At 35.5% G+C, this 121896-nt stretch overlaps 3 protein-coding genes across 10 annotated transcripts; 2 read left to right on the forward strand and 1 right to left on the reverse strand.

Moving 5' to 3' along the window:
- Positions 1–57413: 57413 nt before the first annotated feature.
- Positions 57414–62874, forward strand: LOC128026974 (solute carrier family 25 member 48). Of its 3 annotated transcripts, XM_052614284.1 has the most exons (7): positions 57551–57710; positions 58245–58288; positions 58545–58616; positions 59719–59971; positions 60121–60396; positions 61977–62110; positions 62392–62874. In XM_052614284.1, exons 1-7 carry the CDS (start codon positions 57665–57667, stop codon positions 62494–62496), a joined length of 930 nt encoding a protein of 309 aa, XP_052470244.1. In that variant the 5' UTR covers positions 57551–57664; the 3' UTR covers positions 62497–62874. The 3 variants fall into 3 exon arrangements, with proteins under 3 accessions (XP_052470245.1, XP_052470244.1, XP_052470246.1); XM_052614285.1 differs by lacking the exon at positions 58245–58288 and having other exon boundaries at positions 57414–57710; XM_052614286.1 differs by lacking the exon at positions 58245–58288 and having other exon boundaries at positions 57554–57710; positions 59799–59971.
- A 7098-nt stretch (positions 62875–69972) lies between these two features.
- LOC128027487 (complexin-2) lies at positions 69973–93297 on the forward strand. 6 transcript variants are annotated; one of them, XM_052615160.1, is made up of 4 exons: positions 69973–70067; positions 81808–81963; positions 87442–87617; positions 89586–93297. In XM_052615160.1, exons 2-4 carry the CDS (start codon positions 81933–81935, stop codon positions 89781–89783), a joined length of 405 nt encoding a protein of 134 aa, XP_052471120.1. In that variant the 5' UTR covers positions 69973–70067; positions 81808–81932; the 3' UTR covers positions 89784–93297. The 6 variants fall into 6 exon arrangements, with proteins under 6 accessions (XP_052471120.1, XP_052471121.1, XP_052471122.1 ...); XM_052615161.1 differs by having other exon boundaries at positions 69978–70067; positions 81805–81963; XM_052615162.1 differs by lacking the exon at positions 69973–70067 and adding an exon at positions 70071–70214.
- A 7597-nt stretch (positions 93298–100894) lies between these two features.
- On the reverse strand, positions 100895–118820 carry LOC128027035 (shootin-1-like). Its single transcript, XM_052614355.1, has 18 exons — positions 118686–118820; positions 118492–118550; positions 117010–117070; positions 112223–112317; positions 111558–111720; positions 111326–111423; positions 111114–111195; positions 109897–109991; positions 109514–109660; positions 107344–107497; positions 107081–107240; positions 106929–106999; positions 106747–106850; positions 106099–106113; positions 104759–104845; positions 104464–104584; positions 103714–103990; positions 100895–103101 (listed from the first exon to the last, which is right to left on the reverse strand). Exons 1-18 carry the CDS (start codon positions 118714–118716, stop codon positions 102960–102962), a joined length of 1962 nt encoding a protein of 653 aa, XP_052470315.1. The 5' UTR covers positions 118717–118820; the 3' UTR covers positions 100895–102959.
- Positions 118821–121896: the final 3076 nt, after the last annotated feature.

A 121896-nucleotide genomic window follows, 5' to 3' on the forward strand; every position in this document is an offset into this window, starting at 1 on the left:
GATGAATGCAGCACGGGCATTAAACATATTGGCTAAAAATGGTTGCATTTTCAGAGATGCATATTGATTTGTTTATGCTCCTCGTTAAGACAGCATGTAACGCTAACACACCAATAACTATATAAATAAAAAAGCACTATTAGTATATTATGAGTAAAAATGTTCCATAAAGGTTTCCTTTTATGAAGATTTTTTTTTTTTTTTTGGTACTTTAATTTAAGTAGGCCTATATAATTTGTACAAATCCCTGTTATCATGTTTTTGTAGGCCACTCGATACCAATGTTAGAGCACCAGTGTTTACAGACTACTGTGAAATTAGCCTATAAATTGTGTGCATATAGTTTTCTCTGCTCATTTACTTGGGATAGAAGGTGCTTTAATACTGGAAAATGACACACTTAAAAGCTTAAAAGAATAAAAATGCAATCAGGTAGAATAAAAATACAGTGTAATGCACCTGGAATGAGGTAAAGACAGAAACCTGCAAACAATTTAGATTGCAAAGTGGGTTTTACTGTCACATAAATTAACTATAATGGAAAGTTAATGAGATGCACAAGCAGAATGCATTAATAAAATCAATCTCTTTGCAATTTAACAGAGGTCCCAGTCCCAGGTAAGGTGAACACATAAAACTGTTGCATCATCCACACATGGGTTCATGCAGCAGTGTGCTGAAATTGATGTTCTTAGCCACTGATTTAGTTTAGTTTAGTTTGGCCCTAAGACCAATAATTAACCACAACAGAGCATTTGGGCTGATCTTGAGTCAGTAGGATGCACAGTGTTTGCAATATTAATTGGAGGCCTGTATAACAGCCCCTTGTTGGCATTATTTTAACTTATTCTTCAGTAAGTTATAAATATTATTCAAAATTGATTCTTGTTTTGATGCCTGCAATGAGTGGACTTTAACTGATTGGATTGTAAAATATTTTTCTCTCTTTGGATTAAAATAAACTAATGACTTGTTCATAATAAGACCCTTGACATGCTGTAAGAAACTTTAAAGAAAAATGTCATGTTCACTTTAAGGTTATGAGTATGTAAAAAAACTAAAATTCAATTTTATTAATAGTTTTAAGGATGACTGTACCGTTATACGACAGTATCCCAGCAGTATGGAAAAATGACACTTTCTTAAAATCTAATTTGCTCACAGTCACAGAACGTACAATGTAATTTTATTGATAAGTGAGGATGGGGCAGGAGACACTTCTTTATCTGTATTGTGTACTGGGGAATGTTCTTATCTGCTCTGGGCTCTACACAGATGGCTATAAGGTGACTGGCATGAATACTAATAACTTACCACCCTTCATAATGTATAATGAGTAATCTTGAGTGAAGTGAAAGCTGACAAGAATCCAGTTGTTTTGTTCTCAAAGAAGTGCACTTTGTGTGGCTTGTATGTTCCATTAGCAAAATGTCAGCTGATCTTCTAATACTCTTTACTTCTCTCACTGCATCATCACAGTCTTGACATTTCTCAGGATCCATAAGTGCCACACAGAGTAGATCATCATATTAGATGAAGAGCCACTACTCAACATGGAGCTATATGGCATATAGAGAATATAGAGTCTGACTGAGTCTTTTTTGTCTTGTTTTCCAGAAAAATACATAGTAACATACATAGTAAAATGTGTTTAATTGATAAGCAAAATGTCACAATATATTAAATTGTTTTTTTTTTTTATTAACTTTATTTTTTTTTCTGAATAGGAAGTGTAAACACCACAAAATTGTAAAAATCGAGTTTTATTTGATTTATGTCTTGCACAAGAAAAACAAATGTTTTGTTACAGGTTTTAGAATAATTCATAATAAATAAAAATAGATATATTCCAAGACATTTATTCTCTGAAAACATAGTATTTGTTGAGGATTATGTTTATCATTATAACTGATTATCTTTAATACAAATTAAATTATTTTGTCATTTGCTTAATTTATTTTTTACCTTTAATTTATTCATTTTTCTTAACTGTTCATTAATTTTAAGACTCAAGCCAGAAACTGCACCCTTTGACTAAGCAGTAATTATGACGGGGACTAATTTACAGAATTTAACTTGAGGCTAATCTAATGGATGATTCAGTCCATCCGATGTTTTGCAGTTGACTCTGGAACTAACTCCTCATTAGATCAGGAGAGGGAGGCAGTGGCTTATTAAAAAAGCCTCGACATTCAATAGACAAATGACACAGAGAAATCAAATTAGATTCACTTAAAGCTGGGACCTGTCCCCCCCCCAAAAAAACTTTCTTTGAACATAATGAAAAGAAGTAGTAACATTTAGACGAATTTCAAACTAAAACATTTTAGAAAAACCTTCCATGAACTATGTATATATAATGATTTTGTGCTAATGTTTTGAGAAATATTATTAAAGACTCAATAACTTTGAATGAATATTCTATTATTGGATGAAGCGGATGAACGTTTAATGTCTAACTTTGCTGACAGAACATTAAAGGGATAGTTCATCCCAAAATTAAAATTTTGTCAATAATTACTGACCCTCATGTCGCTTCATTCATCTGCAGAACACAAATCAAGATATTTTTGATGAAATCTGAGAGCTTTCTGATCCAGCATAGAGAGCGAAAGAACCACCATGGTCAAGGCCCAGAAACGTAGTAAAGGCATTGTTAAAGTTGTCCATGTGACATCAATGTTTCAACCTTAATTTTATGAGGCTACGAGAATACTTTTTTGTGCACAAAGAAATAAAAAATAACAACTTTGTTCAGCAATTTCTTCTCTTCCATGTCAGTCTCCGCCACCATTCATGACAGGACCACAATGTATTCCTTGCAAACCTGAAACTTGCTCATGAAACTCTCCTGAATGCATCATTTGTAACATTTATTAATATAAATACTAAGTAATAGGAAATAACATAATAAATAATAATCTTCACATTTGAATACTTTTCAGTTGGGGAGCATATAAATGCATTTCTTTTTTATGATGTTTGATATTTTCACAGCAATAAATAATAATGTATTATTTAACTCATTTTTAGTCATCCTGAAGCACCCAGGTTGAGAACTGTAAAATAATTCAGCTCAAAATCTCCAATTTGTTCCATTTAAAAACATTTCGGTCCAGAAGAAATACATCAGAGAATCTCATTAGTGGGTTTTCTTTCCTGTAGGATCCAGTTTGTGATTCAATCCACAGTTCCACTCTGATTGGAAGCAATATTTCCTCCTTTTTTTGGCATATGAGAATGCTGACTTTGATTGTATTGTGCAGTATTCTGCATGACAGGTGACACCAAGAAAGGCTTTGCTGTTCACTGATGCTTGAGCGTTGAAAACATTTACTTGAGTAAGGACTATGACCATGATCTTAAGTTTTACCCAACAGTATTGTGTCTGAAAAGCAGCTCTGTCAGGCTGACAAACAGAATAAAAGAGTCAGAGATTCATTTGGTATGCTGTAAAGCACAGATCCTTTTGACTCTTTTAACACTGTGGGAGCAGTGGTCACTTGTTCTCAGTACCTGGGCCAAAACAGATGTACAGTAATTGGGCAGGAATGGTTGAAATGTCCAGTAATTAAATGTGAAGTGTGTAACCAGCTGGGACGTTTGCTGACCTCTGTCTCCTAGACTCCGGCTTGTGTTCACCGTCCTGAATGTGCTTTGAATTTAGGATTTGCACCTGCTCAAGTAAGTAATGGTATTTTATGCAGATAGAAATCCCTTTGTTTAACCCTTGGTCAAGTTATACTGAAAAAAAAAAAAAAACATTATGTAAATGTATGGCCTTGTGAGCGCAGAACATGTAATGCATCTCAAATGCAAAGCAGTTTTGCTGTATTCACGACATGTCACCTTTGTGCAGAGGAAACTCATATAAAGTTAGGTGGAAAAACACTCAGCAGTGAGCAGTGGAGCTTTGACACAACCTATCAGCTTTTCCCATGGCTGTCTCATCTTTCACGATGAAGTGCATATCCTGGAAGGCAAGGAACCAGCATTTTCCCCCTGGGTTGCTGCCGTAATCTTTCACTATCCACTGGTCCATGCTTATACAAGCACAAAATTACATCTGCAAGGCTGGCCAGTTGCTAGAGTCCCTTATTTGATGGCATTCCTGTAGGGTAAAACTGAAAGGGAGGAACTCGATTACAAGAAGTCTTTGCTGTGAATCTCACCAGTGCAGTCAGCACTCTTTCTGATGTGATTATTGTGATCATCTTGATGGGAAGTCTTCAGTCGGCCTGGAAACTTGGTCACTTTGCAGAAGAGACACACTCTATCGGCCCAAAAGAAGCCAGAAACAACTTGAGTGAGAATCCAGATATGGAGCATGAAGTCAGTGGGGTGAAACATATGCTCAACTACCGAGCAGTGTGGGATGTTTCTTATATGACCCGAAGACAGAAAGCTCAGGGATTTCTCCCGAATCAGATCTTGAGGAATGGCAGGTCCCACCAGACTGAGATGCTGTGTACCTTTTGTCCTTGATGTACATCAGCTGTAGACATCTCTCTGCAGTTACTCACATGACTGCACTCAGCAGCGAGGCACATGAGAATTCAACATTAGTGTCACATCTTGTCTACGAAGATGCTTTCATCTGTTTGTTGAAAAAAAATAAAGAAAGAAAGAAACATTGAATAGAACTGCTGGATAAAATTTATTAGATTAGTTTTTTTTTTTTTTTTCAAATAAGCATTGTGATCATTAATTGTCAGTAATGCTTTAGTATTGTTTATTAAATATACTATTATTATGTATTATCATAGAATTTATATAAATATATAGAGATACCTTTAATGAGCTTTTATTTGTAGAATTTATTAGTTTTATTTTAAGTTTTATTTTTAGAAATTTGTATGTGTTTTTGTCATTTTTTTACTTGATTTGATGTTTTATTTCATTTCTTTTTATAGATTTTTATATTTCTGTAGAGATTTTTGTAATTTTAGTACTTCATCTTAAGCCAATTAATAAAAAAAATCAAAAATTGATATTGTTAATCAATATAAGATTCAGATTTTATTAAATGAACTAATTTTAGCTTAAATTTTAGTAATATTTTATATGAACTTTTGTAATTCTTGTTTGATTTCATTTTAATTTAATTTAGTTTTGGAGGTTTTATATTCCCATCCTTTATTTTTATTGTAGTAATTTTAGTACCTCATCTTAAGCTTATTAATTTAACTGAGATGAAAATGTTACAAATTTAATCTAATATATATTATATATATATATATATATATATATATATAGTTGTAATTTTATATTTGGTACTTTAAGGTTATTCATTAAACGAGTAAAAACCTTCTGATTCTTGTACATTTTTCATCTAATACTGATACTGTTTATTGTCCAAATGATTTTGGATAGTTTTGGTTTCACTTGACTCTAACAGCTCTGTTATGTCTTTCACTTACTTGAATTTGTTGACATGATGTTTTGATGCTCTGAAAGCCTGTCTGAATCTTCTCTCAGAGGAATCTTCATACACGAACCCTGTCTAAGTCACTGAATAAGTGGACAGAGAGGCAGATGTCTTCGGTGTCGGACACACAGCCGCTGACAGGTGCTCCGCTCACAGTCAGTTTGACTTTATATTTCATGTGATGCAGAGCACAGAGACCTGTTATACAGTCAATACACAGACACCCATTGACCATTGCTTTCCACACACACAGAATCCAAGAACAGCACTATAGAGTTCATGAATCGCTTATGAAACGTTTTAAAAAGCCACTTACACCATTGGCGTATGCAACTGTGTGTAAGAGTTAATGCATGGCGTTGGCAGTGTTTTGTGTCAGGATCTTGGCAAGGGAGGAACTCAGGTGCAGACAGGGATTCTCAAACAAAGGGTTTATTACAAAAAGGGGAAAACAAAACCCACGAGGGGGAAAACACGGAGCAAGGTAAAGACTAAATAACTAAAACGGGACTGGACTGACAAGATAAACAAGGACTCTAAATACTAACTATAAACACTCACGGTAATACAAGGACTTCAGCGGGTACAGCACAATCTCACACACAATCACGATGTAGGACACAGTTGAGGTACAATCACAATGACAATGAACCGACGCAAGACAGAGCACACTAGGAGATCTAAATAGGGGTACTAATCAAGACGCGACAGGTGTTACAGATAGGACAATCAAGACACGACTAGGTTAACAAGGGGGGCGGGGCAAGGGAACGAGACAACACAAGCACATGGCCCAAAGACAAGGCCATGCGCTTGTACACAAAACATGGGTCTGTCATGATCCTGCCTCAAGACTAGGAAAAATCAAGGACACGAGGGCAGAATCATGACAGAACCCCTCCCTTAAGGAGCGGCTTCCAGACGCTCCTCAAGGGAACATCAAACACGGGACACGACTGACATGACAGACTGGGACACAGACACAAACCAACAGGACATGACAAATAATAACAATGGCAAACATGAATACACAACAGCAGGGTTGGGGTGACAAATCAAAAAAAACAAACAGGGAAGGGGAGGGGGCGGGACCACAAAGTTCATGGGGGACAGACCAGGGTGGGTGGGAGGGGTAGGGATCTTAGAAGGACAGGACGAAGGCTGACGACGGGGGGTACGGGCAGGTCTGGGTGGTGAGGGGCGGGGAGGGTTCTCGGGATAACTGACAGGAGCAGACACAGGACGCGGGGCAACACTTACGGGACGCGGGGCAACATCAACAGGACGAGGGGCGACTACATCTACAGGACGAGGGGCGACTACATCTACAGGGCACGGGGAGACAACATCTACTGGGCACGGGGAGACGACAGGGCACGGGGAGACGACAGGGCACGGGGATACAACATCTACTGGACACGGGGGCACATCAACGGGACACGGGGCCACATCAACGGGACACGGGGCCACATCAACGGGACACGGGGCCACATCAACGGGACACGGGGCCACATCAACGGGACACGGGGCCACATCAACAGGACACGGGGAGACAACGGCTGGACACTTAGGACTTCTGGGGACAGGGTCAGGGGACAAAACAGGACTGACGGGGACTTCTAAAATTTGGACAAGACGGGACAAATAATCAGAAAAAGCCTTAGCAGCTAGGATAATAGGCAGCTCCTTATGGGATGAGACCGACTGTACAAGAGTCTTTGCTGCAGAGTCGGCCGCGGCTCTCTCCTCCGCTCTCACGACTGCAGCTCTCTTCTTTGCCGGCTCGGGCACGCTCACTGTTGCTGGCTCGGGCACGCTCACCGCTGCTGGCTCGGGCACGCCCACCGCTGCTGGCTCGGGCACGCCCACCGCTGCTGGCTCGGGCACGCCAGCTCTCTCCGCTGCTGGCACGGGCACGCCAGCGCTCACCGCTGCTGGCACGGGCACGCCAGCTCTCTCCGCTGCTGGCACGGGCACGCCAGCGCTCACCGCTGCTGGCTCAGGCACGCTCACCGCTGCTGACTCGGGAGGAGACAGGGTCACAGGACCGGCAGGCCCCTTCTTCTTCCTCTTCCTCCTCGGGCGCGGTGCAGAGGCTACAGCTGGGTCAGAGGCGGGTTGGGGGAGTTTGGTCTCGGACAGGGCAGACTCGGACGCCGAAGACTCTGAAGCCGACTCCCATGAAAACCGTCTCCCTCGTTTCATGGGGAGACTGCTGGCTGAGGAGGGCACCTCAGGACTCTGGGAGGGGCTTGCCTGACCCCCCAGGGTTGCCACGGCCAGGACACGACCCTCCGGGATCGCCGGCAGCTGGGGACCTCTGGGGCTCCTCCTCTCGCCCGCTCACTCCGGAACGACCTCCCCTGGTCCCCCGGAACACCACAAGGCGAGAGCCCTCAAAACAATCTCGCTGGCTGGCTGATGCCATCCAGCATTGCCTCCTGTCTGCTGAGTTCCTTGGTGGTCGGTTCATTCTGTCAGGATCTTGGCAAGGGAGGAACTCAGGTGCAGACAGGGATTCTCAAACAAAGGGTTTATTACAAAAAGGGGAAAACAAAACCCACGAGGGGGAAAACACGGAGCAAGGTAAAGACTAAATAACTAAAACGGGACTGGACTGACAAGATAAACAAGGACTCTAAATACTAACTATAAACACTCACGGTAATACAAGGACTTCAGCGGGTACAGCACAATCTCACACACAATCACGATGTAGGACACAGTTGAGGTACAATCACAATGAACCGACGCAAGACAGAGCACACTAGGAGATCTAAATAGGGGTACTAATCAAGACGCGACAGGTGTTACAGATAGGACAATCAAGACACGACTAGGTTAACAAGGGGGGCGGGGCAAGGGAACGAGACAACACAAGCACATGGCCCAAAGACAAGGCCATGCGCTTGTACACAAAACATGGGTCTGTCATGATCCTGCCTCAAGACTAGGAAAAATCAAGGACACGAGGGCAGAATCATGACAGTTTTGGCATTGACTCAGTAGGCAGCCCACCCTAAAGCCCATCTCTTTGCCATCAGCCAGTTTAGTTGCCACCATCAGGAGGGCAGAACAATGCCTTATTATTTTTAGTCACATCTAATCCACACTCCCTGCCACAGTACATTTTGCCTGATTTGGCCCATGGGTGGTGGTTTTTGCTAAAATCTTTTGATTGAATCAGTTTTGACACTATATTTTGAATTCCTTTAAGCAGGCTTAATTTTTATCTATAATGGATGTGTGCATGCATGCATAATGTATGCCTGTTGAAAGGACAGCGTATGTCCCCTGCTCATTTCAATAAATCTCACAGTTTGCTCTACATTATTTGTGCAGTGACTGATGCTAGCTGTAATGTCATGAATTTTACATTAGCGCCAGGTATATGTGAGTTCCCCACTACGGTAGATCAAACAACCTGCTTGTTTGTCTTTTACTCTGATTTGTCAGTAAATTTGCACTGAAGTCTGTGAACATTTCTGCAGACAGTTCAGTTCATCAGATTCTAGCACAAGTGTGGTTCAAACATCAGGTAGTTGCTTCCAAATTTCCAAATGTCTCTCAATTCTGACTTTATTTCTCACAATTCTGACAGTATAACTTGCAGTTCTGAATTGCAAGATGTAAACTCTGAATTGCAAGAACAAAGTCAGAACTCTGTCTTGCAATTTTGACTTTCTAACTCGCACTTGCAAGTATGTATCATGCAGTTCTGAGAAAAAAAGTCAGAATTATGAAATAAAAAAACAATATTCAGTGTTGGTAACATTCTTTTATAGGTAATAAAGCTAAGCAGTCAGTTTACAGAAATAATCTACTTTATGCTGGATGAAGTGCATCTGTAAAAGCAAGAAATAATAATAATAATTCAGTGTTAACCCAAGCTGCAGAACAAGCTAATGAGTTAATCAATGAAAACAATTTCACACAGCCAGATTACTACAGATATTCCTGTAGCTGAGTTTGTGCCTCTCTAACATGAAAACATGGCTCATTTTGCAAGATGGGACAGACTAATCATGCTAGAGTCCTGTTTAAGTAAAGCCAGTGAAAAAAACAAACAAACACCTGATTGGTGACCATCTATGATTGGACAGAAATTTAAAGTCATGCACATGAGACAAAAAACAAAACAAAAACATAGTGTTGCATTTCAATGATTTTCTGTGAGTTGCTCAAAGTCTGTTTGTTCCAAATCCAGCTCCATTCCAAGGTCTTCATAATACACTTATGCCAAGAGTCAGTCACACAGCTCACTTGTGATGCTTTGGGGTAAAAATGGAACTGTGGCTGATATTTCTGTGATAAGCTAATAGACAGAAGAAAGTCATAAAATAATAAGAATTTTCCCAATGCGTCCTGAATTAAATTTTAATGATCTTCCATGACATAATTACATCTGACTGCCTGAAACCTAATGAAAAACTGTTTTATTAACAAGACTTCACTTTTCAAATGATATTTACTTGTCTTGTGTATTAAATGAAGAAACACTGCAGCAATGCAAGCCTAATGTCAACTATGTTGTGCTGTGCTTAGAATACTTTACTTCATTTTGTTACCAGTCAAAAATCAGGTGTCTTTTAAAAATGGTGTGCAGGTATGGTATATTAGCATCACATCTTGGATTCAGTCTTGTTTTCTTTCAGTTAGCACAGGTTTTGTATTTAGTTGTGGAACTGATTGTTCGTGTGCCTCATTGGTCTGAGCTTATGCTTATCAGTTTTTGAGTGAAAAAGCATTCGTTTTTGTGGCAGTATTCACTCAAACACTAATGCACATAAGCTCAGATAAATTAGGCCTACCATCACTTCCAAAAATAAGTAAAAAAAAACTGCGCAAATTAAAAGAAGTGAAGCAGATAAAAAGATTGAACCAAATTTTTGTGGGAATAGAACATAATGAGAACTTTTTGTTATACCCTGTGTAAGCATATTTCTTTCTATTGTAATGTTGTAAGAAACTAATAGTGGCATCTTGTATTGTGAACCGTTTTTACTATAAATATATGTGAAAATAGCATCTATTGCTTTAAAAAAAATCTAAAATGCATGCTTATTGAAATTTTCTGTGCACATTTTTCCTATTTTTCAGGCTGGATCTTAGTGCAAAGTTTATTTTTATTTTATGTTTTGCACTGAATTACTGTGTGCAAAAGTGCTGATTAATGAATGATTTCTACAGAATTACACATGGTCATAAAAAGGCACAAAGTGATGTATGCAGCACATTTTGCCCCAAACAGAAGTTCCACAATCCTGCCCTCTATTTATTAGCACAGAGAGAGGTGGACCGATCTAGCACCCATAATGACCCCAGGCCTCATAAAGCACAGACAGAGGTCTGGAGGCTCCACCGAAACCTGCTCATGATGTCCAGTTAATACTCATTAATTTATGAAGTGTCTCATTGGTCGCAGACACACCATATATCCCCTCACAAACCCATCTACAGCCTGACCAGCTGTCTGAACCGGCCAACTCATGTCACTCACTATTACTCTTAATGGCTACTTTATGTCAGGATTTTAAGCTCTGTTGTCTGCAGTTTTACTGAGATAGTCTGTATGAGAGAAGTATGAAGTACAAAATTATAAAATAATAATTCTGTCATCATTTACTTACTCTCATGTCTTTCTGAAGTTTGTCTTTTTGTCTTTTCATCTAAAATAATAATTTTGAACGATGTACTATTGCTCTTTTCCATGCAATGTCTATGCATTTAAGGGGATTGGAAGCTTTAAAATTGAACACAAACGCATCATATTACATTATTCACTGTATTACAAGTCTTCTGAAGTTATGTAAGAATGAAAACAATGTCAGTATTCACTGGCCATTTAAGTGACCAGATAAATGAACTCAAACACTGGATCAGTCTAATTCATTAACAAATCATATGAACTCAAATTATAAGTAACACTTTATTTTAGGGAGTACATGTTCACTGTTAATTAAGAGTTAATAAACAACAATAAACATCCTAATCCACTTACTGATAGCAAGTAAAGAATGGATTTAAAATATGGTCATGCAGAACAAGGCATTAATATCTGTTTATGAGTAATGATAAACAACCAATATGCTAGTAATAAGCATGATAATAAGCAATGAATAATGTTCTCTAATCTAAAGGGTTACCAAACTATTATGTTTTTGTTAATTTAACTCAAGTGAAAAATATTAGGAGAAAAACTGAATGAAATGTTAAACCGTAATGAAAAAAATAAAATAAAAATAAATGTTGTCATAAAAAGTAACTGAAATAAGTTTAAGTGCTAAAATTCCTAAAACTAAAACTGATAAAAATCATAACAATTAAATAACAAAATTACTAAATTTTAAATTGTGAATACACACACACACACATACACACACACATGTGCATGACTAGATGTTTAGCAAATAATGACTTTTTTGTGTATATATGCAAATAATGTATTTTTTTTATTTTATTTTTTTTATTTTTTGTCATTTTGATGGGGACAGACCTAATTCATTTTTTTACATTGAATAAATTCTTTACAAATTTCACCTCTGGAACAACATAAGGGAGAACTATCCATATAAAAACTGAACAAACATGGCCGGTGTTTGTATTACCATGTCATGTATTGTACTGGGAGGAGAACCAAGATCTGATAAAGTATTAGCCTAATTTCCCTGCACTGCCTGTCTCTTTGCTCTTCTGTTAAGCTGTCACCTAAGAGCCTCTGTGCACGACACACTACAATCTCTTCCACCTGCTTCTTCTACCAACTGACAGACATCCAAAAAGAACAGAACCTTAGCAAAACATGCTGCATCTTATTAGCTCAGTGCTTTGTTTGTTTGCATAACTAAGCACAGTTAGCACACACTGATGTTGTGAAACACCTCAGTCCAGCCTTGAGACCTGAGTACATAAAGCTGAGCTCACGGGCCTACAGGGTTTCTGGGTGAAGCAATTAATAGGATAACATTACTGAATAGCATAAGGCTAAATGAGCCTAGAGGTGATTTGTTGAATGTTCACCTCCAAAGGTCTATGACAATATAGATCTCAGTTTTATATTAAGGGGCTTGATTTGCATTTTAATGGTCTGTGTCAGGACTGCGGCTGGCCTCCGGCTATTCTGTTATGGCCTTAGAATCTAATGAAATATGCAAAATGGTACACATCATAAAACACAACGCACATCAGAACCGGACTGAACACCATTTGCCCGTACATCATTATTTGCATTGAACATTTACAATAGCAGAGAAAGAGTATTCATTTTATTCACAGCTTTAAACTGAACGAAGGAAAGAGTTCTATGGAAGCCTGTTTCTGCAACTTAATGAAAATAAAAAAGTTAATTGCGACTTTTTATTTTTGTTTTGTTTTGTTTTGTTTGCAATCCTGACCTAATTCAGAATTGCAAATTTATATAATTTAATTCTGAGACAAGAAGTCAAAACTGCAAGAAAAAATAGTCAGAATCAACATATCAACTCACAATTGCGAGAAAATTCAGATTTGCGAATTTATATCTGAATTGTTCATTTATATCATGGAATTCTGAGAGAAAAAAAAGTCAGAATTACGAGATTTAAACTTGCGAGAAAAAGTCAGAATTGTGAGATAAAAGTTAATTACCTTTTCTTATTTTTTAATTCAGTGGCAGAAATGGGCTTCCATAGATTTCTATGTATTTTGTAAGCTCTTCAGTTATTCATCGGTACAGTGTCTCAGTTCCATTGTTAAGATAATTATTCAGTCATTGCTGATCTGGGAAAAGCATGTGAGATTTGACTGAAGCTATAATCTGACACCTGAGGCTTGGGGAAAATCGAATCTTTCTCTCTATATTAGATAACACTTCTCCCTGTGAGCTACATCTCTGAATCCTGAACTAATATCCAAACGTAAGCGCCATACAATATAATACATGCGTTATATACACCGTATTTATGAGGCTGTGCACAGGCACACAGGACACCCCCACCACCAATAAACAAGGGCCCCTAACAGCAATATGAGCCAATTATGTTGTGGTTAAATTAGACTATCTAGTATGACTTCACTCTGCATAGAAGCCGCATTAAAGTGAAAAATAATGTTGCCATGCTTTAATGCTACACAGAGGTGCAGTATCACAGTGCTACCTAATTGAAAAAAGAAATTCTAGAAAGATGAGGAAATTTCAGTATAATTGGCAAAATACAGATACATATATTTGAAAGAGTGCAAAATAAACAAACATGACATCATCATTTGAGGAAGAGCCCTGTTGTTGTTGTTGTTTTTGTTTTGTTTGAATCAGTGACAATTAAAGAAAAGTATAGAAATGTAGTTTAAAACGCATGCGAGTTTTAATTTCAAAAGCAAAATGATATATATATATATATATATATATATATATTAGTCATATACCATAGTCATACTGATCCTACTCTAATTTATCATGAATGTAAAAAAAATGACTTTTGGTAATTTATAACAATTCATTTATTATTACGGTTCATAAACATCTCTTTATATGACTCTTATTAGACTGAGCCCACATTCAGAGAGAAGGATGGGATTTATGAAAAAGTCATATTGTTTACAAATCATTTTTCTTAGGCACTGAGGGTAAAGACAGCAATTAAAGTGGAGAAGCACTGAAGTACTGTACTCGTGGCTGTGGATCCACCAGCATCTTCCACCAAGTTTTTAAGGGCTGCCGTTATTTCTCCATGGCGGAGGCCATTGCGTTGTCCCCAGCTTGGAGGTTGATTTTTATTATGTTGGCGGGGTGGAGCGGCAGTGCGGCACAGAGGTGTTCAGCATTCAGCTCAGAGTTTCAGCCCACAGAGGCTTCTGGAGAAATGTGAACGCCACTGTCACACTTGGCTGCGGTCCCGATATTCCTTTCTCTCTCTCCCTCTATCTCGCCATCTCTGGGCAGAATACAGATATCTTCCGTTTTTGTTCATGCGCTGTGTACTCAATAACGTAATATGACTAGATAGTATGTGTAGGGAATCGTCTAATATTCTCGTCTGTGTTTTTTCTTCTTGATGAATAGTCAAACATCGGTTGACCCTTCACTAGGAGTTTGATTGACAGGCAATCTGACCCATCATAACACAGAATCTGCAATTTTGTCTGACGAACAATACAGACAGGGGAGTAGATTAACGTTGGTGGAGTTGAACTTGAAAAACGGTGTACAGTTCAAACAAGATGTCTTCTGATTTTCATTCATGTTTATTTTGTGCTATAAAGAAGATGAGATGATCGGTTTTCTTTGCGAAGGGTCGATTTTGTTATTCTAGACCAGAATGCAGGTATTTACAAGTGGCCATTACACAGGTTAAAGAGATAATTCACCCCAAAATGAAAATTCTGTCATTTACTCACCTTCAGCTGCTGAACAAAAAAAAGAAGATATTTTGAAGAATGTTAGTAACCAAAAGTCAGTATATATTGACTTCCATAGTATTTTTCCCCCATACTATTAAAGTTAATGGCTACCTTTAACACATTGGTTACTGACATTCTTCAAAATATCTTATTTTGGCTCAACAGAAGAAAAAACTCATATGGGTTTGGAACAACTTGAGTGTGTAAATGATGCAAAATTTTTGGGTGAACTTTTTTTTTTTTTTAAGCTTATATTTCACTGTCAGAATGAGGAGGAAACTCAAGAGCTCCAGTGAAAGCGCAGAACATACTTGCTTCTCTCGAGTTTTTGATGGATTGCAACTCTTTGTGTTGGGAAATTACATTGTTTTGGTGAAAATATGCCGCTTTCGAGAAGAGAGCCTAAAATAGAACCCAAAAGTGGGATGAAAAGATTCTTAATGACATGATATCATTTGGGGATGTTTTAAGAAACAAGTGTTGAATAAATGATTTATCCCTGTCTGCACTGATCTTAATCATCAGGCTAGAGATCACCAGTCTTATTCTGTTAAAGCTAACTCATGTTTCACTAAACAACGCCGGAAATCAGTAGGTTACAATATCTCACTCCTCAGACATTATACGATCTGACAAATGCTGATTGAACGTTCAGTTGGCAAAAACCTCACCTACTGAGGTAATACAATGATCTGAGAAAAGAAGATGCATCAAATGTGTCTGTCGCTGCATCGTGAGTTCACCTTTAAAGGTGCACTTTTTATTTGTACTGTTTTACACCTTGAGAAATAAGTAGTACTTTTGATACATTTTTAAAGTCATGTATACTCCAGTCATATCAGTAACCTATCAAAAGTTATTGTATTTTATATGAAGCATGTCACCTCAACTGAATACTTCTAATTTTAGGTAATAAAGTTATATTTGAAAAATATTTTTGGTTCATTGAATACATTAATTATGAAAATGAAAAAAAAAAAAAGTAATAAAAGCAATGCCACAATTTGTATTAGTTTAAATTTAACTTTTATAATTTACAGTGAAAAACTGAATTGGAATTCCTATAGACTATAAAGTATACAAATAACATTAAAATAACACGGGTCTGATCTAATCACATCATCAATATTTCATTATGTTAGTGGCATTGATCAATTATTTTGGAGAACTGTGTTGGCCTTAAATGGACTGTTTGCTGCTTTTCATGTCACAGTTGTGAAGTAAAATGTCAAATTAGTGCATGATTTGTTTGTGTCATTTCAATATTTCATATTAGTGTCATAGCAGATGCTGCTGTAGCAGTCAGCAAGTGTAATACGCTAAGTGTTCAGCCACGCAGAAGTGCTGAATGATTGTTCATTCATTCATGATGAAGGGAGGATGTCCTCTAGTGTGTGAGATGGAATTCCCCATCCTGACCTTCAGTGCCCTTGTAGATCAGTCGTCTCTATGGCACAGCCACCCGGGGTTTCATCTCAACAGCAGACCTGCAGTTTTCTGAAGGGCTCCACATGGCAGTGTTAAATCCATGAATCCTGACCTGCCTCTGCCCGTTCAGAGAGAGCGATGCGATACAGGTGCATCTGCAGTCTGTATCAGTGCTTTAGCTCCTGCGTAGAGAGCAGATTGCAGTGTCTTTGACACGACAGTGCTGCCGCAGGCGGCACATGGCTGAAAAACAGCCCTGAACCAGCCACCGGAACATAAGCTATGTGCTGTGTTAAATCTGTGTATGCCTGTAATGTTTTGACATTGTGATCACCAGTGATTTGAGTCGTGCAGCTTGATGTACAGCGTGTTGAACACACTGAATCATATAGCTGTGAAAGAGGGCATCAGAGCCATTCAAGCATATAGACCGAGAAATTGTTTTTGTCAAAACAATCTATTTCAGTGCTTTTTTTCTGCATGGTCTCACTGTATATACATATAAACTATGCAGTTGTGATGAGGTTCGCCATAAGTAGCAGAGTCTGTTAGACTTTTGAATATTTTCAAAGAAGTCTCTTATAGGCTCAGAATGGCAAGAATACAGTAATACAATTACATTTTAATTTATTTTAAAGTGTGATTTATTTCTGTGATGCAAAGGTGAATTTTCAGCATCATTACTCTAGTTTTCAGTGTTACATTATCCTTCAGAAATCATTTTAATATGATTTACCATCCTGATCTCACAGCAATTCGTACATTTTTCACAAGGTGGCTTCTTCGTACAAATTCGTATGACCACACTCGTACAAATTCATACGATTGTAGCTAAATCGTATGTATTTTACGAGTTGCACAATTCGTATGAATTTGTACGAATGACCTACACCTAACCCCGCCCCTAAACCTAATCGTCACTGGGGTTAAGACAAATCGTATAAAATCGTACGAGTGAGGTCGTACAAATTTGTACGAATAAGCCACGAATTGGCCGTGAGATAGCGTTGGATTTACTGCTCAAGAAACATTTCTTATTATCAGTGTTGAAAAGATTTTAATATTTTTTTGGAAACCATTATACATTTAGTTTTTTAGAAAATTCAAAAGAACAGTGTTTATTTGAAATAGAAACATTTTGTTACTTTATAAATATCTTTACTGTAATTTTACTGTAAAATCAATTTAATGTCTCCTTGGTATATAAAAGTGACAATTTCTTATCTTGGCAATGTATTATAGAGGTACAAAGATTTTTAGTGTTATAAGAGGTTGGTAACATTAAATCAGTATAATAATAATAATAATAATAATAATAATAATAATAATAATAATAATAAAGAAATGTTTTTTCCGGAAATTTCACAGTGTTTTTATTGTTAACTTAAACTAAAGCTGTCCAATTACTGTATATAAATAGCTCACATATTCAGCCCAAAAATGAAATTGTAATTGAAAATGAAAATATTAAATACGATAAAGATAAAAACTAGTGAACTTTTCAATACTGTAATAACTCTATGATTTAAAGAGCTCACATACAGTAAAGTGTCTGGCTGTCCGAGAGACTAATGAGAGCCAGCTCCGTCACTGATAACACTTCCCTCAGTGTAAATCTCTCTCACTGTTTCACGCTGAATGCACAGGCACACTGCCTTTGGTATGTGTCCAAGAGGCAGCAAATTGGAAATTAAAAAATAAACAGGTAAATGGCAATTATAGAAGCCTAGAACTTAAAGGCATTATGAAAGAGGGTCATAATATTTCCTATAAGAGTGAACTTAGACACGGTGTCCTTCATCATTTGAGATATCGTCTTGTACAGTGTGCAGTCAAATATCACATAATAATCATTATAGTATTTTATTTTAATACACACCGCTTTTAGACATAATCACTCTGTCCCAAAAGCTAGTGTACTTCTTACTAACTGTAGGTAAGAAAGTTAGTTGCTTACATATCGCTTGAACTGCATTTGACCAAAAAATAATTAAATAAAAATAAAGCATCTTTATTGCTAGGTCAAACTCAAATGTAGCCTGAAGAAGCAAATATCATAATGCACTGCAACAAGCTCTATTCAAGATAGTGGACACAGCTGTAATGAGACACATTGCATGTTCAATTAGATGTTGATTCTTTAACTTACCTTTTGTGCTTTAATAGTAAAATATAGTTAGAAGTTATCTTGTCATATTTCAGTTCAATATTTCCTATAATTGACTATTGCTCATGGATAAAACAAGATTACTGGTAAGCTGAAAATAAACAAAAATCACATAGTAGCAGGCACAGGGATGAATGAATATCGAATATCATGCTAAATAAACAAAAAAATTATTAACATGTAAAGCCTGACATTTGAAATAACACTGCATCCAGTGGGAACATAATTACTGATTAAAATGACTTATACTGTCTTTTTACGCATTGCGCAGCGTAAACATAAAACCATGTCTGCATTTGTGATCTGAGAAGCTACACTGCTCAAAACTTGCGTTTGAATTGTCAGATGCAAATTCCTTAATATATGAAAACGTACTAACAGGCTGTGTGTTAGAATTGCCAGAATGTCCTTGCAAAGTTGTTATTGCCCCACTTTATAGAAACAGACACCAGCATTGTAGGCTACTCTTCCAGGAAACAGTCCTTGTCCTCTGTAAAATGCGCTGCACACATATGTATATTTGGGTTGAAATTATACAGTAAATACAATTTAACCACTGATTTCTAGTTGTGTCCTCTTTTGGAAGGCCAAACAAAGTAGTTTCACTTTCACACCAAAACACACAAAGTCTCCACAACATGGCGGCAGCAGCAACAATACTACAGCGAGAATCAAAGTCACGCCTTCTTTCTTTGCGTGAACATTTGTGTGGTCTTTTTTTTGTGTGGAACATTTGTGTAGACATGTGGGGCATGTTAGAATGAGCCATTTTAGGAGGGCGCAACTTTACAGATCTTCTTTGTGCACAAAGAGCTTGTAACACTCCAAAGAGAAAGGAAAAATGTAAATTTCATTAAATGACCCCTTTAAGAGCATAAACTATCAATCAGACGACAAGGGATGCAGTACACTGTCTACAGTTTTTTTCAGTAATGTTTTGATTGTCTATTGATTACTCAAGGTACACAGATTTTTTTAGAGTCTGAGGATGAGAACAACTCAGAGTACACCATCCAGCTTTTTATCTAGCAAAATGTTGTGAATGCAGTGGCACTAAAACTCTTCTGCTGGATCAGGTGGTCGATCATGTGACCCCATGACTTCTCATTTGCATAAAGTTCTCTTCTACTCTAACAAATGCTGCTGCTGATTTTGCAAGAAAACGCTAAATGTCATTGAAAATTAATGACTTCTGGTCACGTTGTTGTTGTGAACACCCAGCTGCTAGTACAAGCAGCAGGCAGCGAGGTTTTGGTATGGAGCCAAAATGGGTATCTTCTATCAGTTCAAGCATCCACAAGATAAACAACACAATACAACCATTTATAAATGTAGTCATTTACAGGTGGAAAATATGCAATAAGATGCTGTCTGATAAGACATATATGCCGATGTAGTACTCCCTTCTTCATTTTTCTTGTCTGAAGCTCCACAAGGTGAAATTATTTATATCTGTTTTGTTTTTCTCCCACCATCTCACTCCCACATAACGTATATGCTTTCATAGTGGGAGCTGTTTGAAAAGGATGAGTCGAGGTCCCGGTACAACTCCATCCATTCTTTAAAGCAGAGCATTTTTCATTCATGTGACAGGCAAACTCACAGCTCTGTCTCTCTGCCTCCCCTGCTGTTTGCCCTGGTGAACTCTCATCACATCAATGATCACCACTCCACACATCACATCTTCTCATGACGCTGTCAGTCTGACCAGTTCGTTCTATCCCAAAACGACTGAAGTTTGACTGCAGCTTCTTTTGAATTATGGATGTAGAGTAACACTGGAAAATGTTGAAAAGACTCAAATTTGTGAAAGGCTAAATTGAACCTGTTACAGTTTATATGCACATGGAGGAAGCACTTACAGTATGATTTTAGCAACTAATTCGTAAGATCTGCTTTAATAGAGATTTGGGGAAAAAAAAAACATTAAAACTAAAGCATTCATCTTCATCACCTCCAACCATGTTTTATTTTATTTATGTATTTTTATGTATCAGAAAAAAAGCTTTGCGTTCATGTAACTGTTCTCAGTGGCACTTACTCAGCTGGTGCATGACGCATGGTTCAAAATATATTTCCAAATATTTTTTGTTCATGCAGCTACACGAACATGAACAAATCAGGCTTCAGTATTCAGAGTAAACAGGAGTTTACCCATAGCGTTCAACGTAACGGGAGAGATCATTTGAAAAGGAACATACTTTCAATGCACACATGCATTGAATGGCCATTGAATATTTCTGTTTGCTTACATGAGTCCATATGTACATGTGACTTAAGTTTTATGATTAAGACACTGGAAACAAATAAGGATGTTCCAGTTTATCCAAATAGACTGTCTCTTCTTCCACACATTCCCAATTATTGAATACCATCCACCAGTCTACACACACACACACACACACACACACGCACAGACAGAAACATGTGCAGGCTCCGAACACAATTTCTTTGATGGCATTCAGTGAACGTCCTCTAGGGACACTTTCCTCCATTGGCCATACCTAAATTAAAATCTAGTCCTTCCATCCCCATACATCAGATAGCTGCCCATTCTCATTCATTTCAAGAGCAACTGATAAGTCAAGGGCAAACATGTTCATGCAGAGGGAGAATTAATTTAAAAGTGAGTTGACTGTAGTTACAGCTCAGTGAATTTAATGAGTGTTTATACCATCTAATGGAACTCAGAGTGTGAATTGAATACTGAGCATTTCAGTAAATAAACAAAAAAAAAACATCTACATCTCACCATGGACAATAAGACTTTGAGTTCAGCTCAGGAACTGAATGCTGCATAGCTTCATATTCTCTCTATATTGGATTTCTGTGTGTCTTATCTATAATCGGCTTCATTTCTATTATCATTAATATACCATTAGCTTATATTAGGCAAATGCATTATCTGTGGGGTACAGTTAAATGAACTATGAGTTTTACCTCCAGGACTAACTCGTTTAGACTGAAAATGCTTCAATAACCCTTTATTTGCCTTATCATTTTAACCTTTTTATACCCAAAATTGAAGATTACTCTGAAGAAGCTTTTTAATTTCACACTCTGCTTCTAATCTGAGCTAGACATGTTTCTTAAATATTACCAAGTGTTTGAGACTATTTGTCTGAACACCAATAACACTCTATTAGTGATACACAATACGAGAGGAGCACAGACTGCATTAAAACCAGCTGTCTGTAGCATTGGGCTGACTTCTCTTTCATCTTGAGGTCAGATTTTGTGACATATAAGGAGTTATTTTTATGCACTGTAATGCATCCTTCTCTCTCTCCCACTCAATATCTTCCTGGCTCTATAATTTACACAGTAATATCAGTGTGCAGTCATTAATCATAATTGTAAGTCCTCCCACACATAAAGAGATGAATGTCGTTACACAGAATACTAATAAATTTTAATGTCTTAAATAGGCCTGAAATGGAACCAGAATCTTTTCAAACGGCAATAAAAGTATGTTGGTTATTTTATGTGATGGATAGTCAAAAACATTTTGGGGGGCAAATTGACTATATATTTTTACAAAAAAGTGGGATGTCCGTAAGATTTTTTATGAAAGAAATTATTAGTTTTATTCAGCTAGGATCAAAAATAACAGAAAAAAATAATGCTGTCCTTTTCTAATTTCCATTCATCAAAGAATCCTAAAAAAAAGTATCAGTTTCAACAAAAATATGAAGCAGCATAACCGTTTTCAACATTGATAATAATAAGACCTGTGACAGCAAATCAGCATATTAGAATGATTTCTTAAGGATCATGTGCCAGTAAATACTGGGGTAATTATGCTAAAAATTCAGCTTTGCAATCAAATAATAAATTAAATGTTTAAATATATATGTATAAAAAAATACAATTTTTAAATTGTAATACTTTTCACAATATTACTGTATTTTTTTAATCAAATAAATGCAACCTTGGTAAAATAATTTATTTGATCACCTACAAGAAAAATAATAAACTCAATTACCCTGTCACATCTTAGTGTTCGCTGTTGCATGTCTAAGCCTCATTTGTCATGTTTCCAGATGATTTGCTATGCTGCTTGTATGCCATTCAGTTTTTTTTTTTTTTTTTTTTTTTATCCAGTTCACTTTAAAATATTGTGGGAAATATTCCACATAATTAAATTGGCCACTAGAAAACATTGCCTAGTAAGTCACAGGTAACTCTTATGATATTCTCATTGAGCTTGAGTGTAAACACTGTTCAGTAACATTCATTGGCTTCCTTCCTTGCCTTACAGTGACCTACAAAGACATCAGATGATGTTAGGCTCTGCTTGAATAATTTTCCTCCCATACTGAGGCTGGAGAGAGCTAAACCTCACAGATTAATGCATCGCACCCAAATGCAATGATAGAGTTTTGACACGTACAGTACACGAATGGACTTGAAATCTCTTATTTCTTGCTAGTGGTGACAGCATATGGATTGCACAAAAGCTGGCTCCTCATGGGTAAAATCTCATTCGGTCTTTCATTAACACCATCTTAAGGATATCTCATTGGTTATTTGGGGGTTGAGAGCAGGCTTGTTGATATTTGAATAATCTAAAGTGAAGCAGAGTTCATTCACATGGGATATCGGCCATGATCAGGACATTAGTGAGCTGTAAGTTAGGATCCCCAGTGCTTGGAATCATCAATCACGAGACCGTGAAGTGGTGACAGTGATATATGCTTCTATTATTCTGTTCCTGTTTCTTGGCCTTTAAGTCAGTAAAGTTGGGCTTAGCTCACAACTCACAACTAGGAGTTTCCTGTTAACAAATCTACAGCTGTAGCGTGTTATCTATGCTTGATTTCTGCCACAGATTAAAGCAGTCTAGACACTTGAAAACAATTTGTTTGCCAACAACTTACACTTTAATGCTGTTTAAAGTAGTTCAAAATCACATTCTTGTTGAGTCACTTCCGTAAGCCAACAGATTTATTTTCAGAGCTGTCTGGGATTAACTTAAAAATAAATTGCATGTACGAATAAAAAAATGCATGAAGAATATCCTTGAATTAATAAAAAATGGCTCACTGTGATTATCAGTAATTGTATGATGGTGCATCCACACCAATAGGTGTCAGTATAGTCCAATAGAACTATAATGTAAATCTACAATTTCTCTATATGCATTTTTTTTTTTTTCGATTTCTCTATGCAGATTTCACATGGTTGTCAAATTTGTTAGACAATAAAAATGAAAATGTCCCTGTGTTGACCATTATAAAACTAAAGTTGTAGTTTTTTTTTCTCTCTGAATGATGGAATTTTCTGTACACATGGGTAAGGTAGTTTTTCCAACATGAATTCCACATAAAAATAAGTTAAGTTAATAAATTATGTGAACAGATGGCATATATCAACCTCTGAGTTCTCATCCGGTTTGTCTTTAAAGCTTTACAAGTTATTGTTAAAAAATCAGTTTCTCTATGAAAATGAATAGAGTTTTTACATCTGGGACCTGACTGTTGCACTCCATGGCAGATGACATCAATGTTCAGGACTTGTTTGAACACAGTCATTATTTTTGCAGATCGTTTTGATGCTACTAGTGGCAGATAAATGACACCTCAGCTTTAATCAGGTCATATGCATGCAAGCATACAGCAGCATCATTAAATCATTGTTCTTAAGCTCCCTGCGTCTCTTTCTGGTGGGATGAAGGTATGATCCAGAACCTCAGCAGCGGGGGAAGTGAGAGCTGCCATGAATCTCAGCACTGACAGGATGTAAAGTGATGTCTTTGTGAATGCGAGGCCAAGACTTCCCTGAAAGTGAGGCAAATCAAATCTAGGAAATAGCTTCCAGGAGCTGTTTAAAGGTGACAGTGGTGGCACTTTCTTCTCACCCCCAGAACCCCAGCACTGCTTTCTACTTCTTCTTCTTCTTTTATTTCCCCTGCTGGTGCTTTAGGACTCACACAATGATTAATTTCATTTCTCAAAAGCACAATCTTCCAACGTCTAGTAGAAGAAAGTTCTTCTGCTTATGTCAGTAAGTTCTGGAATCCAGCTGGTCCAAACACTTTCACCTGACTTGATGTGACACATGCTATTTAGATTATCATGGAAATTGGCTATGCAAATTTATGCGCTCAGACACGTTCTTAATATTCAGCAGCGTTGTTGTGACATCTAAAGGTGAGCGATTAGTGACAAGACTGCTTATTCGTCATTATGTATTATTGTGGTAGGGCCATCAGCCATCTTTATATAATGTTACCTTGAGGGAGAAATATCATGTAGCAGACCAAATAAAAAGCAATGACCTTCTTAAGTCATTACTGTAGTTCTCGCATAAAGCTTTAATCAAAGGACATGACAAATTAAAGTCGCTTTTTTCCCATTAACGTCTCCTATGCTCAGTGAAATAACTCGTTTTATATATCATTTATCTTTGGAATCATTGCAAAAGTTTTTTATTTGTATTTTTTATTATTATTCTATCATTTATGATTTATCTTTTACACTCAATCAGATAAGTAGATTAATAAGGTAATAAAACATTCTTTTAAAAAAATCATATAATTCAACTCGAATACTACACCTCCATTCTGCTAATGCACAGTATACCCTTATGCAAATAAAATATATTTCCTTGTATATTAATGATCAGTGTATTAAATTATTCAGTGGATATTAAAAACATACTCAATGTATTACTAGCATATTGCATGTTGAATAATACATAAACAATTGCTGATTTCCAGATATTGAAAAATGTGACAATATATTTACTTGTATCTCTTAATGTATATAGTTTTATAATCAATAATGCAATGCATTATATTTAGATAGACATGATAAATATGGAACTGTTTATTTAAATAAATATGTACTATATATATATATATATCATATTTATATGTGAACCCAGTATGTACACAGTACAGTATGTACACAATTATATGGAGCCAAAAGAGTCTCAATAAAGATAAATGCACACACTACATTCACACATGCACACATAGGATTCCTACATGCACACACATAATTCATAAATACACACACAGGATACACAAATGTGCACAAAATTTATAAATGCACACACAACATTTAAAAAGCACAGAAGATTCACAAATGCATACAAAATTCAGAAATGCACACAAAATTCAGAAATACACACACAATTCAGAAATGCAAACAACATTTACAAATGCACAGAACAAGATTCAGAAATGTATTTCTGATGCACACACACATATATCTTGATTTACAAACTGCTTGCAGTCTGTGAACTTCACTGCATTTGTGTGTGAATTTTGAGACTCCTCTGACTTGGCTCTACACACAAATGCCTTTTTTTAAAACAGGTAATGATCTGCAACCAATCAGATGTATCCCTTCTTTTAGCCAATCACAAGAACGCACTCCACGTGGTTGTTTACTTATAAGCCAATCACATGAACGCGTTCACACAGCGCAATATGCCTGTGGTGCAACATATTATAGCCTACTTATTTATGAAATTGTATGGAAATACAGATGTTTAGATTACAATTCAGGTTTATTTTTTATTATTTTTTTACAAAATATACATTTAAAAATGTCTCAATACATATAGCCCAGACTGTGACTGCAGAAAAAAAGTTAACCATGGATACATAAATTTGCAATAGGCAATTATTTCATTTTATTGAAATATTTTAATGAAAGTAAAACAAAATTTTTTACACCTTTTTGAATATTTTAAATATATCTAAATATTCTTTTGGATGCAATATAGAATAATAATAATAATAATAATTCTTTACATTTATATAGCGCTTTTCTAGACACTCAAAGCGCTTACATAGTCAAGGGGTATCTCCTCATCCACCACCAGTGTGCAGCATCCACCTGGATGATGCGACGGCAGCCATAGTGCGCCAGAACGCCCACCACACACCAGCTTACTGGTAGAGAGGAGACAGAGTGATGAAGTCAATCAGCGGATAAAAGTCACTTTAATTATAATATTCGGTCCCTACATGAAGAGAGAGTCAGTGGTCCGCTGAGAGAGGAAAGTGACTCTCCAGCTGCGCAAATTGAGTCGCCGGCTGCGTGAGGAAAGGGAATCGTTCGCTCAACTTCGCTGGGTGAGGAAAGTGAATCGTTCGCTGAGGAAAGTGAGTCGCTCGCTGCGTGACTCGTGAGGATAGTGAGTCGTTCGCTGCATGACTCGTTAGGAAAGTGAGTCGTTCGCTGCGAGAGGAAAGTGACTCTCCGGCTGCGGAAAGTGAGTCTCCTGCTGCGCAGAGTGGGTGTCCGGCTGCGCAAAGTGAGTCGCCGGCTGCGTGAGGTAAGTGAGTCGTTCGCTAAGGAAAGCGAGTCGTTCGCTAAGGAAAGCGAGTCGTTCGCTGCGTGAGGAAAGTGAATTGTTCGCTGAGGAATATGAGTCGTTCGCTGATTGAGGAAAGTGAGTTGTTCCCTGAGGAAAGTGAGTCGTTTGCTGATTGGCTTATAAGTGAACAATCCCCCACGTGGGGATCACATTCTTGTGATTGGCTCAAACAAGGGAGATATCTGATTGGTTGCAGATCATTCCCTGTTTAAAAAAGGCATTTGTGTGTCGAGCCAAGTCAGAGGAGTCTCAAAATTCACACATAAATGCAGTGAAGTTCACAGACCCAAGCAGTTTGTAAATCAAGATATATGTGTGTGTGCATCAGAAATACATTTCTGAATCTTGTCCTGTGCATTTGTGAATCTTGAGTACATTTGTAAATGTTGTTTGCATTTCTGAATTGTGTGTGCATTTCTGAATGTTGTGTGCATTTCTGAATTTTGTAAGCATTTGTGAATCTTCATTGCTTTTTAAATTCTGTGTGTGCATTTGTGAATTTTGTGCGCATTTGTGTATCCTGTGTGTGTATTTATGAATTATGTGTGTGCATGTATGAATCCTATGTGTGCATATGTGAATGTAGTGTGTGCATTTATCTTTATTGATACTCTTTTGGCTCCATACAATTATGAGAACAAAAAATTTATGTTTTTCCACCCATATTGCCATGACTTTAACAAGACATCCATGTTTTCAGTACTTTTTTAAACTTTTTTCTTATATACCATCACACATATTTTCACGTTCATAATGCGTAACTATGAAAACAATAAAGTGAATTAAGTGTTAAGCCTTTTAATTTGTTTATAATATGTGTTCAGTTTTATGTAAACCTTTATAATGTGTTAACAAATGCAAAAGAAAATAGTTTTTATTTCAGTACAGCTTTTACATGTAAAAAAATAAAGTAGTGCAGTTTTATTTGTATTTTTTTATATGTATCAAATCAGTAATAATATACATGTTCCATGCATATATTACAGCATACTAATATACTATAATATATAATATACTAAATATATTATCTGAGGTGATTTTCAAAGGTAAAGCTTTTGTATGTTAAGGTAATTTGTCATTCACCTTATGTTTCTGAGTGAGATGCAATAAAACCCACTGAGAAGGCGAAGCTACATAATAAGACCTTAGATAGTAATAAAAGCTAATATTGATCCGAGCTGCATCCTTCATAAAGACAGATCTAAAAACCTTTACAAGACACGAAAGACATGTGACCTTCAAATGACTGAAAATGCTATCCTTGTTTTGTTGACATAACTTGTAAACAAATTGCAGCAATACACTCCAATAAACGCTCATGTTTTTGGAATTCTAAAGATAATGGCACGACGCTTCAAGAACCAAATCTTTTTCCTTAATCCTCAGTTATGAAAATGTTACAGCAAGTGTTTGGAAATAATGAAAAAGCATAGTCGAGCTTCCCCGATTCAATTGACAGTCAGCGCTAACAGGTTCACTCTCACAGTTGTGCTGTTTGAAATCTGAGGAGTCGCACAACTGCCTAATCATCTCCTCCCAAACTGTGGCCTTGCCTGATGGGTTTGCAGCTAGCTGCGAGACTCATTACAGCCTGTTCTTATCACAAGTACAGCACTTTACATTTGATTGAGCTCTACATGAAAATGCATAATGTCCATCTGTCTAACGCACTGGATTCTTTTCTATTTGAGGCCATTTACAGGTCCTGCGATTTGAAGATGAGTGTTATGACTTGGTGTAATATGACAAAGTTGCCACATCAGCGTTTTTTAAACCATGGAGGGGGAAATCTGCCCCCATGCCTGCCTTAGTGAGGTTTGTTTAAAGGGGAAAATGTGTGTATGGAGACATAGGCTTTGCTCACAAGTAATTGCGTCCCTTTCTGCGGGCATCCTCCACTAGCTACCTTAATATCTTTTCTTTCCCCAGATGGTGCTCAGGGCAAGAGAGCAGATTACAGTTTCGGGAGAGGATTTTTGTAGGGGAGCACAGATACACTATTAAATAGGCCATGCTCTCAAATCAAGCCTTTTAGACTGTGGCCGGTTTTATTATATTAGATGAGCTTAATCAAAGCCGATCATTAAACAGTGTGGAAAACAACTCCTTCCCCTGACCAGTCCTGCATCCGTGACTAACATCATTTTTCCTCGGTTGCAATAATAATAAACAAGAACACTATCAAAGCTATGTAATTTCAGGCTGAATGGTACAATCATAGATTAGATTAGTGCTTAATTCAAGCTGCGATCTCCACCATGTTTGCTAATATTGCTGCAGTTTTAGTGTGAGATTTTCTAAGTTAATTGCCATATACACTTGCTTAGAAGTTTTATAAAAAGAAAAATGGGAAAAGTGAAACAAGGTTTCTGCACTCATAATATGCAGCTCTGATGTATTAAATACTATAGAGAAAAAATGCTTTGTTTTATTTAGTTCAAAAAGATAGTACTCTCAAAACTGCAACTTGAGAGATTTCTGTCTCCCAGCTGAAAGTCCATTTTAGCAAAACTTTCTTGTTTCAAAAAGTTCCTAAAGAGATTAAAGGGGGGGTGAAATGCTTGTTTTCACTCAATATCCTGTTAATCTTGAGTACCTATAGAGTAGTACTGCATCCTTCATAACTCCAAAAAGTCTTTAGTTTTATTATATTCATAAGAGAAAGATAGTCTGTACCGATTTTTCCCGGAAAAACACGACCGGCTGGAGGCGTGACGTGTGGGCGGAGCTAAAGAATCACGAGCGCGAGTAGGATTTTGTGTTGAGCGCGTCTGGAAGCTGTGACACAGATCCAGAGGCTGAAATTTAACAAGAGCAGCATCAGCAAAGGCTTCTCTATGTGGTATGTACTGAAACTGTATATATTTGCTTAGCGGTTTTGGAAAATGACTAAGTTCCACTTTGTCGTCTTTTTTTTTTTTTTTTTTTTAAGCTGTACATGTGGAAAGTGCAGTTTGATAACAACATCCCATGTTGTTTACTTGATGTGCTTACGCGCTGATAGCTAAGATAACAACACAGAGATATTTGAAGCAGTTTTACTCACCGCCTGCGGTTCCAACACACGATCGTGACCCTTTTTCGTTGGGATTGCATCATCCTTAAGAAATAAACGATGTGCAAATCCTGCATCAAACTGGGCCTTGTTTGTAAAACAAGCATCTTCGAAATGCAGGGAACAAACACAAACACTTGCACAACTCCGTTGATGCTCTGTAAAAAATAAACCCCATCCACTGGTCCATTAATGCTGTTTCTCTTTTGGTAATCTGTGCAGGGTTGTCTTGCCCTGGCAACCAAAAACAAACTCCTTTTGTGACATTTCGCGACGCTCTCGCTCTGATCAGTGAAGTCTGTTGTGCTCTCAGTGCTCTGCTATACGGGAGCGCACGCTCTTCCGGGAGAAGTGCCTCAGGACCCATATAAGGAAATTCCGCTCCATCTAACGTCACACAGAGCCATACTCGAAAAAAACTTTCCGAAACTTGTGACAAACCGGAAGGAGTATTTTTGGAACAGAAATACTCCTTCAAACATACAACTTAATTTTTGAAACTTTGTCCATGTTTAGCATGGGAATCCAACTCTTTAACAGTGTAAAAAACTCAGTATGCATGAAATAGCATTTCACCCCCCCTTTAAGTAATCCAAATTGAAACAAGTGGTTTAAAGGTGCAGTAAGTTATTTCTGGTGATATTTGGAATGAACAAAACAAACGTGCCCCTACCCAAAAGGATCACACCCCTATTTTGTTAGCCCCGCCCTCATATTCACAAACATGCTATGCAACACCGCCCCCATCATGAGTGGACACACCCCTTAATTGTGATTGACTACAAGTGTGTTTTGGTGCTCAGTCCGATCCACTTTCAACAGAAATCACTTAGTGCATCTTTAATCTTCTGAAGACTTTAATTTAGGCTTTTAGATGACACTTTACAACAAGGTCACATCAGTTTGCATTAATTAATGCATTATCTAACATTAACCTACAATGAGCAATACTTTTGTTGCAGTATTTATTAACTGTTAACATTAATAAAAGTACTGTTTGTTGTCAATTTTAGCTCGAGTCCATTAAATAAGATAACAGAAACAGAGCTTATTTTATTAGTGTATCAGTAAATCATTAAATTAACGTTAACTAAGATTAATAAATGCTTTGGTAATACTTTAGTTAAGGGACTAAGTCTCACTAATATCTAGTAGCTTATTAGCATGCACATTACTAGCATATTCACTGTTTTTTAGTATTTAGAAAGCATATATTAAATTACTACCTTACTATCTATTGATAAACAAACAAGCAAATTAGGAGTTTATCGAGGCAAAAGTCATAGTTAATAGTTAAAAGTGAGAACTGAACCTTAAAATAGTGTGACCGTACTTTTCACTGTTAGTTCATGTTAAGTAATGAAGTTAACAAATGGAACCTTATTGGAAAGTATAACCAACTTACTATTCACATATAAACATTGTTTAACGCACATACATAGAGCACATCAAATATGGTTAACGGAAGCTGAAATGTGTTTGATATGTGTGCAAAATGCATTGAGAATTAACACTTAAATTATAATTGTTATTGCTCTGCATAATAATATATTTTCTATGCTTGTTTTAGAATGTGTTATTTTCACGAAACCCTGTGATATTTGTCTTGTACATTTATTGAATTATTCAATTTCAATTTAATTGTTATCTTAGTTAAAAGAGATGTTTATCTGTTTATGTTTTTCTAATGATCATGGCATCACTAATTTATCAAATCATGATCATGGAGAAGGCCGGGCATCTATCCAGATGCGCAGTGTTACACTTTTGGCTTTTCAAAGAGCTGATTAAGGAGTCTGTGTTGCTGTGCTGGAACCAGCCTGCAGCATGGTGAATTGTATTCAGAACATTTTTGGGAATGTTTGCACCATTAACTACTTTGCTGAATTCTTCTAGTGCTAAAACAACACATTCTGTGAAAATAAATGATGCTTTCAGCGGGCAGGATTCACTCTTGGTTGTTTACCCCCACAGACAATAAAACTACCCCATTACCCTTTGCATATTTTCCATCAGAATTGGCCTGTAAATTTAAATGTTGCTGATAAATAAATTAATCCAAGTTGTGGTGCTCAAGAAAGGAATCAGTCAAAAACATTATATAATTCAGATTTTACTATTGCATGAGTCATTGAACAGAAAACAATTATTTATAAGTCAAACTTCCTCTAACTACTTTTTAAACACTAAAATCTCTACAAGTAGATTATTAAAAGAATAGTTCACCCATAAATGAAAATTCAAGACTCCAGTCGATTACATAACATCTTGTGAAAAGCTGTGTGTTTGTACAAATCCATCCAGGACAATTGAAATTTAAACCAATGTTTAATGGCCAAAATATGAATCCCATAATCCATAATAACACTTTCTCCTGTGGAAAAAGTCCATCCCCTGTTATTCTCTCGCAACAAACCACCAATATATTTGTTTAGTTTTGGACCGTTTTTATTTGTAAACTGTGCTTAATCTGTGCATATTTCTCTCCTGATTCAGGCACAATATTATATATAGAGGTTAAAAATGATGTGTTTTTATTGCAAACACACAAAATTTCACATAAAAACACATTAACTGACGAGTGACAACTGGAGTGGTGTGGATTATTGTGATGTATTTATCAGCTGTTTGGACTTTCATTCTGACGGCACCCATTCACTGCAGAGCATCCATTGGTGAGCAAGTAATGCAATGCTAAATTTCTCCAAATAAGTTTTAATGAAGAAATAAATTCATCTTCATTTTGGATGGCCTGAGGATGAGTACATTTTCAGCAAATTTTCAATTTAGGGTGAACTATTCCTTTAATATTGCATTTGAGTCTGCGCAGTTATATATACGTACATAAACATATAGGAATCTATAGTCTTTATTGACTGTCAGTAAATCAAACAGTCTAATTTGAGACATGACTGGCACACTAGAGATGAAATCAGTAAAGTCATAAAGTATCCTTGCACTCAATTCTTTGTGAGAACCTTCTCAGTGACCTCTGAGCATGAACCTATCAAAGTGTGGTAATGAACAGCTCTGCCTTCACTGAGGAAACAGTGGAGCCAATACGACCGTGGATATTTAACTGTTCGAGTGATCATCTTAAACTGACATTTGGGATTATTGTCCTTGTCATTTAGCATCCCTCTAGAATTTCCTTTAATCCTTTTAATGTCATTGTGTATCTCTGTAAGAGTCTGGCACACAGTGCTCTGAGCGTCATCCAGATGGGGCGGGTGATCTTGTCGTCTACGGCTCTTCACCAATTGGGTGATTCATTCCCTGTACAGTCAGATGTCCTCCAGACTCGCACACTGATGAATGAGTATTTGGTCACAGCAAGGGCATCCTGTATTATTTTTAAATTCTGTGCTTGTAATATTATAGAGAATTGCATGTTCCTATAATATACAGTTAGTGCATCAGTACATATAACAAGCTTGATGCATTGTGGCGATGGAGTTAAAGATGTTGCTTGTTTTATTTCTCATCTCATATGATTATAGGCCGACTGTTTGTTGGACTGATGCTGATTTATGTGGGTGGTGTAATTTATCTGTGATGGGGCTCCCAGGACTGAGTCTGCAGTTTATGCTATAATATGCCTCCTTAGGGCTTCATCTACGGACATAAAGGAGGAATATGCTTAACGATGGTCCACTGGGAACTTTTATATGGAGAAACTATTTTGATTATTTTGCAGCATAATGAAATTTTGTATGTAATATGATTTAATTGCGATTTAAAGGCTTCTTTTTCCTTTGGCAAAAAGACAACAATGCTGGTTGTGAAGAGGCCAGTTAGAAAGTAGTTTAGATAGATTAAAAAAGTTAAAACTTCTGCAACCCATTTTACTCTGTAATATACTATGTTAAAGGAAAAGTTCACCCAAAAGTACAAAAAAATAAATAAAAAAATATCACCCTCATGCCATCTAAGATATAGATGAGTTTGCTTCTTCATCAGATTTGGAGAAATATAGCAAATATAGAGAAATTATAGCATATAGCAACTCGTTCTGATGGCACCCATTCACTGCTGATGATCCATTGGTGAGCAAGTTATGTAATGCTTAATTTCTCCAAATATGAAGAAAACCTCAGTTATTATTACTTTTGGATAAACTATTCCCTTTAAAGAGTATATTCAATTAACAATGCTGAAAAATTTACAATATAATGAAACGTAGTTACAAAGTAAATGGGGTCAATTTTGACTTCAAGCTATTTGAACTGAAGTTAATAATGGTTGTAGCAGCTTGTTGTTGTTGTTGCTGTCAGTCGGTTAAAACGGAAAAGAGAAGATGAACTACAAGGAGTGCACGTGTAAAAGTCTACTTGACATTATCATCTCTTGTAATAGCATCCTATCTTCAGCTATTAAATCTCATGTCAGATTGTTCCTGTGTTTGCTTTGAGTCTTGTTTAGGCTACCGCAATTACTTTGTGTATTTTGGTAGTGTAACTGCATTTTGCCTTCAGGAGCAGTCAACCAAGTGAGCTCTATCAAAATGACAACATGACTTTTCTTCTTCTAAGTTTTTTTTTTATTATTATTCACCCATATAGCTAATTACTAGCTTATGCTTCTAGGTAAGTTGCTACAATTGCAGATACCAACTGCTGACTTTTCTCATTTAAAGAGTTAGCTGTTCGCATGCTTTGTAGTTAGAACTATATATTCAAATATTAAGTAGTGTGATACAATAACAACAAAACAAAATCTAACAATCTGTTAGATTTATTTAGGTTAATAGCATATGCAATATATATATGTTGGGATTGACATCTACGAGGAGCGATGCTTCTTTCCTTTCTTTTTTATTATTATTAGAGGAGTTGCATCTTCCTGCAGCACTCTTAAATCAAGCCCTGTCTGAAACCATGCACTATAGCAAACCGTGCCAAATTAAGTTTTCTTATTTACCAAATTAAAAAAGAAATGCAATGCCTGCACACTACTCTGTTTGAGTAATACAATGAGAGACATGATTTTGGATATTAGTTTGTAAAAACTGACAAAGCATTGAATATCAATTGAAATGTATTTATGCTTATTAATCACATTTACCTGACATTTTCTACACAGACACAGTACACAGAAATGTATCTGCAAAATATCTGACTGTTGTGCAAGTCAAATAAGCAAAACGATTGTATACCTAACACTGATCTACTGTATAGAATGTTATAAGACTGTGTTGTTGTTCTCTTCAGGAAACACCAAGACAATCATCTCTCTGCATGAAGGAATCATCCCTTGCTGGTGTGAGAAATGATGGGATGAATATTGCAGCACCACTCACTTCATGAATTCATAGTACAGCACATATGAGATTAATATCTTAATTGGATTCATTCTTCATTCTAATAATGGCGAGTTGTTTACTGTTTTGCCTTGTGTTTATTCCTTTGTAACATTTTTAGAGAATATTTAGAGAAACCCTGCTTACTTTCAGTAAATACCAGCCACCTCCTCATGCATTTGGGGAATATGCATGAGCAGCTGGAAATTTTAACTTAAGATCATATGCATAATTGACACAAATGTTTCACCTTACCTATTGGTTAATTACCCTTGACTGTTGGCTGCAGTGTAATTAAGAGTGTCTTGTTTTCAGAATCTTAATGTGGAATATCACTGTGTAGAACATTTGACTTTCAAAGGGAGGGCAAGTTCTTCCCTGCAACACCTGGTGCAAATAAGGCTCCTGATCTTCACTCCCCAAATATTTATATATCATTTTGGGGTTAAAGTTCTGGGGAATTTGCTTGAGATGGCTACGTGTACATACTACATGCAAAAGAATGAAGAATCATGCATTTGGGTTTTTACTTACAGTTATTGAGATACCAAACTTTTGACATCCCCATGTGACAACGAGCCCTAGCCTTCCTTACAAGCATTTTAAGAGCATTGGGATGCTGAGATCATCAGCAATTAAAAATGCTTGCATTTCAAAGCAGTTTAACCTCATATTACTTTTTTCCCCTTTTTTCAAGAATTCAATCAAAGACGGAGTGAAGACGACAACACAGGTCTGATAATCTAATGCGAGATGTCATGGACACAAATGGATAATCTCCTCTGATGTGTTTTCAGGATATGATATGAGTTACACTGCACAGAGAATATAAATTCAGACAAACCTCAGCTGATACCAGAATATCAGATATTTCTTTCACACTGTTTCGCCATGTAGTGCTTCATTAATAAAGATTAAAATGACTTATCTTCTAATGAACTCTCAACACAGTGAGTTATGGATATTTCTTATGGTTTTGTGAATGTGAGCTAAGTGGTTGAGCATATTTTTTGGTTGTCTGGCTAATTGTTCAGTGATTCTTTCTGCAGGTTACATCGTTACACCAGTAGGTGGTGAAAAGCGACAGTCTATATGAGTCATTTGAATCATTCACTCAAACACATTCATTCAGGAATAAAACATACAAGTGAGTCATTGAATCTTTCACTCAACCGATTCTTTCGAAAGTGATCCTTCATTCAGGAATAAAAGAAGTGACGGTCTTTATGAGTGAATCACTGAATCTTTCCCTCAACTGAATCAATTAAAAGTGCTATGTATTACTTTAAAGCACAGCTGTGGCTCTGTTTAGCATATTTTGTTGATAGCAAAACAAAAAGCAGATTAGCAATTGGCAATATTGTATTACCTTGCAATTGTGCCGTTGGTATAACTAAAAGCTTAAACATGTTTGGCTAAACCCAAGCCTTCGATGAGTACCTCACCACCATTTTCTCACAGTTTATGCTCTTGGCGGATGGAGTGGGCTCAAAATGTTGGTCTGAGACTTATAAGAAGTCGTTCGAAGGTACTGCCCTCTCCAGATTTCAACAGAGAAGTAGCTCTCATCTGAGCTTCCCAAAAGACGCCTTAACTCGTGTAATGCCTCCCTTATGGAGCGAGCTTCAGCGTGGGCAATAACAGATAAACTGCTGATTTTTCTGGAGTTACCCCCGCCGCTGTAAACAGAAGGAGAGGCAACTGTTTTCTAAAGAGACAGGAAGAAACAAGCACTGCTCTTAACATGGCGTGCTGTGCTCTACAGACAGAGCTGTCGAAACTGAGCCCAGCGCATGATTAATAGCACAGGAATGACTCACTCGATGGAACTGCTGGATTCATACATTTCCCAAAAACTGGAATGAAACCAGATGCCAAACTTTATGGTGTTTTCTCAAACTACTATCAAAAGTTAATTTTGTGTCAAGAGAAAAATGGAACCAACAGTGCAATTTCTTGACTAAACTTAAACCTGTAGTTTTGTCATCAAATCTGCCATCATTGTAAAAGTTACCTATTATCAATCTGTATAAAATCTCTTTATGTGAAATACATGTAAACTATTGAAATCACACGAACACCCATGAAAAATCGAAAAGGAATGATTTACCCAAAACTAAAATTTGCCTAAAATGTACTCATCCTCAGATGTAGATTAGTTTGTTTCTTCATCAAAACATATTTGGAAAAATGTAACATTCCATTGCTTGATTACCATTACCATTATCCTCTGCAGTGAATGGGTGCCGTCAGAATGAGAGTCCGAATGGCATTAACTTGATCTAAAAATGATTTTACATTGTGTTCCAAAATACACTTTTAACTAGTGGTGCACAGTGTACTCAAAACAGTGTACTTGAGAGAAAAAAAAATAAAAAAAAAATAAGGCAATTGTAAAATGCTAAAGCAAAATTAACTTCAAAACTGCAGTGGATTAAAATGTTGCATTTTGTAGGTTGCATTTAACCTTATTTGAAACTGAACACAAAAACATAAATACTACACTCTGAAAATTGGTCCTAAGAGATCCAGCATCAGACTATAATGAAGAACTTGAAAACACAGATTACAGGCTGTCATTAGAGTTCATCATTATTCACAGTATAAACAGACAACCACCAGGTCATTGAGCACAATTAAAGCTGTTTTACAATCACCTTCAACGACATTCTGTCAACCTGCCCTGGAATAAACATTCATCATTTAAATATCATTTATCTCTTAGAGTCATGTGTGTTTCTGTCAAAAGAACCATAAGAAGGTGTTTTTATTTTATTTGAGGTAAGATAAAAAATAGTGTGGTGTCATAAGAATTTATATCACGGATGATGGTTAAAATATATATTATTACCAGTTTAACTTTTTTTACATGCATTTATTTTAAGCTACATAAAAAAATAAAATAAATAAAATAAAAAAAATAGCTCATATATCTGGTATAGAAACAATACCATTGCCATTTATTGAGTTAATGTTATTAAAAGCTGATAATGTTAAAGCTGCAGTAGGTAACTTTTGTAAAAATATATTTTTTACATATTTATTAAACCTGTCATTATGTCCTGACAGTAGAATATGAGACAGATAATCTGTGAAAAAATCAAGCTCCTCTGGCTCCTCCCAGTGGTCCTATTGCCATTTGCAGAAAGTCATCCGCTCCCGGTAAGAAACAACCAATCAGAGCTGCGGTCCGTAACTTTGTTTGTGTTCAAAATGTAGAAAAATGTATATAATAAGCGAGTACACCATGAATCCATTTTCCAAACCGTGTTTTTAGCTTGTCCTGAATCACTAGGGTGCACCTATAATAAGTGTTTATATTCGGACTATTTTAGATTGCTTCGGGGGTACCGCGGCGGAGTAACCCAGTACCTTTGTGATTCTTCATAGACATAAACAAAGAGAAGTAGTTCCGGCTACAATGTTCTTCCGGCAAGACGCAAGCAGTTCTGTTTATTAACCGCTAGAGAGTCAAAAGTTCCCTACCGCAGCTTTAACTGATTATATGAAACCAAAAAAAAAAGCATGTAGAATCAGGAACACATTATGACTGATTAATCAAACATGTCCTGTTTCTTCAGTCATCAATACATTTTATGGTTGTCAGATCAAACTCAAACAGGAAACTCCATCGTTAAAGGGTATTTAATGAAACATTGTTTCAAATACTGACAGCACGTTCATTTTAATATTTTAAGAGCAACCAAGCATCAAGTAACAGAAACATGCAGATTGTCCCCTGGCATGCCTCCCTGCTTTAGCTCAAAAGTCTGATTTGCATGCTGCCTTGAGTGGTCTTTGCATCGTATCACTGTTGTCTCAATAGCTACAAATCAATCTGTGTTCAGTCAGCCTCTGCAATGCAGGCACAAAGCTTGCACTACAAAAGCACTTCCTTGTAGTCTGATGCAAGAGCAGGTCCTCACCAACTGGTGAAGCATAATCTATTATAATAACCATATATATATATTTATATAACCACTCGTTACAACCAAGGTATGCAACAATCCTATCTGAGTATTGTTGCTGACCAAGTCCATCCCTTTAAGGCTACAGTGTACCCATCTTTTGATGGCTACTTCCAGCAGGATAACACACCATCTCACACAGCTCAAATCATCTCAGACTGGTTTCTTGAACATGACAATGACTCTTTACTCAAATGGCCTCCTCAGTCGCCAGATCTCAATCCAATAGAGCAGCTTTGGGATGTGGAGGAACGGGAGATTTGTTTATATATATATATATATATATATATATATATATATATATATATATATATATATATATAGATATTTATATATATACTTTTACAAATACTCAGAAATGTAGCCTACTTTATGTGATTTACTTTTGTGCATGTGTCACTTCTAATTAGTATCAAACTCCTTTTTTTCAGCTTTGTAGCAATCATAAGCTTGTACACCGTGTCTCTTGCTAATCGCCATATGACTGCATCTTTAGTGTTGGCAATAAATCCTTTTATTTGGTATTTTTTAACACTCTGGATTGCTCTGACGTTTGCAGCAATTTTAGCTCACTGTGTTCTCTCATAAACACAAACTAAAGAGTGACAGTGCATATGTAACCCTGGACCACAAAACCAGACTTAAGTGTCATTTTTATCATCTGAAAGCTGTATAAACAAGCTTTCCATTGATATATGGTTTATTTGGATCAGATGATACTTGGCCGAGATACGACGGCCGAGATTTGAAAATCTGGAATCTAAGGGTGCAAAAAAATCTAAATACTGAGAAAATCCTCTTGGAAGCAATGCATAATCAAAAATTAAGTTTTGTTTTATTTATGGTAGAGAATTAACTAAATATCTTCATACAACATGATCTTTAATATGATTATTGGCATAAAAGAAAAATCAATCTTTTTTTTTTTTTTTTGATTTTGTTTTGACCACCTTTTTAAATAAAAATTCGACCTGGGCTCTGAATCACAGCTTAATAAATGTTGGCTACACTTGGATCAGCACCATAAGGACAGTTAATAAGATACAGATGGCATGCTTGCCTATAATCACCCACCAAACATCATTCTTACCTTCAGGAAAATAAGATTTAATAGAGACAGAGGAGGTTAAAAGTTCATTCAGAAAATCCTGATAGCTCTCGAAGGATCTTGTTTCTCTAGGGCAATGATTATGATCTGTGAGGTTTTAATGCATCCAAACTTTGATTCCCAGTGTGGACTAAAGCAGGTCTGCGCTTCAATAAATGTTCATGTGAAATTTTTACCATTTATGTTGCCAAACACAACAAACTTGACCAAAATAAAGCCTCTTGTGTTAAATCAACTTTTTCTAAATGACAAGTTATTATAGAATATATCATATCCAATGTCACAACAAAACTCAGCTCACCGATTTTTCTGTTTTTATTGAGAACAGTTAAGTTTTTCTGAAGAACATGAGACGGAAAAAATCATTTATAGTTTTACAAGGATAATTATTGCATCAAACAGTATTTCTTGTGTGTTCCCTTTCAATTGGACGATTATATTTCTTATAAATGCTTCATTAAATCAAACATTTTATTGTTTGCAATAAAGATCAAAGGAAAAATGCTTTATTGCTTCTCACAGAAGTTCATCCTAATTATGCAGATAAAATGAAAAGTGCTAGCAATTACATCAGTTTTGCTCATTTAAAGAGCATTTTTGAGTGAAGATCTAATGAAAGAACCCCTAGATCCTCCTGAAATCTTGGTGTTTTAAAGCATCTCAAATGCATTTGAAGTAGCAGTGTTTTGTGTAGGTCAAGTCTCTCTCTCTCTGTGTGTGTGTGCGTGTGTGTTCTGGTTAATAAGAATCTAAATAGAGCGAAGCTCTAGTATCCTACTCACTCTTTAGTAATCAATATAAGTCCTTTCTAATGCACAGCCTTGCGATTTATAGCAGATGCTGACTGAATGTTGATCGGTCCGACTGAATACTGCCCTTGGAGAAAAGCTTAGTCCAGCATTTCATGCCAAGGGGTAGTAAAATATATTTTTCTCATTAGCTATGCCATATAGCATCAAAGTTACGGACCCATTGATTCAGATGACCCTTTTCCATCCAACATTTTATCTTTACGACTCAGAGTGAGATTTGATGGCAAAGAGGAAATATTTTTTCGCCCATTGAACAGCAATATAACAGTCATTTTATGAAACTGATACATTTTCCAATTCGAAAAGAAGTACATTTTGAATACATTTTAAACATTCTATCAGAGAAATAATGCATTAAAGTGTTAATAAATGGAAAAGTGCATCTCAAGTTAAATTAATCGTGTTGGAATCTAATTGTGTCTTCAGGAAGGTAAAAGGGTTGATGGCTACGGGATGAAGAATCATTTTGTACTCATAGTTGAAACTCTAAGATGCGTCTTAGAAAGACAAATAGTGATATTAAGTACTGCCATTTCTAGAAATGTCCACTTTGTAACTTATTGATTTGATAAACAAAATCATTGTGAGATTTCTCCCTACTGACAAAAATAAAAAGCTAAAATTATTACAATAGATGAGACTTTTCTTTTTAATTCAATTTAATTTAATTAACTTGACTTTTTGCTTTCTAAGAAGCCCATTGAAAACACAAAGCACACTGCACTGTTACTGAAAATCAAGATTAATCTGAACTTTCGTGGCATGCTTGAAAATATATAATCATCAGCTTCTGATCACATCGCACCAGGCAATGCGAAGGAGAAAATATAAATGATTCAGATAACAGCCCAAATCATAAAGTATTGTTTTGCTGCTACATAAGCCTAGATCTGTCAGTAAGGATCAAGACAAGAAACCCTCCAGCTGAGAAGAAACAGCTTGAAAAAATAGCATCAATATGTTTTGGGAAAGTGCCTTAAGTATTACCTCAAGTGAAGACAGAAAACAACAGCATCTTCAATTATTGTTGTATTTTATATTTTGTTTTGTTTTCTCCCTGAGATCACCATTTTATTTTTTAATGCATAAAAAACTTCTACTAAATTATTTATTTATTTTAGAAAAAAGCCACTTTGCATGTAAAATGAGCAACATCAAACAGAACACAGTGTCACTGACTTATGGGTTTGTTCTCTTGTCAATTATAGTGAATATCTTCCTGAAGTCTGCATAACATTGTGACAGGATGATCATTAAATAATCTGTGTAAAAGGTGGTAAAAAACAAACATTTTCAAATGCTGGGATCTTTGGAGGAGCATTAGGTGTTAAACAGCCCATTTAACCTTTCATTATCTTGTGTTACAATTTTTTTTCTTTTCATGATCATATTGTTGGTTCTTCTGGTTTTTCAGAATAAAGGTACAGATTCAGCGGACTGAGTTTTGTGAATGTGGATGTCGTGTGTTAATGCATTCATCTGTTTCACGTCACAAAAAAATAAGTTTAAGGCCGTTTCGGAACGGACAGGAAAGTTACAGAACATTTTCATAATGGATCAAGTAATCTTATCAAGTTCAAGGAGAATAGAAGCTCCATTAAATTAATATGAGGTGAAATAAAAGTCCCAAATGATGCATAAAATGAAATGCTTTAAGAACTTTTTTTTTTTTATCCTCTGTATAGTCAGTGCGAGTGATAAATAATTTTCTTTAAAGCTTCTTCTGAAACACGTCTGTGCTCCCCAGCATGTGATGTAAGTACACTAGTGAGATTACTGCTGTGTGAAGGTGAGATACACCTCAGCCTCTTTCCAGTGCTATGCACTAAACTTGTATGTACAGTAAATATTGTAATCTTGGCACCTATCTCTATATTTTCACCTCCATGTGTCACAAAAAAACTGGACATTTACGCACTGAAGTGTCAGGTTAAAGCAAAGTGATTTCAGAGTTAGAGCTTGTGACGTGAAAACAAACTCTCTGTATTCTCTGAAAGTTTTAATGGCTATCATTCTGTCAGTATGCGGTTGACGGCAGAGACGGCGACTGGTTATCTGCTTCAGAAACAAGGGAGAAAAATTAGATGCTGATGTTTGGTTCAGTTTGTCTTGTTCCGGTTCTTCTCTGTCTTTCTTTCCTCCATTTCTCCAGCTCCGTTCCCCCCATTTCATGCCACTTTTGGCAGCTCCGGCGAACAATCCACTAGTACTGTAATGAAGCTGCTCTCTCCTTTTCCAACCCTATTCTGTCACACCCCAGCTCGGTGAAATATGCATCAAACCCCAATATAAAGTGAGTGTGCAGCCAGCATGGCCATGCTATTGGCAGAACTATAATGGAGACAGAGATTTATGACAGAGACCAGTTGTGTTTGAGGAACTGTACCTGATATAATACCTATTTTTTGCTCAAGCGAAGACAGAGAAGTTCTGAAGGTGAAGGGTGTAATGGCATTGACCTGTTAAGATGAGACTCTTTCACTACATCATAGGGAATCATAACGTTATAGTCATTTTTGAGGAGAACAAATGTGCTCTTGCACCAACTGTAGTCAAGGAAGTCATATTTCTTTCAATTGTCTTAGATTAGCATTGACAGTAGTAGCAGTCCACTGCTGGTTTATTCAACTTTCCTGAGGGACGCAACCTTCATGCTTCTTTACACACAACTGAGAGGGTCCCATTGCTAGACCCTCAATAAATAGTCATGTATTTCTATAGGGTCGCTGAGATTTTGCCAAGTAAGACATATTCCCGGATCAACATCTTTTGATGATCCTAGATCAACACTAATGTCCCAAAATAGAGGCATAACCCAATCCCTACCCCTAAACCTAACCCTACCCATAATGTATTCCTAAAATCAGAGACATATGATAGCTGATTTAAAAGACTGTAAAAGCACCTAACCCTGATTTTAAGACTAAAACAGATATTTCCCGAAAAGTTATAACTCTGTTCTAATTGGTTGATTAGAATGTTGTTCCAGGATCTACAAGGATGTTGATACATGAACGTGTTGTACTGGGTGAAATCACGTTCACCATTTCTATAAACCTTTAACAGCAGCAATCGACCCCTGGGGGCCGTAAAGGTAATAGCAGCCCCCTAAGGTATTATGGGGTCAGCAAAAAAAGAAAGCAAAAGAAAACTAATTTTACAAAATGAATTGTTAGGCCGGGGTAGTGAGTGCACTGAATCCTAACCACTAGACCATGAGGGAATTAAGGGGGCTATATCTGAATTTCGGGTCTACAGTTATTCATATCTGATAACATTATTATAACATTACACTAATGTCTTCTAGCATTATTTTTTTAAATAGTATATTAGTGTTAGATTATTGTATTATTATCATTATCATACTATTATTGCAACATACTTTCATCCTTAAAGATAAGATTTAAAGGTGAAAATGTCTCCCCCAAATATAAAAAAAGTCTAATTTCAATAAAGATATTCACATATGTTTTACATTTTCAAGCCATTTGATTTAGCATGGCATATTAAAGTCTATTAGAAAATAATTCATTTCTCGAGTAGTTGGCTTAAAACCCACAAAAAGGCTCTTTTCAGACAGCTTAATCTCTTGATCCACAGTCACACTCTCTTTTTGTATTTAGGACGTACAGGGAAGGCAGGTGGTGTGTACAGATTTGCTCAGTGAAAGCCGTTTATGTTGCAGGCAGACATCCACACGTTTTATTGGGAACAGATGGCAAATACATGATAAGAGCATCTTGGGTGCTGTCTTTATGGAATTTGTTGCTTGTTGTTTGCGATGCAGTGCAAGGCCGCTTCAGAGGAAAGTGAAACACTTCTGTAATCAGATCTCTAAAAGCCATATGTCAGTCCCTTTATTGTTTCATTTATCAAACGTTTGAACTTGTATAACAAAGGATATAATACAGTTCCTGAAAAAGTAACTTTGATACTTCTGGCAGATGATTTTTTTGGCAAAGATTTATCTTGAAAGAGGTATCTACAGTATATGTTTAGTTTCTTACTTTTAGACAAGGGTCTTTCTTTAGATGGTATTTCATTTTAGCATGACTTTTATTGGCTTTTTGTCTGTAATAAAAGTCGAAATGTGTTATAAGCAGTGTTCCTCAGGAATTAAAATTTATATGAAAACAATCTAGAGTTCTTTGTACATTGTTTGTTCATTGTACACACAAAATGCTATATAAAGAACCCTTTTAAAACATTTGCATTCACTCGCAAAAGAAATGCTTTCCCCCATAAAACTTTGTATTCTTTGGCAAAAGTATTGTGTTCCCCTGAGACATTTTGCATCTGCTTTTAAAATATTTGCATTCTCTCACAAAAGAAATGCAATCCTGCAATGAAGTTAGCATTCTCGCACAAAACTATTTTATTCCACTGAGGAACTTTGCATTCTCTCGTAAAATAAATATGTTTCCACAAGGAACTTTACATTCTCTTGCAAAAGAAATTCATTCCTGCAAGAAACTTTGCATTCTGTCACAAAACTATTGCATTCCCCTGAGAAACTCTGCATTCTCTCGCATTTTGCATTGCTACAAATTTTGTGTTCGCTTTCCAAATACTTCCATTCCCTTTCAAATGCCTTGCATTCCCCAGAAAAACTTTCTGTTCACTTTCAAATAATTTGCATTCTCTTGCCAAAGTCTTGCACTCCCCCGAGAATCTTTACACAGCACTCAAATATAATATTTCATCCCACCTCATAATTTTTTCCATCACATACCTTACTCTACACACATAACTCTAAAAAAGTTATTGTTAAAACCTTTCTTAGAAAACTCAGATGTGACATTTTCAGAGTCAAACAAACATAAATCACATCAAACTAACAATGATTTCAGGGGAAATCTGGAAATGGGACACAAAAGAGGCAAGACTTTTTCCTACATTAAGACTGACTAACTTAATTAAACCATGGCCATAAAACAATCCCAAGGTACTGCAGACCCTAAATGACTCCAATACGCCATAATCAGGATGTGCCGCAGCCCACTGCAGGCAAAAAAAAAAGATCTTAATGTAGGAGTTTGTGCTATTTAGAGAGAAAGCCATGGTTGAAGACCCCGTCAACCACTGAGGCCAATAGGGGAGATTGCAGGAACTGTGGCCAGAAGCCAATATGAGCATTCAGTCCTACTTAAGGCAATGACAGTACATAATAAAGCCTCAAGGCCAGAGAGCAGAGTAAGAGATGGAACAACAAGCCCTTTCATGGTTGATTTAGCAAACAATAGCCTTGGCACAGGATGAGGAACTCTAAAAGGATGAACTGATGAACAATCTTTTGTTGTCCTTTGTTTCCTCACTTAATCTCAGATTATCCAAATGTGTATCATGGAAATCCAACCAAACTGTGAAAGAGCCTACAAAGAACAAAATTGATCACAATTCATTCTTCACAAAGCACAGAGCTCCCCTGAGAAGTCCAACTGCCTCAGAATGAAAAAGTCCTGCACAGCGTAATACAACTTTCCCTTCAAACTATATAGAGTTTCCACTAACTGGAATGAAGGTTGTGATGCATGATGCTTCCAGCATCCCCATGAGAGTGTGTCATGTTCCAAACTGGTGCACATGCAATCCTTTCCACAAGAGGAGACGCACACGTGACATTGCACCACAGAAATCGACAATTCCGACAAATACGCTGTATGGCTTGCTATGTCCAGATGGAGAAAATTGCAATTTCCTATACAATACATCTGCCATTGAAGTCTAGCTAACACTAATTACTCCTGTTTTTCAAGTGGTAGTTTATTTATTTTTTATTTTTTTTACTTATATATATCTACTTATAATGTTATTGAATTTTATGTACCAAATGTTTTGGGTATCATTTCTGAAAATTATTATTTTACATTACATTATACCTGAAGATCAAAATATCAAGAAAACTTTAATTTCTAATGATATTTTACTCAAAATTATATTTTCAAAGCTGTTAAATTTAGAGATGGACTGAGATTTTTTTTTTTTTTTAACTGATTCAGATTATTTGCATGTTTATATGTCCGATAACCGATATGCAGAACCGATATTATTATTGTTTTACTTCTGTTTTAGACACAACAGTATTCAACTGAGCAAGAATTTTTTGTTATAAAACTGTCAATAGTGTAATTTCACTCCCTCTTTAAAAAACATCATTTCTACATCAGTAAATAGAGGTGTCTGAAAAAAAGAAAAAAAAAGAAAGTAAAAAAAAAAGCACTTTATCATTAAAGCACCAACAAGATGGCACCATATATTGGTGAATCTGATATTACAAAACTGATAAAATAAGAAAATACCAGTAAAAAAATATAGGTAAAAATTGGTCTATCTTTAGTTCATTCACAATACAGCACATTATTAGGTAACAATTTATTTTAAGATGTCCATGTTACACGTTACATGTATTTACTATTATAATAACAATTAATTAATGCCGTTATGCCGTTTTTGCAGTATAAATAGTATGATTATTGTGTTCACACTGAACATTCCGAAAAGAAAAAGTGCACTTCAGATAACCAGAATGTGTGCAAAGGAATCTGGGTGTTTTGAGGATGTGAAAGATACACTTCATCCATCCTTCAAAAATGCCGAATGCAGGATGCAAAATGAAGGCTGCCTTCCAAGAATCCTTCAAGTTGAGACAACCTTTGACAGCACACGATAACGCGGCAGACTGCAATGCTTGATGACAAAATAACATCATAAAGGTCATTTAAAACACTGTGTACTCGTACTATCCCCTATGTACTCTACCATCTAGCGTATGTACAGTATATGCATAGTACATGTGCATAGTACAAAGTACACAGTGTAAAGCATAATTTGGGACACAGCTCAAGCCTCTATGATGGTATTATTATTATGGTACCTAGATATCGAACACTCACGTTTCTCATTTAATGTCCCACAGGTGATTTTACAGCAAATAATTTTGTAGATTATGTTGCTGCATCAGTGTGTGGCAACATAGACAAAAATCAAAAAAGTAAAAGGCGATATGTATCAAAAAAGTAAATTAGTCAATATTAGCTAGAAGTGATCTATTAAAAACATATTACTTTTACAATTAACATGCTGGCCTGAAGATCAAGATTATGCTTTTGCTCTTTTTATTTTGTGATATTGCTTTTTATAGAATATGTGTCAGCATAACAAGCAAGTCAATAGTATTTTATTGTTTGTTTGTTTTTTCTTCTGAAATTAATACTAGTTCTCTATACAATACTATGAGTTCAACTGGAGTCTGTTTTTCTCTTTTTAATCTTTGCCGCAAGTGTGGGTTATTAGATGAGATCGGGGACTGCGACTCCCTGTAGACGTATTAAGATGATTGAAAAGCTTGACAGCTTCCAGCTGAACATGACCAATGGCAGCTAGGGTCTTGATTGAGCAGAGATCCAGAGATGACTAAGCTGCTGCTGGAGGACTATACATGTACATCCAGCTCTGCCACGCTGGACCTATTTCGCCTTAGATTTGGGCACATAACACCTATATAAATAATGTGCACTATATCCACTTATCTGTAACCGTTTGTTGCTCTCCTACCTCAGTCTTCTCAGATCCGTCCTGACCGGTGAGGATTTCACTTTTTATACAGAGGTCGTACACATGGAGAGACAGCCAGTACAACAAGAGCCCTTAAGGAGCATCTTTTTGGTTTATTTCTTTACAGGTTGTGGAGGGAAGAGGCAGGACTAAAGGCATGTCTCCAGACTACGCTGTCAACACTTGGTGTCAGGAATCTTTGCGTGCAGAAGGTGATGAGACAGGAAGAGCAAGATGGCTCTATTCACAACACTCCCATCTACAGGTCTCGAAAATTAGGGTTTTCCCTGAACAAGATTTTTCTAGTCAACTAATAGTCATTAATTTAAGATATTAATCGACTAATGTCACGCATATATTAATTTATATACTTAAACATATATATGAAGGCAATATTCTATTCATATCCTTACACTGCGCTCAAGCACACACATAAAGCTCGCTGCAAAGCACTGACAAAAATAATGACCATGAATGTGTCAGAAAAAAACAGCAAGGAGATATTGTATTTATTTATTAATTTATCTAGTGTTTTCTGAGTCAGTGTCAGCTGCAAATACAAGTTAACAATGCTAACTCGCCATCGTCGCAGTACACTGTTGTGCCTTCGGATTACATAAACAAAGAGTATTTGATTTCAATTTGAATTGGTTCATTTAAAAGTGGACATTTCAGGCTTTCTATTGATCAATTTTTACGTACATTACATTGATTTTCAGTTCATTTTTGTAATAGTTCACAGAGACCGAGGCGGCAGACAACACAGCCTGTTTGTTTTCTTTATTTTACAAAAGCACAACATTTTCTTGACATTGTGAGTGTACACAAAGTAGACCCTTTACAGTTTCTATTGATGTATTAGTCTTACCTGTTTGAGTAAAAATAACAGCGTATTTTCAGCAGAGCACCTGGTGTTTTCAGCTGACTAAAAATGATTTGGTAGACACATGGCCTTAGAGGGGCAACCCTACTCTAAATATTTGCAAAAACCTTTACTTGCTTGTTAGTAAAGGCAGAGTTCAGTTCTTCATTGAGTGATTGTAGATCTTGCAGAAGTCTTTGTAAATCTGTGGCCAGGACAGTCAGCGATGCATGGCCGTACCACACCACTCTCAGCCAGTTCCTTTAGGACTGTCACTCCACATTAAGTCACTTCTCCTTTAATCTACTGCTGTAGGGTAAAACACAGTCATGCTTTTACATAAGATATGTGTTCTTAAAGAACTTTGACCTCTTCATCCACCCTTGTGTGATTCACACAGTCTGCTCATGTGACTCAAGGACAACACTAACCTTCCCCTTCAAGGACTGTCCTTCCACACTCTCTGAATTTACCAGAGCGCTCAGTCTTGTTTTGTTTTGGCACGCAATCGTGTTGCTCCAAGAGTTGGGCTCTTGGTTTATGAATTATACATTGGTTTAATCTTTGTATTTGCTGCTACTACTGTCCCAGCATGTCAACAGTAGACACCTGCACATTTTTGTGTATTCTGTTCTACATTTTCCTTTGCTGTGAGACTCATCGAATACAAACAAGCTTTCAACTCCCTAGCCAATACAGTGGTCATTTATTTGTGTAATTAGACTGGATTCCTGAATTGCAAATCGTGTTAGAGAATAAGGGTAAATATTTTTAAGCCATAATGCTGATTACACAGCATTATGCACAGTCGTTATCCTTGTAATCCCACTGTTTCTTTCAAAAGTTAAACTGAAAGATTGTTTACCAAGATTCGACTGTCAGTATACGGCTTCAATTTTGAGTTTATTAATCTGCACTGAATAATTAAATTTTTTAATAAAATGAACTTTTTATAGTTGTGTGAATATCTAATCAGTTAGAAAATCCCATTTACATACACTTCTGTTCAAAATTGGGGGTCATTAAAAAAAAAAGCTTTATTTATTGGTAAGGATGCATTTAATTGATAAAGTGACAGTAAAGGATTTTTCACTGCTACAAAGGATTTATGTTTTAAATAAATGGTGCTCTTATAAACTTTCTCTTCATCAAAGAATTATAATTGCATGGAAACATAATTACATATATTTTGGTGCTTTTAAATTGTTTTAAGCAGTGTTGTTCAGGTACAGAATAATCCGTTTTAGTGGCAATAATAAAACTCTAAATATATTTAAAACGTTTCAATTGTTAGGCATGCATATATCTATAATATATTAAAAGAGTGAATGGTGGGAAAATTATATAATTATTAAGGAGCCAATGAGTATTCAGTTCCATACGCATGCACTTAAAAGCAGAAGAGAGCTGTGCTGGAAAGATTTATAGGAAATTTCACCTCTCCACTTTTAACTGAACTGGAGGGATCGGACCGGAGCCTTGTGCTTCGTGATTAGAATCTATAGTAAGAGAGAAAAGGTCAGCGGTAATTAGTGTACAAAACCATGGGGATACCACAAATTTCCTTAGGTTGACAAAATAATAGATTATACTGTTCTGCCCCCTTGTGTTCACTAAAATGGAAACATGCTTGAATTATTAGGAAAAAAAGGCCCTTTTTTCTTCAGTGCAGACCCAGCACAGTACAAAGTGTTTATCGTACAAAAGTAGTACAAGCACAAAAAATTTAAAATTAAATATACTCATTTGGCCATGAACAGTGTAGACTTAACAATACGGAGTTTGATTGAACACACAAACCTTTGCAACAGAATATATGGGAAATAGTTTTGTCCTATACAATGTGTTATCTTAACTAAACAATTACATGTTTAGTTGTATTTTATTACATGGTTATGTATGTATGGTTGTATGTTTTTTACCAGTATGTGTACTCCCTGGGAAGTATTGCACATGCACTTTTCACTTGAAATCTGTGATGTTCTGTATTTAATGTTTGTGAGATTGTTGTCCAAATTACGAAATCTTGTGATCAGAATATGTACTTGCAGCATGATTTTAGCTGTGCTGTGTTTTAGTTAGATATCACATGGATATCATAGCAAAAAAACTTCAGTTCAGCTACACAAGTGATTGATTTACAGCTTTGAAAAATGTAACTACAAAAAAAAAAAAAAAATATATATATATATATATATATGAATATCACCAATCCTTTTATAAGCCATTTTCATTAAAATAAAATACTTGGAATTAAATAATTGTATAGAAGTATTTTTATTTATACACGTATTTATAAGGTGAAAAACCTCTAACCCTTTCAGTGTTTATTACTGAATGAACACACACCTACACACCTCTGAACTCCATCAAACTCAGTGATCATTTCATAATAAGCTGTAGGTATGATCAGTGCTTTAAGTGGCCCAAAAGAGGTGCCGGTACTCTATTATAGCAAAAAAAATAAAATAAAAAAAAAAATAAAAATAAAAATATATATATATTTCTGCGTTTTTTTTTTTTTTTTTTTTTTTTTTCTTGATGACTCCCCTCATCCTCTGAGGTAACAACAGCGATATTGAAGGGGTTTTATATACAGAAGTCAACAGGCGGCCTTAATAATAAATCCTTTTATTAGTTTGTGGATTTGCTTGAGCTAGAAAGAACTACTGAACATAAATAAAATGTGCAAAAGAATTTTGAAAAAATACCCTTAGAAAGAGCTACTGCATTACTGCATTCAAACTTCCAATCTGACTCAAATGATTCGCGAACCAGCTCCGAACTCCCAAACAGATTCAAATGATTCGTGATCACCAAACTGACTCAAATGATTCGCGAACCCGCTTTGAACTCCCGAACTGACTCAAATGATTCGTGATCATCAAACTGACTCAAATGATTCGCGAACCCGCTACGAACTCTCGAATTGATTCAAATGATCCGCGAAGCCGCTCCGAACTCCCGAACTGATTTAAATGATTTGCGATCCCCAAACTGACTCAAATGATTCGCGAACCCGCTACGAACTCCCGAACTGATTCAAATGATTCGTGATCACCAAACAGGCTCAAATGATTCGCGAACCCGCTTTGAACTCCCGAACTGATTAAAAATGATTCGCGAACCCGATCCGAACTCCCGAACTGACTCAAAAGATTCGCGAACCCGCTACGAACTCTCGAATTGATTCAAATGATTTGCGATCCCCAAATTGACTCAAATGATTTGCGATGCCGCTCCAAACTCCCAAACTGACTCAAATGATTCGCGATCCCGCTCCGAACTCTCGAATTGATTCAAATGATCCGCGAAGCCGCTCCGAACTCCCGAACTGATTCAAATGATTTGCGATCCCCAAACTAACTCAAAGGATTCGCGATCCCGCTCTGAACTCCCAAACTGGTTCAAATGATTCATACTCCATACTCCGAACTAGGAAGAATTAGGAAGCGTGCATTGTGAAGGGCGCTCTGAAAAGCGGCAGCGCAGGCAAAGGATTAAAACCTCAAATAAAACAGATGTCAAAATGAACGTAAAGGTATGCTAAAAGCACGTTCTGGGCGCAGGGAGAGGTGGTGGTACGCTCAAGAGCTATATTTGGAAGTGGCGGTACTGAGTATTGGTGCGTACCGGCCCACTTAAAGCACGATTTATTTCATTACACTGAATGTTTAAATCAAGACACCAAAACAAGAATCATACAGTAGGTTATGAGTAATAATGTTCAATGAACATGAATGTGCTAGTGCAATGTTTTACTGAGATCTCATCTTGTAAATGTGTTTGGATCTACTCATATGGTGTAAATAATCAGGTGTTGACAGTGATAGAAACCTTATTTAAGGAACTGTTGGTCTGACTGACTCTGTGTGAGTTGCATCCACAGTCAATAATTTTGCTTTGGTGTTTTGAGATGAAGATTTCTGTAGCATTGTAATCATCCCCTGACAGTGACAGATCAGATATCATATCAGCACTGATATTTGCTGCTTTCAGTGAAAATCATATTTATTTTATCCTAAACCGGTTACATTTAGATATAAAAAGAAATTACTCTCTGACAAGAAATCATTTTAGTATAACGTGTGTAATGTGTTTCTGTTTAGTGTCTTTTGCACTTCTATTCACGCACTATATGGCCTGTTAGGTTGGTCACCATTTAAAATCAGTGATGTGTCCAGTTAAAGGTCATAGTCATGGAGAAACTTCCCTCACTCATCAAGAACCAGTGGGAATTCACAAGCTGAACACACCCCGAATATGCAAGGTTTTGCAATGACATAAAGGGATTTATATTACTCAACTTATTTCATTTTATTTGCACTCTGCGAATTGAATATTTACACAACTGCAGGGGTCAAAGGAGCTATTTAACTGTTCTATGTAGAACTGAAGGGGAATTCTTATTCTCATTCCTATTTTATATTTATCTGTAATTACTATTTACATTTTTTACTTGTTTGTTTTATTAGTACTAGAGGTAAGAATAATGTAACATTATATTTATTCTATTTAAATAAATCCTTTTATTTGGAGTTCAGTTTTCCATTCTGGATAGGTTTTGTACTAACAAAAACAAAGTTTACTGACATCTGGTGGCACTGTGATCTCTGTCAACACAGACCTCAAATCAAGTTCAAAACATGTTTAGTCAGGTCACTGACCCAAATGAACTCTAATATGTGTATTTGTGATAGAACAGAATGGACAGCACCAGTAAAAATAAATAAATAAAATAAAATATAATGTTCTTTCTCTAATTCTGGCATAAATGATATCAGTGGGTCAAGACGGTCCACATGAGTTGGTCATGAAGTCTTCGCCTTTCATCTGCTCTGAAACCAGAGACCTTGACCTTAACGACTTGTAATTCTAGCAGACCTAAAAAAACCTGACTAACAGGAATGCTCTGCCTTCTGAAAGGAATTATAACCAGAAGTATCATGCACATTTTTTCTTTCATCATGTTTTTCACTATATTGTTTAGCGAAATAATGGTTGCCCTCATTCTATTTTATAAAAAAAAAAATGTTTTACCAGAACTCAAAGGAAATGCATGTGCTAGGCTATTTTTATTTGTTTGTTCTTCATCTCTCTCTTATAAGAGAAAGCTTAAGAGAACCCATCTGAACGCTGCCGTCTCTCTGGCTCTTCCAGGCATGCATTACTCATTCTGTATCAGTAACAAAGACTTAGTTTTGTCCAGGCAATGTTGGCTTTTAATTTATTCTGCTTACGTTTGACAGAATTTGCAGCCAAGCCTCTTTCTAAGACCCAAAAATATGCTCATTTGTAGTCAAGTCTACAGCAGATGCACAGGAGCTCTCTTGTAGCGCATGAAAATACGTACATGTACATTGGAGCTGCCAGGTCTGTTATTTGCACAGACAGCTGGAGCGTTGTGTACCTCGCATGCTATCCGCTATACGGTGATAAGACGGCTGTGTCTGATGGTTAAATATTGATCAGTTATCACAACAGTAGTTGTGCTTATGAGACACTAATAAGAGACCTACGTTTCCATTGTTAAAATCCTTAAAAAAAAAACTTTTATTCAGCAAACTTACATTTTAAATTGCTCAGGACATGGATTGCTGCAATAAGTAGATTGCCTCATGGCCTCACCCATCTCAGGTCAGAGGATGAAGGATAAATGGCCAATAGAGTATGACTTTATTGCTAAGAGTGAGTTAATGATAAGTCAAAATGGGCCAAATAGTCAAACAAAACATTAAACCAGATTTTCTGCCATTTTGACTGCACCATTAGTGTGCAACACGGATGAGGCAAAAAAAATCTTATTTGCATATTGCAGTTAAGTTGGTTGAGCATTGTGCAAGTAATTATTATTCTACCCAAAGACGAAGGCAAACTCTTTATAATGTTAGGTTCTGACATTTGTGATTTTGCATATTTAAATTGAAAAAGTAACATGCCATTGTTACCTAAATCTTTATTTTTATTATTATAATTATTATTGTTTGCAAGGTTCCTGTGATCTGTGTATCTTGCAGTTAAGTTAATTGAGTCATGCAGAAGTAATTATTTTACACCCAAAAGCTCAGGCACCCTCTTGATTTTGTTTGTTGTGTAGTGTATTATAGGGTAAGATTTGAACAATTGTCAATTGTCATATTAACGTTGTAAAAAGTGGTAACCTGCCAATGTTACCTTAAAGCTCTCTCTCTCTCTCTCTCTCTCTCTCTCGCTCTCTCTCTCTCTCTCTCTCTTTACATGTGTTTGCTCTTAACTGATTTTCTCTTTAAATCCCACAGTACTTGTTTATCCTACAGTTCTCTGCATGTTCAAAATGTCCTTTTTTTCTTGGTTATGTATGAACATTAAGGAAACATTCAATTTTACCATTTTACAAACATTACGTGAATGCTAAATGTTTAAATGTTCTCTGAATGTTCTGAAACAAGTAGTAACATTTCACAACATTAGACGAATGTCTGACTTAGACGTTTCAGAAAATAATGTTGATCCTATCACTCCTGTCTCCTTTAGAAATCAGTTTGTTGATTGTTTTTAAAGCACATAATGTACACATTGTGTATACTCTAGGTATGTATAGGTTGATTAAGCGGTGTATTATGAATATTATTTATAGGTTAATTCAGTAGTATAAAATTATATTTGTTACTTGAATAAAACAAGTTTATTTCGATGTTTTTAGATGATTTTTTTTAAGTGTAAAAAGAGTTTGCAGGACAGTAGGCCCATATGTCATTGGGTTCAATTGCTGCCTGAGTCTCATAAAATCTGGCAACATGTTTTTGAGGGTGTGTGTAGTATCAGTAGTAAATTTCACAATGATGGAAACATGTTTCCAATTTGATTGTTTCAGGTTAGTCAATACCATTTGAATGTGCAGATTAATATATTATCTAAATAATATCAGTCTGCAGTAATCACAATCACAATAATTTCTGTCATTTTTATTGACTACTTAATTCCATGACCTTATAGGGTTAGTAATTAATATTCGTCCATCTTCTACTCACCCTTGAAGCATCATAGGTGTATGTGACTTTTCTCTTTCAGAATAATCCAATCGAAGTTATATAAAAAAAAATGTCCTTGCTCTTCCAAGCCTTTCAATGGTGTAAGCGGGTGTTTGTTGTCAACAGTTCAGAAGACGTGAAGTAAAGTGCGCGCATCTGTAATAAAACGTCCCTCACATAGCTCCGGGGAGTGAACAAAGGCACCCTGTAGTGAATCCATGCCTTTTTGTAAGATAAATATCCAGATTTCAAATGTAATAAACACTTACAGGGGGCCTTTATTCACCCCCCAGAGCAGACATTTTATTACAGATGCACACACTATATTTCACGTCTTCTGAACTGTTGACAGCAAACACCCGCTACCCATTGAAAGGCTTGGATATATATAACTATAATATATATTGGATTATTCTGAAAGAAGAAACTCACATACACCTAGGATGCTTCGAGAGTGAGTAGAACATGGACGAAGTTTCATTCTCGGGTGAACTAACCCTTTAAGAGTTTCATTCAAAATCTGAAATGAAATTGAAAGTGAGTGGAAAACGATTATTGAACTCACTGCAAGTTGTACATTTGAAACCATTTTGATTTAAGGCAGTTTTTAGGAGTGGGGTTATTTATTCATGTATTTGTCAGTGTGGCAGTCCTGATAACTCTTATGCTTATAGTTATGTCCATATATAAAACGTTTGCAAAACATCAGTTACCAGCTAGTAGGCTAGCTTTCCACTGAAGCATATTAACACAGCGTTTGTTTACATCCCAGCCTACACGTTTCATAGCATATGGATAATGGACAGTCAACATCATCATTTAGCAATAATCTAAACATTATTTACGAGAGAATCTTTGTCGTTTGTGAATAAAACATTGATAGCCTATATGGTTCAATCCGATATGAGTCATGGACACATTCCAGGCATTCCTCAACATAAAGAGAAACCCAGCAGCCACGTTAAGAGTCACGTGATCAAGAATCCTACACTTTGCCCGTTACATTACACACCAGTGAGAAATATGGACGCAGCATATCCTTTTAATCAGCTAATTATGTTTGTTGGTGGACAAATCTGTTTTCGTGTATCTGCAACGCCCCCATATACTCCCCCTTCAGCGATTTAAATATGAGGCTGAAGTCACCACTTCTGCTTTTATTGATCTGACGAACTGTTAAATGAAGCTGACGGATGTTTAGCGTCAACTCTCAAACCGCATCAATGACCAAATCTCCGGCGTAAATTCACCCTGATGCACAATGACAGTCTTTCATTTGGATGATTTCTTGGCAGGATGGATTGGAGGTGAGTTTTATTTGTTTTGCATGTCCTGTAAAAAGTTTCATAAGTGTTCAACAACTCACCAAAATGTGCATTTTCGCAGAGCAATATTGCGTTATATTTGGTTTATCTTGTTTCTCGAACTAGTTATCGTCGCGTCTAAACCCCAGTTTGGTTAGTTTCAGTGAATACTTCTTTAAACTATTTATGCTGCTATGTAATATACATCTGTGTCTATTTTTAACTAATTTTGTGTCACGTGTTCGTCAAAACCATGTCTGTAAAACGTTACAATTCTGAGAACTGGTTTCTTCGGCCATAAACTTGGTTTGGTGGAAACCTTGTGTAGCTACTCCATTGAAAGGAAACATTTATTTTGTAAAGCCCTAATGTGCATGTGCACCCACCATGAAATGTTCATAACAATGTAACTTATTCATAAAATGGACACTCTGTTTTGCAAGAAGAGCCTCCTAACCCTGCAGAATATGCAGAATATATCACTATTGCCTTTGTTGCAACATATTTATTTAACTTATACAACTGTTTTTGTTACAGGAGCGTCCAGTGTGATTGTAGGACATCCGCTTGACACAGTCAAGGTTTCCAGACAAATCCTTGTTTTGTGATTCATTTTGTACAAATCTTATATTATGTATTTATTATATATTAAAACATTATACAATTATGTAGTTCATATTATATCCTTATCTACATTCTAAAGGTAGTCAGTATTAGTTTCTAAGTTACTTATTTTTTTCCTAACGGTATGAAATGTATTGATTAGGAAGAATGAGGTGTCAGTCCAGGCTATGATACAAAAAAAATAATAAAAAAATCCTTTGCACTCTTTTACAGACTCGTTTACAAGCTGGCAAAGGATACAGGAACACTCTCCACTGTATCATATCAATCTACAAAAAGGAAAATGTAAGTTTCATAATTGAGTTAAAAAATTATTGGCAAATATTTTTCACATTTATTGTATCATAACTTCTCCGAAAGTCCACGGAGCCTTTTATTTGTTGAGCCGTTCTTGTTGTGCTGTACATTTAGAGATCTCCATTTATTTTCAGGTACTTCAACTTTATGAAATGCATATGACAACTTATTTACACAATGAAAACATGGCTATTAGGATGAGGATGGATCCAGCTAGACGAATATAAAAATCTAAACTTTGCTTATATGAGGATTATTCATTTTGATTAGTCTTTTGAGTTTTTTCATCGTTTGAAATTTTGTTATTATCATATACATTTCTGCCAAAGATGATGTCACTTCCTGGAGGTTGATGTCATTAAGGACCTGTCTTTTGAAAAAGAATATTCCACAATACACCAAAAGGATAGAAAACAATATTAAAGACACAAAAGCAATGGTAACACTTTAGTTTAGGATCCAAATCTTACTATTAAATAGTTACTTATTAGCATTGGCATATTGGCTGTTAATTAGTAAAACACATATTAATGCCTTGTTCTGCATGACTATATTTTAGATCCCTTACCCCATACCTAAACTTAACAACTACCTTCATATCTATTAATAAGCAGCAAATAAGTTTAGTGAGGTAAAAGTCATAGTTAATAGTGAGAATTTAACCTTAAAATAAAGTGTGACCAAAGCAATTAGTACAACCAGAAAACATTTTAGCTGGACGAAATAAATGGTAAGTAAACATCTGGAATATTTTCTCATAAACTGCCATTTCTTTTTTAATGTAAAATAATAGTTCAGAACTCAGAAATAATAATAATGTCAATTCCATTTTTAGGAATTATATGTAATATAATATATCAAGATATATAAAATTGACAAAAGGCTCCAATTAAATTTAAAGGGCATGGGACAAAATTTAGCAATACTTTGAAAAAGTGATCCCTCTCACTCCCAGACTCAATGAGCAGGTTATGTTCATCTTCATCACAGGGCTGCATATCAAGAATGACCCCATTTGTTAGGTGTAAACAGATATTATCTTTCCTGGAAGCAAAAGAACATAATCCATTTCTCTTTTGTGTTGTGTCAGGTTACAGGCTTTTTCAAAGGTCTGTCTTTTCCATTGGCCAGCATCACTCTCTATAACTCTTTGGTGTTTGGCTTCTTCAGCAACACGCAGCGCCTCATTAGCAGATATCGATACGGTGACGGCAGACATCCATGCAGCATGCTTGACTTGACTGTAGCGAGCATGTTGACTGGTCTGGTTTCAGTGGGGGTGGGTGCCCCTGTTGACCTCGTCAAAATTAGACTACAGATGCAAACCCAACCTGTTCTTGCAGGTAAACTAGTCTTAAGCTACAGGCTATAAAACATTTTAGCACCTTGCACCTATTCATGGAGTCAGAGTCCTTCTCAAAGACAAACATTTCCAGGGAAATAATGACTTTTGCACACAGTATTCCTCATGAACTGTTTTGTGTGTTTCCAGAGAACTTTAACCTTGCTGGGAATGGGAGTGTCCCTCTGCGGTCAATGGGAATTCAGTCCCAGTCATTGTACAGAGGGCCACTGCACTGCATTAGTACCATCCTGCAGAACGAGGGAATTCAGGGGCTCTACAGAGGCGCGGGAGCCATGATATTACGGGATGTACCTGGTTACACCCTGTACTTCATACCATATACGTTATTCTGTAACTGGATGAATCCTGATGCCAATGCCTCACCCCATCCCTGCTGTATTTGTCTAGCAGGAGGTTTAGCAGGTAAATGAGATTTGGGCTGTATTACGAAATTACACAGACAGCTGACTTCTAATGGAATCTAATAAGTGACTGATTAAATACACTTGCAAATGAGAATAAGCACAGATAATAACGGTAAGACCACATCATCATGCATTGTTAATATTTATCTGAGTGATGATGCATTTTTACACATTTATTTGAGCAATGATGACTAGACAGTCAGACGGAAGATTTTTAGCAAGCACTAATTTCCTTAAACGAACAATAGTATATAGGGGAAATGAAAACATGGAATTCCTCACCATTGCCTTTAATTAAAATAACAACGAAATTACATTTTAAAAGGCAGATAAAAGATCTTATTTATAGGAGGTTATGCATTGAAATGAGTTAAATGAGCAATGAGGGGTGTTTGGTATATTTTGAAATGTGTAAAGTGTTGTTTTTGAAAAGGGCTCTGACTTATTAGTAGTATTTCATGTTTTTTTGTATGTGATAATGTATGAATTTGAAGTGTTTTTCATGTTTTTGAGTACAGTATGTAATAATGTATGGATTTGAAGTGTTGTGTGGACCTCAGGACTAGCAGTGCTCTTGGGCATAGCTAAGGGGGATCCAAATAAAAACCAAGATAAATGCACAGGCTTGTGTTTATTAGAGTGTTATGTTAGCCTGTTGCTAAGCTAACAAAAATAGTACAATTTGAAATTGATTGCATTCTGTATTGAATGGATTATATGTTTAATCAGCATTTCTCACCTTAAAGGAATAGTTCAGCCAAACATGAACATTTGCTGAAAATGCACTCACTCTCAGGGAATCAAAGATGAGTTTGTTTCTTCATCAAAACAAATTTGGAGAAATGTAGCATTGACCAGTGTCTCCTCTGCAGTGAATGGGAGCCGTCCAAACAGCTGATAAAAAATCGCTATAATCCACAATTATTCCACACCGCTCCAGTCCATCAATTAATCCAAACCTGCTCTGATGAAGAGACAAACTCATCTTCATTTTTGATGCCTTGAGGGTAAGTGTTCTAGCGCATTTTCATTTTTGCGTGAACTATTGCTATTTCTTTTTCTATGCTTGTCTTAATGCATTATAGGATTGCCTTCCCAATAAGATGCATGTATACATGTAGTCATAAAATGTGGTCATATCTCATTTCAGAATGCAGTCTAATGCATTAAAACTTTCAACTGCAGCATGCATACATAGTTTGTTCACTAGGTGAACAGAAGCTGTTTTTTCCTTCCTGAATGTGATGCTCACCTAAAGAAACACCAGATGCACTTGTAGTGTTTTTCAGTCTGTTTGTGCACCTGACGAATTGTTTTTAAAGCTATTTCAGACTCTCTGTATGACACCAAACTGCTTCTTAGCAGTCGTGCACAGATTAACAAGAGTGCATTTGATTTAGGATTGTGGGAAGATGGATCGTCTAGAAATTTCTCAATGTACTTTCTGTAAAAAGTTTCCCTCCTATTGATGTCTGACGGGAGAGGCCTGGATTAGTCTAAATAAGGCTCTACTGGGATTTTAAGGACACAGAATACTTCACGTGAGATTTCACTTGTGGTTATGCTGTTGTTTCACAGGATCCATCTCATGGGTCACCGCCACACCAACAGACGTGGTGAAAAGCCGGTTGCAGGCAGATGCCGTGCAGCACAGGAAGTACAAGGGCATTCTGCACTGCATCGTGCAAAGTTACAAGACAGAGGGAATTCATGTAAGTTGCTGATGGATGTAGTTTAAAAACCGGCAAGGTGTAAAAGAAAGTTGCAGTGCACCAGCTACTAAACAAGTTGAAGTAACAAGTTGAAACAATTTCATGGTCAAACATGTTTCGGTGTTATAAAATAGGTCACAGACACAGTGAAAGAAAGCTTTTAAAGGCCTGGCGTACATTAAAAACAACATTAATATACTGATTCAGAGTTTGTGAAATATGAGTGTAATTCTGATTCTTTTGTTGTTTTTTCTTTGCTTTACTTTCTATGTCCAATGCAGGTTTTCTTTCGTGGAGCTACTGTCAATGCTATCAGAGGATTTCCCATGTGTGCAACCATGTTTCTCGGTTACGAGCTCTCCCTCCAGTTTTTACGCAGTTTCTAACACAGACTTCCAGAAATGATTTTAGGGGATTCGGGATTTTAATGGCATGTCCGAGACTTACATGTGACATGAATGTGAATTCATTGTTGATACGATGAAAAGTATCAGGGAAGCTTTTAGATTTTTCTTATATTAAGAAAATAGTGAAAAATAGGTTCTATTTTGAAAATATTTTGTTTTACTCAGATATTTTAATATATGATTATGCATCATCTGCATGTGAATGATACACTCATTTCTATTTTGCTCAAATATACCTGTCCTATTATTATACATGTATATCTGTTCTGTCAAATTAGATTAGATTCTGTGCTTTAACAAGATTATCTGCTAATGCAATATTATTCAAATGTGTGAATAAATCAAATGATATAGTGAGGTAAAGTGTGTGCTTATTTGTATGAATCAATTTCAATCTAATACTGATGTATTTTTCTTGATGAACTTTAATGAGTATTTTTGTAGAACTATCTCTCAAGACGCAAGTTTTGAAAACACTGCCATATGAAAATAGATCAATTTTATGCACCCTCCGACATCCTATTATCATCTGCTTATTATGGAAATGGGAATATCAGGTCAAGAAGAGAAAATGTAAGGTAAATAATGGGGCAAATAATGTGAACACCTGAGAAATATTTCATTATAAATGTGTTTTACCATTTGCCCTGAACACATAGTCTCCATTTGAACGTTCAGTGCTCAAAACTGTTCAGGTTTTATGACACTTTTTGACACTTTACTGTCACTTTTCTGCAGTAGTTCGGTGTTGTTTGGACACGATTCTTAGAGTTCGATGGTCCCTGTCCACTTTCAGTTGATTCATTTTTCCATGCTAAGGACTTTATAAGGACTGCTGTTCTTAAAACACCAAACATTTAGTCTGCTAAGGTTACAGACACTCCTGCCAAACAGACTCCATCTATTGTCCTTTTTTGGAAGTCTGAAAAGTCATTCGTTTCACTGGCCGCTTGTACAAAACACTGCTCAACTCATCATACTGACTTTAGCTGGAAAAATGACTCTTTGTTATTGTCTTCTGACATTACTGACATGCTGTTATCTGGTTTAACACTGTAAAGCTGTTTTGGCACAATCAGTATTGTATAAAGTGCTAAACAAATAAAAGTGGCTTGACTCATACTCCACTGATATACAACCTAGAAAATATAAACATTGTAAAGATAAATCAAATATAACACAATGGCGTTCGCATTATTTTGTCTAACCCCTGTGTATAAAATGACATAATTTGATGTTGCTTCTGGTACACTAGGTGGCGCTGTTTCATTGTGTCAGGAAAATCATAGCGATATTATGGAAATGTAAAGAAAAATGTTTCCACTAGGTGGTGACACTGTATCTAAAACAAACCCGTGAGACCAAACTTTTCACCAGTATTGCTGGAAAAATTACAACATTGGTACAGAAACTATTTATTTTCTCTGAAAATGTTTGATACTGCAGGGGAAATGCTCTCAGTCATATAGCTATAAAATATAAACTGATCACCTTGATTTTAAAAGTATATTATCAACATAAAATGCATTCAACACTAAATGACACTAAATGTTTGGTTTCCAAACTGGGCTTAATGCAAGAACTGCAGTGGGGTTTTGAGTTAACTGTCACCCCCATTTTTTAACATGAATGTGAAAGTGCATTATCCAAACTTAAATGTTTATGATTCAGCGCTTTGGAATACAGTTCTATGACTGGTCTCTTTTTAAAGTAGACAATTGCAGTCTATTTACTGCAGTCTCAATAAAAAAAAATTAAAAAAAGATTAATTTTACAAGTTATGAAAGTTTACGTTTACTGTAGAGAAAATGTACTGTACTAAAAATATTTGAATTGACATAAAATATATAAAAGTATTTTTTTAAATCCAGAATTAAATCTTTTATATCCAATTGCTATAAACTGAAAGTTAAATGTCTAAATAAGTTATGTTTCAAATATGAAGTTGATATAAAGAAATTTAAATAATTGGCATTATACCAAAGACAGCCACCAGGTGACACCCAAAATCCATAGATTTTATTTATTATTTATTTTGATGCAATTTTCTGTCACAGAGGTATACTTTTCTCTGTTAGTATTACTTCTATCTAAAAAAAAAAAAAAAAGTTTTCACTGTATAATAATAATAATATGACATTTGACACCACCCACTAAGGGGGAGGAGACTTCTAAAATATTTCCTTGGTATTACAATGTAATTTTGAGATTTTAAACTTTCAAATGATATATAATTTATGATGATTACTAAAAGAAAAACACAACAAAAAAGAGCACTAAGTGTCCCACCAGCAGGATGTTTACAGTTAAGGGTATATAGAGTTAATAATTAAATAAATCATAAAAATTTAAAACCAAAATAATCATCACTTATTACTTAAACACTAAAAATATATTTATTTGCTTACCTGCATGTCAAATTGACTATTGTGTTGTTAAATTATTGAAATATTTAACTTTAATGGTTTTGGCTGACAAAAAGAGTTTGGGAATCCCTGCATTACATAAAGAAATACACAAATAAATATGAAAACATCAGTGATATTACACACCCAAAGTCTCCCAGGTTTGAGATATTCTTGTTCAAACTTCAACAGTTACTGAAGGTCACCGGATATGATAAAGATATAGTGTTTCACATCAATACATCACCAGAGTTTAGTATTTACTTGCATTTATTTGTTTCATACATGTTCTAATTTCTTGAGAGGTGCCTTTTTTTCAGAAACATGCTTTTGCAAATGTATTTACATTTCTGAATACAGTAAAAGCTAAATGTTGTGACACATAGTATGATTATGAGAAGGGATAATTAAAAGAGAAAAAAAGAATAATTAGGGAGATGATGAATAATTCACTGTCCCCGTGTGAATAATATGTAATCATGTAATCTGATTTTAACAAGTACTTAATTTGTAAAATCTGATTATGTAATCTAGATCACATGTAACTGGAAACCACGCAGCACTGCGTAAGATCATGTATCAATCATATTTAAACAGCTTGCTTTAAACATGACCTGACCTTTGGAGCACAGTGCCAGATTTCTCACAGATTCAGCAAAAGGTCTCCTGCTTTTATGTACAGCCAGTGGAGTGACAGATGAGACTGAAGTGAAAACAACCGAGGACACGGGCAGCATCTAAAGCAGCAGTCTGATTGTGTCTACCTCACGGCAGCTGAACAGCCTCCATTCAAAACTAACGCTAGAAGCCCCAAGCCAAACAGCCAAGTCAATCAAACTGTGAAGATACTGCCAAAAAACCTTTTAGTGGTGCTTCAGAAATTATATGCTATTATATATACTGTTTGTATATTATGTCTCTATCCATCAATCCATGTTCAGCATCATTTGGCTTTAGCTGTGTGCACGCTAAAAGAGAAAGTAAAGTTTAATGTATCAAAGGGAATACTTTGAAAACTAGTAATACTCTATTATACTATTCTGAGAAATAAAAATACTGTACGCAGCTAAAAACAGACCAGTTTTTCAATTACAAAAATATTCATATCTTTAGATTAGTTGATGACTCAGATGTGGGGCATCCATAGGCAGCAAAGATTTCATTTATTTTTGTTTATCTTTGTTCATTTATTTGAGTATATGAATATGGACTACTTCACATGTCACTACATCTGAAATGAAACAGGCTAATCAAGACGGAAATCCTGTTCATTAATATCAGCTGAATAATGCCCATTTCCCCAGACTTTGGTGATGCGTGCTCAGAGATATCAGACCATCATGAATTAGAAATATGTTTTTTATTGTGACTGCTTTATAGATGGCGAACACACAAAGCCCAGCTCTAAAGCAATATGATGCTTGTTTTTGTCAGGTTTGCTGGTGAGGTATGCTGCCTGTGGGCTGTTCATGTGCATCATGAATTATCTTTTATTGCTCATTTGTTGTTGGGTGAAAAGAAATGTGCATGCCATATGCTCTTCTTAAATCATTTATAAAGCCTGTAGCACAACTTAACTGCTATTCTCATTTGCATTTTTCTTTATAATGGTAATAGTGGTAATAACACTTATAATATATATGTAAGTAAAATAAAATTATAAAATATATATATAATTGTATATAATTGAATAAATGTTTAATTTAACTAATTTAAATAGCAAAAAATATAATATATATATATATATATATATATATATATATATATATATATATATATATATATATATATATATATATAAGCCATTTTTATTAATGAGTCATAATTAATAAAACAAATAATAATATACATAATACATTTATATTTATTATTATTATTATTATTATTATTGTGTAATGCATCTACTGCCAGTAAACATATATATATATATATATATATATATATATATATATATATATATATATATATATATATATATATATATATATATATTGCATCTATTGTATAGTTCAAAACACATTTAAGTAACAAAAGAAAGTTAATAAAAAACTAAAACTAAAAAACCATACAAGCTAAACTTACATCCTTTCGTCCTTGTCTATTTTGCTCATCCTTGTCTTCTTTTTGGCTGATGGAAACAGCTTTCAGACAGGTTTCTGAACATTTGTCCACTGAGCCACAAGCTGTTAACCTGGAGTTCCAGATAAATTAGTGTTGGTGTTGTTGGCGGCCGAAGGCACACAAGACATCAATCTTTATTAGTGCTTTCCTTGATAATTAAGTTAAACTGGTAATAATCAATTTGTTTTGGAGAGCACAGTCATATTATCTTTTTATCAACTTAGCCTCCTACACATACGCCCCTTGGTTTATGTTTTGGGACTCTGGTCTGCAATAAAGGCATAGTAAACCTGAAAAGAAAAATGCAAGTTAATAAAAAATGTACACATTGGCAATTGCATTTGAAGATACTATAAATCAACAAAATCAAGTTATGTATATGTTGATTGTGAATAATTATTTATTTTATAATTATTGCATATAAGGAAATGTTTTATTTTCTTTTTCTTTATTTCTTTTTTTTTTTGTCCCTAAGATGAAGTGCGCTTTACACCCTTGCTATCCTTGAACAGGACATTTGCAAATTTGTTTGCATGTTCAGATGTTTCATTTATTTGTTTATTTTATATATATATATAAAAATTCAACCTAAGCTAAAATGAGCTCGACACCCTTAGCAACTATCCCAGTACAAAGTTGATAATTATATATATTTATCGGTAGGTTATAAAACTGTAACTATAAGAAATAAAAAGAGATGAATAGCCTACTTTTTTATTATGCTTTCATACACTTAATATTGACTTTTAGATATATGTGTGTGTGTGTGTGTGCGTTCGTGCGTGTGTAGTTAATACTGTATATATATTTATAAGTGCAGTTAATTTTTCTTCTTCTCCCATCCCATTGTGTCCTGTAGTTTAACCTTGAAATGAATCTGTAATGGTGACATAATCGAAGAGAAACCTTCAGTATGAATTTGATCTCTAAAGAGTCCCTCATGGCTCACTCTGTGACCTATTAGGATGATGATTTCATTGCGGCTCCAATTACAGCTCCCTAAACTTCATAGCTCTCTGGTTGCAGACGTGATGTCATAAAGGTCGGTATTAAATGGTGCAGCTCTCTGAACTCAGACCCCATGGCTGCTTCATGTACTGCTTTGTTTGGACTGATTGTGTTGCTCAGTGTAGCCTGAGCACCTGTCAGTAATATTTGTTCAGCAGGAGGTAATGAGGGATCAGTAATCACTGTACACAACACTTACAGCAGGATCCTGCCGACCTTCAGGATGGAAAAACACTGGCGTGGAAAGTCTAAAATAGCAGAATGCAGACAATGCCACGTTATTGACAGATAGTGTCACTAAATATTATCATTTGCGATCGTGTATTGTTTGTGTCCAACACAATTTCAGCACCTTTTCTGTGTACAGTGAGACAAGCTAATAAAAGAAAAGCAGCATGTTACCGTTATGGCCATGTTAACACTGTAAAGTTTCAGGAGTGACAACAGCATTTAAATATGGGAGTGAATCCTCTAAATTAGTGTTTTATTTCTGTATCTACAGAGCAGATCTCAATCTTAACTGATGTTTGAAATTTATGTTTGTAAGGCTGTTTCACAGAGTGCACCGCTAAAACATGTCTGGTTGGGTGGTCTTGGCTGGTTAAACTGGTCTGACCAAGATGTTGTTAGCTGGGTTAGCTAAGTCATTTAGCACGTTGCTAACATGGTTTAACATGCTGCTAACATAAATTAGCATGTTGCTACCATGAGTTTATCATGTTTAGCATGTTTCTAGCATGATTTGTCATGTTAATAGGATATTTAGCATGTTGTTAGCACAGTAGCATGATTAAGTTGGTTGTTAGCATCTAGGGCATAGGTTTGATTTTGACATTTGGTGGGGACATAATAGCAGACAATAAGTTGAAGTTACAAAAGCTATTCAGTCAAGAAGTGAGTGAAAAGATGAGGGTCTTTTGTTGTTTAACATTAAAAAAAGATAGCAGCAAATGGGCATGGTCACATATTTTGTGAGTGTGTGTGTTAGTTTGTCAGGTCAAATGCAAGTCTTGAAAGAGAAATCAATATTTGTGCAGCGCGCACTGTCTGACAAGGCCCTCCAAGTACAGCAATGTCGTGGCTGGTGAATCTGGGTTTTTCAGTTTGGTTTGAATATGGTTATACCCCTAGTGAAAAACTCAGATGAGCTGCACTTCAAAATTGTCTAGACGTTAGATGTTGGAATCGTGCATTATGATCAAGTTTATTTCACTGTATTGTAAATAGTTTGACCACTGCAGTTCAGTTCAATAGGAAATCATTTGCTAGCATCCAGTCATCTCATACCATTGAAGCTAATGTTAAATTACTTAGTAAATATATATTGTAATAAATATTTGAGAAATTATTGTTATATCTGAATGTATTAATCTATATAGAGTGATGGGAGAAGCTGAATTGCCACAAAGTCATAAATTGCCACAAAAAAAGTCATTATTCAGCATAAAATGCCCCCACCCTCAAAGCAATGCAAGTTCATTTACATTTACATTCAGACAAAATAAAAAAGAAAAAAAAGAAGAAAAAAGAAAAAAAGGAAATCTAAAAAAAGGTTGAAAATCGCTAATTAAATTCCTAGTTTTAAACGAAAACAGCTGTCTCGCTCTCGAATCACACAAACTCAATGCTATCCATCGCTAAACTTGTGACGTAGCCTATACATGTTTAATCAACACAATGACAATAGAACAGCGTTCTCCGGCGCACGCGACTTCAGTCTGACGACGCGCTCTGACTAACTTCTAAATAGAACTTTGGTGTTTACGGAAACATTTGAAAAGAGTATTTAAACACAATAGTCCGCGCATTTTGTTTGGACCTCCTTTGGGGGGTTTCAAACCTCCTCGTAACGCTGTAGGAACAGTTCTTCATGGCAAAGGGTGGAAAAGGGGCGGGCGAGGGAGAATCTGACAAGCGAGGGAGGAAGGGAGGAAGGGAGGGGGAGATTCGATACAGAACAGCACCCATCAGACGCGGAATTCAAAGCAGTCAGGAACACAGAGCCGCCACCTCGAGGTTTGTAAATGTTCGCTCCTCGCATGCTCTTTTCTCCATCCATTTGATCAGACTCGGCTCGCTGTTGCCGCTGAATGCAGCATGTTGCTGGTGCTGAGCGGTGTGCCATGGTGCGAACTCGGCGATGGAGAGGGTTGAGCACGCAGGGTAAGGCGTGATCTGCCAGTTTCAGCTCCATGCTTGTGAGTAAAGGGCGAGTGAAATGTGAGTTTCCTGCCAGGTGCTTTGAGATGCCTTGTGCGTTTTGCAGGTTAGCGGTAGAGACAGAAGCGAGTTTGACGTGCGTGATGAGAGACCACAGTGTGCGCAGGTGCAGCAATTGATGAATCTGTCAGCTGATGGACTGCATGATTGCATTGTGTACCGGTGGAAGGCAAGGCCAAAAACAGCTGAATGGGATGCATGGTCCCACTGTTGATCTTTTCTGACAGTGGGGTTGAGCTCAGATGGAGTGCATGTGTGAATCAGAAACCAGTATCTGATCCTAAAACTGCCTTGAGCTCCAACATTGCCTGGTACATAGGACAACTCGTTCCTTATATATGCTCTTACTGTCCATAATATTAGCTTATTATGTAATTCTTTGAATATAAATTTTCTCCTGTTCAGACTGAAACAGAATGAAAATGTTGGAAATATCTAATAATTTGATGAAGGTTTAAAAGTATCATGAGCAAACAGTAGCTATATTTATATATTAGTAACGGACACCAAATAACAAAATCATATTTTGTTGAGATGGACTCCAATTATGCAAATGTAAAAATAATAATAGCAATTTTGAAATGAATTTATTATATTTGGCTTCCAATTCTTGAATGTGCTTATTGATCAAGAAGACATATATTAACATAAATGATGCATGCATTTTTTATTTCCGTGAATGTTGACTGATATTGTGATATTGGAGGTTAATTTGTGCTGTAAAATACACTAATATTTTGTCAAAGTTGTAAATGATTACTGAAGTACATTATCTTTACAGGCGCTCTGCTTCTAAATATCATGTTTAATGTAATGTAATTTGCCGTGTAATTATTTGTAAAATTTGCCAGCTATTTCTCATTGAAAATTGTAATGTAAATCTCATATCTTTTTTAAATTAACACTGGCAGGAGATTATTTTATCATGTATACATTTTGCTAAATAATTCATGTTCTTATGTGGATTTGCTGGGACCCCAAACTTAAGTAATGTAATATGTGAATGCATGAATGTTATTAATATGAAATATAGCTTATAAGCAGTTACAGTAATTCTGTTTTGAGATGTTCAAATGGCTTTTGCATGCATCACCTTTGTTCTTATACACGTGAGGCAGCAACTCTCGCTTTCAAAAGAATTCCCCCTGATTAGACGCAGTAAATGCACATTACTATTCCTTACTTCCGACCCCAGGCAAGAATGGGAATTAGTCCTAACCCTTGACCATTATTCATGTGCTGTCTCTGAGAGACCGGGAGTGTAAGAAGAGATAAAAGGAGCGAAAGAGAGAAAGGATGCATGAAATGGATGTATAGTGCTGGAGCAGATAAGATCACATTTTTTCTGCTTCAAAAAATATGTAAAAACTTGATTTAGATTGGCTATGCTGCTTGATGTTTACCGGGTGATATAGCAGCCAAATTGTCATGAAACTTTTGCAACAGCAAAAGGAAAGCACAGTCTATGCACAATTTATGTGTCTAAGTGCATGTTCATTTGTCTGTGTAATTATTCTGGAATGGAAAGGAATAGGTCACCCGTCAGTTAACATCTTGTGAAGTGAAAAGCTGCATGATTTAAAAAAAAACAAATCCATTATTAAGAATTTATTATATATTTATTTTATCTTCAAACCTTTGTTTTTGGCTAATATACCCAGTCCTCTACCCATAATATTTATTTATCCAGTGTAAAAGGTCATCTTGACTAAATCAGGAGAGAAATATGCACAGATGTGAAACAGTGTAAATCATTTCTAAACAAATTTGGATATTGGATATTGATGTGAGAGAACAACAGGGGACAGACTTCTTCACTGGAGGAGGCGTTATTTTGGATTATGGACGTGGACTTGCCAGAAGGGATGTTTTTATCAGCTGTTTGTGCTCTCATTCTGACAGCACCCATTCACTGCAGAGCATCCATTGGTGAGCTTGTGATGGAATGCTAGATTATTTAAAATCTGTTCCCACTAAGAAACAAACTCAATTTAAATTTTACATTTAAAATTTTTAATTTTGGATGGCCTGAGGTTGATACATTTTCAGCAAATTTTCATTTTGGAGTTAACTATCCCTTTAACTTTAATATACATATATGGCTTTAAATTGGCTGTAGACTGTTGGATTGAAATCAGCAGTTTATTAAAAAGTGAACAAGAAAAGTGTCATTTTGTGCTGCTATAGCATTTTTAAACAAAGTAATGGAATTGGTCTGCCTACCTTCAGTTATTTAAAATAAATTCGGAAAGTATTTCATAACCAAAACAGTCAGATTCATGCCACTTTAAGTCAGTCATATGGACACATCTGTCCTCCAGCGCGAGTGGAAGGAGCGTTGTTGGTGACAGGTGTGGAGTGGAGGTTTTGAAGCCTCCGCTGTGTGTTTGGTGCTGAGAGGTCTAGCTGCAGGGGAGGAATCAAGTGCTGAATTATTTATAGCTGTGTTCAAACCTCCATCAAATTGCATTGTGAGGCTTTATGATCATATTCCGTCTTGCAGGCCATGCTTCTATTGTCACCATTGAAATGCTTTAAAATAAAACAGGCTCTCTATGTCAAATGGCCAATAATTGTTGAGTGACATTTTCCCATGCACATTTTTTGTGATTATTGCAATTTGTCATCCATGATGATAAACTCTTTTACTTCATTTAATTCACCAACCAACTCGACAGAAATAGACTTTGACTGCACCTGGACGATTTTGTGAACCAGATATATATGTTACCGAGTAAAACTGTGGAAAGATGTTAGATGGGTTGATTATAATTGAAAAGACCTTTAATTTGGCTAAATGGTCTGAAGTTAATGCTCTTTGGATGAAATGCTTGCAGCAAATATTTCAGCTGAAAGCTTATCTCCCTTCTCCAGATTTTTACTGCCTCTGCATGGTTAGCCATTTGGCATACAAACACTGAAAACACTTCAGATTCGAGGAAGAGGCCTGAGTTGGCTGAAATTGACAACCTATATGGCTCAGCTCATGTGCAGTTTTAGTGCAAAGCCGATGTGTATGTGTAATCAGGAAATATGATACCTTGTGGCTGTAGGATAATATAATAATTCAATGAGTTTAGGAAGTGTGGAAGCCTTCAATGAAGTCCCCAATGACGCTTATTCAGGCCAATAACATCCTAATTAGACAGGAAAATACCATCTGTCTGACATGTAAAGCAATAACAGGCATATTGTATTACGCATGAATTCTAATCTCTTTGCACAGGTGGTCCAGTATTTCACAATATGTGCACAGATTTATTCAGGCATTCTCACAAGATTGCGCACAAAAATATTGCGTGCATTCAGCACAACTGTTCATCTCTCCCAGTTCTTCCCATCTGTTTGTAATGCACAGCCTCTGTTTGAATACAGCAGCAGCACAATATAAATGAATCAGGTGTTAAACGGTGCAGTCAGCAACAATATCCTAATGTGTAGATGACATGATAACTTTAATGTGACAAGAGTTAATTGACCCCCGTTGGAGAGAGGGGTTCCCGTGACCTCTTGTGTGAGCCCGACCCAGCATGCAATGATAGACTTTGACAATTACATAGCAGGAGGTCAGTGGAAGTAGCTACAGACCCCCTTCCTGAAATCAAGAGTCCTCAACTGCTCTCACGCAGCAGACGATGTAATATTCATATTCATATACTGGCTTAAGTGGGTGCCAGTGTTGACTTGTGATATACACTGGTGTAAAATATCATATTTTTCTTCTGTACCAGCAATTTCCAACCAGTGCTGTACTTCCTTACTTGAAAAAGGCACTCCAAAAAGTTTTTACTTAAATTTTCTATTTTTATTAATATAACTAACAATTTAACATATTAATGTTATTAGTAACTAATTATTATAAATAAAAACTAAAGCCAATTAAAAACATTTGCCATGTGAAATAGTATAAACAAAATTATTATATAATAAAATAAAATATATAACTTAAACATTTTATTTTAGCTAGTTGTCAAGGCAGTATTTCTCATTTTCATTTAGTTTAACTTGATGCACTAAAATAACTTAAATTAAAACTGAAATAATTTTAACTGGAATTTTGAAAAAATTATACAAATTCTGACCTCTCCAACACAATTTTTTCCATAGATTGATAACATCTACATTTTTCAATTGGCCGAACTGAATATGTGTGAATTAGTGACTACATTTAAATGTTTAAATTGGAGAAATTGAATTAGTGTGAATTTAATTTAATAAATAAAATTAGGCCAATTGAAAAAAAAATATGTAACCAGTCACTGGAAACTAGAGGTTTTTATTTTTTACAGTGTAATAAAAATGACAAATTACAACAAAACAAAACGACTAAATCTTTAGCTAAAATGACAAACAAATTCAAAATAAAAAAAATAATAAAAGCTAAAATAACACTGCTCAAGTTAAGAATAATGCACGGCTGATTAATTATGATTGTAATCATTTTAATGCACAACATGGAGGCCAAGAACCATTTGATGCTGTGCATTGCTCATTTGCCAGCATTGACAAGTTGTAGCGCAATATTTGACCGGAATATTTTCGTCAGTTACGACTTGTTAGCGCTAGCATTCTGCCCGCTTCAGATCAGACACAGAGATGAAACATTGCAGTATTATTTAATTTATTATCGATTGATCAAGAGAGAAAGAGAGAGAATGATGCTATGAATTTAGCGAAAACAGCGATTTTGCAACTTTATTTCTGAGGAATATAATATAGTGATCCAAAGGCTATTTTATTAATAAAAGTCACAGGGAAGTGCTGACGAGAAGTTTCTGTGCTTATTTCTCTCTCTCTCCCGGTGTGTATGTGTGTTTGTGTGCAAGTGATGTATGTTTCGATTAAAGCATTTCCCAAAAGTTAATATAGAACGGTGATTAAACTAATTTGGAACTATCTGTACATTAAATGGTTTTAATTCATAACTGCCAGCCAATCAGAATCAAGTATTCAGACAGACCATGGTATAAAATGAAATAAGCACTTGATGTCAACATTTGACAGTTTATATTTTAGTGGTTGACCGATTAATTGATTTTGCTGATTTATCGGCACCGATAGTTAATTACTGGAACTATCGGCTATCGGCAAAAATCCATACCCATATTTTTTATGTTTCTCATAAAGGCTGAGAGGACATGAACATTAGCAGCACCTCAAGCGGTTGAAACAGTGCGAGCAAAACACACTCAAGTCCGACCCAAATGTTTGGTCACGATTGTTACTATCTACTGTATTTGCATTAGTTTATATCCAATTGGTCACTTTCATGCATTTGCCATGCAAGTTGCTTATTTAAAGCTATTCATGTTCATGCAGTCGACAGAAATCCTGCTGCTCCACAGAGCGCCACTCACATAGTTTTCCATGAAATTACATTATATTTGTTCCAGATCGCCTGTTCGTATGTATAATGACTTCACTCTAGGCTGGAAGATTTCTGTGGCTCTAATAAAGTCTGTATGCTTCATATAGAGAGCCACAGTACACATCATGCTTTCTCTTTCCATCTTCTAACTCATCACTCTTTTTTTTATCTTTTTTTTTTTTTTTTTTTTTGATGATCATCAAGTTTTCAAAACTCTCCAAAAACAAGATGTCTGTCACCTTTGCTTCACTGGGCAGAAATCTCTGAAAAGTCAAAAGCAGAGGTCATGAAGAGCTTATGTAACGTTACTGTATTCCCTTCGTTATGTACTTTCCTTATTCTTCTTTACTCTTATATATGAGATAAGATAGGTGTGTCAAAAGCAGATATGAACAAATTACTTAATGACTTTTTTGACGATGATTCGCTTTCATGTTTTGGTGGCATGCTTGTAAATTCTGTAGAGAAATGTTCTGTCTGAATAGAAATTATCTGATATTTATGATCCCATAGTGACTTAACATAGACTTATCTCTGACATCGTCAAATTTATATGTGTGAAAAAGTAAGGCAATAATTGTACAAAAATACCATTAAATTCACTGTAAAAAGACAACACAAGACCACTCATAGCTAGATTACATTAAGTGATATTACCGTTAATGTTTATATATCTATTTGATCGGGTCATTATAGTTCTTTTACACTAAAACCATAAAAACAGTAAAATAACTAAAACTCAAATTAAGATGATAAATTATTAAGAAGCTAATAAAAATGACAAAATCACACAACAGAATTACCAAAACTTTAAGAAAAATTATAATGAAAGATAAAAACAAATTGAAAATTTTAAAACTAAATTTTAACTATAAAAATCAGTTTGTTTCCCTAAAATAACCACCATAATACAGGTGGCACTATAGAAAAACATAGATTTGACAGTATTTTACAATTAAATTACATGTAATGAAAAGTTACTATTTTTTACTGTATGTAATAAGCTAAATTACAATTAACCAATTTACATTCTTTAACAACATGAATAATTTTTAAAAAAATATTTTAAATGGTATAAAATTATCATTTACGTAGTTATGATTATATTTTACATATATTTATATTACAGAATTAGTCAGACAAAACTTTGCACTTTGCACATTTCAGCTATTTTATGAATTACTTTGTGTTTTACTGTTTAAACTTTGCTGAAAAGCCTTTTAATAAGTTGTTTAATCACTAATTTCACTATAAAAACAACATATCCTGCTATTAGGTCCATTTTCTAATTATTTTAAATGCTTTATATAATAATACAAAAAATAATAATAAAAATAATAATTATAATAATAATAATAATTCACCACTGACAAGACTGAGTTTTAATAAAAGCTGTCACAGGTGATGTAAAACACGTCATCTGTTGAAATTTTGTTTGACAGATATATGGTGATATCTTATATAAATATCTAAATAATACACATTATTCATTTACTTATACTACCGACAATGTAACGATATAAAGTTGGTAAAAAATTGGTGAACTTACCCTTTAAGGTAAGAATCATATATATATATAAAAATAAAATAAATAAATAAAAAATGTGTGTGTTGATGCTCTGATACATCATGGACCTCTGAGGAGGAGCTTATCATCCAGCTCTGAGGCATTACATTTATTGTACAGTCTTTTAGTAATATAGCAGTAATATTAGGACACATGATATGATGCTCTGCACTAGATTTATGTTTTGTTGTGCTAATAAATGTCGAACCTCGGCAAAATGATTCCAGGCACGATGTATTAATACACATGCTGAGAATGAACAGATTGCTTTCCTGCTCCTGTGTGTTGGGATGGATGGCCAGGCCCCATGCCACAAATTTAATCTAACCCTGAATGGTGCTCTTCTGTCAGAATGGCTTTGTAAACCAAGCAGAGCTGCTCTGAGTTTAACGTAATTACCCTTCATGCCGTGCCTTCCTGTTTCTCTCCCACAGCCTCCCACGTCTTCTCTTGTGCGGGAAGTGTATCGGTTCCTTATTTACTGTCCAGACGTATCTAGTGTACAGTGTGGGTTGGAACCATTCGGTTTGTTGTTACAGTTGCATAATCAGTGTTTTTATGTTATAAAATTGTGGCAATTGGCATATGGTTTAAAGATTTTGCTCTGGCAGATTTCCAGGCTCCAGACTGCGTGCATGGTTTCATGATAATTTGGCATTTTAACTGCAATGTTTTCTTTTTTAATCAAGTAATAATTGAAGCACAAAGTGGTTTGGCAAACTCAGCAGAAATGTCACAGAATAAATGAAGCTAAACTAAGTACGACTCACCATCGGCTTCATGCACATGCAACTCAACCGAAAAATATTGTTCATTTCAGGCTTGTGTTTTAGGCTGCAAATGTCAGAAACTATAAACTAAATAATTTCATTTAAATACTTAATATAATTCTCTATTTCAACAATTTTACTCAACTGGACATATTTTTCCTCATGTTATATTCTCATACTTGAAATGTATTTTCAATAAATTTAGTTTGAAACAATGGTTATTACTCATTTGTGTTGGTGTAAACATTTCAGAAATGCCTAAAAACCTTTTGTAAATGTCAGGCATGTTTATTGCCCCTAGTTAAATGTTGTTCTTTTTATTATTAATTTTTTTATTATTAAAAAAAGGAAAATATCCTTATTAAAAAAATGTAGGGCAGATCTGATCACTCTATATATTCTCTGTAATGTGGTTTAGTAGAAACGGTGTCCTAAACATCTGGGGAAAGTTAGATCTAGAATGTAATTGCAAATAATTGGGCAGTGCTATGATATTTTACAGTACTGAATTGGTTACCTGGTTAGAATAAAAAAAAAAATTTGTGTCATTTTCTTCATGCGTTAATAATACTGCTATATTGAATGTCTTTAAGCACTCAAACATTTTATTTTTATGTGCATTCATTACCGTATTTTTCGGACTATAAGTCGCACCTGAGTATAAGTCACATCAGTCCAAAAATACGTCATGATGAGGAAAAAAAACGTATATAAGTTGCACTGCACTATAAGTCGCATTTATTTAGACCCAAGAACCAATAGAAAACATTACCGTCTACAGCCGCGAGAGGGCGCTCTATGTCTTCAGTGTAGGCTACAGGAGCAGTGAGCAGCATAGAGTGCCCTCTGGCGGCTGTAGATGGTAATGTTTTCTATTGGTTCATTTGTTTTAGTTCATTTCTCTTGGTTCATGTCAATTTTTATTTTGATAAATAAGTCGCACCTGACTATAAGTCGCAGCACCAGCCAAACTATGAAAAAAAGTGTGACTTATATTCCGGAAAATATGGTATAAGTAGTCTATATGTAATGCAATATAGAGGCTAGACATATAGCTATGCTGATATTTGGAAAAACTGCAGTAATGTGAATATATTGCATTTATATAGTTCAATAAACAGAAAGTTAATATTTAGAATCTTACATTTAGATGCAATATTTTCTGTAACATTGTCTGTTTTTGGTTGGCCAGAGAAAATAGCTACAGCCACAGTAGTGGTGTTTGATTTTATAATGAATCAATGAGTCAATTAAACCAGGGAAATGATTCAATGACTCAATTATTAAAGACAGTAGATGTTTTTTGAATTTGCTTCTACCTCATCCAGTTTTCACTACATCGCTTCATTTATATAGTTCATTGAATTAATAAATGAAAACAAGTAAATTAATGTATTATGGGATTAAATGAGTGGAAATGATAATATACTATGGTTTAGGACTCCACTACAAATGGCTGTCCCTCAAATAGTATCCTAAATAAGGCTATTGGGAGCAATTTCAGCGGTTTTGAATGAATTGATTGAATGAATGACTCAGTGACTGACTTACTTATTTAATTCCTGTTTGATTGAATTAGTTGAAAGAATGATTCAATGAATTACTCAAAAAGACACCCACTTGTCACCTGCTGACATGATGCAACCTGCTGAAAGAGTCAGTGAAAACCCCACAACTTGGGATCGGTAGATTACTTAAATGACTTTAAAAAAAATAATAATAATAGGGCTGCAAACGGTGTGCGGAATAATTAAAATAATGGCTTGCAGACAAGCTTTCTGGAATGAACAAACACAAAAGTGGAGTGATGCAATCTGTGTGGTGTATTCAGGTAACATTATCAAGGAACAAGAAAGGCTGCTGAAAATGACTGAACATGCTGATATTTCCTTGATGATATTTTCTCTCCTTTTTGCTTTCAGTGCTTCTTTGTTTCAGAGTTTTAGTGCATTTTAAATGTGTGTATTTGCCTTTAAGCTGAAGCTCCAGTGCTGTGGGGACAGAAAAAAATATGTTTCTACAGTATTTAATAGTAGCTGTCAGTTTATGTGCACATGACAAGTCTTTTCTTTGTCCATATCTATTGAGTTGAACTGGCCCCGAGCGTCTTTTACCTGACTCATTAAACTGTGGCTGAAGATAGCTTCAAAGAGGCTTAATGGAAGTAATCAGAGACTATGTGTATCACTCCTAAATGGCTGTTCTTGAAAGGATCCCCCAGAAGATAAGAGAGGATATGGAGAGAATCATGGAGAATGAATCTTTACTGAAGTCATTACTGCACTGCCACAGAGATCCATGCCTGAAGTGGATAATCTACCACCGGATACATTCACAGTTACTTACTGTACTTTATGCCACAATCTGTCCATGCAAATCAATTGATTTTTTGGTGCTCAGACAAAAAAAAAATTGTGGAAAAAATATCTCATGTACCGGTAACTGTAAAGTGTTACTATTTCTTGCTTATGTGGTACTCTAATTTACAATGAATCAGTTGACATGCTTTAATCTCGTTTATACAGCTGATACATGTATTTAAAAAAAAAAATCTATATATAAAGTATTAAATATAAAGTTATCATGTATGCAGTTATGTTTATATTTAATATATGTCTCACTGAGGCATACTATTGCTGTTTTTGTAAAAAGTACCATTTATTAGGACCCAAAAACCCATGCATTTGTTATTATCTGTTAAGCATCCCATCTCCATCGATACTGTGTGTGTGTTGATGTGGTAGTGGAGGCAGGTTGAATTGAACGGGATAAATGGCTCACAAACCCATCCTCAAGGTCACAGAAGGATGCTTTGTGTTATGCTAATCAGAGATGGCGGTTGTTAGCACAGCCTCATTTTGACTCTAGAATGAAAGATCAGCCGCTGCATGGGTCAGGAACACTAGATTGTCTAGATTTAGAATTTTTGTTGTATCTTTAATACATATCTTACCATTTTTCTTACAATCTACTGATTTTTTTGTGCAAAAAAAGTTATTTGAATCTTAGTATTTGATGTAATTTTAAGCTACATTGGTAAAACAAAGTTTAAGTATTAATAATAAATATTTTTCATGGTGGTGCTTTAAAGGGGATGATTTTGGAGAGATTTTAATCATGTTTTTCTCATTATGTAGGTTTACATAAAGACCTAGATGAGCAAACAGCATGGCAACAATATACATACATATATATGTATGTGTGTGTGTGTGTGTGTGTGTTCAGACAGAAGTGTAGTTGTGTATACAATAATATTTCTACAGGGAGAATACAGAAAAAAATATGTCATAAAAATAAAGCAATGTTTGAAAAGCTGAACCGAAACATGCAGTAATTGGGGTAATACCTCCTTTAAATTTAACAGAATACATTTCTTTTTTGCTAAAGGGAGATGGAAAAACGAGGGGGAGGAGTGTGACCGAGTATGAATGAAGCTACTGGAGCGAGAGAGAGAGAGAGAGAGAGAGAGAGAGAGAGAGAGTTTGTCATGTTCCTGCTATTCAAGCATGCAGTTTTGTTTAATGTTCAGTTAGGAGTTCTCCAAGAAGAACAGATGAAGCTGGTAAGTGGAGGCAGATTTACGTAAATAATAGGAACTAGTTACAAACAGTTACACACGTAATTCTGGTTTGTTTAATGCTTCTTTGATTCATCTCACTGCTGTTCTTTAGTCTTGTGTCGTGCATCTTTAGGTGTTTTTTAGAAGCATTGTTAAACTCCAGCTCAGATGCTCACAGATGTGATGGATGAGCTTGTATTGAGACTGTAGTGATCAGTATTATCTAACCGAGCTGTCAGGATTTCTGATGTACATCCTCCTGTTCCCAGTAGGTGTGAAGGATTCATCAGGACACTGAAGACTGACACACTGTGGTGGATCGGCTGAATCAGGATCACTGCTAGACTAAATGCAACATTCCCTTTAGCTGGAAGCAGACCACGTATCTGAGTGCACCATGGATTTTGTGATGAAGCAAGCGCTGGGTGGTAAGTGTCATCAACTACTGCTGTGGATGACAGACATGATAGACATAACACACGGTTCTGTTTCTACAAAGATGTACTGTGTGTGAATGAGTCTCAGTCCAGGTCTGTTTGGTTAGGACCAATTCTGGTTATTTTGTTTCTGTACGTAGTGTTCTGTACTTTACTATTATTATGACACGATAGTTTTTATTAATATTTCGCTTTAGTTAGGTTTTCCATTTTCATTTAATTTTGTTTTATAAATGTACTAAATCAATTTAATTAATTTAGTCGGCTAACTAATTTAGCCATTTTTGTTTGTTTTTATATATTTTTATATATACTGTATTTTTTATAAATGTTTACATCAGTCTTAGTTATTTTAGTACACCAAGTTACACTCAATGAAAATAAGAAATGGCTTTCAACCTGAAAGGTTTATGTTTTTATATTTATATATTATATATAAATATATAATCTTCTTTATATATATATATGTGTGTGTGTGTGTGTGTTTAAGAAATTAAGAAATTTAAAATGCATAATTCAAGCAGGAATTGATCTCAGTAGAGATGTTTACTGTTAAATGTGATATGTGATAAAATAATTGATTAAATAAAAATATTTATTGGTAATTAAATATTAAAACATTAATTTTTTTTAAATGTATTATACCAGTTAATTTAAATTAAATTTATACCAGTTAATTTACCTCATTGTAATTGGTAATAATAAAGTAAGTCAGGAATATGTTTTTAAAAAGCAAAGTGCTTATTGATCTGCTTATAGTTTTACTTTATATGACATTGCACCATCTGATAAACATAATTTAGTCTAAAGGTCACTGAGCCCTTAAATCAATTTGAAGATTTGGTTCCATCAGCTGAGTGACTATAAGCAATAAAACGATATGTATTTCTCCCGTCAATTCACTTGAGTGGGCCAGATGTAGCAGATTGCATTGTGACCACACAATAACCTTCTGCACGAGGTGTCTTTAAGAAACACAGATTGTCTTTTCACCTCACGTCATATTTTACACCGTTCCTTTGCTTTTCTGCATGGATGAGGCCTAGGCGTCTTATTGAGACTATAAACTCTAAAACGTCAAATGAAATATGAAAGAAAGTGTCATGTGGCACTTTTAATATATATATATATATATATATATATATATATATATATATATATATATATATGTATGTGTTTGTGTGTGTGTGCATATATATATATGTAGATATGCAAATGCTCCGAATTTGATCCCTACATCTAGAAATCGTATCAAATGTGTGTGTTTTTGTTTTTTAATTGGTTTTTAAACATTGATCTTATAAAGCGACACGCCTTACAATCTGCTTCGTAGCTCTGGATAATGGAGCATGATTTACTCATGAAAATCATCCATTATTAAACAGATTTTCCCTAGGCTGATTTCCTCAACCCTTGCAAATTATTCAGAAGCATATAGAATTTCTTCAAGAGTCGGCGTTCAGCAGATGGTAAAAAACAACCTTTATGTTTGTTGTCTGTTAGTGTGAAGGACTTTTATTAAAGAAAGATGGAAAACAGAATACGGGCATAAAATGTAATAGAAAATGTTGAGATTCAGAACAGCCCTTCTTAGATTTTTAGAACATTTTCACAAAATTGTCATGGCCCCGGAATATTATGTTATATGAATATCTGAACATGCAAAATGTCAAAAGAAAAAGAACAGAGCTCTGCTTTTAAACAACAAAAAAAGTTTTATTCTAGCTTTATGCATTTTTTTTTTGGATCTATACTTGAACGGGGGTAAATTTCATACAAATGCAACATATTGAACAGAAAGCTGAGAAAATAATATCAAATTCTACATCTGGATAGGATTCATAGATGGAGAATCAAAACATAGATGGAGTAGAGCGAGTCCATCAAAAGCCAAAGCTTCACAGTCCTAAACCACTTCCTGCGTTGACATTTCATTCAGTAACGTTATTCATTTTTTATTTATATGCTGTTTAATATTTGATGATAATGTTATTTTGCATATGCATTTGCTTACATACGCGATTGCTAGTATCTGTGTCTTCTTCGCTGGGTTTTGATCCAGAGATTCAGTACTCTTTCAGAGGATGTACAATAGTGCCCTCTACTGTATAACAGTGATAACACGGAAAGCCTGAAAATGGCATGGAAAGAGTTAATGGCTCACATGACATTATTAAAGGATATTATTACACAAAATATCTCCAGATACACTCACCAACCTCTTATTAATCATTCTCAAATTCTCTTCTCTTTGTGTAAGATACTTTATGCAAGTTGTTTGCATTAGAGACTGTATTAAACGCGAGCAGTGTTTCGGTTATAAAATGCAAGTGACCTATTTTACTACTACTGCTCTGCTGTTATAAAAGAACTTAATTAATATGCTAATTTCTTAAGCTCTGATAATTCACGTATCATTAAGAATTAGGCTGTTTCCAGAGATAGCAGTGCCATCGTTATGCAGAGCCCAGATTTGCTCGTCCATCCATAACCATCACTGCTGTTCCTGCCAAGTGCTTTGATGTAAAGCCATGAAGTATCTGATAGAGGGATACAGCTCTTTTGTTACTTTAACCATCCTCTGTGTGGCTTTAAACAGACAACAGGACTACATTTAGTCCCCTATATCTTACTTCAAGCTCTCAGGAACGGTAGTTACATTGTGTTTTTAGAACAATACATGGGACGAGAAAATCTGAACCATCTGAATAATTTTTTATTAGTTATTAGTTGTCATTAGTATTTTTAAATTCATGTTTTTAAACATACTGATTGACGTGGCAACAGCAACAATGGCTTAACCAATGGTGTGACTCCAGGGTGGGGTTATCTGTTGAATCAGCCAATGGCAGAAGAGAGGAGTATTTAGGAAACCTGTTTGACAAAAATTATAATTTTTGCCATGTTTTTTACACATACTGAGCATTTTACCTATCACTGTGCAGTTGTTACTTAAATAGATGACTGTGGTACAGATCATTTTTGGCACAGGCTGATAGGCTCTAACTCAGTCTGACTTAATGACATCATTAGTCACGTGGTGCAGCCGATTGATTTTTTATTTTTTTTTTGTATCAACAACCAATGAGCTTGCAGCTCAAACATTCAAATACTCGGCTAGTGGTCGCTGTAGCAGTTGCAGTGCACTTCAGAAACCCCCCACCCTCCCCAGCTCCACCTGTACAGATCTGATGTTTATAAAAGGTTGTCTGCAGTAACAGTATTTCTTACAATCACACAGCAGCAGTCATGGACGTACTGGAAGTAGCAGGTCTCTGTACTTGCTCTGCAGCAGCAGCAGACCAAACACATTGACATTGCCATGTATATTACCATGCAAACCTCTCCAAGAGTTGTCATGGCAGAAATACACATCTTTAGAAGCAAAAGATAATAATACATTACTTAAATTAGACAAATTGTGTTTTTTTTTTTAATATTTATTTAGTTTGTTATTAAAAAAAAAAAAATATATATATATATATATATATATATATAAAAAGCAGTGTTAAAATGTAATACTTTAATATCATGGAATGTTAGAATTGGGATATTTACAGTTATTTATTTTATTAATTGTTTTGACAGTTTTTACAGACCTTTCATATGCATCTTTTAGCCATGACATTGTTAAAGTTCAAATGTAAAAGCTTAGATTAACACTAAGTGTCCCAGTAACTGAGCAGGTTGTTAATTATAACTCGGGAAGCTTTGGTTTGGTGGAGGGTTTGGTTTGGCTGAGGCTTTGAATGACCTGAGGGTACAGTAACTGAATGACTTCATGCGATTCTTGTGGACCATGGGCATCCTGCAGCTTGACATGATATGAACTACGTTATGTCAGCTCAGGCTGTTCTCGGCATACACATGCAGACAGTTAAAGACCACTCAAAGCGTACACTGCCACTCCTTTCCTCTTCAGTGTCCTCAGTGTTATACTGAAGCAATTAAACTCATGTGAAGGTAATGCATAGATTTCAAATGCACAATCATGCATTATAAATGAATGCCATTAATAATGAATAAGTGTACAGATAATGACTGTACACAGACTTGACTTAAAGCAATATTACAGCGTTTGCAACCAAATCGTGCTTAGACCGTTCACATCAGTGTGTATGATTCTCAAACACAGCTTGCTTTGCATTTTAAAACATATGATTAAAGTGAACATAAAGGTATATGCAAACACAGCCATTGCTTAAGAGCATTTGTTGCACTATCCAAAATGACCTGTGGGTGTTGTTTGCTCAAACCAAAACATGATGTACAGTACAATACACAGCTTGTGTATTAGAGCTGCACCAATGAAGCAGATGGCAGAGAGAGGAGTGGCACATGCATCATTCTGCCGTCTCTGTTTGATTTCATCATTTTGGCTTCAGTGGATCATCATATTAGGAGATTTCACAGTGCAAAACTTGATCAGTCTCTCTTTAGAAACTTGTGAACACATAATATATAATTATGTTCACCAAGGCTGTATTAGTTTGATAAAAAAAATCCAGTAAAAATAGTAAAATTGCAAATTCCTCTGTTTGACTATATTTTTTTAAATTTAATTTCTGTGCAGGCAAAGTTTTCAGTGTTGTTAAGACTTTTTCACATTTTTTTCTGGATTCTTGAATGAAGTAAAAAAAAATAATAAGAACAGACTTACTGAAGGTGTGTGTGTGTGTGTGTGTGTGTGTGTGTGTGTTTTATTGGAATTGAAGACATTCATTTTTATATATGCTGTGGAAAAGTATATATTTTCCAATTTAAATGGGTTGTTTTCTGTATTTTTTCAGGATTCTTTGGTGAATAAAAAGTTTTACAAATAAAGAGAAATAAATAGGAATCTTCTTAAACATTTAAATAAGTACAGACTTACTGAAGCTCACCTACACCTAAAAACTTTTAAACAAGAGAAATATATTTGATAAACAAAATATAGTACAAATAAATAGCATGGTAAAAGGTAATGTTTCTAAATATATGCATATGTGTCTTAGCTGAGTTGCAAATTGTTGTTGCTTTTTTTATTCTATTTAATTAAATTAACTTTATATATATATATATATATATATATATTATTATATGTACATTCATTTTCAAAAAATAAAATTTTAATATCTTACAGACATTTTTGAAATGGAAATTTTAGACATTAATGTTTTACTGTAAAACAGGACGAAAAAATTATTGAAAAAAACATTTTACTGTTTAAAAAAAAATCCACATTTTCAGGATTCTTTGATAAATAGAAAGGTACAAAAAGAAAGTAATATAAACCTTAAGTAGAATTATATATGTATTTTACTGTCACTTTTAATCTATTTAAAGCAGCCTTGCTGAACAAATGTATAAAGAAATGAAGAAAAGTAAAGTAAATTAAAATTGAATGAATAAAATTGAATGGTAGTGACTAATGTTTCAGTATCAGCCGTTGAAAACTCCTTATGATATCTTTGCTCTTTATTTGCACAGGGGCAACCAAAGACATGGGGAAGATGTTAGGAGGAGAGGAAGAGAAGGACCCTGATGCCCAGAAGAAAGAAGAAGAGAGACAGGAGGCGCTCAGACAACAAGAAGAGGAGCGAAAGGCCAAACATGCTCGTATGGAAGCCGACAGGGAAAAGGTCAGACAGGCCATTCGAGATAAGGTACGCTTTCCACATGTCCCGTTCACTTCAGCTCCTTGTGACCACTGATTAGACTCAGACCAGGACGCGTGAATCAATTGATAAACATGGAACCCAAAATGATGAAATTCCGTCATCATTTATTCATCCTCATCTCATTCATAACACAGCAGAAGAGGTTTGGAAGATCGTTGGTAACCAAACAGATTCAGATCCCTTCGACTTCCATTGTGTGGACAAAAAATACAGTGGAAGTCAATGGGAACTGATTACTCAAAATATCTTCTGTTGTCTTCCACATTAGAAGAAAATCCATTCAGGCGAAGATTTATGATTCTGTCAACACTTATTAAATAAAAAGCATATAAAACGCCTTAAAATGCCTAAATATATATATATATATATAAAAAAAAAAAAAACATTACCTTATATTTGCAATCCAACAGAAGTTACTAACTCAATTTAGTAAGAGTTTTTACTGTAAAGAGGCATTTGTGTATATTATGACCCGAAGGGATCCTATGTGAGATCCACCAATCAGAAGAGTTCTAGAATCTCAGTTGATTTATCTCGTGTTTTTGGGTGCTCTGGGGGATCGAGCATACATACATGTAAATGATGACGGAATTTTTACTTTTGAAAAAACTATCCCTTTAAGTCCAATATGATAAATAAGGACAACAGTTAAATGCTAAAATATTAATGTGTTAATGTTTGGCCTTTATGGCCTGAATAAATCATGAATTTAAGATACTAAAAGGCTTTTGTGTATGAAGTTTTAGTCTTGAAACTAAGTCTCAGGTGCATCCAAAATAGGGCAACTATCTTTTTTTTTTCTGTTTGTTACATAATGTAGAATATCAGTTTTATTCTAGTGTAGTGTAGTATAGTACACCACCATTCAAAAGTTTGGGTTGGTAATTTTATAATGTTTATAATGTAAAAAAAGATTTCTGTTTCAAATTAATGCTGTTCTTTTGAACCTTCCATTCACTGAAAAATCCTGATTTTTTTTTTTTACATGGTTTCCATGTTGAACTGTTTTCAACATTAATAATAATCAGAAATGTTTCTTGAGCAGCAAATCAGTATATCTGAATGATTTCTGAAGATCATGTGACACTGAAGACTGAAGTAATGATGCTGAAAATACAGCTGTGCATCACAGAAATAAATTACATTTTAGCAGATATTTAAAAAGAAAACAGTTATTTTAAACCACAATAATATTTCATAATATGACTATTTTATGAATCGATCAAATAGTATAGTATATTATATAACACATCATATAGTATATTACATGATGTATATACTATAGTTATTTTGTTTGCATAGTGTTGAATCTTTTTATTTCTTGGTATTTTATTTTATCCATAAGATACAGTAGAGCGATGAGAAATTGTGTTATTGCAATATTTTCAATAGTCCACTCCTCCTGTTCTACTCATGTTTAAAGGTGCTGTAGGGAACTTTTGTAAAAATATATTTTTTTCGTATTTGTTAAACCTGTCATTATGTCCTGACAGTAGAATATGAGACAGATAATCTGTGAAAAAAATCAAGCTCCTCTGGCTCCTCCCAGTGTCCTATTGCCATTTGCAGAAAGTCATCCGCTCCCGGTAAAAAACAACCAATCAGAGCTGCGGTCTGTAACTTTGTTTGTGTTCAAAATGTAGAAAAATGTATATAATAAGCGAGTACACCATGAATCCATTTTCAAAACCGTGTTTTTAGCTTGTCCTGAATCACTAGCGTGCACCTATAATAGGTGTTTATATTCGGACTATTTTAGATTGCTTCGGGGGTACCGCGGCGGAGTAACCCAGTACCTTTGAGATTCTTCATAGACATAAACAGAGAGAAGTAGTTCCGGCTATGATGTTCTTCCGCAAGACGCAAGCAGTTCTGTTTATTAACCGCTAGAGCGTCAAAAGTTCCCTACCGCAGCTTTAATTACCACTTCATATTTTCTCTATGTTAACATAGTATGGTCTAAAGAAGAAAGAAGAGAAGGAGGCAGAGGAGAAAGCGGCTATGGAGCAAGCATGCGAAGGCTCCTTGACTCGCCCCAAAAAGGCCATCCCAGCAGGCTGTGGGGCGGAAGACGACGAGGACGAGGAGAGCATTCTAGACACCGTTCTCAAATTCCTGCCGGGACCTCTGCAGGACATGTTTAAAAAGTGACAGACATGAAGCTGTTTCTCAAGGAAGGTGGATGAGGGGGGAATTTTGCCAAACAGGTGAAAGGCTTTTCACTGCCTTGACAGAATTTTAATCGCTCCTCTCTTATGGATAGATACACAAATCATAACCCGCCAACGTTCGGTCTTTTCACTGCCATTCAGGTTCAGGTTGTTTACACTTTCTATAAGTCTCTGTGTTTGTTTACTGACCACCAGGGTCTCTGATGCTGCCTTAGGTACTCCACCATCAGCCCGACAGAAACAGCACATTACAGCTTGAGCTCTGCCACTGGGAATAGATCGGTTTAGTTAAAACCCAAGAGGATTTTAAAACTCTAGCTTGATATAACTGTCCCGTTTTCACCGAAAAATTGTCAGTGCTGAATGCAGCTCTACTGCTTTGACTAGTTGCATGAGGTCAAAATCCTACTACTGTATATGATGAATTATGTTTGCCATCAGTGAGTTTGATGATACGGCGCCATCTGTGACAATGAGAGACGCTGATAAACTGTGTTAGATGTGCCACGTTAGACCGCCTGAACGCTCAGATGGTTTGCAGCCTGGCAGTTCTCACTCGTCTATGATGTATTATTTATTTAGATTTTATATTTTATTCTTGATTTGAAAACAAGTGATATTCACGTTAGCCTTGCCAGCAAAAGATCAGGAAAAGCTCAGTAAGTACTAGATCTGTCTGTGACAACACCACAGTTTATCATTGCACACACCGGACCAAATCATCTTTACAATTAAGAGTTATTCAGGACGATTGGAGATCCCAAACCCTTTTAGTGTGCATTCAGAAGTCAGTCAGTGTTTCACAGCACATTCATCCCGATGATCTGATGCTAGATTACTCACACATGACAATCAGAAATGAACTGGTCTCTTTCAAAAAAACTTTTTTATGTTTGTTATCTGTTCAAATTGTATGTAAAATTAAAGATGGGTCACAAATAATTTGGGATGTTCTGCTATATTAGAATGACTGCTTGCTGAATATTATGTAAAGGTTTGATTTTAGTTTTTATTGTAGAAAAAAAAACAAGCCTAAGTGTAGTATAATGAATTTAGGATTATTGCATAAAGTGAAGGCTTTGTTTTATATGGAAACCAGTTTCCGCCACTGAATTAAAATTATAAAAGGTAATTGCATCTTTTCATCTCACAATGCTGACTTTTTTTCTTGCAATCACAGTCTGGACTTTGTTTCTCACAGTTCAGATTGGTGAGATATAAACTCAGAATTGCAATATGTAAACTTGGTATTACGAGAAAACAAGACAGAATTCTACGGAAATTCTACGTTTTTTTCTTCTTAGAATTCTGAGAAATTCTGTGCTTTGTTTTCTGCATAAAAAAAAAAAATCAAAATTCCAAATTCTTTTTTTCCATGCAGTTGTCCGTTAATAACTTTCAGTTCATCTCAGATATAAATTTGCAATTACATGAAAAACAAAACATGGTTCACTAAATATTTGTGATGTTCCTTAATATCAGAGTAACTACCTTAGCTGAATAGTTATGTGAAGATAAAAACTTGCATAATGTATGAAATTATGGAAAAGGGCTTTAGTTTTAAATGATGTTTTTGAAAATAATTATTAATCGATTAAATATATATATATTTATACATGCAAAATTATATACAAAATTACATTAATTATAAGAATGCATGAGCTTCAATCACAACAGTAAAAAATACCAAAGAGAAAATGAACCACACCGTAGTACTGTGCTGACAGTTCTATTATAACAGTATGAAAATATTTCTATAAACTGTTAAATTCACACATCTGATCAACAACAATCATTCCTGCTGTGAAACACAATATATCTGCATGATCATTTTTAAAAATGCTGCTTAAAATATTCATCTTACTGCTGGCAAATCTAATGTGGGGTTGCAAATATGATGACTTAGGGCTTTTTTATTTCTGTTATTAATGTCCTTATGTTTTTAAGCATTGAGTAAACACTGCCATTTGATAAACATGTTTGATGCATATTTCGGGCGAGGGATACATGTTTACATAAATGTTTATGAACACTGGGGTAAAGAGGCAAACATATTTTGTAAAGTAATTCTCAAATGGGTATTGTATTGCATGATGGGAAATACAAACCTATACGTTTTCATTTCAAAAAGTCAGTAGTTATATGTTTTCCAGTCAGTCAGATTAAAAATGTGTCCCTTTATAAACTCTGTTAGCAAATGAAATAACGACAGGATTATATCCGTACCCATTAGGCTGGTTGTTCTGTGATCAAAATGCTTTAAGATTGTAAAGTTTGTAAAAAAAAAAATATCTTAGTAAAAACAGAATTACATACTTTAGAATAGCACATGCTACACACAAGTAGACTTTAATTTTAACAGTGCGGAATAATTTTTTTTAAAAATTACATTAGAAAGAAAGAATGAGATCGACTTTTTCATTTTTGTAGTGCTGTAAGATTTTCCACTAGTCAAAGCCATATTGTTAGACTGCAATAATTAATGAAAAAATAATCATCTTGTAGTCTTGCATCTGTTTCCTGTATGTTGAAATCTATTTAACTCTTAGTAGTACGTCAGAAAGTGTATTTACTTTCTATAGAGAGAGAGAGAGAGTCTTTAGTACAGTGTGCTGTACTGTATGTGCTGTTTGTTTTCAATGTACATGTGTATTTATGTGTGTCTGTAACTCTTTGTGCTGTACAATGTTATTTCATGTTGTACCACTGATGTCTCTTTTGTGCGTACAGTCTAAAGCAGGCTGTGTCCGCTGTCATGAAGACGGAGGAACCGGGATATATGAGAGTCCTAATGTTCATGTATGCATGCAGATCAACTTTGCATTAAATACCAAATCTGAGCGTCAGGTTGTGCCTGTTTATGTATCACTGTCCCTGCAACAGAAGCTGCACCCTTTATCCAGGGATGTGTTCCCATCTGTCTATTGAGATACGATGAATTTTCAGGCCTATTATTCAGGTTGACAGAATGGAGAGATCATTTCAAAACCATTGCTAATACTCATCTAGGGTCATTTCTTGTCGTTTATCATACGCAACTTGATCTCAGACAGAAAATGTGATATTATATTAGTTGTACTTCCAGTATTCCTCTTGTCGTAAAGACATTGTGTGTTCATCACTTCATGACATTTAAACACCAAGTCAACAAGTATTTGGACACTTTTTGGTCGTACTTAAATGTGATTAGATAGAAAATATCAAGTGTCATCTGAAGACAAACGATTCTAGTCCTTGAACTTCAGTTCATCACAGTTTATCACATCTAATGTCATTCAGTTTGGAGTTTTTTCAAGTTGTTATATAGTGCACCAAAAAAAATTATTAATTTCTCCTCTGTTCAAATACTTTTTGAGGTCACAGTATAGTTGGTTGATTCCCCACAGAAGCAAAACTATTTAGGTCTAATTTCTTTTCATTTGTGTCACAGACGAATTTGGAATTTCTCATTTTATGTAATTTTTCGATTACATGAATAAACTGGGTGAAAGGGCTGACTGTGTCTGTGATTCTGTCATCTTTAAGGTGCTATCGGACAGTAGATGACCAGCAGCAGAAAACTAACCATTTATGGATCTGATATGATTTTAAGGATGATATCAGGAGCATGAGTCTTTGGTTGAACACATCAGCTGCACTACAAAACAAAAAGGTGTTTTTGCAATGATGCCAGACAAGACCCAAAGAACCTTCCCGTGAACAGTTCCTAAATGAACCGTTCTAAAGGACATCTTTGAGTCTGTATGGCTACTGAAATTCAAGCTATTCTGAAATCTGGTAGTTCTCATTTTAACAACCAAAATATTTGTAAACAGTGCGATCACACATTTGTGATATCTCTCCTGATTCCGATTTTTTTTTTTTTTTTTTGAATATTTTGGATAGAAGTCTCATATTTTAGCCACAAGCAATAGTTTAAATGTAAAATTCCTTGATGGATTTGTGTTTACTTCAAACATGCAGCTTTTCACTTTTCACAAGATGATAATCGAAAGACTCGAGTCATGTAGATTACTTGTGATGTTTTTATCAGCTGTTTTGACGGCACCCATTCACTGCAGAGGATCCACTGGTGAGCAGATGATGTGTTGCTATATTTCAACATTTCTCCAAATCTGTTCTGATGAAGATAAAAACTCATCTATGGCCTTTAATTACACCCAACATAATTAATGAATACAAAATTGTACTGACAATTTTGTGAATAATATGATCCGTTCACAGCTCAGAACTAACAACAGCTAAATTCACAGTCTATGAAAACATATTAGGATGTTTTCTATATTTAATCAATATATAAAACATTAATGATGCCCTAAGCTGAGGGCTATGTTTGACATTTATACCCTTCGGAGGGGTTGGACCCATCACTTGCATGCTTTCATTTATTTCAGGAATGGAGGGAATGCATTTTGCTTTCATTCATTGGCTGTGAATGCACCATTTAAAATTTTTTTTTTTTTATTTATTCAATTCAATTCAATTCAAGTTTATTTGTATAGCGCTTTTTACAAAATAAATCGTTACAAAGCAACTTTACAGAAAATTATGTTTCTACAATATTTAGTAGTAGCTAGTAGTTTGTGCACATTTGACAGGATTTTAGAAAAAATAATAATAATAATACAAGACGTAGTCAGCTAGACGATGAACTATCAATATTATTAAGTTATTATATGATTCAGTCACACATTTAGCAATAATTGTTAGTTCTGTTTGTTCATTCAGGGTTAGCATCATCTGAGGTCCTCTGAGGGTCAGCATCATCTCTTCTCAGGTGTTCTGGATCCAGACTGGAGCTTGTGTAAATCCTAGTTACCACGGGATGTAAATCCCGTGGCGAAACATAGAAACAAAATACAGTCATCATTAGCATAGCTGCTGATCCAACAAAGTAAAATTAGTTTAACCCAAGCTAATGAATAGAAATGCAACTTTGAACAGATGCAACTACACTCACAATTAAAAAGAAACATTATTCGAATGCTTGGCGAAAGAGATGTGTTTTTAATCTAGATTTAAACAGAGAGAGTGTGTCTGAACCCCGAACATTATCAGGAAGGCTATTCCAGAGTTTGGGAGCCAAATGTGAGAAAGCTCTACCTCCTTTAGTGGGCTTTGCTATCCTAGGAACGACCAAAAGTCCAGCGTTTTGTGACCTTAGGGTGCGTGATGGGTTGTAGCGTGGTAGAAGGCTAGTTAGGTACGCTGGAGCTAAACCATTTAGGGCCTTATAGGTAAGTAATGATAATTTGTAACTGATACGGAACTTAATAGGTAGCCAGTGCAGAGACTGTAAAATTGGGGTAATATGATCATATTTTCTTGACCTCATAAGGACTCTAGCTGCTGCATTTTGGACGACCTGTAGCTTGTTTATTGAAGATGCAGGACAATCACCTAGAAGTGCATTACAATAGTCCAGTCTAGAGGTCATGAATGCATGAACTAGCTTTTCTGCATCAGAAACCGATAACATGTTTCGTAGCTTGGTAATGTTTCTAAGATGGAAGAATGCAGTTTTTGTAACATTGGAAATATGATTTTCAAAAGACAAATTGCTGTCTAATATAACACCCAGATTTCTGACTGTAGAGGAAGTAACAGTACATCCGTCTAGTTGCAGATTGTTATATACAAGATTCTGTGTAGTGTTTTTTGGTCCAATAATTAATATCTCTGTCTTATCCGAATTTAATTGGAGAAAATTGTGTGTCATCCAATCTTTTACATTTTTAACACACTCTGTTAGCTTAGATAATTGGGAAGTTTCATCTGGTCTCGTTGAGATATATAGCTGAGTATCATCAGCATAACAGTGGAAGCTAATTCCGTATTTTCTAATAATATTACCAAGGGGCAACATATATATTGAATTTTACTTTATTTATAATAAAATAATTTTTACTTTATTATAACATATATATTACAATTTTTACTTTAACACTGTCCATCCCAGGTGTTCATAAATGAGAAAGATTTTGGATAAATCACTGCAAACATTGAATTAAATACATTCATTTATCGTGACCTTAAACCTGTCAGCTGGGAAACTGTCAATCTGCAGGCCATGGTGATTTTGTTTCAGCCAAAAAATATTATAACAATTGTGAACAAAATATGAATAATTTTATATATAAGGTGTATTGGACTTTAGACACACCTATTCAGTATAAACATGATGTGCCGTTCATGCAGGCTTTGGACTTGCATGTTTTCACTTCATTTCATTTATTTAATAATTTTGAGAACATTTGTTTGTGCCATTATTTTGTGGCTGTACAGTATGAAATAATGAAAGCAGGGGTCTAAACTATTCAACTGATCTAGTTTATGTTGTCAGGGACCTGGATTAATTCATTAATGTATTATAGTTTATTTCAGTTCAAAGTAGTCTCTTAAACATATGAAAATTACTGTTATGATGTACTTTTACATAATTGCTGTGTGTTTGAGGTTTTGGTTTATATATGGAAATGTAACTTTAGTAGAATGATTTACTCTCTGAATATTTGTCATAAACCCTAGATCAGAATAAACAACTTCTGTCCAAATTAAAATTATCTGGTCAGAAACTAGGGGATCGGGTTGATTAAAACTGCAATGGAAAAAAGCCATAGATTTTATATTATGAGCACATCGTGCTGTTATTATTCATGTTTTTACACGTTTGAATTTGAAAAACATGTTTGCTTCCTGTGTCCATAATGTTGGTTTCTCAAGTGGAAAAGTCATCTTGTCTGAATCAGAAGATAAATATGAACAGATCAAGCACCTGAGAGTTGTTTCTCTCTTATACTTAATGTTCAAGTATCCAACATTCTTCCCGTAATGTATCCTGATTTTTTCATATGTCAGGCTTTACAGGGTTAAAGAGCAGATATCCTTCCTAAGTCACTACAACAAACTACTAACCAGTTAAAGTTTGCACATAGGACACAGCCTGATTACAGTAAGAACCAATCTGAATATTTGAACACAAATAGTGCAGGAAAGCGGCCAAGCGTAAACTATTGCTCCTGCATGTGAATTGCAAATTTTCAAAGCTGTTGAGAGGCTGAATTGTTGAATAGCAAAGGTTACCGTGGGCCGCTAATAAATTGCATGTCAAAAATGTTTTGTTTCACATCAAGCCCAATAAATTACTGGAGCATAGACTGAGAGACAAATTGGAAGAGTAACGAAAGCCAATAATATGGCTGGTGGAGAAACTAATCCATTAAGACCCGAGGGACCGAGAGGGTCTCAGAAGGGACCTGGAAGCGCTGTCTATTGAAATGGAAATTAGGGGAGATACGAAAATGTGTCATGCCATTTTAACAGAGAAAAGCAGAAAGCATTTCACTTCTGCCTCTTCATTTGTGTGTTCTGCTGTGGTTTAACTAGTGTTTCATCTTAACATATTCAGGACAATTAGAACAGTTTCACTGTTAGATGAATTCTGAAAAATAAAGCCGTAGAGAAATAAAAATAAAAAATGCTTTTTTGCATCTTGGCTGGTAAAAGCGTACTTTCTATAGAGGGTAAATATATAAAAACTCTATCTTCAACATTGCACACATTCACATTATCCTCCTCATGTCAGCAGTCCTGATAAAACGCTGTGAATTTAAGCTCTTTTAAGACTCGGTTATTTATTTTATCACTGGTGACTGCTCAGATTATACTTTTACCATTAATATATCTGAGTTCATTTAAACGCAAAACCCCTCATCATCTGATTTTATAACTATGATAAAATTATGTCTCATGCTTATACAACACATTATGCAAATGTCAAACCATTTTAGATCTAGTACATCATCCAGAATTGAAACAACATCTAACAAAATTAGGCAGAAATCTGGATCCACAGCATATAAAATGCAGCACTGATGAAACATATCAATAAAACGTTGTTACTTATACAAAAGAGTCAGATATATTATAAAGAGGCTATTCTGAACAACTATTTAAATGTTAAATCCTGCCCGGATAATGATGCTATTAAGCCACTCAGCCAATCAAATTTGAACACAGAAACTAAGTGTTATATAATATTATATATAAGTTTATAAAATTGTTCATAGACAAGGATGCATTTAAATAGAACAATGCAAAACTGAAACAAATCCTACTAGTGAGTTCAGACTTCTGCACATGGAAATAACGAACGGCTGCAAGATTGACAGTAATAAATGGATTTAAATCCTCAAACTTAAACAAGAGGATGGAAATAATGGTGATGAGCCAAAGTCTGGAAACTGGACATCACGAGGGAAATGGGCTCTGCTAAATGAAATGTAATTATGCAGCAATCGAAGGATGCCAGTCACAGCGGGTCATATGTAGGAAGTAACAAAATGAGACATCCTGGAGCCGGCTGGGGTGAATCAGCTGAGAGCGGTGAGGACTGGAGGCTCCTGAGGTGGGCACGGAGGACACGCGTGCTGGGCAAGTCTGTCACAACGGAGAAAGATTAACAATGGAGCTGAACCTAATCTCACTTACCAGCTATTCCTGCTGATCAGAGACTGCTCCAAGTCTACAGACTACCACTGTGTGCTCCACCACACCACCATCCCAGACAAATCACAAGATCCCAGGAACAGAAAAGATCTGAATAACTGCAGAGACACAAATCTATTCACACTTTTTTTTTTTTACTATGCAATGAAACCAGAGAAAGGCTAAATATTCGCCATCATTTGGCACAGACATAACATATTCTGTTAAATCTGCAACAAGAACTTTATAAGCTTCTGCCAAGTTTAGGATGCTTTTATAATAAATCCCAAATGATGAACAAAGGCAATAGCTAAGATATATTTTTATTTTACTACAAACAAATAAATAATTAAATAAATAAATAGACTAGCAAAGGTTCAGGCCAACATTATTTATATATATATATATATATATATATATATATATATATATATATATATATATATATATATATTGTGTATATATTTAATTCGACCATTAACTGAAACATTTATGATACATTATATAATGAATAACATTAATAAATAAAATAACAAAAACTTGAGAAATGTTGCCTTGGAAATTAAGTGAGATAAAATATGTTTAAAATAATTTTAAGTTACTAAATCTTAAAATAAATGAAAGCTAGAATATAAAACAAATAAATGAATAAAAACACAATACAATTAGTCAAATGTAAATTAAAATGAAAGCTGATTATGTAAAAATAAAAGCTAATTCAAAATATTTATAAATGCTATAATAGTTGATAAATAATGCTTAAATAACACTGCTCACGTGAAAATAGGGTGCTTTGTATTCTCAAAAAATAAATAAATTCAGTGTTAATTATAAAATAAATAAAAAAACAGAAAAATGTTTTATGGATTTTAGGTCAGTCATACTTTATGAAAATGTTTATTACAAAATAAAAATAACAGTAGGTCAAGTTTATAAATAAAAATAAATAAATATTAGAGCAATGCCATGCCTTGTTTCCTCAAAAGCTTGTGATGCCCTCTGCTGGTCATTTCTAAAATTAGAAAAATTATGAAATAAAAATAATGAGGCCAGTAGAAATTGCTAAAACAAAGTATATAAAAAAGGCGACAATTAAAAACCATAAGGTAAAAAGTCATACTTATGTCAATTTATGACATATTAATTTATAACGGAGATTAAAAGTCCAATTTATGAGTCAGAATTATGACAAAAAGCCCCAATTATGAAATAAAAGTTTTAAAAACTTATTTCAGAAGGTCTACAGTATATGGCATAAAGTGTAAAAGCAATGAGATTAAATAGTAAAAATTATGACATACCAAAATGATATTTGTGAGACAAAAGGTCAAAATCTTACATAAAGACAAATGATGATAAACTGACCTGGAGAAGCAGCGCACACACACCAGCTCCTCCACATCCCACAGACTGACCAGCGCATCTGCACCTCCTGTGACAAAATACTTCCCCGTGGGATCAAATTTAATGCAGATGCGGTTGGACGGATGTATGAGCTTGAGATCAGGGTAACTGAAACAGACAGAAACATGACAACTGATTTCACAAAATCAGCAACAGCTTATAACAACTTAAGGTTGGTGGCATGCCAGCACAGCTGATCCACACTGTCTCCATGCCCTCAGAAGTTGTTCTCCTTCACCTGATTCGTGAAATACAAGTTAAAAATGAGCAAGATCCCATCTTATAATGACAAATAACCACATCTAACCTAAAACATAGTAGTTACAGATACCATGCTATTACTTTCCAGACAGCATGGGCACATCTGCAAGATGTCTGTTAAAAGCAAAGCATCCGCTTCGTTCAAACGTTTGCAAGATATTAGCTTTGTATATATTTTTTTTAAATCATAAACATCTTAAAAACATCTATTTGACATCTGATAGGAAATGCCATTTCGATGTATTGCTTTTAGCAGACGTTTCTGTGATGCTATAATACAACCACTTACTATCAGATGTTAAACAGACGTTTAGAAGATGTCTTTAAGATGTTAACGATTTCTTAGAATGAAAAACTGATGCTTGCACACAGCAGATGCTTTCGAGATCTTTGACCGAGTTATATCTGTGGGTTAAATATGAATGAAATAAGAGTTTTAATGCTATTTGATTAGTTTTGAAGTTACAGAGGACATTGTTTGTTTAAAAAAAAAATTCAAGAACGAACTATAACTATTGCAATGTCGTTTAAATGTATAAATTTTCACCATGTATGAATCGCTTGTATAATTCAGTGTTTATTGCACATGATGAAGCAAAGCTCACCAGTCGGTCTTTCATCTCCTGTCATCCTTCTCTTCACACGTCCAGGATCTGTTTCTCACTGGCAGATCCAGTTTCTAATGCCCTCATGTATATTTCACTGCACTCTTTGTAATGATTTGCACTTGCTTTTAACTGCACAATGTTAAACTGAACTCAGTGTTCCTACTTAAGAGAATAGAGACCAACTAACAAGAGAAACCAACTTAAAAAATGTAAAGAAAGATTTGAGCATGTTGTCTTGAAGGTGCAGATTCTGTGTCTTATTAAAAAAAGATGAATGATGAGATACGGAGCTGACATGCACTGGTTTGAAAAATAGAAAAAAGGGACAGAAAACAGTCCTGTAAGTTTATTCAGTTGTTTAAAAGGTATGTTTACACTCAGTTTAAGCTTCAAATCACACTAATCACAAGTCAGATCAATCACCTCTCAGAGTTCTTATACAAAATCAAGATTTTACACTTCGATAAGGCTGGAAAGGAAGAAGTGGTGCATACAGTAAGGCCAAAACACAAAGGTGGTGGAAATCAAGGAGCAATTTAAACATTAAAAAAGAGTGTAAATGAGTCACATCAGTGTGGGTTATCACTTGTGATGACAGAGTGAAAACAAGAAGATATAATAAGATAATTCAGATTTTCGGACAACTACAATTATGTTAATAATATGTTACTGCAGTTGTTTGCCTGATAGCAAAGACGTCAGACCACCCAGCTAACAAAATTATAATTTAAGAACATTTAGCAAACATTCCCATTGAGTTATGAAAATTATATTTTTGAATGTCCTCTTAACCCTCTGGGACTATTCATTTTTCACTATCCTTTTTATTTTATGTTAAATTATACATAATATATTTTCAATAATATTTTTTGATGATTATTTTGAATTTTGAGGGGATTTTATTATACGCTGCAATATCTACACAATTTTTCCACTGTCATTTTTGACTGTGAAGGTACCAAATGTAACTTTTTTTTATTTTTCGACCCTTTAATATATCCAAATTAATTAAAGCATTTTTCGGGTGTGTATACATAGCTAATGTGTCTACTAAGTCACTAAGTGTCATCCCATTTTGATGAAGCAAAAAAATCAAGACATTTTTGGTCAGATCCAACCAAAGAAGCCCCAGAGGGTTAGCATTCAAAGTGTAAATATGTTTTAAATGTTTTGGTTATGCACACCATTTTATCATTTTGTAAACATTATGGGAATGTTAGTTTGAATGTTCTCTGAACGTTCCGAAACAAGTAGCAAAACAGGTTAACATCCAACTAAAACCAACAAAACGTTTCATGAACGATGTATGAATAACTTCTTTGTGCTAAAGTTTTGAGAACATTTTGAAAGAGACAACAATGAACGAATGTCCTATTAATGCTACTGAAAGAACAATTATTCATAACCTTGCCAGAACGTCAGCCAAAGTTTTAAGTATGTTCCCTGTGTTAGCTGAGCAATAAGATCAGGACAGCTGAGATGGCCAGAACCTTACAGTCTCATTAATATTCTCCGCATCGTACCATTAACATGATCCACATCGAGTCAAGAGGAGTCACAAGGCAAATATTCGCTTAGTTATGAAATTACATAGTATTACAATTTGCCGAGATGAAATTGCATTGGAACAGCTCAGAATTAGTGAGCAAATCTAATCAAGATGCAACTGTCACTCAAAGCCAAACTTTTCTACAGTGCATTCATGCAGTGCAAGGTTTTGGAAATGGCTGGAAGACATGGGTTGCGTAGCCCTCCATGATTCGATTGGTATTCATTTTCCTAACATCTATGATGTACGATTTTGATTCCCAAGAGGTGAGTGTGTCTTAAGAGGTAGACGGAACAGACCACAACAGTTCCTCTTTATGGAAAGAATCGCTTGAATGGCTTATAATTGCATCTCTTGATTAATTTTGATAGTCTAGGCCACACTTAGGACCTTTTTTCGTAACAGCAAATGTGCCATGATGTGCAGTGGAGTGATTCTGTCAGCATTGTTTTACTCGTATTACAGCTCGGATTCTGCTGCTAGTTGCACAGAAAGTAATTACACTCTCCATTATTAAAGTTTCCTGGCTTGCATTCTTATGGAAATGTGACTCCGATGTTGAATCTATGAATCCAAGATGGATCTAACAGTAACTACTGTGCAGAATGAATCTGAAGCATATGACTGATGTCTCTAACATCTAAACACCCCGTGTTTACTGGTAAAGACAGATACAGTACATTTACGCTGAAAGGAAATTTTTTTTTTTTTTAAAGCTGCAAATGATGAAATAATCTATCTATATTCGTTTAAAATATGAATGGTTGGTTTTAAATTTGGAACAAACAAATTCAGAAAGCATGGTTTTGTGCAAATAATGCAGCTGTCCTTGCCGAGCCACTTGTTGTTAACATTCGGCGTCTGTGCAACCGTTTGCTGCATTGAGGCTTTGTGCAGAGCTGAGGGCGCTTTGCAGGGCGTCTCTTGCATCTGTATGGCCGATCCCATTAGGCCCCGCCCACTTCTCTGGATCACCATCCTTCATTTCACTGATTGGAAAAGTACACGCAAAAATGTATAACAAAAATAAACAGATCATTCTATTTATTCATAAGTATAAAGTGTACATCTGGCAAAATAGGTAGCAATCTTACAGGAATAGTACACAGAAAACTGACACTTTCATGAAAATGCACTCTCCCTCAGGCCATCCAAAAAGAAAGTTTAAGCATCGCATCACTTGTTTACCAATGGATGCTTTGCAGTGAATGGGTGCCGTCAGAATGAGAGTCCAAACAGCTGATTAAAACATCACAATAATCCACACCACTCCAGTCCATCAGTTAACATCTTGTGAATCAAAAAGCTGTGTGTTTGGCCAGAAGTTAATTGACTGAAGTTAACTGAAGGACTGGAGTGGTGTGGATTACTAGTGGATTATTGTGATGTTTTTATCAGCTGTTTGGACTCTTATTCTGACGGCACCCATTCACTGCAGAGCATCCTCTAGTGAGAAAGTGATGTAACATTTCTCTAAATATGTTCCCCTAACTAAACAAACTCATCTACATCTTGGATTGCCTGGGGGTGAGGACATTTCTAAGCATGTTTTTGGGTGAACTGTTCCTTTAATGGATTTAGCTGACTGATGATGACCTTACCCTGAACAGCAGCCGTTGGTGACTGGTTCAGCGGACTCTTTCTCAGAGAGAGATCTGCAGACACCCTCTGTCTGAGCGGCTCCTTTGGACTCCATGCCAGAATCTGAGCTGGGTCGAACCACGGCTGGCTCTCGGCCCGAGTCTGAGCTGGTTCTCGACCCGCGCTCGCTGCCCGACAGAGAGCTGCTGCCCGGCCCTTCTGTGTCTTTGCCCGAGTCTGAACTGTGTCGGCCGTTCAGGCTGTTTGATGAGGAGACTTTACTCAGCTGTCCGTCATCTACAGAGCAACACATGAGAGATGCAGTATGCTTAGGGTATTTTCAGGTTGTTGTTTTTTTTTTTTATCCATTTTGCCCAGTCATAAATCTTTGACTTAGCGATAGAAAGTATCATGATAGTATTCATGGCTCGCAACTAAAACCTACAAGCTATCGTAAAATCCCTTCGATAAAGTATGCCACACTTCCTGTTTAAATAAAAAATAGTCAGCTAGTTGATTAAACAGAACTGCTATTGCTAGTCAACTAGTTGAATGTAGTAATTTTAATGCTAAGTCTTACATATAATGCATTATTTTGAAAAGTGGATATCTAGACTGGAAAATGTTCCTTTTACCTCTTCTCAGACTCAGCTACAGTGCTTCTTACTTTAAGACTAGTCGACTTATCAGTTATAACATTTTCCTTTAAATGACTGTGAAATTTGTAAATTGCATGGGTTCTTCTTGATGTTGAGCGTTTTTCTTCTTGCCTTCTGCGTCCGGATCACAGGCCTGTTTGCGTCTCCTCCTCAGAATTACTTCCAGTTCACTGTCCTTTTTAGCGTGAACTACTTCCTGGAAACCACGGCTGGGACTCTTTTTCACTGTCTCCTATAGATTCAGAGAGTTTCATGAACAAAGTTTCAGTGCTTAGTTTGCAATTTGGCATTTCTGAGCAATTTGTACAACCACTACTGGGCAGATTACATTCATCATTGAACTACTTTTTGTGAACAAACAGAAAATGGATATGTTTCTGTAATCAGCTGTTAATCAGGTGCCTACCAGAATGCCTTTCAGCTCTTCCATTGCACTTTCCTGGGGCTTTTCCTCCACCGCTGCTGATGCTGCTGCTGGCACTGGGCTCGGCTGCTGTGGATCAAGAACAACGTAATTATATGATCAAATAAATAAAATAAATTTCACAAATAACATTACATGATATATCAGTGTTGCTACTGTTAACTAAAACTATCTAAAAAAATGTTTAGTAATTGAAATAAAGAAATGTTGCCTTGTCAAGGAACTGAAATAAACAGAACCGAATGTTCAGTTCAGTTTCAGAGCTGCAATCATGCAGAAGTGTAAATTGGAAATTAGAATGACTTGAAATTGAATTAATTGCGAAGTATTGCTTTAATTTAACTTTTTAATAATGCTTAATTATATATGATTTCATACACACAGCTTATGAGGTACTCAGTGATAATAATTAATAAAAAGTGACAGTAAAGACATTTATAATGTTACAAAAGATTTCTATTTAAAAAAAAGTTCTGTTCTTTTGAACTTTTCTATTTATCAAAGAATCCTGAAAAAAATTTATCACCATTTCAGCAAAATAAAAAATATCAACATTTTCAACATTGATGTTATTATCATCATAATAACAAATGTTTCTTATTTCCAAAAACATAAACTTGCAAACTGAAATTAGAAATGTTGCCTTGTCAAGTAACTGAAATAAATGTTGTATTCAAGTTGTAGTAAAATAACAATTAAATGATAAATAAACACCAATTAAAAGCTAAATAGAAATATTAAAATAAAATCTAACATAAAAAACTAAAATATTATTGAATAATATATACTTCTGTAAGTAATACTAAAATAACACTGGTGATATAGATCTCCAAAACATCGCTAACATAAAAAAATTAAATGAATAAAAACAACAGCTTGTATATGACTAACAAACAGGGGGTGTTTTTAAGCTTATGTCCGAAAGACAAAAACAAAAGACAATCTGGAAATGCAGCATAATACGAAGCAGGCAATCTCTAACATCAGGACTATAGTTATTGATCAGAAGTTTTACAGCCCCTCTGAGCCTCAGGATCATCTTAGAGGATTTGCCCATCAATGACTTAAACGAGATGGATCCCTCTCAGCCTATCAACTGTCTCTATGCAAAATGCTTTAATGAGGCGACACTTGCTCAGTGAGGATGATCAAATGCTATGAACCATTTCTGCAGTCTTTGTATTGATCAAATGTGCTGAGTTGTTCAACACAGGATTTGCTTTGACTGTAGTGAAGCGGTCTGAGCAGTTTAACACTGGTGCACATAGATCTGGTGTGATTTTTGTTAATTTATGTAAATGATATGTGTGATTTGAACATGCCTTTGTGCCAAATCTCTGCACGATCAGGTCAGCAGATGATGGTACAGGGTAGAGAAAACAGAACAGAACATCAGTCAGTGCACACAATATACACAATATTTTCATGATGTTTATTTCTACAAAATTAATTACCTGTTATCATACACACTAATAATAATAAAGTCATAATGTAAAGACATTTATAATGTTACAAAATATATATATTTTTTTCAAATAAATTATGTTCTTTTGATCTTTCAAAGAATCCTGAAAAAATGTATATCATGGTGTGAACAAAAATATTAATCATGACGTTTTTTTTTTACAATCTTGATAATAATCAGAAAATTATCACATTGAAAGGATTTCTGAAGGATTATGTGACACTAAAGACTGGAGTAATGATGCTGAAAATTCTTTTACATACATGTATAGCTATTTGAAATGTATATAAAATATTAATATTCTTTAAATAATTTTTAAATGTAATTAAAAATATATATATTCATTATACATAAAAAAATGCGAAGAATATCTTTTAATTGCAATACGGTAAATTCCTCTTCCTGTCATTCCAATTCAGCATCCGGTGGGATGTGGCCAATTTAATTCAAACTCATAAAGAGAGTCAATTAGAATCTGAATTTTAATCCGGGTTCATAACCTCACCTTAGTGTCCTGACTCTTCACAGGCCTGAGAACCACGCCGTGTTTGATTCTCTCCATCATTTCATTGACAGCTTTGACTTTGACATCATCCACTGCTTCATTCACTGCACCGAGAGAGAACGTGTTTGTCCAGATAACAGTAATGGGGAAACAGAATAAAAACAGGCTGTAGGGACAGTCACCTGGGGCTTGCTCTAGTTTGGGGGTTCCTTTACCTCCCTTGGAGGACTTCCTCATGATGGCAATGAGAGAGCTGCCGTAAACAGAGAGAGGCAATTAGATTCAGCAACACTGTTCTTAATGATTGTATATGAGAGTTCGGCTTGAGCGTTACCTGAGGGGGTTGCAGCGGGAGGGAGGGGGTGGGGGAGGTGGAGGGGGCGGGGGTGGAGGAGGGGGAGGTGGATGAGGAGGAGGGGCCGGGGGCGGAGCAGTCCCGGGGGAGGGGCCTGATGCTGAAACACAGCTCCTCCTCTCCTCCTGCAGCTCTTTAACTGTGACAAACGACGAAAGGATGTGGGATGTTACTGTATGTGGGTCACTGCGGGCTCCGCATCAACGATCTGCCATTCAAATTTAAAGTCATCCTTATTTTACCTTTCTTTTCAAAAAGAGTGCTTCTCTTCTCTTCCTCCTGCAGTCGTCCCTCAGTCTCTTTCTTTTCTTCGTCTAATATCTCCAGTTGTCTTTGCAGCTGAACTAGCTGCTTACGCAAAGCACATTCGTCCAGTTCAGCCTCTAGAGCTTTTACCTACAAACAATTGGGACATATGTTGAGTTCAAGTCAGGAAAAAGCATATTTCTGGGTTCGGTGAGAAAACATCTTGGAAGCAATGGATGCATTTTCTGTATTTATAAATCTATCTACAGGTATCTATCTATCTATCTGAGTTGAATGTACCACAGTACTGTACAAATACAATATTACATGATTTAATTTACAACACCTTCATATATTTTATAAAAACACACTAGATGCATGTTATTTATTCATCATTTTGTAGATTACGAGTTAAAAAGTCTTGTTGAATTTTATGCAAATAGGGTAAGTCACCATCTTATGGAAGCCCATTTCCACCAGAAGAAGAGAGATATAAACTTGTGATTGCAAGTTATAAAGTCAGAATTGGGGGTATAAATAATGCAACTTTGAGTAATAAACTCCCTCACAAGTGCGAGTGTATATTTAGCAATGTATATTTTGACAAAATTCTCAAAATTGTGAATTCAGAGAAATAAAAAAATCAGAATTATGAGACGTAAAAATAATAGTTGTCAGATCACCTAACCTTTTTGATTTTTAATTCAACGGTGGAAACAAGCTTCCATATGATATTGCTCCAACCAAAATTTGCACACACCTGACTTTCCCTACTCGCAAATATGAACTTCTCAGGAGGACTTGAACGCACCAATATTCAAAAATAATTTAAATGCCCGTAAATGGTTTCATTTGAATGATTTTAGATTCTTTTAGATTGGATTGGTACAATGGAACTGGGGCCAAATGTAGAACGTCCTTGACTTTGGTACAGAATTAGTTCATATTTACAGGCTGACTTGTAAACATGGCTTTGCTAACATGGCCTATTGATTACGTGACGTCTGAAGTTAGGATCCATGCTCTTTGGATATGTATTTGTGGGTCAGACTGTATATTGACTTAAGACACGTCAGTCCTACTGATTCACAAACACTAAATCCCATCTGACACCAAAAGCAGTACTAGAACTAGTAATGCAGCAATGTTTTCTCTCCATAAACCGAATATGGTCTCATCTGATTCCTTGCTCAGCCAGTTTGCGGTATCATGTGTAATCGGTGTAATACATATTTGCTGCAACAGCTTACTGATGACAGTCCAATGCTGAATGAATCCCCAAATTATGACAGCTGTCAAGCATATATGTGTTGCAATACACTTCAATTCAATACTACTTTGTTACTATTTCCACTCCCAATGTGCAGATGGGAGTGGAAAGTTCAGCCTAACACAATCTATCACAACTATCACATTCATTTCAGGCACAAAATCATTTAAAAAATGCAATATTTGGGCATTGATGCCGCAAATACCATAAAACTGTCTATTGCAAACTTTAGTAAATCATTTTTCATTATGTATTTAAATACTCTCCTCCCATAAGTTGTGCTTTTGAAAGGGAAACTCAGACAAATGAAATGCATATGCAATAAAGTCAGCAGCAAAAAATACTGTCCATGCATCTCAGTGCTAATTTATCACTAAATCCTGCCAGTCGTTTTTTAATGCCAAAAAATAGTTTGTGCTGATGCAAGCTGTTAGTAAATCTGTCCCTACAATCTAATTCTAGTCATTTGAATGGGTGAAATTTAGCATTACATTATAATTTACAGCATGAAAACGTAGATTTGCTGAAGATTACATTTATTAAAGGTTATAACATTATTAGAACACTTTTAGGTAAGTCAGATGAATGCACAGCACTATTTAACAGCCTGATTAAACTGGATTGTTGTGTTGCTATTGAATAAGACAAAACCGTTTATTGAGCTCTAAAGAAATAACCAATGTTAGAGGATTTAAGTCTATGAAAAGCTCTAGCGGACAGTGTTAAGGGGTTTAGTCCATTTAATTCTGTTGTTTAATCCTATCATGCAATCCATGATTAGGCTTATTGTGCTCGTGCAAATATGGTAGAACTTTCACCGATTTATTTCTGAAGTTAGTTAATAAAACAGAAACCTGTACTCCAGGTTTGCACATTTGAAGGTTCACCTACTGTACCTTCTCTCGGTGCTGGATCCGCTCTTCTTCTAATGTTTTAGTCACACTGGCCACATCCTCCAAGGCTTTGACCAGCTGAATGCTGGGATCTCCCTGCTGCAGCAGAATCATGCTCTGTCTGTTTGCTTCTTTCTGCTTCACCATCATCTACAAGAGAAAATCAACATTAGCAAATGACTTCCAATCTCAGATGATTTTGCTTCTTCGGCTACTAGCATGCACTCAATCGTGGACGATTCATACTCATCAGTCAATAAATAAATTCATCTTGTCTTTTGGTTGGATTTTGAGGTCACCAGGTCACAGTTTGTCAGAGCTGGGACTGAAGTTGGTCTGTCAGCTGTGTATTGATGCAGTGAATACAGATGTGTTTTGTCCCGTACCTCGTGTGCATAGGTCTCTGCTTTCTGCCTGAGGCTCTGCTCCAAATCCAGCTGCTCCTTCAAGTTTTCATACTCATGAGTGGCCATCATAGACACTAAAGAGATAAACAATGACACTTCTGATGAAGCGATAGACCTGGTCAATGCCTACACATTTTATGGTATAATAATGAAAGAAAAAGTATAATAAAATAACGTGTTACAGGCATAGATTATTCTATGGACAGCATGTAAGGAATTTACTATTTAATATTAATGATTGTTTTATTCAGCAAAGAATAATTGGATCTAACTCTACACTTAACAATTATACAAAATAAAAGGTAATGCTTTATGCAAAAATAGACTACTGAAAATAAATAAATAAATACTTTTAAATATAAATAAATAATTTTATTTAGCAAGGATTCACTATATTAGTCAAAAGTGACAATAAAGATATTTTTAATGTTACAAGTTTCATATCTTACATAAATGCTGTTCTTTTGAACTTGATTATTCAAAGAATCCTGAAAACATTTTTATCATATTTTCCCAAAAACAGGAATAAATTACGTTTTAAAATATATAAAGAAAGAAATCGCTATTTTAAAGGAACAGCCATTTTAAATTAACTTACTGCATTTTGTATTAAATAAAGCCTTGGTGAGCATAAAAGACTTCTCTCCATCAAAAATAAATAAAATATTACCAACCCCAAACTTTTGAATGGTTCAAATATTTTAGATATTTTCGTTAAAAAGAGCCAGATCATAATAGAAATTGGTTGTATTGTCATGACATTCCTTGCATATAAAAGAAAAACTCTCAGCTCCAAGCCCTAAATAACAATTTGACTTCACACATTTTATAAATATATAAGCGCCTTTATATGTTCAGAATACGTTCAGCACAAGCCAGTGCAGCATTTGACCTGAGCAATGCCGTTTCCAATACTCCAGTCAGAGTAATAATGCAAATGAGGAAAGAGGGAGCTGGGAGGATGACAAAACAAAGTGCATCACCCCCAGCTGGAGAAGAGGGACTTCCTGTGGTGAATCTTTTACAGATAATTTGATCAGGGACTGTGACGTGCGGCCGGTAGTGAGTGGGCTGCTGGGGAACATTAATCTTCTTGGAAGGCACATGCACAGATGCACTGCAGGCCATCTCTGAGATGATGTCACGCTCATGCATCTGAATACAAGCGAGGAAATGAAGCGGCTCTCCGTACTCACCCCTGTTGAACCTCTTAATGGTCTTGCTTTGCTGCTCAATGGTTTTATAAAGCTCCTTCATCTCGGCCTGCTCTTTTTCAGTCTGTAAATTAACATGAGGCTCATGTTTGAGAAACTATCAGCTGAGAAAATCAAATATCCTTTTAGGATCAGATCAGAATTTGACTGAGCCTGATTGGAGTAAAAAGTTCAAAAGTTGCTTTGCTACTCACAAGTGCTGTCAATTCCTCAATCTGCCTCTGCTGACTTTGAAGCTGACAAGCCAGCTGCTTTTTCTCCTCCAGCAAAGAGCTCACGGTTTCTTGGAGATCTGTGGAAAACTCAGAAGTTGCAATGGAGGTACCCTTGATATAAATGATGACAGAATGCTTGGCCAAGGAAATTGTGCACAGACTTATTATTATTATTATTTTTTTCAAACTTGAGATCCACTATGATCTTTACCTTTAACCTGCTGCTTATACTGTGAAAAAGCATCAGAGCCAGGGTCGTGCGGGTCAGTCTCTTCTTCTAGAGAAATGCAGTCAGAGATACTGGGCAACAGCTCGTCCAGACACGGCCGTGACGACAGGCTCAAATACTTCATCTTCCTGTTCTCACAATTCAACTAAAAGTGGTCCAAACTCAATTATTAACACCATAAATAAGTGACATTTAAAGTTTGACCATTTTAAGAAGTTTTCCATTGTTTTAACAGTAGAAGACTGTAAACATAATACAATAATTGGTTAACATTAAATTCACTTACGGAGAAAAAAACAGACCCAGTGGGACATTACATTTGTTGATTTAATGGATTAGCCATCATTAACTAACAATGAGCAATACATTTGTTACATTAATCTCGTATTTATTAATCTTTGTTAATGGTAGTTAATAAAAATACAGCTGCTCATTGTTAGTCCATGTCCATTAAAAAATATTTAATAATGTTAATACATCAACACAGACTAAGATTAATAAATTCTTCATAAGTATTTTTCACTGTTAGTTTATGTTAACTAATGTAATTAACTAATGTAAAAGAATAATGCAACCTTATTGTGAAGTGTTTAAAGTGTTAGCAGGTTTTCTAATGAAACTGTAGTGTAGTATTGTTGGGTAAGCACCTTGGTAGCCAGAGCCTCTGCATTTTCCCGGCATGATTTCTCAATCTCAAGTTGGGTCTGTAGTACGTTCACCTCCTCAATCACCATTTGGGAAACTGTACAGAGAAATCAAATGCATTTATGAATAAATTCAAGCACATCAGGTCAAATTTACAGTGAAATCCATCATGCAGGAACTTAATCCAAACGATTAGATCGACTGTAAATCTAGATTCTATACACATTTTAGATTCACACATCATCAAAGCAGATCTATATGCATGGCAATAAAGGTGTGAGTACAGTCATATTTTCATCTATATTCCTTAAAATGAATATCAAGCTACCTCCAACACCATTTATGAGAGGGCTGTCAACACCAGAATAATGCAGTTTAATGTCTAAGATACATTTTAAAGGCAAAAACAGTGTTGCATGAGCCGTTTAACCAGCAATGAGGCATATATGAAAATCTATGACATGACTTCGTTCATTAACAGCAAGTACAACAAGCAACTGCAACTGTAAAAAGTGCATGTTTATTTAGATGTGGTTTTGTTCTCAGTGAAACATTATCAGAGTCAGTTACATGCTCACAATAGGGACCATTTCCCAACACTTTGGGGTACCATTGATGGACTGTTGCTACAAAGCACCGGCACGGTAACTCTATACACTACACTGGCCTCTCAAATAGAGGATCGGATGATACAGCAACGTCAGAGCAGCTCACATCAAACTAGTCATCGGTGCAGTGCACTACTTCTAAAACCCATACAAATAGCATCAAAAACACTAACTTTCAGCAGTTCTTTAAAGTGGTCAAATTTAAAATTAATGATTTTTTTAAATATTATATAGTACAATATATGTGCATGGGACAATATATTGGTAAATGCATCATTTGTGGCTGTGCTTTTCACAGGAAATGAACAAAAGAGGGAATGTATTATACATTATTCCATGAAAGCTGTTGAATTATGCAGGAACGCAGCGTCTCTCTGTATGCAGTCACAGCAAAGTACATCAATGGCCTGCCCTCGAGCCCTTTCCCAGAATAAATATCTCTCATTTTCTTTTCATGCTGTAACATACTGTACATTGTGAGAAAGGAAAGCAGGGCGTAGTGAACGCATGACCTCAATTTGAATCCTTAATTCACCCCTGATATCAAATCATATTAGTACAGGTTTGACAGTATACAGAATAAAGCAAACATGCAAAATTGATGCGCAAAACATGATCATGATAATCACTGATCAAACTGTCAAAACAGTGTACTGGGAAGCAAATATTATGAATACTATTACTATAGTACTATTTAAATTCTGCAGGTTTAAGCCCCTTTCCTGTTAAATATCTAGGATTGGCCAGCTCTTGCTTAAAGCTGAAAACCAAAAGAGAATTCAGTGATGCAAATGTCCATAAAAAAAAAAATGCACATCAGAAATCATTCAAAAATGCCCTCTTATATTTTTTTAGCTTATTGATCCATCACAGCCACTGACCCAATATAATATAAAGCCTGCTACTGTCTATAAGCATACTGTGCATCATGCAATCAAATGTATATAAAAGTCGTTGACTTTTCTTTATTAATATGAGGACATGAAGGTCCTCATAGGTGTGTTACAATATATTGTGCCACAATAAATACAAAAATGCAACAATAATATTTTTTGTGGAAATAGAAAACATGTTTGTCTATGTTCACCCAAAATAAAAGTTTAGACAGATTTGTTGTGGCATCAAATATAGTCAACACAGAAGGTCACACGCTTGGGATTTCTTTTTATTAATTTAATATGAATAGACTTAAAACACATTATTTAATAAACTTAAAAAAAACAACAACATTATTTTAATTATGTGTAACATAATTCTGTATTTTGAACTGAACAATTCTGAATATTTCTATTCAACACCACTGAAAAGTCCTGATTTATGATGTAATACCAAATTATTTTAATAAACAGTACCTTTTGATAGCTCTTTATCATATGTCTTAAAAGCAATAATAATAATCATAAAAAAACTATTTTGGCTTTGTTTGAAGTATTGCGAGATCACTATCTTGTATTGAACAGATACGTGACATCAGTGTATTGTTACACCCCAAAAACACTGCTGGAACTGCTTGAAATTTCATGTCAGCTGTCTAAATGCTGTAGAAATCCCTGGCATTTGACTACAATAAAAGCAAAGCAACCTCAATCTAAGCACATCTGCGTCCGTCCCTGATTCTGCATCTGCCAATGATTCAGGGTGTGCGAGTTTGCACGTGCCGCCCCTAAAAATAAAGCAGCACAATAACAGCCGTGTGTGGTTCCGTCTTTCACATGCAGACCAGTCCAAACTCATCTGCTGGACTCATCTGGCGTCTAATGATTGAGCGAGAGAGATCTGCTGCTGGGCTTTCTTCTCTGAGCAGATTCTAGGTCAGCAAGTCCAGCACACTTAATGCTCCACAACCAGCAAAATATGGCTCTGCGGAGTCGAAAAAGCCTAAAGAAATGCAGCAGCATCCTTTCCAGACTGATTCAAACAAGCATTTGTCTTCCACTTTAACACAACGTTAGGCTGGCATTAGTCTAAAGCGCTTCCGTCCCAATTTTGATCACAGCGATTAAACTCTTTTAATAAATCTCCACTGTTAAGGTTTAATCACCCAGCAATTTTGGTTTCAACTCCAGCACTAATTGTGCCTGTGCTTGCAACCCGTAATCTACTCCAAACCTAGGACGGATGTGTAGACTACATTAAAACGCAAACAGCATTCATGTTTATGCAAATATAAAAATTTTGCTGCTTTCACACACGTACCGTGAGATATCAAGCGTAAAGGTAAATAAGCTGAGTAATGGGGCTGATGGCTTAACACATGGTCTGTGTTTTAATTTGCATAAGTGCAGAGGGTATTCTTAATGAAGCTTGCTCAGGCGTCCCAAAGAGGAGGTGGGAGACAGCTGCTTTCCCAGACGCAGATCCTGTACCTCCCAGATACTCGACAGCAGTTCCCCTGCAGCAGCCAATCAGTAAACAGAACACAGACCAATCACACGCACCCAGCACAAGACTATTGTCCTGTATTACAGCAACTAGGCCAAACTACTGTGACATTTGCTGTGTCATGTTAGCCACAGCAAGAATTTGTGCTATTAAGTAAGGTCGAGGTTATAAAATAAATGCACTGCTATTTTATTGCTTTATTACAAAAAATTACCAGGTTGTTACAAAAAGTCACCATTACTCACAAGGCAATTGTGAAAATGTCATGCATTTTGCTTTTCGAGCCATTTATGTTGAATATATTTTCACTAAATCATTTTCATGCATTTCAGAAATGATATGAGAGTGCATTAGGGGTTTGGCATGAACTACAATAGAAGGTTGAAAAGCGGGTGCCTATTCATTTTCTACTCATAAATAATTCATAATTGGTGATTTTTAATAATTTAGTGATATAACAAGACAGTAATGAGAGCTGAATTGAGCCTGGTCTATGTTGCCTCCCTAGGGAATGTCTGACAATTCCAGGACAACAATAAAAAGGGCAGCAAGCATATCCAAAAAGCAGAAGCCTATAGTTGAAAATAAAACTGGATTCATCACAATATTCACTTTTGCATAGTAATATTGTGAACTAATATTCATAATATCCAACTAATTTACCAAACGGGTTTCCAGGTACAATAATATCCTGATATCCCCCTGAACATAAAACATATTAATATGAAGAAAATATCCACAATGCTTTTTGTTGTTGTTGTTGTTGTATTCTTTACATGTATAACTAGGCACTTAGAGTTAAATCTCCATTTAAAAACATTAACAATCTCCACAATGCCTCACATATTCACTACATAAACATGAGTACAAACATTCAGAATTGCATGTTTTTATGTGAAACCCTGTCAAATGTTTAAACTTGCAGAGAAGAATTTGCATTTTCTCACCTGAGAACAGTTTCCAGATTCTGTTCCTAAAGCTGGCCGCCACTAGAGTGTTGTCAGAGTGCTAACAAATTAGTTAGTAGCTGAGGCTGGGTTTCCTTACATGTCCCAAAATGCAACGGAAGCAGGTAAAGTCACCTTAACACTGATGCATCTCCACGGTTGGCTCGCAGTAGCCATGGAGACTTGAATAGCCGCTAACTCCTACAATAATGGAGCATTGAGAAGAGCCCCCAGGTATGTCATGATGATATGTGTGAGGGTGCAGGGATCGGAAGTGAGATAAGACAACGCCGAGCATCAAGTTAGTGGGAACAGCCAAGTGAGATCATCTTCTCCTGCTACTCTGAGTGAACAGGTGATGTATGGAGGTCATTGAGGTCAGGTTTGTTGGTCACCAGCATAATACTACATAATACATTAACTGATCAAACGTTTTCGAATTATGTGGTTAAAGTGTAAACCAAAGACAATGTAAGACTTTTAGGCTGGCTTGGTAGGTTTGCATTTTGTAGATGCAACTTCGTTTTCCACAAATGCATTGTCAGTACAGATCGGGCATCCACTGCATCTGCCATGTAGACTCTGGGCTTCCCACTTGTAATTTCGACTTTGTGGTGACATTAATGCAATCTTTCTGACTTGATTTGAATGCACCAAAAGAGCTTGCTATGGTTAAGTGGGAAGCTATGAAGAAATTGTCTTAATTTATGATTATAGACCGCACACATAAATATACTCTGTGTTGCACATTGCAATGTTTTTCTTACCATTTTGAATGACTAACATACCTGACGAATAGAAATAAGAAACAGCAAATGACTTCACATTCTTTTGCAACAGTACTGATCTTACCCCGTTTAATGTGTTTGAGTTGCCTCTCAGCCTCATCTCTCTCTGCAGTGAGTCTCTGGCACTAATGAAGAGAACAGGTGATGACATATTGAGAAAATGATATAGAAGTAATGACAAATTAAATAAGTGCATAAAATAAGTAAGAATAGCAAGATTTCTTTCAAGGAAATTAATACTTTTTTTCAGCATGGATGCATTAAATGGATCAATTGTGACAGTAAAGACATGATATTACACAAAAGTCTTATTTTAAATAAATGCTTTTCTTTAGAATGTTATATTCAGTAAAGAATATTGACTACAACTGTATCACAGCTTCCACAAAAAAAAAATAAAAAAAATAATTCAGCACAACCGTTTTCAACACTGATAGTAATAAGAAATGTTTCTTGAGCAGCAATCATGTGACACTGAAGACTGGAGTAAGGATGCTGAAAATTCAGCCTTGATCACAGGAATAAATTACAATTTACAATATATCTCAATAGAAAATTGTTATTTTAATAATATTTATATCAAATAAATGCATTAATTATATCAATAAATGCAGCTTTTGTAAGCATAATTGACCTGAAAAACATGAAGAAAAAATAGAAGAAGAAAAATCTGACCTCAAACATTTGAATGGAAGTGTACATATTTAAAAATAAAAAATAAATTATATTTCATAACAGTATTCATCCTGCAAATAAACATAGTGATGGCTGACTACTGAACCAGACTGTAGATGTGAGGGTATGTAGGCACATACTGTATGTTCTACTGTATGTTAATCTGTAATCATAGAACTTCTTCTTGCCTTTTATGAATACACTTGTCTTATTTCCAGCACTGAAATGAAATGATACTTTCACGTTTTCTCAGATGGTGACAGTGATGCAATCCTCTTGGGAACATCTCAGAAAAGGCCAGTTCTCTGAGGAACCAACAAAACTAATCATTCTTTCTCCTTTCTATAAATTGCAAACATATGCAAATGTGTTGCCCTGCCATTATAAAAAAAAAATATATATATATATAATAAAAAATTAAAATAAAAAAAAGATTGTGATCCAGTGATTCTTATGCCACGGTTATCCTTCCATTACTTTGTACATCAAAATGAATGCAGTTTTGTTTCTATAGTTTAATCTAATAATTTGAAATATTAATATGAATTAACACAACAGAAATTTTAATAATTGAGAGGTGTGACATACAACCAGACATAATGTGTGCCAAAGTAAAATAATAATAATAATTTAAGATCCTCATCTGTATGATCATCTTAAACTCTTACGAAGCATACAAAAGATGCTCAGACACTGTCACATGAAAAGGGTGTCAACCCTCGAATGAATAACTCACAGCCAAAGCCTGACCTCCGAGTTTCCCTTTCCTCACTCCTCTGAGATTAATTGATGCTCATAAATAGATTATGTTCTGATTATTAGATGTGAAGGCAGTAAAGATGTATTCTTTCATGCATGCATCCTCTCTCACCTCCTTGCTCTCCTCCCGAGCCTCTCCCTCTCCATCTCCACCGGCCTCCATCTCATTCACTGCACAAATCAACAGAAACACTCAAACAAATGCACGAAACATTTAAACAATCATCTCACGTGCTGCTTTCCTCAGTAAACCCGTTGCCGTTCAAAACATGTCATCTCTATTGTTGTAATGAAAATATCCAGTACCAAAGCCGGCAGACGGCGGAGTAGCATCCATCTCTCTCCTCAGTGGACCACCCCGCTGTCTACTATGGCGAGGTCTTGGCTCATGAATATTAAGAACTTTGAGTGACGTTTACCCAATCGACCTATTTGATTTGTGAACGGGCGGAGGCTCCTGAATATTAATTAAGGTCACTTGTACGAGAGGGAGTTCTCCGCGAGAGGGAGCCAAACTCTTTAAATAAACGACTTGTGTGTGTGGAAACAGATTGTAATATAATAAATCGAGTGCCTTGCTGCTAGTTTTACATGTCTGGTATGACATATTTATTTTAGAAAGAGCTATATAAGTGATCTCAGCTTCATTTTCTTTTCTTTATTTCTCCGGTGAGGAGATACATAACTCAGTCACAATCTTGAGAAATGTAATTGGAAATCGCCGCAAGACACTCCCATAAAGACATAATAGCGTCCCTTTACTTATAGATGTAGGCTATATTTTGCATTGACATTCAAATATGTTGTCGTGTCTTGTTCTTTAATTAAGAACACATAGCAAATAGATGTGTATATATATATATATATATATATATATATATATATATATATATATATATATATATATATATATATATCTGTGTGTGTGTGTGTGTGTGTGTGTGTGTGTGTGTGTATACAGTTTTATTTTGATTTGTCATCAAACTATTACATCACACAATGGCAATGACGTCAAATTACAACAGAATACAACAAACAGAACATAAAAAGCACAACTTTATTTCCATCAAACTTTAAACAACACAAGCTAGAGCAAAAAGAGAAATAATTAATAAGATTAGACCGAACAAACATCACATTTTATTCATTTAAATAGGCTATGGACTGGAGTATTAGGAATAGGAAAAAAAAGTAAAACTCCCAGAAGCATCTTTTCTCGAAAACCGTCTCAATAGTGCCCTCTACTGTCAACTCAATGAGGACTTTCCTTGGGTTACTCTCTTTGTCCCAATTGAAATCATATTGATCTTTAGAGAGAGAGAGAGAGAGAGAGAGAGAGATAATATATATTTAACATTATTATTCAGAGGAAAATTCTTTGTCCGTGTTCTTTCATCCATGTCAGCTAATCCCGAATCTATCATCGTTGCATCCATTTTCAGTTCTTCCAATTAAATGCAGTATACCTAGGGGCGGATCTACCGGGGTGCCATAGGGTGACAAATGCCACCCTAAAAGAAAGCCTTGCCACCCCAGTTGGCAACAACGAATTAAAGGTTATGGCCAATTTGAAAATTTACGAGCGCGAATCTTTCGTGATTCGTGATCCCGCTCCGAACTCCCAAACTGACTCAAATGATTCGCGATCCCGCTACGAACACCCAAACTGATTCTAAATGATTCGCGATCCCCAAACTGACTCAAATGATTCGCGAACCCGCTCCGAACTCCCGAACTGACTCAAATGATTCGCGATCCCCATAACTGACTCAAATGATTCGCGATCCCGCTACGAACTCCCGAACTGATTCAAATGATTCGCGATCCCCATAACTGATTCAAATGATTCGCGATCCCCAAACTGACTCAAATGATTCGCGATCCCGCTCCGAACTCCCGAACTGACTCAAATGATTCGCGAACCCGCTCCGAACTCTGACATATATTCAGATATAAATGTAATTAAAAAAAATAAGTTAATAATTTTCGATTTTCAAATATTGCACCTGTCAAACATAGTTAACCACTTTTAATAAGCGTGAGGATACGTAACAACTTCGTTTTGTGCCAGAACTTTCACACTTTCATTCATAAATTCACCCCGTTTGTGTTGAAAAGTGACAGGGATTGAATCGCGGAACTGGAACTTGCTGTATAAAGCAGAACGTCACTGAATTCAATGAATTCGGCCATTTTTTAATGAATAAATCAAAAGCATTTAATCAAATCTCGATATGGACTAGTGTCTGCAATATTAAAGGTGTTCAGTAGCTACCGTTGGTTCCTACACGCAGAGTAGGGCACCAACTCCCAGAGGGGGCACCATCCCAGTTGCTCAAAAAAAAAAAATATAAAACTTCCTCCATTCTCCTTACAAAAATAAACCATGGTTTTATCATAGTAAAACTGCTTAGTTTCCTTTTGCATGATTTCTAAATGCTTGAGACTATAAAATAAATTAGAGTCATAATAAAGTTATAGCCATAGGTAAATGTCGAGAGCTACAATTGTGATTTGTAAATAATACAATTTATTCATTTAGTTTTTTATTTTAATTAAAGTTCTTTTTTCACCCCTATAGTAGGTGTTTTTTTCATCATCATATTTGAGGAAGGGGGGCACAACAATACAATCCTGCTCAGGGCACACATTTAGCCAGCAGGGGCCCTGAAGGTGTTGTTATACACGTCTCTGGGAATGTGTGCTCTACTACACACACACACACACACACACACACTGAAGCACGCGTGGTGTTTTCAGCTCTTCACTATATTGATGCATGATGTAGGCTACACATGTGCACGCCAGCGCGCTATGAGAGGATTTCACCATTTAATTTGATAAAACTATCATCATTCATTCGTATCGTATACACAGACTGACAGAAACAGCAATGTCTTTACGACAACCTGTCAAAATAAAATTGTGGTATAACTTGAAGAAATTCAAACAGAAATATAGTACTATTGCACAGTAGAGTATGCTATACGTCAAGTAGGCCTATTAGCTAATAATAATAGTTAATTAAAAAACAAAGAAACTCTGGTTACAACTCACCAAAATAAAAGTTTGGTCTAACTCAAAGAAATTATGTAAGTAAAATATACTTAAAAAAAGATATACTAAAACATTTTTTTAAAGGAATATCACACAAGTTTTAATAGAAGTTTTAATTTAAGCTTGCCAAAACAATAACACCATATTTTTCAAAAACAATTTCTAAAAGTTCATTTGTATTTGTGCCTATAATGCTTATTTATTTATTATTATTGTCAGCTAATAAAACCTATACCAATTCACACTAATAACTAGTTGCTTATTAGCATGTCTATTATTAACATATTGGCTGTTTATTAGTGCTTATAAAGTACATATAATGCATGACATCCATAATCCTACCCAATACCCTAAACTTAACAACTATAAACTATTAATAAGCAGCAAATAAGCAGTTAATTGAGGCAAAAGTCATAGTTAATGGTTAGTTAATAGTGAGAATTGGACCCTAAAATAAAGT

This window comes from Carassius gibelio, chromosome A14 (assembly GCF_023724105.1).
Source record: "Carassius gibelio isolate Cgi1373 ecotype wild population from Czech Republic chromosome A14, carGib1.2-hapl.c, whole genome shotgun sequence".
In the NCBI taxonomy this organism is placed as follows: Eukaryota; Metazoa; Chordata; class Actinopteri; order Cypriniformes; family Cyprinidae; genus Carassius; species Carassius gibelio.

What these genes read in the sequence shown, in the direction of transcription:
- LOC128027487 (XM_052615160.1), top strand. Translation starts at nt 81,933, where the DNA reads ATGGATTTTGTGATGAAGCAAGCGCTGGGTG. An exon ending in GATGAAGCAAGCGCTGGGTG is followed by an intron (nt 81,964 to 87,441) that starts GTAAGTGTCATC and finishes TTATTTGCACAG; the next exon opens with GGGCAACCAAAGACATGGGG. An exon ending in GACAGGCCATTCGAGATAAG is followed by an intron (nt 87,618 to 89,585) that starts GTACGCTTTCCA and finishes ATGTTAACATAG; the next exon opens with TATGGTCTAAAGAAGAAAGA.
- LOC128027035 (XM_052614355.1), bottom strand. Translation starts at nt 118,716, where the DNA reads ATGGATGCTACTCCGCCGTCTGCCGGCTTTG. An exon ending in TCCGCCGTCTGCCGGCTTTG is followed by an intron (nt 118,551 to 118,685) that starts GTACTGGATATT and finishes TGATTTGTGCAG; the next exon opens with TGAATGAGATGGAGGCCGGT. An exon ending in CAAACTAGAGCAAGCCCCAG is followed by an intron (nt 106,851 to 106,928) that starts GTGACTGTCCCT and finishes CTCTCGGTGCAG; the next exon opens with TGAATGAAGCAGTGGATGAT.
- LOC128026974 (XM_052614284.1), top strand. Translation starts at nt 57,665, where the DNA reads ATGACAGTCTTTCATTTGGATGATTTCTTGGCAGGATGGATTGGAG. An exon ending in CTTGGCAGGATGGATTGGAG is followed by an intron (nt 57,711 to 58,244) that starts GTGAGTTTTATT and finishes TTTTTGTTACAG; the next exon opens with GAGCGTCCAGTGTGATTGTA. An exon ending in ATCCGCTTGACACAGTCAAG is followed by an intron (nt 58,289 to 58,544) that starts GTTTCCAGACAA and finishes ACTCTTTTACAG; the next exon opens with ACTCGTTTACAAGCTGGCAA.